Genomic DNA, 137,569 nt, shown 5'->3' on the forward strand with positions numbered 1-137,569 from the left:
ATATGGAGGAAACTTCAGTGCATTATCTCCCTCTGGAAAGGCAAAAGTACAGCCAGTGAAAAGATCAGAGCTGAGCACCACGGTTCAAACCTGTAATCTCAAATAATCAGGAGGTAGCAATCAGAAGGACTGCAGTTCAAGGCCAGGCCAGGTAAATAGTTAGCAAGATTCTATCTCAAAACCAAGCCCAATATGGTAGCACAATTACTTGGAGGCAGAGGTCAGAGGATCATAGTTGGAGGCCAATTCTGATCAAAACTGTAAGATTCTATATGAAAGAAAATAACCTAAGTAAAAAGGGATGGGGACATGACTCAAGAGGTAGAGCATTTGCCTAGCAAGTTCAAGGCCCTGAACTCAAACCCAGTATCATAAATATATGTGTGTGTGTGTGTGTGTGTGTGTGTATACATTTATATATATATATATATATATATATATATATATATATATATCAGAAGCTGCCAGTGGGTACTGAGGAAAGAAGCATTACAGACAATGCAGAAGATATTTTGAACTGTGAAACTACTCCATTTGATAACTACAATGCAGGTCACTGTGTTTACCAATGGAGTTTAGCAATTTATAATTACATAAAAGGAAAACAGATGTAATTTTAAAAAACAAAACTCCATCATAAAATGATTATTTGTCATATTTCCAGACTGTGCATGCTGGTATATGCCTGTAATTCCAGTTCCTTGGGAGCAGACGCAGGAGGATCATGGCCAGTCTTAGGCCAGCCTGGGAAAAGTAATAGCCGTTGCTTAGCTTGCACAAAGACCCTGGGTCCAACCTCCGATACTGAGAGGGAAATGTTTCCATACATTGTGAAGCAGTCCATAATGTAGCATTTCCAATTCCTTAAACCCTTTATTTTTCCATTGCTGTTAGGACAAATTCTAAGAAGATTTTACATTTCACTTTGTCTCTGACATATATAACTTCCCACGGTGAATAATATAACAGATTATAAATCTTTCACATTTATAAATAAGTTGGGTTGTGGTGAGCAACACATTACAAGTACAGTTCCATCAACTAACTTTCCCTTATAAAAAAATTAGCTAGAATAAAATCCAGAAGCTATACAAAACTGATGGGTCAATAATGCTTTAAGGAGACTTGTGGTCTGAAGTTGTAAAGTCAATAGCTGTGTTATTATTTTTTATTCTTCTATCAAATTTAGGAGGAGTTGAAGAGTAGCCTAAGTTAAATTCGAGTTTTTCAGGCTGGGAGGCTAAGTCCAAGACACCCAGTGATAGCAACATATATTCCAGTTGGGAAGGTAGTGACCAGAAATCACAGATGATTTAGAAGCATGAACAGAGGTGAAGTGAGAGTATAGAGCTTTACAATTTAAAAAATAAAAAAACACACAGAGAAATGCAGAAAAAGTCATACTGACCAGCAACAGAATGTGTTCAAAGATTCAGTATGACCACTATATAACTCTCAGTATATACAAAGTAGGCTTTGAAATATAGACAATAAATCTCTTCAGTGATGGGATGGTAGCAAGAATGTCATGCATGAATACAAGCATTATTGACCCTTCAGTTTTGTAGGGCTTCTGGCTTTTCTACCATATGAGAATGCTCTCCTGCTATCAACTGTAGCTGTGGTTTTACATGCTCAAGGTCCACTTCATTTACATTTTTTGTAAATGCTGAAAGCTGAAACAAAAACTGCAAACAAAAAACATTTAGAGAAAATAAATAGATAAATAAACAATTAGATAAATAATACTGGGCTCAGATTATTAAGAGTAAGAGCTCACCTCTATTTTTCTTTTTCTTTTTTTTTAAATTGGTCATGGAGCTTGAAATCTGGGCCTGAGCACTGTCCCAGAGTTTCATCAGCTCAAGGCAAATGCTCTACCACTTGAGCCACAGCACCACTTCCAAAAGCTCACCTCTAAATTCTCTCTTCTAAAATTTAAAGGAACAAAATGTAATAGCACATTATACAGACTAAGAAAACCAAAACGACACCAAGATTCCATCTCCCCCTAGACAGAATGGCAATTATCAAGAAAACTACAAAAGCTCGCAAGGATTCTGGAAAAGAAAAGGAACCTTCATATACTGTTTGGTATGAGTGTAAATTAGTACAACCTCAATGGAAGCCAGTATGTAGGTTTCTCAAAAAGAAAAGGAAAGAAAACTACCTTATAACCCTGCCACACCACTGTTGAGCATATACTCAAAAGAATGTAAATCAATATACAGAAGAAATGTCCACATTAATTGTAGCTCTGTTCACAGTAACCAAGGTGTGCTATCAGCCAAGGTACCCAGGAACTGATGAATGGATAAAGAAGCCACATACATACCACAGGATATTTCTCAGCCATATTGTAATTTGCAGGAAAATGAATGGAACTGGAGATCATGGTGAGCATAAGTCAACCTCCAAAAGCCAAATATCACATTTTCACCTATCTGTCTGTGAAATAATGATAATGGTGATGATTATAATAGGACATGACTGTAAAAGGGAGAGTAATTGGCGGGGTAAGGGAGAAAGGAAAGAACATTGAAGATAGAAGTTTGTTTCCAAGACCTGTATAAAGAGAGCATAATGAAAACCTACCAGACATCATTTGAAAAGAGGGAAGGTAGAAGTAGGATATGGAAGTATAATAGAGTGAACTTGCTCAAAGTACATTGCACAATCCATGGAATTAGAATAATGTAACCCCCTTGTACTATTAATGTTTATTATATTAAAACAATTTTTGAAAAAATTTACAGGAAAGAAAAGGCATATTTTAAAACATCACTGTCCAGATGAATCCCATATGGAACTTTTAAAGTTGGTATGTGTTCATCCAAGAGTACAAATTACCCACAATTTGTGTAAGATGTTTTAGGTATTTATTTTCATTATTTGAACCAACTGCTGTATTAAATTAGGGGAAAACCACATGATACAAGATAATAGGCTGGTGAAAACTTCCTCTCTGTGGAAACCTGATAGTTTTCTTTCCTTCAAGAAAATGAGTTTCTTCCAGCCAAGATAACAAAGTTTAAAAGATAACATAGTCAATCATAATTGACAATATCTATTAGAAAGGCCTAAATGTTTCAGTTTCAATAAAAGTACTGAGCCATCAATGTAAGTGTTCAGACTCTTGTTATCTCAAATTCTAAGTCCTGAGATCTTTTCTCAAATTCAAACATATTCCCAAATAATTCTACATAAGTTTCAGATTTTTTAGAACTGTTATCTTCATCAAGCATCAGTTTCTTTTGCATACGTTCAGACCCAAGTTATTCATGTTTTTCATAGATTCCCCTCAGCTGGTAGCCTGTTGCACAGGGCTGTTCAAGGACAAGCCACATATAGGTAGTTTACATAACAAAAAATATCCTGTGTCCCACAGCATAGGCAGAGCTGGCTCCTTCTGAGGGTGATCTTTTCCAAGCTCCCACATAGCAATCTATGCTTTGCTGGCAATCTTTCCAGCTTCTCAACACACACGAGCATCAACTCACACTCTGCCTACATTTTCACATAGTTTTCTCCCTATGGGCATGTCCAAATTTCTCTCTTTACAATAGCACATTTCCTACCAAATTAAGACTCACCCTAAAGGACTTCATCTTCACTAATTACATCTGCAATTGACCTCATGTCTAAATAAGATGACATGATGTGTATGAATTTGAGAGGCACACAAATTCAACCCACAGCAGCTCTTTTTCAGATAAAGTCTGGGGTCTAGGGATGTAGCTCAGTAATGTAACAAGGAGAGGGGAAGGTTTATGTCTCCCAACCACTACCACCAACTTTGATTTACTGTTTAGATATTTTGGGCCTAAAACAGAACCTGGCATACAGCAGCTCAGTGTTTTGTTTACTGAAGAAATAAATGAACGTAAGAATGAATCTACTTCATAAAGAAAAATCCAAGGATGCTGAGGGGTTAACTAGACTAAATCATTAGCTAAGTGATATCTTCTCCTATAGCATTTGGCAGGAAATAACACTGTGTTCTGGCAAAATTACAAACTACAATATAAGCTGTGAACTTCTAAAAGCCACTAACAAATCGTCAAAATCACAAATGCTGAAAGTCACAAATGTCAAAAACCACAAAAACCAGTATCTAAAATATGTATACGTATATATATATATATATATTAAACATATAGTGTAATAATGGTTTCTTTCCCAAGAGAAGAATAAAATCAGAAATAAGGTAGCAAATGACTTCACTTTAAATCAAGAAATAGGTTGAGAGATGAAAAGTCACCAAATGAAACCACCCCAGCCAGATGTACCACTTGGGTACTTACAGACAAGTTACTGCTAGAACACAAAGTCAAGGCTGGTTTCTCGTCACAGTATTTTTTAACTTTAATTACCAGAAAAGGTCCAAGCTGAACTGTACTCCATAACAAATTATGCATAACAAGCTTCTATTCTTTTTGCCATAACACTTTTTTCAATGTTATCATCTCAGTAGATAGTATCTAGATTTATAAGGAAGTGAAAGTATTCTTTTCTATTTCTCCTAATCACCTCATTCAAATCATATGAATATATATGAGTTCCAGGGCACTCAGCTTTAAAATATTGTATGACTATAAACTTTAAATCCAAGCCCCGGATGGTCTACACTCATCTCAGCAGCAGCATCTTGAAATGTTGAATTATCATCTTCAATTTCCTTTAGTCATTTATTGTAGCTGCCAGACTGAAATGGTGCACCTTAAAGGCAACACTACACTGAAAAGCAAATAATAAAAAAGTCTCTTAAATGTTTCATTTATAAAAGCTTATTTTTCCACCATCAACTCTTGTATACTATCTGGAATATATCACTTTGTGAAATTGTCATGATGCATGCAGTGATTCTGCCATGATACATGTGTTAACCTTCAAGGTTTATTTGGGAAAGGAGGCAAGGAAAATATACTATCATCTTTTTACCATTTAAGAACCAGAGCTAGTTGAGTTTCAGTCTTGTGGGGAAGAGAATGGAGTTAAAAATTAAGCCTCAGTTTGCCACATGCTGTTACCATAGCTGCCCCTTTTCTGGAGAGCTTTGCTTTTGGGGCTATATTTTTAAAAATTATGCCATAGCTTGGATTGTAGCTCACTGGGAGAGCATTTGCCTAGCATGTCTGGGGCCCAGCAAGTGTGCACTCACATGCATGCAGGCACATGCACATGTACACACACAAACCATAAAATAAGCACTTTGTTGCCCATGCAATTGTAACTCCTCTGTACAGTATTCACACAATAAAAAAAAAAAAGCACTTTAGAGCCAGATGCCAGCAGCTCACACTTATAATCATAGCTACACAGGAGGCAAGAGGCTTAATTCTTTTTTATATATATTAATGTTTTTTTATTGTGAAAATACCATACAGAGGGGTTACAATTACATGAGCAAGGTAATGAGTGATTTCTTTTTTTTTTGGGGGGGGGTCCGGTTGTGGGGCCTGAACTCTGGGCCTGGGCACTGTCCCTCAGCTCTTCAGCTCAAGGCTAGCACTCTACCACTTGAGCCATAGTACCACTTCCGGCTTTTTTCTTTTTGCTTATGTGGTGCTGAGGAATCGTACCCAGGGCCTCAGGCATGCAAGGCAAGCGCTCTACCACAGAGCCACCTTCCCAGCCCATGAGTGATTTCTTATCAAGCATTGTTGCCTCCTCCTTTGTTTCCCCTTACCATCCCTGCCCTCCCATGCCCCCCCCCACAAAGAGGCTTAATTCTGATGACCAAGGTTCAAAGCCAGCCTGGACAGATAAATCCCAGGGACTCTTATTTCTAATCAACCAGTAAAAAGCATGGCTCAAGTGGTAGAGTGCCAGCTTTGAACAAAAATGCCAAGCAAGGGCTTTGAAGCCCTGAGTTCAAGCCCCAGTATGGCATTGGAAAGAAGAAAGGGTAAAGGAGAAGAGGAGGGGAAGGGAAGGGAGCAGTAGGGAGGGGAAGGGAAGGGAACAATAGGGAAGGGATGTGAGGAGAGGACAGAGGAGGAGAGGAGAGGGGAAGAGAGGAGGGGAGAGGGGAGGAGAGGAGAGGAAGGAGAGGGGGAGAGGGGAGGAGAGGAGAGGAAGGAGAGGGGAGGGGAGGAGAGGAGAGAGAGGAGAGGAGAGGAGAGGGGAGGGGAGGAGAGGGGAAGAGAGGGGAGAGGGAAAAGGAAATTTTTCAAAAAGTCTATGAATGCTCACTTTCGACAGAAAAATAAAAAACAAATATGAGACCAAAGTGTTTTTCTTTAAAGCTCTGCTAATAGCGGTTTTACACTATTTTGTAGTCCTATATAATTTCCTTCGTCCATAATTTTTAGTAACTATGAAATGCTTATAAAATCAACAATACATGGTTTATACTTCTAAAATGGAAATTTTAGAACAAAATACAAAAAAATAGATAGGGTGCTGTCAATATGACTCAGTAAGAGAGCCAGGGAATTTATCTGAACAAGTTCCTAACTTGCTCTGAAAAAAGGGAATTAACCCATCAGTGCTTTTTTTCCTTTTAAATATCAAACTCAGGTATTAAATGGGCAATATCACTATTCAAATCTTCTTGTTAATGGTACTTTGTAAAGTCAGATTTTGGTAATTTATCTTATAAAATAGTTTAACTAAAAACGATTCCCAAAGAATCTTTCTCTCCAATGACTTATTTAGGAAATAAGTGCTTATGTTCATTATTGCCCATTTTTAACATTTTAGGTATAGTTAATTTTAAAGCCTTATTTAGAAATAAGTACCAGTCCTTTTTCATAGCTAAGTACAAGATTTTTTAGATCTGCAGGATTTCTTAAAAACCCATCAGCATGAGAGTGAGATCCAAGGATCAAAGTTCGAAGCCAGCCTGGTCAGAAAAACTGTGATACTCTTCTCACCAAGTAACCACCAAAAAAGCTAAGTGGAACTGTGGCTCAAGTGGTAGAATGCTAGTCTTGAGCACAAAAGTTCAGGCCCTGAGTTCAAGCCCTAGGGCCAACATACACACATCAACTTGACATGCCTTCCTAATTCCAGAAATGTACACCATAATTCTATCTCCAATATTTCTTGGAACATTTTCTACTTGGCTAAAATCATTCTTAGTCTGCAACTATAAACAAGAAATTTTTACCTAAAATAATTGAGAGATGATCTAATTATTTAGCATCTGATTAATAATCTACCATTCTAACATTATAAACATCTATAGCTGCAACCTCTCTAATTTGCCAATTTCCAAAGAGATTAATAAAAGATGTAATTCACATCTAAACTTAGCACAGACTGTCAAACACAATTTGAAACAAATTATGTTAACAATAACCACACTGTAATCAAATAAATCAACCCATCAGCCTTTACAGTTCTGACTAAGGTTAGTGGGCATGATGTTATACATTTTCCAGTAACTCTGAAACACTAAATTGAAATTAAGAACTTTTTTCATAAAACTTTATAAAAAAATAAAGGTTTTCATTTTTAAAATCTAGCATCTAGTACACATATGAATAAGCAAACAACAAATAAACCAATGCATTAATACCAACCAATTCCTGTTATGTCATAAGAAGCATTTCAAATGGCAGTTAATACACTCAAACTACTTTTTATTTCTAAAATAAACCGATTTAGTTTTTTACAACTTTCCAATTTAATAGAATGAGAACTAATGATCTTCTGAGATTATATATTTCTCATTCAAGCTTTTCATCAAATTTAAAACTATAGAAATGTAAGGTAAAACTTTGTAATAATCATAAAACATTTTTCTTATGAAGTTACTTTTATCTTGTGTGCGTGTGTGTGCTGGTACTAGGACTTGAACTCAGGGCTTGGGTGCTGACCCTTAGCTTTGTTGCTCAAATTTAGCACTCTACCACTTGAACCAAAGCTCTACTTCTGGCTTTTTACTGATTAACTGGAGACAAGTTCCATGGACCTTTCCTGCCCAGGCTGGCTTCAAACCATGATCCTCAGATCTCAGCCTCCTGAGTAGCTAGGATTGTAGGTGTAAGTCACAGTACTCACTCAGCTAGTTATTTTTTAAAATACTAAAAATCTGAGGGGCAAGTAGGAAACGGGATGGCAGTGTGGCTCAAGTATTACAAGTGCCTGCCAAACAAGTACAAAGCCCTGAATTCAAACCCTAGTACCAAAACAAAAAAGGAGAAAAAGGAGAGAAACAACTAAATGTTCATAAATGTTTTTCCACTTCAAAGACCGACATCAGAGCCAAATGTGAATTTCTGAATCTATCAGTAACTTCTTTTCCATGTTATCACAGAAAAGTTCAACAGGCTTTACAAAATCCATTACATTTTAAGACCGATTCCAATATCTACTAATGTAAATCAAGAAATCAATTTATTCAAGGCTACTTATGGAGAATTAATTACACAGAAAATTTTAACAACTCTTTTTCAAAAATTAAAATACCTTACTGTACTTGGCATAACTATAAATAATGATGTGGACTCGAACTGGAAGCATTAAGCACATATAATTAAAATTCATGGACTTACACATTAGAAAAAAAAAAGGTTTGACATGTGGAATTCTCTGTAACAAGTATTTCAGAAAAAAATCAAAATATAAATATGATGTAACCTCCTTTCAATTTCTCCACTGCTTAAGTGGTATTATTACTTGAGAAAGTTCTCCCAAAACACATGTAAGTCTTTTTATAGCCTTAAAAATATGTAATAAAAAAAAGCTATAAAAGTAAGGCCAAACAAGTGAACAAATGCAGCAGTGGTACTCACTGGACACTGTGTTGAAAACAAACTTTACAACTGTGGGTGAGGACAGGAGGGAAAAATTGGGAGAGAGCAAGGGAAGGGGTAACACGGTACAAAAAGTAATGTACTCATTACCTGACTTATGTAACTTTAACCTCTCTCTATATCACCTTTGTAATAATAAAAATAAAATAAAATTAAGAAAACTTGAGGCCAACTGAACTGAAGAAAAAAATTCATTAATTTTTCTCTCCACTCAATATGACTTCTAAGCTCTATCTTCCTAATTTGAAGGATATATTTATTCAAGAAAACAGAAGTCAGTTACATGACACCTACAATCTCTATTATGCAGTACTGGATCAAAACATGAAACCCTGGACGAGGGGGGGAAAAGGAGTGACATTGTTCAGAAAGAAATGCACGCTTTACCTGACTTATGTAAATGTAACACCTCTGCACATCACATTTATAATAACAATTTAAAAAATTTAAAAACAAACATACAACCTTCTGAAGTTAATGAAAATATTTTATTTTAAATGGGACTTCAAAGCAACATGCCAAGAACTAAAGCACAACCTTAAAGTTTTAATTTCATACTCTGAATATGAAGAAAGCAATTCCTAAAATTATGAAGGCGTGATGAGTTAAATATACAGAAAAAAAGGGCACATTTAGGTCACTTTATTCTTTCTTCAAATCACATAATAAGAGACATTCTTATATCTTCTACGTACAAAGAGCATATTTCATAAGGTTACATTATTTAAAATACAAATGTTTACAATGAACATTTAACAAGTTTCAGTTACTGATAGTATAGTAAGTCCAAGATTTACGTAGATAAGGAAACAAGTGTCTCACTGAAAGAAGTGGTAAGCTATGTCTCACAATGTTAAAACTTCATGATATCCTACAGGAAAATCAATAAAGACAACAATCTTTCTCAGGGAAAAATGAATTCAGCATTATAAAGTATAAATTCAAGGTATAAATTTACATGGATTATAAAAGGAACACATTTAAACCACATAATCATTTCTCTTGTGAAACACTAAAACTGACGTACTTTTTGAATATACATACAATAAAAACAAAAATTAATTTTTGCTTTTTCCTTTATTAGCAACTTTTGATACTTTTTTAGATTTTGGTTCCCAGAGGGCATTTTTTACAAATCTTGAAGCTGCACCTCTGTCAAGCTTGGCAGACTTTTTCTTGTCTGATATTTCTTTGACTCGGTTCATGTATACTCGGATTCTTTCCTTAGAGATAAAAATAGAAAGGCAATGGATTTACTGAGCTGTTCACCTTTACTGAGTTTTATTATACCATACCACAGCGAAATTCAACAGCTATATATTTATTGTCCATTAAGTGCACAGGTCTGTAATGAACAGGATAAACATGCGCTGTGCTTTTCTGGAGTTCAGTCTTAAGGGAAAGACAGAGACAGACATCACAGTAAAACATCACTACAAAGATAAACACTGAATTGTTTAATTGTGGTTATACTTTTATTAAAATTACCATTAGCCTAAAGCTACATGTTAACTATTTTATATCTAAAGTCTGATGTCTCATATACTTTGCAACCTACAAATTTTGTTTTTTTGTCAATTCTGAACAGAAAACACCTAAAGCCATATTTAGTTAGCTAGTCTTTTATGTTACCAACTACAGGATCTTTTATTCAATTTAATAATTTTGATTGATAAGGGCATGAAATTTTCTAATAAAATATACAGTTTTAATCAGACTTTACAAGGTGAGAAACATAATACGGTGCTAGACCACTTTGAATTTTCTAAGGCCATTAATCAGCATAAATGGCTATCTCATACTTCAAATGAAGAAATAAAGTTGATGAGAGCCATAAAATAGCAGAGTAAATGATTGATCACTGCTTAAAAGCAAGTTTCATTTAAATAATCAAAACAGTTGCATAAACAGACACAGAAAAATGAGGAACCTTTAATTCTTCTAATTATACAAAGCCAGCAACTCTGCTTAAAACTCTACACTAACTACAGATCAGAGTGCAAAAGCTGTCATACACACACACACACACACACACACACACACACACGACATACATTCATGCACACACATACACACATGCAGTGTGCCCGTTCATTCATTCCTCTGCACAGGAACATCATCCTCAAATATCTTCCCAGTTACTTCCTCTTCTAATATTCTCATCAGCTAACCTTGTCAGTGAGGCCCAGACCATTTAAAATTTCAGTCCTATCCACATACCAATCCCCCAATCCCTGGCTCTATTTTTTCTTTTTTTCCCATAAGGTAATTATAATACATTATATATATGCATATATATTTACTGCTTATTATATTGTGTTTATTGTCTTTCTCCATTCCATTTAATGTGGTATCATCCACTTCATTTCTGTTCACCAAGAAACTGTCTCATTTGGAAATAATGCCTGGCTTATAACAGGCACTTGGATATTGTTATAAACAAAGTGACTTTTTCATGCCTTTCCTCATTAGTGATGTATATAACAAATAAGTTTCTTATAGTACACTAATGATGTGATCAGTTAGTAATGTCTGCCACAAGGTCAGAAAAGGGGAATAGATTTTAGAATGCTTTTTATTTGCTATCCCTTGTTGGGAATATTAATGTACTCCTCTATAAAGTGGCTTATCAGAGAAAAGACAAATGATCTTATCCTTTTACAAAGACAGTATTGAGTAATATAATTTAGTGTTGAAGGGGAATAAAGAATTTTATAAATGTAAGATCCATATTAGAAAGCTAAAAGCAACTGATACAACCTAAGGGGTTAAAGCCAGTATTATTGATCAAGCTGAATTCTGCATATCATCTTGCTTTCTGATTTTGCTTTAAATGTTTTTAAAGCAATTACTATGTTTAAAATAAATTATTTTCTTCTCAAGAACTTTAAAAGAAGAAAATATCTTAGTCTATACATTTAAAAGAATGAAACAACAGATCTTGTTTAGTCATTATTGTTGGTGCTGTTTTTGTTGTGTGTTTTTCCTTCTTGTCTTTTAAGGGGTGGCAATTGGCGGGCAGAGATATGGAGAGAGGAAGAGTGAACAAGTGCAGTCATGGCATTCAATATATACTATGTAAAAAATGAACTATTCAACTTGTGGGCAGGGACAGAAGGGAGAAACTGGGGAAAAGCAAAGGAAGGTATGACATTACTCATTACCTGACTTATGGAATTATAACCTCTCTGTACAACTCCCTAATAACAAATTACATTTTAAAAAAATAATCAAGTGCTTTACTGTTTTAAGCAACATACATATCAACTATGTAAGACTTGGCAATAACATAGTGTCAAGTGTATATTATATCTACTTTGTATTTTATAAACACAAAGAATAAATTTATTAATATTTGTATTCATAACGCCAAGTTAAGAAGGGAACCATAAGTTTGATTTCTAATTTGTCCCTTCATATTGAATGATTTGATTTAATATTTGAAGTCAGCAAAAAACCCTAAGATATCAGACTTTATATACTGTACTTATACATCTAAATGGAATACAAAGACAAACCTGGAAGATTTACTACAGGTTGTAAATATGTCTAATGCAGAATTACTGGACAGTACACATTCAGCTGGTGCCAAAAAAGCTTTTAGCTTTGTTGCTGAACTGGATTCTTTACTGCTGAGAAAATGAATTAATGGGGGAATTGAAAAGGTGGGGGAGAAACTTTCCCGTCTTTGCTAGTAAATCAAGTAGAATATACTTTTAAGAATTGTGTAAAAGTTAAAGGAAAAATATGTAGCCTTGGAGATGAGCAGGATTTTAAGAATTTATAGGAAAAATAATATAAAAGTTATAAATAATTACTAGAATTGCAACATTTTCCCATCCAGAGATTTAAACACCAATTCTCTGAGAAAAGTAAGAGAAAGAAAATGCAAAAACATGATCAGATCTGGCTCATCATCATAATTTAAAATCTAACTTTTTTCTCAGTAACTAGATGATAATAGAATATGACTGAAACTTGAAGAACACTATAACAAAAACATATATAAAAATAAATTAACTGAAATCTCACCAATTCTTGTTTCACTGGATGTTCTTTAGGATTAACTCCTTGGGTTGCCAAATAAACTGTAAGAGAAAGATTTCATGGGATAAGATGGGATATATATATATATATTAATAAGAGTGCTCCTTCTTATCTTAAAAAATTACTTATAAAAAAGAAAGTTGCATAGTTAAGGAAATTTTAAATTAACCAATTTCTATGTAATATTAAATTTAGTATTCTAAAATAAAAGTATCCAACTATTAAAATTGCTATTAAGTATAAATGCATATTAGTTGCTAGAATGGAGAAAACAAATCAACTTTAACACAATAATTTTCTAGTTATCTCCAAAGTAATATACGTACCCCAAAACATTGAATTTAATGTGTATGCAGAAACTAAATCCACTTTTGCTTGTTCGAGTGGGTCCAACTAATGAAAAAAAAAAATGTGAACACAAACTTGGAACATTAAGCACAAATATATTTCAGAATTTTTTTCTTCCTATAATGAAATAACTAAATGATGTGGAAATAATTTCCAGTTGTCTTAAACAATGATTTTTGCTAACAAATTTTCATTTCAGGGTATCACCTTTAGTTAAACAAAGAATGTATACAATCCAAAAAAATTCTTCTGAATTATCTTAATTGAAGGAGTTATGATCTGGGCTTTATGTCAAAAGTAATTTTTCAATATAAACATGTACATGATGCATTTATGTACAAGTAGTGGGCTAAATGCTTAGACAATACCAAAGACAGAAGAAACATAATGAGATTTGTTTTAGACTGTCAAAGTCAATTCAGTTTTTATCCTATAGAGTTTCCAGAAACCCTGATAAAATCCTTGTAATATTTAAAAGGTCAAAAATAAAATCTGTCCAGAATGTTCTTTGTTTTTCAAAAACCAAGTCAAAATTAAAAGGCAATTAGAAAGTATTTTCTAAAGGCTAAAGTTTTGTTTTTATCTTTTCCCCTAAATATACCCAAATAGTTATAAAATTGGAAAAGGGAAAAAGCCTCTATTACAAACCACTGTTTCTTCCACATTTCATAAAACAACTTTATTTTATGAAATTCATTTTTAGGAATTACATTTTTTCCTTCTCTTTTTTTTTCTTCTTGGTGCTAATCCAGGGGCTTCAACTTTTTACTCAAAGTTATTGCTCTACCAGTCAAGGCACAGTTCCACTCTGGCTTTTCTTCATAGGGTAAGAGTGGGAGGTAACTGTAAACTCTCACAGACTTTCCTACCCCAGTGGGCTTCAAAGGGCAATCCTCAGATCTCAGCCTCCTGAATAGCTAGAATTACAGGCGTAAGCCACAAGTACATAGCCTAAGAATCCCATCTTAACATACCTTCTGTAACAACTCATTTCTAGAAACAGACATCATGGTTTTCAGCATCTCATCTACAGCACCAATGGAGTTTTCAAATGTTGATAAATACTCATGAATTTCTACTGGATATTCTTCATTAATTTCTTCACCTGCCATTATGATCAACTGCAAAATATATAAATATATAGATAAATAAATTCTTAAAACTTGGAGTTCTTTAGGTTAAAGCAAAAGGCAAAATTTGGACAGAGCATGTGTCACACCTCTGTAATCCCAACCATCCATGAGGTGAAGAACCATATACTTTGAGTCCAGTCAAGGAAAAAGTTCTAAAGACCTCAGTCTCAAACTAGATGTGATGGTTACACATCTATAATTTAAGCTACATGGGAGGTTTAGGTAGGAGACTGCTATACAGGAATAACAATAGGAAAAAGCTAAAACTAAAATAAAAATAACTAAAGCAAAAGAGGGTTAAGGGCATGGCTCAAGCAGCAGAGCACACATCTCACAAGTGCTAGGCCTTGAGTTAAAGAGGGAGAGAGGGGGGGGGAGGGCGAGAAAGGAGAGGGAAAGGGAGGAAGGGAGACAGAGAGGAAGGAAGGGAGACAGAGAGGAAGGAAGGGAGGGAGGGAGGAAGGGAAGGAGGAAGGGAGGGAAGAAGAGAGAAAGGGAGAAAGGAAGGAAGGAAGGAGAGGAGAGGGAGGAAGGAAGGAAAGGAGGGAGGGAAAGAGGGAAGGAAAGAAAGAGGGAGGGAAAGAGGGAGAGAAAGAAAGAAAAACAAAAAGGAGAAAAGAGAAAGGAGAAGGGAGATGAGGAGTAACGTAAAGGGTGGAGGAAGGAAAGGGAAGAGGGGAGAGGAAAAGGGAGGAGGGGAGAAGGTAGAGGAGGGGGAGATGAGAGGAGGGGAGGGGAAGGAAGAAGGGGAAGAGGGGAGGGGACTTCGAAGAGAGGAGGGAAAGGGAAAGAAAAGTAATTTACTTCAAAAGCACTAAAAGAGGGGCTGGGAAGGTGGCTCAGTGGTAGAGCGCTCGCCTTGCATGCCTGAGGCCCTGGGTTTGATTCCTCAGCACCACATAAGCAAAAAGAAAAAAGCCGGAAGTGGCGTTGTGGTTCAAGTGGTAGAGCTCTAGCCTTGAGCTGAAGAGCTGAGGGACAGCGCCCAGGCCCAGAGTTCAGGCCCCACGGCCGGACCCTAAAAAAAAAAAAAAAAAGCACTAAAAGATAGCCAAGCACTATGGCTCATGCCTATAATCCTACTCAGGAGGCTGAAAGAATCATAGCTCAAAGCCAACCAGGCAGGAAAAGCCAGAGGTGAAGCTGTGCTTCAAGTGCTAGAATGCTAGCCTTGAATTAAAAAGCTAAAGGACAATGCTTAGGCATGGAGTTCAAACTCCAGGAATGAAATGGCACATAAAAAAGAAAAGAAAAAACCACTTCCAGAAGAATTAAAATGTGAAGATAACTTAACAAATCTTAAAATACAATTCTAAAGTAATTACATCCTAACTTCCCATTCTTGAAGGAATCCACCTAAATATATTAATGCTACATATATCAAACCTTCAATAATTATAAAACATTGGAAACATAACAAATCTGATATCAAAAATCAAAATTGTATATTGCAAAAAACTTCCTATTGAAGTTAATAACCAAAAAAACCCAAAGTTTAATAAATACATGCCATAATGCCTGCTGAAAAAAAAATATCAAGTGGTTTTCACATTCAGGTGTTGATCTAACTGAATGCTATATTAAATTTAAAAATGAGATAATTAGATATCTTAGGTATGGAGATCTTGATCATTTATTACAATTATTTTAAAGCTATATATGTTTCCATTTACAAACTTTAAGCTTCTTTAAAATTTTAATAAGAAATTCAGTCTATAAATCATATAAAGTCTACAAGCAGGAAAAAGAAAAACTAGAAACAATAACTTTATGGTTTTCATTTACAGTAGAGCACATACCCTCACACAAAGCCTGTTCTTAAGTTCACACTTATACCTAATATTTATGTGAACAAAAGCAAAATCCATATGTATTAACTAAAATGTCTAAAACCAAATTTCAGAAGTAATTTGAATTTAGATTAGAATAAGTTTTTATTAGCTGAAATACCTCCTTCATTACATGGCTAAAGAGAATGGCAGTGACATGGTATATCAGTAGCAATTGGCAGAGCAGAATGGAAGCAATGACTTAGGCTTCCTATTTTGCCTAATCACTGTCAGTGAATCTCTTTGGGCTTCAAATTCTTAATCCATATAATCAGATACATGGACTAATGATCTGTAAAGTCCCTTATAGTTCTAAATGCTATGTTATGTCTTTTAGGGTTTAGAAATACTTTGAATATTTAGTCATGAAATATCACCCAGTGTATTCCACTGAGACATCTGGGATCATTTAAGAAAAAAAAACGTTAAGTCCATCTGACTATCATGACCTGAGATGTAAAACTACTATCTACCTACTGTTCAACCAGTAATTAAAAACAGGACAGAAAACCACACAAGAAAAGAACTGTGACTATTGAAAATATGTATTTGCTTCTTATACGTCACCTAATCACTCCAAAATGACAGGGGGAAAAAATGTTGGAAACCAAGGACACATTCCCATTAGCAGATCTGAGAAATTCTTTTTCCTTTTGTTTTTTTGTTGTTTGGGTTTTTTGTTTTTTTGTTTGCTTGCCAGTCCTGGGGCTTGAACTCAGGGCCTGGGCACTGTCCCTGAGCTTCTTTTGCTCAAGGCTAGTACCACTACCACTTGAGTCACAGTGCCACTTCCAGCTTTTTCTGTTTATATGTTACTGAAGAATCAAACCCAGGGCTTCAGGCATGCTAGACAAGCACTCTACCACTAAGCCACCTTCCCAGCCCAAGAAATTCTGTAAGAGCAGGTAAGACTAAACTGATTAAAAAAAAAAAAAAGAGCATACACATACACATACACACACACACAAATGTATCTAGACCATTAATCATAAGAAAACAAATACAAAGCAGACAAAAGACTAAAAGACCTACACTCCAAAAGGCTCCAGGGCTCCTATAATAGTGTAAAGGAATTTCTTCTAGACCTCTAAGAAACTATCAGTTATGGTCAGACATAACAATACATGTCTGTAATCCCAACTAGTTGGAAGGTGGAAGAGAGAGAATAACCACAAGTTCAAGGGTAGCCCAGACAAAGCAAGATGCTATCACAAAAACAAAAGAAATTGACACATAATTCAAGTGGTACAGCACTTGCCTAGCAAACACAAGGCCCTAGATTCAATCCTAAGTACTGCAAAAATAAATAAGAAAATACATACATACATACTTCCTGACATTTATTTGTTTAAAAATGTTAGTGCCAGTGACAGATGTCTGTAATCATTGCTGTTCACAAGGTTGAAATACAGATGACTGCAGTTCAAGGTCCAGGCAGAAAAGTCCATAAGACTAAACTCCAAAGGGGTAGAACACCAGTCAAGCAAGCACAAGGCTCTGAGTTCCAATCCCAATCCCAGTGCTAGCCAAACACACACACACAGAGCAAGGGGGGGGGGAGGGACAGGGAGAGGGAGAGGGAGAGAAAGAGGGGGAAAGGAAGGGGAAGATGTGGAGGGGGAGGGAGGGAAAGAGAGAGACCAATCTAGAGAGAAAAAGTGGTGAGGATAGGAGAGAAAATAAAGCAGTAAAACAAGTTAAAATAACAATAACATCACCTACTAGGTTAGCAATAATTTTATTTTATTTTATTTTGCCAGTCCTGGGGCTTGAACTCAGGGCCTGGGCATTGTCCCTGAGCTTCTTTTTGTTCAAGGCTAGCACTCTACTGCTTAAGCCACAGTGCTACTTCTGGCTTTTTTGTTTATGTAGTACTGAGGAATCGAATCCAGGGCTTCATGCAAGCTAGGCAAGCACTCTACAACTAAGCCACATTCCCAGCCCCTAATTTTATTTTTTAATTATTTTATTTTTTTGTTTATGTGGTACCAAGTACCAAACCCAGGGCCTCATGCAAGCCACATTCCCAGCTGCAATGATTTTAAACATTAGGAATGTTCAATGTTATCAAGACTATACACTACAGGTAGACTATAAATTGGTGGGCTGGGGATGTGGCTCAGTGGTAGAGTGCTTGCCTAGCATATATGAAGCCTGGGCTTCTAATCCTCAGTACCACATAAGCAGAAAAAGCCACAAGTGGTGCTATGGTTCAAGAAGTGCTAGACTTAAGCTGAAGAGCTCAGCACAGCACCCACACCCAGAGTTCAAGCCCCTCAACTGATAGAAAATATATATATATATATTTGCATACAGTTTTTCATGTACATACCTTTGACTCAGGAAATTATTTTGAGGAGCCTAGTCTACAAAAATCTTTTGTTCAGGGCTGGGAAGGTGGCTCAGTAGTAGAGTGCTTGCCACACATGCATGAGTGAGACCCTGGGTTTGATTCCTCAGCACCACATAAACAGAAAAGGTCAGAAGTGGCACTATGTCTCAAGTGGTAGAGCACTAGCCTTGAGCTGAAGAGCTGAGGGACAGTGCCCAGGCCCATAAGTCAGTCCCACGACCAACCAAAAACAAAAACAAAAACTTTGTACATATGAATATAAATGCATTAAAATGGACTGCTCAAATTGTTCTCTGAATCCCCCCCCACACATTCTCAATTCATTTTTCCTCTTACTAGCTCATTATCCAAAGCTAAAAAAATTTTAATTCTTCATCTAAGAGATAAAAGAAAGAAAGGGCTTTGCCTCATTCTGTGATGGTTTTTGGGTCTTTGTTTGGGTTATTGGCAGTACTAAGGTTTGAACTTAAGACTTTTTGCTTAGTAAGTAGACACTCTATCCTGCTTTTTGGCTTTTTTTTTTTAAATCTCCAGACCTTTTGGCTTTATTTTTCATGTAGGATCTTGCTTTTTCTTGCCTAGTGCACTGTGATCCTCCTAATTTAGTTCTCCCTGTGTAGCTGGTGCACATTAACATGATCAGCTTTTTTTGAGATGGAGTCCTGGAGAACCTTTTGTGGAGGCTAGCTTCAAACCATGATGATCCTCCCAATCTCTGCCTCCTTAATAGCTACCACTATAAGCATGAGCAACCACGGACTTAAGATCCAAACCACCTGGATCATAAATCCCCCTCAAAGGCCCCAAGGCAGTACAACCTTTAAGAAAGAAAGCCAGTGGGAGGAAGTTAGCTCAGTAGGAACATGCCCTTGAAAGGAACTTCAGCTCCTCTTCTGTTGGCTGGTTTCTCAGCCGCCATGAGATAGGCAGCTGTGCTCCACCACACACTTTCCACCATGAAGTTCTGCCTTACTACCGACCCAAAAGTAACCAGGCCAATCAACCATGGAATTAAAGTGTGAGTCAAAATAAATTTGCCCTCTTCCTAAAATGACTATATTAGGGATGTGTCACAGCAAGTGAAAACTGACTAACATACTCTCCAGCCTAAAGCCCCATTTCCTATCCTTTCAGTAAAGCTCCTGGAGGGAGGGGGGAATACTAACAGTCTCTAATTCCCCTCATATCTACAAACAGGTCCCATCTTTTTCATTCAGAACTGCCACACTGTTAAATTCAATGACCAAATCTCAGTTCTCTACAGCATTGACTCCTTCCTTTGATGCGTAGGACATCACATTTTCTTAGTTACTCTTCTGTCTCACTGGTCTTTTTCTTATCCTTCTCCTATGCTCAGCCTCTTAACTTTAAAGGGTCTAAAAGTTAGCTGCCCACAGCTACCTTTTCTCCTTTATGTTATACCTAGATAAATCCATGGCTTTAATGTACATTACAACCTGATGACTTCCAGGTTTACTTCTCTATCCCTGACCTCATTGAACTCTACATTTACATTTCCAACTGCTTCCTCCATATCTGTCTGAATATCTAATAAAATCTCAAATATAACCTGCCCAGGGCTGGGAAAGTAGCTCAGTGGTAGAGTGCTAGCCTTGCATGCATGAAGCCCTGGGTTCGATTCCTCAGCACCACATAAATAGAAAAAGCCAGAAGTGGCACGGTGCCTCAAGTGATAGAGTGCTAGCCTTGAGCTGAAGAGCTGAGGGCCCAGAGTTCAGACCCCCACAACCAACTAACTAAATAAATAAGCTGCCCAAAGCCAAATTCCTAATTTTCCATACTGTAGACTTCTCCATTTCATTTCATGGCTGATTTCCAATTAGTCAGGCCCAATTTTCTAACTGTTTAGATGCAATTTCACTGCACTCCTTGGCTGTTTTATCTTTATATATTAACCCTTTCCTACTACCTTTTCTGCTACCATACAGCTCCAAAACACCATCACATCTTGCTCAACCTCCAATCTGATAGTCTCTCATCAAACAAGCAGAATGACCATTCAAAGATGCGAATCAGATCAAGCAATATCTCTGTTGGGAAACTTTCAAGGGCTTGCCACCACCCTTAGAGTAAAACACAAGATCCTCACAGTGGCCTGAAACAGCCCAACGCAATATTCCCTAACTTCACGTCACTCCCGTAAGTTCATCTACAGCCCCCCCACCCCCACCCCCGCCCCAGCTTTCCTCTTGGTTATCTCACTCCAGCCACCGCAGCCTGGCTGCTCTTTCCTCAGGAACTGTGCCTACCTTAGGGCCTTCGTGTTTCTCCTCCTTTCCCTAGAATGTTCTCTTCGTTTCTTCTTTCCTAACCAATGAGATTAAGGAGCTCATTACATCCCTTTCGCCAGATCTCAGCTCAGTTGTCACCTCCTAGAGAACATTGCCTGCCTACCCTATTTTAAAATGCACATTTTTCCTCTCCCTGTCCCCACCTTTACCACCACTCAATAGCATCTGATAAAATTGCGTGTTATTTTTGTTCGCCTATTACCTAAGAAAGTTAACTATATAAAAGCAGGAATTTGTGGGGTTTTGGTTCACAAACATTGGCAGTCAATAAATATTTTTTAATGCTTAGAAACAATCTAAATATTCATGCATAGGAAAGTGCTAAATGTGCTACAATACCCACATCTTTGGAACTATTGTATGCATATATGTAGAAAAGTATCTGGAAGGAGGCAGTTAAAAAATTCTCAAATTGTTTATGCTTTTACAGAAACTGTGTCGAGGTTGTAAGAACTAAATTGCTAAATTTATTCTGGAGGAAGCATTGACGATTTGAAATAAGGTTACATTTATTTTTTAAACATATTGTTTGTACGTATGTATGCATGATTTAAAGTATTGGAATTCCACAATTGAACTGCATGATTTTATGCCTGCTGCTCATTGGATGCCCATGAAAATGAAATGACTGTTTTGTTTCTCTGCTAGGAAAAGGCAAGGATTAGGAAACAAAACATACTCTATTTGTCATTTAAATTTTATTTCAAAAGCATGTATTAAATTTGTAATAAAAAATTAACAATTAAGTTCAAATAGATGCATATTTTCATAAAGTGTATGACATTCAACTGAATGAATTTTTTCATACTGAAAGTATTTTTTTCAAAAAAGGTTTTTATTTAAATGTGAATATTTTCATCCAATTTCCTTATTAAAAAAGAATTTTCAGCTGGGTGTCAGTGGCTCACACCTGTAATCCTAGCTACTTAGGAGGTGGAGATTTCAGGATGGCAGTTCAAAGCAAGCTCAGGTAGGAAAGTCCACAAGATTCTTACTTCCAATAAACTACTCAGAAAAAGCGAGGAGTGGTACTGTGGCTCAAGTGGTAAAGCACTAGCTTTGAGTAAAAAGAAGCTCAGGAAAAGTGCCTAGACCCAGAGTTCAAGCCCAGGACCAGAAAAAAAAAGACAAAAGTAAGAGCAACAACAAAAAAAAAGTATTTCCCTCTCCAGAGCAAGATAGGAATTTTTTTTGCAACTATTCCCCATCCCACATTCTAATATCCATTTATTGTTAAAATGGAATAGGACATGTATCTTGTATATACATTTTTCTAATTTGGGGAGGGAAAGGGAAAAAACAAAATGCTTAAAATAGGATACAGGTTGACACACTGTAACAATGAGATGTACAAGATACTATGTTGAAAACGAACTTTACAACTTCAGTGAGGAGGGGGGTTGGGGAGGTGGGGAGGGAAGGGATGGCAGGGGAAAAACAAAGGAGGAGGTAACAATGCTCGATAAGAAATGTACTCATTTCCTTACTCGTGTAACTGTAACCCTCTGTACAGTATTTTTACAATAAAAAATATGTATTAAAAAAATGGAACAGGGCAAATACTGACAGCAAGGCAGGATGAATATTTGCGCTTCTTGAACTTTAACTAAATCACTTGCTTTGCTCCTAGATTAAAAATAATAATAATAAAGGCAAGACAGACTCAAAGATAAAGACTTTTCCATTATCAAAGACTCCTCTCAATCCAAATTACTTCCACTAACATTTTATATAGGCAGTCCCTGAATATTTGTCTCTTCTAAAACAAAAGTGCAGAAAGTTCTTCCATCCCTTTGTTCCTATGCCCTTAGGACCAAGCAATGACACTATGGAATCAGCAGCAACAGCAAATACTTCAGTAAGTAATATGTACCACTCACACATCTAACTCGCCTATTAATAAAAACTCCAATAAACTATCAAAAAAGCCGGAAGTGAGGCTGTGGCTCAAGTATCAGGGCCTAGATTTGAGCAAAACAAGCTCAAGGACGGCGTCCAAACCGTGAGTTCATGCCCCACAACTGCGCACACGCGCGTATATACACGTATACACACACACACTCACACGTGCATGTGCAACCTTGCCTAAAGCTGTACTTTTCAAAGACAAGAAAGAGAAGACTGTTCCAACTCTTCTCTTTATTCTCCTCCCAGGTTCTAAAAGTCCTCCTCATCCTCCACCTCCTCTTCTTTATGCATCAACTGCAGAAATGGATAGAGAGGCAGAGCATGCGCACACACACTCACACACAAAACTTGCATCTCTTCATCCCTCAGTAAGGTCTGGCTGAGTCTAAGGTACAAGGAGTAGGGACATAGCAAGTGTTTCTACAAGAAATTGTCACTGCCCTGTCCCTCTTCTCACTGACTGTAGAGGTCCAATTTCCTAAACTAGAAAAGGAAGAGTGTAAAGCATCCCACAGGGAACTGAAGTCATCGGCTACCCCCCCATCCTCTACTACATGCTGTCAGTCTGCTCAGAAATTTAATATCACTCCTAATTCCTCCCAAGGGTCCCAAATCCAATCAGTCCTGGCAACTGGGCCTCCCTAATCTCCTCACCCAATCTTAGCTCCATTATAATGGACTGTATTTTCAAAAGCCTTTGAAAGTCTCCTTTTCCCCAATGTTTCACCACTCTTAACCGTAGGACATTACAAAATATAATCGTGCTGTATAAATAGCTTAGACGTAATACTCCTGTGCTTAAAATCCTGCAATGGTTCCCCATCACCACCAGGAAGATAAATGCCAAATGTGATTAAGGAGATTTAGGAGACAGAGCAACCAAAGCAAAATCACCTACCACAGTACGAGGAACTTAATTACATTTATCTCCTCTCCAAAGTAAAAAAAAAAAAAAAAAGCATCTAGGGTGGTGGTGAAAAATGAAAACAGGAAGGCTGTTTTCTGGTAAAAAACCGAGTCACACTAAACATTCCAGGACCTTAAAGAAAAACTGCGGATTCCAACTGAACGTTCCGATGAACCCACTACCTCGAACCATCAGCTCCCCCGCACACTCCGCGCGGGCCTTCTGTCTAAACAAGCTAGGGAGCAAAGAAGAACGACGGCGCGGCCCAGCACAGGGAGGTGCGGGCCAGGCCGCGCCAGGAACGCAGGCCGCCGGCCGCCCCCGACACAGCCGTGACGCAGCGTCCCACACGCCTCCTCCTAGTCTGCACTGAGACTGCAGGGAAACCTCAGGAACGGAAAGCACCGACTGGGGTGGGAACGCGAGCAATCCAGCTTTGAACGCTACCTCGGAGCCTCGGATCCCTGCCTTCCGGAAGCGGGCGGACGCGCGCTGATGACGCGAGCACACCGTCGTCGAAGACGCACGCCGTCTTGGTCTCGGCGCGCCCGTCGCTCGCTGATAACCTCCTGCCTCTAGCCCCGCCCCTCCGCCGCGGTTCAGTCTCCGGGGAAAGGCGTGTGCTGGCTTCGCTCTGCCCTGCGAAGTGCAGGGAGCTTGGGAACCCTCTAGGTGGATCTTTCACATCCATCCCAAACACATATTGCGCGTTTCTTTTTGTTTTTTATTTGTTCTTTCGATAGTGGGGCTTGAACTCGGGGCCTGGGTGCTGTCCCTCAGCTCTCTACCACTTGAGCCACAGTGCCACTTCCGGCTTTTTCTGCTTATGTGGTGCTGAGGAATCGAACCCAGGGCCTCATGCGTAAGAGGCAAGCGCTCTACCACTGAGCCACCTTCCCAGCCCTACTTTCTATTTTTAAATTGCAGTTTCAATGTAAGTAAAATTGCATTTCACTTAACACAATCACCTAAGTGCCAGTGGCTTAGATCTGTAATCCTAGCTATTCAGGAGGCTGTGATCTGAGGGTGGCCGTTGGAAGCCAACCTGAGCAGGAAAGTCCCATGAGACTCTTGTCTCCAATAAACCACTCAGAAAAAGCGGTGCTGTGGCTCAAATTGTAGCAGGCTAGCCTTGAGCACAAAAAGGCTCAGGGACAGCACCCAGATCCTGAGTTCAAAGCCCCACAACTGACCAAAAAATAAAAATTGGACATGTTGTGTAAATCTCATTGTTTAACCTTTGTAACTTTTTATTGCCATAACATAAAAGTTATGCATGAAGTAGCAATTCATTTACTGAATCCCTACCAAAACACTTCAAAATTTCTTTAAAACCACGTCACATACAAATTATTCTTGCTAAAATATGTCTCACCTGAATTGGATCCACAGGAAATAGCAGAGGATCATAAAAGATATATTTTTGATGGTACTAGAATTCAAAATCAGGGTCTCACACTTGCTACCTCAATGCTTTTTGCCTTAGTTACTTTTCCTGTGGGCTCTTGGGTTTTTCCCAGACTTGGTCCATGATCCTCTTTGCCTTCCATCTAGCTAGCTATAGCAGGTCCATAGCACCATGCCTGGCTTACATGACAGCTAAAGGCAGTGTGTGATTTGGATGGAATCCCAAATTAGTAAAAATCTATAAATATTGTTGGAGTAACTGGTGTACGTTGAACATAGATTATATGTATCACATGAATATTTTTTGAAAGTAATCTACAATTATTCCCAAGTAATTATAATAATATGTGGAGATATGAAATACATCCTGTTGTTTGGGTCATAATCTGAGAATCTTGTATGAGAGAAACTATTGTAGTATTCTATTTGTCTATAAACTTGAAATACCAAAAAGAAAGCATGAGGAATTGGGAGATCACAGGAGTGAAAGGCTTTTGATGACATGCGATTGATTACCTAGCTAGCTTTCATTCCTGACTCTGGTCTTGTTTATGGCCTTGAAGACTTGGGGCAAAACTTTTTTTTTTTTCATGGGGCTTCAACTCTGGGCCTGGGTACTGTCCCTCAGCTCTTCAGCTCACTTGAGCCACAGCACCACTTCCAGTTTTCTGGTGGTTTATTGGAGATAAAAGTCTCACAGACTTTACTCCCAAGTCTGGCTTTGAACCGTGATCCTCAGATCTCCTGAGTAGCTAAAATTACAGGTGTGAGCCACAAGCGCCTGCCTTGGGATGAAACTTTTACTGTAGTTAGAATCTATGTATTCAAAATATGACTTTCCCACTGCCGCCACTAATATCCTCCTGCAGTTTTGATTAAAAAAAAGAAAACCACACTAACATTAAGAATCCTAAGCAGCCAAGCACTGGTACCTGTATTTCTACTTTCTCAGAAGACTGAGATCTGAGGATTGCAGTTCAAAGCCAGCCGAGGCAGAAAAGTCCATGAGACTCTCCAATTAACAACCAGAAAACCAGAAGTAGTGCTGTGGCTCAAAATGGTAGAGCACTAGTCTTGAGCAAAGGGAGCTCAGGAGCAGTGCCCAGGCCCTGAGTTCAAGCCCCATGACCAGCAGGAAAAAAAAAAAACTAATGACAACTTTTATCTAAATATAACATGAATTCAAAGATAAGTCTAAACTGGTCTATGTGACCCGGTTGGAAGCTTGTTCTCATTAATTAATTTTATTTCTTAATTGCTGAGACTAAAGTGGCTGAATCATCTCTACCCTGGATTCTCTGATTGGACATTAAGAGTAAATAAACAAGTGAAAGCTGTTTAGTCCTTGCCTAACTTCCAGCCTTGAAAGAGAGGGACACAGTAGAACCAGCTTCTCTCAGGAAGGCAGGAATTGAGGGATAGAAATTTCATGAGGGTCATGACTTGCTTGTTCAGAAAATAATCAGCTGTCCACTCCACCTCATTTGTTTTCTCCAGAGTTCCAAAAAATGATAGTTTAGCAGCAAACAAGTTCAAAGGAGATAACTAATATTCCATAACATCCTATGGAAGAATGCTTAATGGGAAGATTTGTCTATTTTAAACCCTAAAGGTTAGGAGAAACAATGGATACAGTTGCCATTTCTGTTGCTTGTATAAATTATTCCCATAAATAGCCTGTTCGTTTTTGTACTTTTTTGTGGCATAGAACTCTTTAAGATAGATTTCCAGCTCAGAAATCATTCTAAAAACTCTACAGTTACATTTCTTCCCTCACCTTTATTGAAGTGTACTTTATTGTCCCAAATGACTAACATCAAATATTGAATAAAGACAGCATTTGAAAATCTACCTAAAATCAGTTATTTCAAAGAGTAATTGTATGCATCAAAAATCAGTGTTTATAGACATAATACAATTACCCATCATTTATTACTGAGAATGACCACTTCCTATGAATTGCATGAAGTTCTGTACTATGATTCCAAGTCTGCTATTCTCACATCAAGATTATCTTGAGTTTTCTGGACAGAAGCTCTAGAGCACAAAAATAGAAAGAATTTAGATTCAGAGAATGAGAGATTATATCTCTTCAACTGAGCAGTCTGTGAGTGGGTGATTAAGTACAGTTATCCTAAATCTGTAAAAATAATCAAGAGTCCGGACCTACTAATTATGAGGAAAATGAGAAACTTTTGTTTCTTTTCAGGAGAATTATTTTAAAGAAAAATGAGAAAAGGAATGTGGGAGGCTTCTGAAAACTGTAAGTACAGTAAGAATGTCAGGTGTTTTGACACAATTAGCTGATCCTTAGCTATTGCATGTTGCTAGGAGCCCACAGATGACGTTTTTATTCTAACCTCACCAGGTTGGAAATATTCAGGAAGTTCTTGATATAGTGGAATATAATTTTGAGTTATTAATTATTTCAAATAAATGTCCTGTGCTATATTGATATGTAATGTTGCTAATATACAATAGCTAAACTAATTTTCAAAACCACTTAAGTGGTAAGTGTGCCTGGCTGACTAACTAGCATTCTTTCATACTAGGTTTCTGTTCTCTAAACAGCACAGGTGTTTTATAACCTGAGAACATATAAACTTAAGGGTTTTATGAATGAACCGAGTCCCAAAAGAAATCTAGTAGCAGTGAAAGTGGAGAAATCAAATGGGATATTTAATTAAGTTGTAAGTCTTAGCAAGCAGGCAGAATTTCTGGATAAATTTAACAATGTAATTTATAATTCCAGGTTGATTTAGATCAAAGACACAGTTTACATATACCAGGAAAAAAATCTTCTGATAATTCTAGACAGTACAAAAATTGTTTACTGCTTATGGTGATTTTACAACCAAATGATCATGTTCAGAGTTAGTCTTTAATTCTTTCGAGAAAGTTGTATGTTTCTTGTGCAGATTTTCACACCACAGATTAACCTTTTCTCAACTCCCACCAGTATTGCTTTTATACTGCTTATGTTTATAAGACAATTAAAAGGCTAGAATTTCGGATTGCTTGTCTCAGTAATATTTCCCTAAATTTTATTCTGTAAATAGGTGATTTTGTGAATTTGAGGATTTGAAAATATTTTCTTACATATTCCTTATTAGGCTAAGTCCTAATGAATTTTCATCACTATTCGTAATATAAGAAACTAAATATTTCAAACAAATAGGTAGTTCAGCAAAAGTTTTCATTTCTCTCTAACTGCCTTGTGTGTGTGTGTGTGTGTGTGTGTGTGTGTGTGTATGTGTGTGTTTGTGTGTGTGTGTCTGTGTGTGTCTGTGTGTGTGGTGTGTACCTGTCCTGGGGTCTGAATTCTGTCCCTGAGCTTTTTTTGCTCAAGGCTAGATCTCTACCATTTGAGCCACAGCTTTTTGCTGGTTAATTGAAGAAAAGAGTCTCACAAACTTTCTTGCCCAGGCTTGTTTTGAACCTTGATCCTCAGATCTCAGCTTCCTACTGGCAACTGGCTTCTTACTGCCTTTACCGCATGATTCATAACTTTGGTTATTTAAATTGCCATGGCCAATGGCTAACAGTGGATATGATATAAGAAGCTTTAAAAATCTGGATTTGCTGTGTGGTGCACTGCCTTCTCCATGAGAAAGATAGGCAGGGCTAGCCTATTGTCCCAGACTGCGGATGAGAGGAATACTGAAAGGAGCCATGTTCCCCCATCTAGATCTGTGAGTGATTCAAGTCACCATCAGGGATGTGAAGGCGATCTGGCTGCGACATCTGTCACCCCATTGATCACCAGGGTTGATTTGGCTGATCTGGCTGGCTGGGAGGGTGTCTCCTTCTTCCCTCACTGCTCCATGTGTGTCCCTCCTGAAGCTGCACAATGGGTCAAAGAGGATGACCATCCCTGATAGAGGAGGACTGGTCTTCCGTCAAGGGTATCTGAGTAGCTGCACTTCCCTGCTAGAACCTCCAAACAAGCTCTCAAGGTCCAAGTCACCATCAGCAGGTGACCTACTTAGCTGAACACGTCAGGCTCCTGAGAAGTGAATGTATGGATGCTACTTGACTTAGGGGGTTATGTCCAGAGAAAACTAATATAAAGTCAAAAAGCTGTAAGCCAAACCCCTATAAGTAGACCATCTAAATATTATTGCATTAGTCTGCTCAGAGTGCTATAACAGAATACCCTAGATTGGAAGGCTTTAAACAACAGAACATTCCCCTCTTAGTTGCAGAGATTAGAAGCCCAAGTTTTCTCCTTTCAGAAGATTAAAGATGCTGCCCAGAAGAGTTTCTAGCTAAATTATTTCTCAATCCTCTAGAAGAAGCTCCACTGCCTACTCACAAAAGAACCAATTCCTTTCTAGATTGATTGAATCATTATCGTATTGTTAACTTTACAAGCTGTTAATTAAGGAATAAGACACTAATTGGGTGTATTTTCTGAGGTCATTATGACATGCTTCTAGCTTGCCCAGACAATGAGCTGGGAGGGTGACAGGAAGTACTTGCCTCTCTAGGTGTTAATGGATCCATAAAACAGGCCTCAAAAGGAGAGTTTCTTCTTGTTCTAGTCATGAGTGTTTAATGATTTGTTTTGTTTGGGGATTTTCCCCAGAGCAGGCTTGGTGAGGCCAAAGGAATTGGAAAATCTTTTTCCAAACTTGTTCCCTCATTCCTGTTGCTCACCAATATATGGTGAGCATATATATGGTGAGAATATATGGAAACCTTTGGCTATAGTATGTGGGCTTGACCCCAATACCTCCAAGCAGGGATTGTTTTAAAGGTACACACCACTGCCCTTTGAAGGCTCTGTACTCATTTAACTGACAGGGCAGACCTGTCTTTTGAGGACTAATTGGAGGTAAAAGTAGCATCCACTTTCTTGCCTTGGCTGGCTTCAAACTAAAATCCTCAGATATCAGCCTCTTGAATAGCAAAAGAAAACAAACAAACAAAAAATAATCTAGATCATACTGTAATCCCAGCTAATAGGGAGATGGAAGTAGGAGAATCGTGATTAAAGGCCTACAAGGCAAAAACATGAGACCTTATTTGAAATAAAATAATAAAAGCAAGACTAGAGGCATAGCTCAAATGGTAGAACCCCTCAAGAGGCTCTGAGTTCAGGTCTTGGTACAAAAAAATAAAAATTAAATAACCTTTTAATATTCCATCATGTAAGAATGATGACATGATACAGAACTTTTACATTTTTGTTCTGTGCCACACAGTTACTCCAAGCAGAGAGTGTGCTCATTAAAAATAAATGATTCAAAATGCATGAAGAAAAAGCATGTTATTGTCAAAAATGAGCTTTACAAGGTTGGTGCGGGGGGGGGGGCCGGCGAGGGGGGGGGGGGAGGCTGGGAAGGGATATGAAGGGTAAACAAAAGAGGAGGCTGCAATGCTTGATAAGAAATGTACACATTATCCTGCCCATGTAATTGTAACCCCTCTGTACAGTGTGTTCACAAAAAAATAAAAATAATAATAAAAAAATAAATGATTCAGTGATGGAGGTGTGGCTCAGGTACAGTGCTTGCCAAGGATGCATGAGGTCCTGTGTTCAATCCCTAGTGCTAGGAAAAAATTATTTGTGAACTCCAGGAAATGGAAACAAGAGGTTTTTTGTTTTCTTTTGCTTTTGTCTTGTTTGCCTATATGTCTTTGGGAGGATAAGGGGAGGCACAGAAATGGAGGGACAAAGGGTAAATAAATGCAGCAATGATACTCACTGGACACTGTGTGGAACATGAACTATACAACTTGTGGGTGGGATGGGAGGGAAAACCATGAGAGAGTCAGGGAAGGGGTGACATTGTCCAAAAGGAAATGTACTCTTGTCCTGACTTATGTAATCATAACCCCTTCTGGTTTTAGCATTTTCAAATAAAAATTCAAAAACTGATTTGTGAGAGGCTTAGGCAGGAAGACTACACATTTGGGTCCAGGCTGGGTTCCATACTAAGGTCCTGTCTCAAAAATCAAAAACAACATCTGTAAGAATTCAGAGGTGTTTTAGTCCCTTAATGGCATGCAGGATTCTCAGTTCTAAGTCCATCACCCTAATAAATTTACCACTTGTGGATGCTGAGACATGAGGTCCCCTGGTGAAGATTCTTCTCTCCTTACCAAAGGAAATGGCATTTGTGTGAAACCCAGAGTAGTTGAATAACTAACTACACAGGTTGTGTCTACATCCAGGAGGACCAATCCAAGTACCCCCGGGATACCGTGTCCTCTCAGAGTAGGTGATCCTGTGATCCTGTCATCTGTCATAGATACATAACTACTTCTTCACAAAACTTTCAATCATACATACTATAAGATTTTACAAAAGAGGTATATAGCATGTGTTTAGGGGATCCACAACGTTTATCTCAATTTCTCCATTGCATCTTTCTGAAGACCTGATTGAAGTTCTCTAGGGGATATAGTTTGTTTTCTTGGGTGGGAGTCGGGGAAGGGGAGGAGGAAGGAAAAGGAGGGAGTGGAGGTAACCCACAGCCTAATATTCACATATAAAATATGTTTCAAGAGAACTTTTAAACTTTTGAGCATTTTCATCACCATTAGAAAAGTGAAAAGGAAAACATAGGCACAGATAGTTAACAAAGTCTATGGTATATCCTTTGTCCAGTGCATAATATTTAAGATGCAGGGCTTCTCTACCAGGTCACAACCCTTTCCTCTCAGTGTTCAACACTGCCCTCTTCTGGTGGACTTGGATTTTTGGCCACAAAGTAATGGTGGCCTTGTACAGGTAGCTCAGAAAGTCCTAATTTTTGTTTAAGCAATGAATAGGCTTATATGAACTTTCACTCACCTCTATACCAAAAAATAGAAGATGAAAGAAAAGAGAAAATGTTTGGGTATGTCTAGCTTTATTAATTTAAATTAAATTAGAATTATTCTTAATCTACCCATCTACTACTTAGTCCCCTAAATTCCTTTTTCTTTGCTTTTTGTTTCCTTTCCAAATACAGATACACAAAATGTCTCATCAAACTATCAGTGACTTAAGTGGCTCAGAAGAAGTCCAAGTTTGTTGTTACTTTGTTTTTAACAGAGTAGAAGAAAAATTACTAAATCCAATAATTCAACCCACCATGTCACCCCTCTGTGATTAAAGCATTTTTTAACATAACAGATAGGAAGTTGAGATTTGCACTGAGATCAAGATAGCATAGATCAAAAGAAATTGTACATATGTCAGTTAGAGTAAATGACAGGATATGGGAAGTGGAGCGTCCCATATCCAGTTACTTTACACACAAGCACACTTGCTAAATGCAAGTACTACAACAGGCTAGCCACCCGGGGGCAGAAGCCAGGGAAACTAATGGAAGGCCATCTAGATGGCTTAAATCAGAATTTTTAAAAATCAGAGTACGTATGCTGATAGGAATCCACGATCACATTTCTTTTGATTAGTAATACTACTGAGTTGTTGTTGTTTTGTCTTGTCCTGCCCAGGCTATCCTTGAAATTTTAACCTGGCATTTCTAAAAGAGCCAGCATTATAAGTTCTCCATAACACATGTCCAAAACTTAGTAATTTCATATGAACATAGTATTTCCCCAAACCATTAGAAAAAAATATTTACACACACACACAGACACACACACACACACACACACCAATTCTATGTATAGCATTGTGGGGGAAAACGGGAAAAGTAACATAAAATATTCTCAGCATCGCTGGATCCCAGAAAAGAATGCTAAATCAGTTTTAAAAGGACTTGGAATTAGAAAAGAGACAAGATGGGAGGGCATAGTGGTTTCCTTGCTCAATAAAATGGAAAAGTCATACCATGATTATTTTTTCTGGAAGGGTAAGTTGCAGTAGAAGAGTGTTGCTAAAGACCAGAGTTAATGCTGCACATTCCCTGGGGGTGTAACTCATACCTTTCATAAGGAAGATAATCTTGGATAAAAGGGCCAGCTGTAAGTCACAGTGATTAAAACCCTATATCAGGGAACTTCTGTGCAGATTTCAAGAGGGTTGCTTTTAATGTAGTCACTAAAATCTAAAATTCTAGAGCTATACTTTCTAATGTATCCTCAGCAGACTTGACTCCCTCTAGTAAGTCAAATCATATTTCAACTAAAATGGTTCTAGACCCTTGATAATTCAATGGATGGAACTGGAACAAGATGGCTTAGGCATCTGTTTTGGCTACAGAATTTGAAGGTGGCATGTAAAACTTCAGTAATCCAGGTAAGTAATATTTGGACATCTCTTATTGTGTTCCTGTTTTTGTTGAATCATGTCTTCATTGAAACTTTTATAGTACTAGGGACTGAACTATGCCTCATGTTTGTAAGACAAGTCCTCTACCATTTGAGCCAGGCCTCCAATATTTTTTGTATGTTGATTATTTTCAAGGTAGGGTTTTGCTTTATTTCTGATCTAGATTAGACCGACATATACATCTGTTCTTCCTATTGCCGGTAGGGATAAGAGGCACCTGGTACACACAGCCATTGAGTGAGATGGAGCCTTTCAAACTTTTGTGTCATGCTGGCCTCAAACCACAGTACTATGATCTCTTCCTTCCAAGTAGTGAGGATAGGCTTGGGCCGCTGCAACCTCTTGAAAGTGTTTGATAAATCCTTCATTGTGGATTGTTTTTGCATCGACTTTGAGGTTTTCACTATTATTTATACTAATTAGTGAGTGTTGTATTTAACTTATACCTGATTCAGAAATATTTTCCTTGCATCTAACCCAAACTTTCTTGGTCTCAGCTCTACTGGCATTTGGGGCCAGATAGTTCTTTGTGATGGTTGTAGGGGCTGATCTGTAGATTGTAGGATGTTTAACATCTATCCACTAGATGCCATGAGTATATCCAGAGTTTATGGTTACCATAGTGGCCTGGACATTGCCAAACCATCCCTGGATGAGAGCCACTGGCCCAGCAAACATCTCTCATCTACCCAACTACCCACATTTCTCATCATGATGTTCTCAACAGAAATGGGAAGCAACTTTTTATCATCTTTTAAATAACAGCTCCATGAGATTCTTTGCTTTGTAGAGTGTTTTCTTGATTATCTGATTAGAGTAATGGCAATCACATTAATGTGTCTAGACTTGCTAAGGTCAAACCCCTGGCCTCTGTAAGGTTTATTCCTGCCTAATATCTGCTGTCACAATAGACTGCTTGGCTATTTACAGCAGTAGCTCTCACAATTCAGAGATGCCTTATAACTATTAACCCCTTCTCAAACTGTAAACACGAAGTTTTCATTGCATTAGTTACCATCTAACTTCATTTTCTCTCTTCAAAGTGAACTCTATCTCAAAACTTATCAGTATCCTCTATATTTTCTTCCATCTCAGAAGTTAAGACTCTTATAGGTTCTATTAAATAATTCAGCTGTTCAACTTCCTCTGCGATCTTAATTTTTTAAATCCTAGAATCTGGGGAAACCATTTTGCCTATAATGAATAGGAAAAATATTTAGCAGTTTCTTTCTTAAAGTCCATTTAAAAAAAAGTTCAGAGAAGCCAGGTGCCGGTGGCACCTAATTACTAAGGAAGCTGAGATCTGAGGATTGTAGTTCAAAGCCAGCCTAGGCAGGAAAGTCCATGAGACTCTTATCTCCAGTAAACCAGCAGAAAACCAGAAGTGGTGCTGTGGGTAAAGTGGTAGAGCACTAGCCTTGAGCTGAAAAGCTGAGGGACAGCACCCAGGCCCAGAGTTCAAGCCTCATGACCGGAAAAAAAACGTTCAGAGAAGACAAAGATTAATTTCATCTGGAGACTAAGAAAAATCATTACAAAGGCAATTGACACAGAAGATGAGAATGGGTAGAATTTTCTAGATGGGGGGGGGGAGACTTTTGCTTAACCATGAGAATATCTTCAGCACAAGGGCATAGAGACATGGAGTCTTGAGAAGAGGACAAAATCATGGTATTATTGAGTGAGTGACAAAAAACAAACTGGGAAAGCGAAGTGGGATAGAATTGGATGTAATTGTCACAATCCTTGCAGGTTGACCTGAGTGGTGGTCTCTTTACTTGCTTAAACTGCCTGAAATGTTGCTAAGAATTGACCTAAGGCATCAACATTTTTGTTCCTTCACTTTGGTCAGATGTTTAATTCATTGTTTAAGAGTTCCTTCCCAGGATTCAAGGCTGACCAAAGCAAAACAGTGGAACAGCCGAAGTTTGCCCTAGTCCTTCCTTTGGTTGAATCTACCTTTCCCTTCTTAAACCTGCTTCCATCTGAAATCCTCTGGCTGCACCTCGACCAGTACAAGGCTGTTGCCACGAGCTTGAAGCCTGGGTCATGGTCCTAACCACATACCCTGCCATTCTCCTTCCTGCTCCAATTCATCCCAGCCTAGGACTGAAGGTGGGCTACACAGAAATAAACAGTCTCCACTGTGATTCCAGGCAGCAGTTCTCAGTAACCTATTCTGCAATAGAAACCATTCTGCAATAGGAGACCAGAAGCAGCAGAGACTATTTTCCTACCTCACTTTCTTTCTCTTTTCCAACCTCTTCCCTAACCCCATCCCACTCTTGCCACCTTTTGAACAAGATCCCTAATACTGACAAGAGACTTCCCATAGACCATAAGAATCGCAAAAGCAGAACTTCTCTAGAAAGATCGAGGCTGGCAGCAGCCTTCCTGCTTCTTCTCTGGCAATACAAATGGCTTTGAGCTGGGAAGGAAATCTACCCTTCCCTCTGGTCTCACATACAGGAATAGGATCCACATGGCTCCATCATGTACCCAACAGAAAATAAGATGAGTGGAGTTCTTTCTGGGTTTGTTTAAGCTGCTAAGGTTCTAGGAACTCAAGCCTTGTGGGCAGCTCAAAGAATCTTAGAACGGAGACCTAGGGAGTTGGCATTGCCAGAGCAGTTGTCTCAGTGGCTGGGATGTCCTGGTGGCTGTGACCCCCACACTGTATGGCCAACTCCTTCAGCCATATACTCTGGTAAGACACAAGGACACATTAAAATGAGCAGTTATATTTGAGACAGATTTGTTCTTTCTGGAGCAATAGGTTTTTTTCCCATACATGCTTTTCTCTTCACAGCAAGATAAGTGCATGGGAAGCCAGTGACTCTGTGGGTCATATTGAATTCACTCAGTTCATCTCAAGGCTTCAAACATGAAGCATTGCAAATCTTCATATATACACTTGAGGAAGAAAGGAAGGAAAAAAGAAGCAGAGCCAGACCAGAGAAAAAGCCCATGAAAAGACAGCATGAGATAAAGCAACACAATTTCAATTCTTAATCTCCAGAAATGGTGCCTCAAAAACTACATTTGCCACATTTTTTTAGCAGGATCCTTCAAAACTCCATGTCCAATCACTTTATACTCTTCTTATTTATCTGCAACAGCTTTCAAGGGCCGGTAATTCCCTTCTCGGTGGCAGAAAAGTTCCCAGTAGATTATATTAAGTGAAGTAAGCCAGGCCCAAAGAAACATAGGTCCCATGGTTTCTCTTATTTGCAATAACTAGTACATGTGTAGGACAAGCAGAAAAGGTCAAAAGCTATGACCAATAAGATGCTGTTAAGCGAAATGAACCACAAGATAGAGACACAAATATTTTTTTTCTTGCTTGCTATTGTTTCTAATGTATTTATAATGTACCATGTGGATTTTTGTTTTTGTTGTTGTTTCTTTGTATGTTCCTCCCCTACGGTATAACCCCTGTTTTCACTATATTTGATGTCGGGGACCTGCATCTTGTATATACACTTCTCTAATTTAGGGAGGGGAAGGGAAAAAACAAAATGCTTAAATAGGGATACAGGTTAACCCATTGTAACAATGAGATGTACAAGACACTATGTTGAAAATGAACTTTACAACTTCGGTGGCGGGAGGGGGGGCAAGAGGAGAGTAGTTGTGGAGGTGGGAGGGAAGGGATGGTAGGGGAAAAACAAAAGAGGAGGCAACAATACCCCATAGGAAATGTACTCATTGCCTTGCTTGTGTAACTGTAACCTCTCTGTACAGTATTTTTACAATTAAAAAATGTACAAAAAAAGTTCCCAGTGGAGGTTTGTACACTTGCCTAACTGGCCACATTGCTCTTTGAGGAATGCTGGTGAAGAGCAGGATTTGTTCTCCCTTTCAGAACTAAATCATGCTACTCTTGGGCACCTGACCTAGAAACTAACCAGAGCCTCTCACTGGGCCAGAAAATCCACAGAATAACCACTTAACCTGAAAGGTCTTGCATATTGTCAGGAAAACACTTACCAGGAAGAATGGCCCTGCAATTCTCTCCTTTAAAAACTGACAAGCCAAACTCTGGTGGCTCATGCCTGTTACCCTAGTTTCTCAAGAATCTGAAATGTGAGGATCATAGTTCAAAGCCAGCCTGGGCAGGAAAGTTTGTGAGTCTCTTATCTCCAATTAACCAGCAAAAAGCCAGATATGGAACTATGGCTCAAGTGGTACATAAAGTGCTAATCTTGTGCAAAAAAAGAAAGAAGGAAAGGAAGGAAGGAAGGAAGGAAGGAAGGAAGGAAAGAAAACCTAAGTGATAACACCCAGACCCTGAGTTCAAGCCTCAGAGCTAACACACACACACACACACACACACACACACACACACACACACACACACACACACTACAGTCCTAAAACCATCTGAATCCCACATGCCCTTTCCCCAAATAGCTTCCTTCCCAAGACATACATATCTCATACCAGAGAAGCCCGACATTCCGGTTGACAGTTGACTCCTGGGTGAGCACAGAGATAGGTGCCAGGAAAAGACAACCACGGAGCCCTTAGTATAACGAGAGTGTCATCTGCCATAGGCATATGACCCAGGCCTTACCGAGGCAGGCAGAACAACCAGGACAAGAGCTCACATAGTGTCAGCCAGGGCCACATAGGTGGTTCCAAGGAGTGAAAGGGACTGTGTGTGAGGCAAAGGAAAACTGAGGGTTAAGAAACAAAAAGGGAGGGGCTAGGAGGGTGGCTCAGGGGCAGAGCGCTTGCCTTGCACGCATGAGGCCCTGGGTTCCATTCCTCAACACCACATACGCACAAAAAGCTGGAAGTGGCGCTATGGCTCAAGTGGTAGAGCGCTAGCCTTGAGCTGAAGAGCTGAGGGCAGGCCTAGAGTTCAAGCTCCACAACCGGCAAAAAAAAGAAAGAAAGAAAGAAAAAGGGAAAAACACATCATCTACTAGGCTATTTTATTTTTAATGAAGAAAGTTTTCTTTTGAAAAAAAAGTAAAGAATAAGCCAGGACCTGGTAGCTCACGCCTATAATCCTAGCTACTCAGGAGGTTGAGATCTGAGGAACATGGTTCAAAGCCAGCCCAGTCAGAAAAGTCCATGAGACTGATCTCCAATAAACCACTAGAAAACTGGAAGTGGCACTATGGCTTAAGCAGTAGAGCGTTCGCCTTGAGCTGAAGAGTGCAGGGACAGCAACTATGCCCAGAGTTCAAGCCCCACGACCGGCAAAAAAAATTTAATTTAAAAAAATAATATTTATAAGCTACACAAAACTAGCCTCTCTTGGCAAGATAATATACACTTTCTTGTATTAGGCATGAGATCTATTATTCCCTCTTAGAAGCTTAGAACTATATTTCTTCCCTTTTGTGTTTGTTGTTGCTCTTGCTTCGAAGCTACTAGGAGTGGGACTCAGTGTCCCTTGCTTGCTAGGCAGGTAGTCACTCTACCATTTCAGCCATGCCTTTAGAACTTTTTGCTCTTTAATACTTCCTCCAAAAAAATGCTTCCTCGACTAGTCCCTCTGAAAGTTCCGATCACCTCCCAGTAACTCCATCAAATTATGGATCTATCAGTGGAAGAACTCATTGATTTCATCATACAATTTTTTATTATTATTTTACTAGTACTGCTATTTTGTACTGTACTTGCAGCTTGCTAAGCAGGTGCTCTATCACTTGAGTCATGCCTCCAGCCTGGCTTTTTGTGTGTGCATGTTGGTCTGGGGCTTGTACTCAGGGCCTGGGGTCTATCCCTGGGGGGGTTTTGCGCAAGGCTAATGCTCTACCACTTCAGCCACAGTTTTACTCCCAGTTTTTTTCGTGACTAATTGAAGATAAGAGTCTCATGAACTTTTCTGCCAGCGTTGTCTTCAAAACATGATCCTCAGATCTCCTGAGTAAACAGTTACTTGATTCACAGGCACCCAGTTCAGCATGGCTTTTTGCTGATTATTTTGGAGATAGTTTTTCTGACTGGTGTGACTTTAAACCAGTCAATCTTCTACATCTCAGCCTCCTGGATAGAAAAGATTATAAGCATAAGCCATCAGCACCCAGTTTTCTCTGGTTATTTTTGAGATAGAATCTTGCTTTTTGCACAAGTCAGGCTAGATTAAATTTTTCCTATTAATGTTTCCTTCATAGGTGGGATGACAGGTGTGTGCCACCATACCCAGCCTTTTCTGTTGAGATGGAATCTCCTGAGCCAATCTGAGTCCTTCTGATCACAACCTCTTTATGGAGCCAGGATTATAAGAGTGAGCCACCATGCCGAGTCTTTGGATGTGTGTATATGTGAGAGTGTGTGTGTGGGTATGTGTGAGTGTAGGTGTGGGGGGGGTGTGCGCAGGCTCCTGTACTGAACTAAGAACTTTACATTCAAGTCTGACACTCTACCACTCTACCACTTGAGCCATAGTTCTACTTTCAGCTTTTTGGTGGTCAATTGGCAGTAAGTCTCACAGATTTTCCTGCCTGGGCTGGCTTCCAACTGTGATCTTCAGATCTTCTGAGTAGACCATCCAGAGCCACCGGTGCCTGGACAGTCTTTGGATTTATTTTATAAACACAGCTGTTTCTCTGTCCTACACTTTTCCTTTCTCAATAAACACACACACACACACACACACACACACACACACACGTTTTATTTTTTATTAAGGTGTGATTTGGCTAACTGTGTTAGTTTCATGTCACTGTGACAAATGCTTGAGGAAAAAAAACTGACAAGAAGGAAATATTTAGTTTGGCCATGTTTGGCCTACTCGATGGCTTTGGGACTGACACAAGGCTCAAACACCATGACAGTGGGAACATGTGACAGAGGCTATTTGCTTTATCGCGGCTAAAGTGCAGAGAGAGACAGAAAGAGGCCTGCAACAAGATATAGTTCTCAAGAACTATTTCCTCAATCTAGTTTCTCCACTAGGCCTCACCTCCAAAAGTTTCTATCATTTCTCAATAATTCCATCACATTATGGATCAATCAGTGGAATAATTCATTGATTAAGTCATCTTCCTCATCGTCCAATCACATATATATCCACAAGCTATGGATGAATCCTTCAACACATAAACCTTTCTAAGTGGAAACACCTCATACCTAAACCATAACAATAATGTAACACTGACTAAATAATCTGACATTCCAAGGTCATGTTTCTTCTTGGGATTTTTTTTTTGGCTTTGATTTTCTCATTTGTGTGTTGGCTTTTGTTTATTTGGGATTTTTCTTGCTGTTGTCTTTTGAGACAAAGTCTCAATGTATATCCCAGAATGGCCTCCTTCTCCTGTCTCAGCCTGCTGAATGTTGGGATTATAGTTGTGAGTCACTGTATCTGACCCCTTTTGTATAATTTTCTTGTTTTGCATATTTTCACATAGAGCTCTCTATCAAGTGTTCAAACTCGATGAGAAGCACTAATAGATAATTTTAAAATCTGGCTATACTAGTGAACTCCAATGCTATACTAATTTTAAAAAGCATCATGTTATCCTCATTTTAAGTATTTCCCATTGGAATATTTTCTTTTCTGTTTTATTTTTTAAATCACTATTGTCTCTGCATGCAAGCTGAGATTGTGAGTAGAGATGATATACTTTAGGAAGGGGTGATAAATTCAAAAGTAATCTTTACCAAAGCTAATTTCTGCATAAATTAGGCCAAATGTGTTTCTCAACCCTGTAAATCAAGTGTAATAGCTATAAATAAAACATGAACTCAGGTTTCCTCATTTATAGCTCCAAATCTATCATGCTTCAACATAAATGGGGCAAAAGTGTTTTTGTTTATTGAATTCTTTCAGAGCTATGGGGCTTACCATCTCAAAGTTGGGAATACATATTACAGACTCAAATGGATTTCTTCTCTGCAGCCAGAAACCTAATAATAAGAAGCCCACTAGAAAAATTCCCTCTGCATCCCTGTTCATGCTTATGTAAAACATCCCAACTCTCCTCTTGGAACCAGCAAATCCATGGAGAAATTGCTGTGAGAATGAGATGGGGGAGGAGAGAACAACTCTAGGGTTAGGAGGGTTTTTCTGGCATTTGAAGTGCACAGCCAGCTGTTGCCATCCTATCATTCTAGAGTATCATTCGTTCTTGCAGTATCTATGAGGTAGGGCTGGTAGATATCAGGATATTCCAGATGTGGGCTCTGTGATGCAAACCATCCCTATTCCCCAGTCCAGGTGTGTGAAGGCTGATTCTGTTCTCCTTGTCTGGGAAATCACATCCCTCCTCACAGCGGCCCACAGCCAAAGAGAACACAAAAAATACAGGCTCCTTGACTCAATTCTGTCTTGAAAGTTATAGTCCAGAATTACACTGCCCAGGCACTGTGGCTCAAGTGGTAGAGTGCTCGCGTTGAGCTGAAGAGCGCAGGGACAGTGCCCAAGCCCAGAGTTCAAGCCCCACAACCGACCAAAAAAAAAAAAAAACACCAGAATTACACTGCCCATATGGTAGTCATTATTCATAAGTTGCCACTTATATTTAACTATAAGCTGGGCACTGGGGCTCTCATGCCTATAATCCTAGCTACTCAGGAGGTTGAGATCTAAGGATCCCAGTTTAAAGCCAGTCAGCACAGGAAAGTCCGTGTGAGACTCTTTTCTCCAGTTAACCACCAGAAAACCAGAAGTAGAGCTGTAGCTCAAAGTGGTACAGCACAAGCCTTGTGTAAAACAAACAAACAAACAAAAAAACTGAAGGACTGTGCCCAGGCCCTAAGTTCAAGCCCCATGACCAACAACAACAAATAAGTATAAGTGTAAGTATACTGAAATTAAAAATCCAGTGCTTTAGACAAGCAAGGTCTTGCACTTCTATAGTCTAGAGTCTAAGGCAGGAGCATCTCTTGAGCTGAGAGGTTCAAGAATAACCTGGGTAACACAGGAAACACCATTTCAAAAACTTTCAGTCCCTCAGTCACTCTAGCCATAGTTCAAGTGCTCAGTGACCATAGGTAGTTGGCAGCAGCTCTAGTGAGCAGAATTAATTATATAGAACATTTCTACCATGGTAGGAAGCTCCATCCAACAGCACTGCTTTAGGATTGACCAGCTATGGACAAACCAAGGCTAAGCTTGAATTAAACCAGCATCCTTGCTCAGTTCTTTCACCTTCCTGGTCCCACATCATTGCCTCTCATTAGATTTTTTATTTTCTTTTCTAGAGAATATAAATAAACAGTATGTACTCAAATCTTTGTCTCAGGCTCTATTTCTAGGGACTCCAATCTTTCACCTCACATTTAGATTCAATCTAAGATGCTGACTACATTGTGTTTAGCTCATGATAAACCTAAGCATTTATATACAGACACCTTGGATTCTAATGTAGAAGATGTAGAGAAGATTGATTCTATTGGTTCTGTTTCTCTAGGGAATCCTGAGTAAGAGATAGTTAATGCAAAATCCCTTAGCACAGTAGTATTTGCAAGTGCTCAGGAAGTGTTCATTAGTCGCTTTATCATCATTATCACTGTTGTCATTGTGATGACTGAATTACCACATGTCAGGTCCCAACTTACCCACTTGTTTACAACATAGCCAAGATGTGCAGAAGGTCTAAATATCTGCCAATAGGAGATCATTTGTTAGAGTTTCCATCACAAATACCACAGACCCTATGGCTTCATAGACCTTTATTGTCTCATGGTACTAGAAGCTCAAAGTCCAAAAATCAAAGTATTGAGTGAGACTGTTACCAGGGGGGTTGCTGGTGCCTGTCTCCAGTCTCCCAAGAGGGAGCCTCAGACATTCCTTGGCTGTACACACAGCACCCCAGTCCTCCATCTTCACACGTCTTCCTTCTCCCTGATTTCGTATTATGCTCCCAAGTGTATGTCCCTCTCTCTGTCCCCATTCCCTCTTTGTATAAAGACACTAGTCCTATTGAATTAGGGCTCAGCCTAATGGCCTAATTTTAACTTTTTTCCCTCTGTAATAATTATATTTGCAAATATGTCACAATATGTTCAGTGGGTTAGAACTTCAATATATCTTTTTATGTGGGCGCAAATAAGTCATTACATGATCCAATGACAGAAGCCAGGCGAGACAAAAGCCAGAGGAACGGTCGAAGGCCGGCAGCCCCCACATGAGACAGTACACAACTGGTTGTATTTACTAGGAGCTGGAGAGAGTAAAAGCAGCTACATAGGAGCCTTTCCTTCCATTCCTATTTCCAGTCAAGGAAATCAATCACAGTTTCAGAGAACACAAGGAAGCAATCCAACACATGTTGCAAAACACATTGTTCTGGAGCCTGACACAGCCTCTCAGCCTGCACTGTATCAGAGTTTTAAAAAGGAAGTACTTATTTTTCTTCTGTCTCAAGGAGGCAATGAAAACAGACACTTTCAGCTCAAGACTCCTGCTGCTAGGAATGGTGCAGAGTTATCAGCAGCCCCTGGGCAGCAGTGTGTGCACTGCTCCTCGGGAAGCCCAGCCTCAGAGAGGGCATTTTCACAATCCGTTCAGACTCCATCAACATCCCAGTCCTCCTTCGAGAGAGGTCATGGTTTTACCTCATCGAAGTTAAGCATCCTGACTGGAGCCCTAAGGACGCAGCACAGCCACTTTGCGGAAGATCAAAGGGAATCATCCAAACATTCTAGGCCCCCAAAGCAAGGAAGATTCTGCTCTTTCGTGCCTAGGATCACTTCTAATGTCTCTATGTGTGCTTTTAAGTGTACTAGATAGTAGCACAGTTATATTTGTGAGGCTGCTTATAAGGTGAGAGTGGAGGGGAAAAGATAAGGTTGAAAGAGAATGAGGGGCACCGGGGAGTGTATTACACCCTGACAGGTGATAATCAACGACCTCAAGTACCCACAGTGACCACAGTGGGAAAATCCAAAAGTAAAAGTAACCATAGCAACAATTTCTCCTTACCTTTTTGTTTTATTGTCCAGTCCTGGGCCTTGTTCTCAGGGCCTGTATGCTGTCCCTAAGCTAGCCTTTGTGTGTAAGGCTAGTACTCTACCACTTGAGCTACAGCTGAACTCCTGGCTTTTTTTTTTTTTTTAATCATTTATTGGAGATACAAGTCTTACGGACTTTCCTGTCTTGGCTGGCTTTGAACGTGATCTTCAAATATTTGAGTCTGCTGAGTAGCTAGGATTATAGGCATGAGCTACTGGCACTTGACATATGTTTGGTAATATTTTTTTGGGGGGGGGTCGGTGGTGGGGCCTGAACTCTGGGCCTGGGCACTGTCCCTCAGCTCTTCAGCTCAAGGCTAGTGCTCTACCACTAGAGCGCCACTTCCAGTTTTCTGGTGGTTTATTGGAGATAAAGAGTCTCACGGGCTTTCCTGCCCGGGCTGGCTTTGAACCACGATCCTCAGATCTCAGCCTCCTGAGTAGCTAGGATTATAGCTGTGAGCCACTGACACCCAGCTTGGTAATTTTTAAAATTTGTGATCTTTCACTTGATTTTATGCAATCTGCAGTCCTCTTTTTAAAAAGCCTGAATTAATGACATCTTCCAAAGGGATTTATGCATTTATTCTTGCAGGCACATGAGCTACCATGTGCCTGAAGATAGCTTCAGTCTCCTTAATGAGAGCCCAGGACTTACAGCAGGCTGAGTTTAGCTTCCAGTCCCTGCATTTGTAGTGGACAGGCTACACATTTGTTCTCCAAGCTTTGTAATTCATTTACTTTGCTTGGTGCTAGCTGTAGCTCACTATGCAGGTTTATATTTTTTATTTTTTTAGTCATCATTGGAAAGTTTCCTTTGTTTCTTTTCAGAGCTCAGTGAGTGGAAACACATGTTATAATCTGGATTTGATGTCATTCTAATGGAGTATTACTTCCAAGTATATTCCTCGATTTTGGCCAGGCACAGAACTAAATCCCTTTCCACCCCAATGTTGCTATTAGACGTTCTAGAAAGCCATACATATGATTGGCCCATCTAACACTGGTGCAAACTTGGTTAGAGATAGAACTCTTCTAAAAACCAGAATGCTACCACTTTCTCTGACCACAGATTCACTTCAGTTACTTGTACCAGGGATTTGGTTCATAGTCATTAGCTATGACTTTTTTTTTAGGCTTCCTTGGAGCTCTTTCAAAGGTAATGGGCTCATTCTTCTATCTGCAAAAATTCAGATGCAAAAACCAGAGGTATATATAGTAAAATTCTAATAATGGGATCATAGTATATATACTATTTTGCAACGTTTTCAATAATCCATCATACTGCCTTTCAAAAATCTACAGTGACTTTGTTCTTCTTTCAAGGCAGAATAGTGTTCTGTGATAGCAGTTTATTGAAAGCAATTTGGTAGACAGGTTGTTTCTGATTTTTATACCATAAACAATAATGTACTTTAATAAACATACATATATTTGAATCAGGGCCATGTTCTTGGTAGGCAAGTGCTCTACCACTTGAATCATGCTCCTGGCCTTATTTTCTTTCAGTTTTTTTTTCAAGTACAATCTCCCCTGCCCAAGTCTTATTTTCAGACTGCAGTCCTTCTAGCTAGCCATCCCATGTAACTGGGATTAAAAGATACACACTATCATAGCCGATTGCTTTTGTTCAGATGAGATTTTGTTAACTTTTTTTCTCAGACTGACTTTGAAATGAGATCCTCTCAGCCTCTGCCTCTTGAATAAATGGGGTTATAGACATGGACCACTGAACATTTAGCATTTTGATGGAAGTTTCCATCTTGTCTCTCCTCAAAGAGATACAATGTGCAAACAGAGACTTCTAATGACCACATAAAAGCCATTCTCCCAAGTTGGTTGGTAGGAGAATTCTTATATTGTTTCAGACTGGTGCTATACCTCGCTGGTGATACTTCATGCCCTTGTTTTGAGCTAAGTATGGACACTTCACTGAACTGTGAGTAGAAATGTGGGAGGTACACCCTGAAATACTACTGTGTGGAAGGCATGCAGTTCTCTGCCCTTTTCCTGCACACCTCTTCCACCCTGCTGAGTGACTCAGTGGCCAGTGTTCCAGCAGCTACCTTGACCTAGGAAGGGAACTTGCAGAAGTAGAGAAGGCATGAAGAGGCTGAATTGTGGAGAGCTACCCCATAATGACAGACCATGCACATCATTGTCTCTATTACATGAGCTGATAGCACTGCTGTTTCTAGGACTTTGCTTCATGCAGCTGAATGCAGCTCCTAAATGACACAGTGCTCCTCTCAACCACTTAATCATAACCAATTCTTGCTGAGTGCTTGCTGTGAGCCCAGTGCCCATGCCCATTCCCAAATAAGACTGTCTTAGAATAGTTCAGTGTAGCCAGACATGTGACCTTGTACTGAAAATCCCCATCCTTTCCCAAATGGTGATCTTAGTCCACAGGATTAATAGAGAAAAACCTTACATTTCCATGATTGGTTCAGATAACCTAAGAGAATCAGTCTATACCCATAGACAATGGATGTACACACATGCACACACACACACACACACACACACACACACACACACACACCAGTACACACACCAACTAGCTTTAGCATGCACAAAACCATCCTGTACTTGGAGAAGTCCTTCTTTCAGTGTCCAGAGTTTTCCATAATGAAACCTCACCCTTCTTATAAAAAAGGCCCAACAAGATGAAAAAATGTAGCTGTTCTGCACAATAAAAAATACAGACTTGGTAATTTGAAATTACCATGAAATCAAGGCATTTTCTGTTAGTTTATCAATATAGACCTTTTCAGCTAGACAATTTTATTACAGTGATGAATATCAACTGCACAATTCAGGGACTACTCTTCTAAGTTATGGTCTGCTTAGCCCCCAAATCCACATTTGCTAATGATCAAGTGTAAGATTGTAGCCTTCCATAGATGCGTGAGCCTCGTTCAGCAATGTACCACTCTTGCTCCTGATGGGAACTAGACAGGCATGACCACCCGCCTTGTTCCCTCCCGGGATCCTTCCAGCTTCCCTCCTCCATTCCTTCCCAGTACCATTCCAGCTGGTGTTGCAATGGCCCATCCTTCTTCCTCAGGACCTTTTCCCACTTCACACCAGAACCCCCACCCTGCTGGTGACAGGTACTACAGACAGTGCCTGATATATAGGGGCTGAGTCCCAAACCAGGTTTCATGGCTGACCATGGTGCTCTAGTGGTAGAGCAAAAGCACAAAGTCCTGAGTTCAGTATCACACACACACATACACACACACACCACAGAAAACCCCAATCTCTAAGCAAAATGTCACATTCCTGGATAAAGACAGCAAATAAAATTCATTTTAAACCTACATGAGATCTTTCAGGAGTTGTCAAGGGTGAACCAAGTACAGCCAACATTCAGTCAAGTCAGTCAAACCCAGGCCATCTCAATTATGAGAAATGGATCACTGACACTGAGGTTCTGCAGTCAGATATAAGGAAGGATTGCTGGCGATGCAGTGATACTAGAGACACGTCATAGACCTGCTCTATCTATCCTAGCAGCAGTTCACTTAACTGCTGTAAATTTCGAAGCAATTTGTATTTATTCTGGATGGAAGTGTGTGCTGGTCCCTCTAGCTCCTAGTAGGCACTCAGGACTGGGGCATCTCACGCCATATGACTTAAGGAAAGGGAGAGAGCTCCACTTCCCCTCCACATTTTTTTTCTTTTAGTGATGCTGAGATTTGAACGAGGGCCTCTTGCTTGCTAGACAGGTACTCTACCACTTAAGCCGTAATCCTATTTGCTTTCATTGTTTCAGAGATAGGGTCTTGTGTTTTTGCCTCGTCAGGACTGGTTTGTGATCCTCCTGTTTATATCTCTGGAACAGTTGGGATAACTGTATTGGATGTTGATATAATTTGTGGAAGGGAAGGGAAAAAACAAATTGTTTAAATAGGGATACAGGTGGACCCATTGCAACAATAAGACGTACAAGTCGTTATGTCAAAAAACAAACTTTACAACTTTGGTGGGGGGGGAGGTGGTAGGGGGAGCAGGAGAAGGATGGGAAGGGATGGGAAGGAGAAACAAAGGAGGAGGCTGCAATGCTTGATAAGAAATGTACTCATTATCTTGCCCATGTAATTGTAACCCCTCTCTACAGTATTTTCACAATAATAATTAATAATAAAATAAGAGCACTCCACTACATCTGGCTTTTAAAGATGGAAGTCTCATGAATTTTTTGCCCTATCTGGCCTTGAACCACAAACCTCCAATCTCCACCTCCTGAGTAGCTGGGATTACTGGTATGAACTACCATGCCCAGCTCCGCTATGTCCTTATATTGGAAGTACCTGCTTTGGGTCCATGAATGATCAGTGAGCAGCATTGTTGCTCTAGGACACCTCACTTAGTTTTCAAGCCTGCTGCAGTTAATGGGAAGATACATTATGTATGTAGAAGCATGTGACGAGCCACTAGAGGGCAGACAACATGGTTCCTCCCATTTTAAAACCTCCAAAGCATGGACAGGCGTTTGCCCTCCTCATTCACCCCTACCCTTTCCCAACTCACACACTGATGGACCTGGCATGACAGCCTCCCCAGAGGTCAGAGGGCAATACCACTAACATGAAGCCCAGTGGTTTCGTCCATTGTGGGCTGAGAAGGCCTTGTGTATGGCTTCTGCTTGGAACCCACTTCACTGGGTTTCTACACCTTTCTGTCTTGAGATCTCTCTCTCCAGGGACCAGCCCCAAAGTCCCCTGGCTTGCTTTTCACAAGGCCTTGTAAATAACAGCTCAGCCCCAGGGACCAGCCTGGCTCAGGGCTCCCTCTCCCCAGTGCATGGAGGCAGCCAGGCAAGAGCTGCACTAATTACTCCTCTCTTTCCTATGTTGTGTATAACAAGAGTTGTGGCGGGGGAGACCCCCAGGCCCTCATGGTTACTAATGAGAGTGTCTGTAGGCTGAGGCACGGTGGTTGTTGCTGGGTTGACTTTTGCAATTCCTTTATCATTTAATAATAAGTGCTCCAGTATCCAACACCAAATTACTCAGCACCCATCTAAGTGCTGGCATTGCACCTAGGGGCATGTTCCCCCGCCCTTAAGAAGGCTGCTGTCTTTCTTTCATGGGTCTACGCATCTCCTTTCTGTTGACTTTTCCCCCCTAGACACTTGCTCTAATATTCTGTCCACTGAGAGAATGTTCTCCTCTTCACAATGGCCCTCTGGATTTGAGGGAGGCTCTGGCCCTCTTCAGGGGGGCTATGCCTGGCTCATTCCATTTAATTGGCAGTGTCTAATGCCTCTCTGATGGGTTGCAGGTACAGGCCTGTCCAAGGACCTAGGGCTCATGAAGCGCACACCTGGGACTGAGCCTTCTAAAAGCATGCTGGGTGGGCTGCCCCACCTTCTTTCCCCACATTCTCATGATGGTTGTTATGTTCTCAGTGTTTCCTATGATGTGTAGAAAGTTTGAACACATAATTGGGGTTGAATTATGAACATACTCTTTCTCCCTATCCATTACAATTGGGTCAGTCACTCAGCCAAACCAATGATCCTTAGTCATAAGCCTCTACTAGAAATGTTGGAGTCAGGTGCTCCTTGCCCATGAAGTTATACACAAGCCAGCTATCCTTGTCACCATATGGAGCTTCTTCCAGGGGACGAGGGTCAAGATTACAAACTCTGGCAACCGAGTTTGAGCTTTGTGCCTTTGGCTTAGCCATGCCAGAAGGTATTCATCCCTACAATTCCCAGTGATACACCACCCATTTATGTCTTAACCCAATGCAAGTTAAGTTCCGACATTTACTTCAAAAAGGTGTTACTAACACAACCACAGCCAACTGACTGTGATCAGTCTCTTTCTTCCTTATAGGCCGCACACCTTCTTGTCATCCACATCTCTCCAGGCAACTCGGCTGGCCAGTTCAGGCATCCCTCAAGCTCTTTCATGTCAAGGCCTCCTCCCCTTCTGTCAAGCCTTCCTTCCTACCTTCGCTATCCTGCCCTTCTTCTTGACTCTTTCACAAATTGAGAGTCCATTTAAAATGAGCAACGAGAGCTGGGTGCTGGTGGCTCACGCCTGAATCCTAGCTACTCAGGAGGCTGAGATCTGAGGATCACGGTTCAAAGCCAGCCCAGACAAGAAAGTCCGAGAGACTCTGATCGCCAATAAACCATCAGAAAACTGAAAGTGGCTCTGTGGCTAAAGTGGTAGAGCACTAGTCTTGAGTTGAAGAGCTTAGGGACAGTGCCCAGCCCCAGAGTTCAAGCTCCATAACCACCACCAACAACAACAACAAGAGTAACAAGCTCGGCGCTCTTGTTTCTGTATGGCAATTTGCCTCTTTAACCAAATCTAAAGTTCTTCAGCATCAGAATTATACCTCACAATTCCACAAAGGCTGAAGCATCAAGGGAAAGAAATGAGTGTGTGTTGGGCTCATTCTGGGTACCAGAGACAGTTGTAAGGCCATTGAATGTACTACTTCACTAACTCCTCATAAACTGACAAGGTAAATGTGATTAGTACTCCTGTTTTACGATGAAAGAAGCAAAGTTCAAAACATAAGGAACTTCTTTAAAGTCCACCAGCAAGGAAGGAATGGAATTAGGATTATAACTCAGGCTCCAGCACCCAGCAGCCTAATTACTACACTCCACAGTCTCTTCATAAATACCTTCTGATTAAATTCCAACTGATTTGACATATGGGCCAGGCATTGGTGAATCACAGTTATAAACTTAACTACTCAGGAATGGAGTTTAGGAGGACTGTAGTGTGAGGCAAGCCCTGGAAAAGGTTCTCAAAATTCCATCTCACTGGGCCCCTGTTACGGACAGTCTCCTTCCTCTTTCTCACAGCTCCCGTGGACGCCTTGTCCTGGCCAGATCCCTTCTCAAAGTCAGCACCCATGGCAATAATGAAACAGGTCCACAGCACCTTTGCTGAAAAGCATGGATACCTCACTTGGACCCAGAAATTAACTAAAAGCAGGAGAAAAGTTTTGCATCCTTGCTTCCAATTTACCTTTGCCTACGCTATAAGCCATTCTCTTTTTTTTCTTTTTTTTTTTTTTTTTTTTTTTGGGTCCGGTCTTGGGGCCTGAACTCTGGGCCTGGGCGCTGTCCCTCAGCTCTTCAGCTCAAGGCTAGCGCTCTACCACTTGAGCCATAGCGCCACTTCCAGTTTTTTCTTTTTGCTTGTGTGGTGCTGAGGAATCGAACCCAGGGCCTCAAGCATGCAAGGCAAGTGCTCTACCACTGAGCCATCTTCCCAGCCCCAAGCCATTCTCTCTACAGTCACTTTGTACTCGTCTTGGGTTCCAGAAAGGACAGCCTGACTGCTAACATCTTTATGACAAGGTACCAACACTACCCTAGGTAACAGCAGAGAGTAGCAGAACAGAACAGACTGCCCTCTCCCCGAAGTGAGGACAATTACCTGTAACAATGAGGTTGCTCCCCTCAACTGAGGATAGCAGTGGCAACTTGTATGTAACTCACCAGAGAACAGGGAGTGAGATAATGGTCATCCAAACCCTACCATACCCTTCCTGAGACAATGAGCTGCCACCTCTGACCAGCAGAACATACCCGTGACTGGGACTAGTTCATAATAAATACCTTTTGCACCCTCCTCTAATTCTTTGTCTTTTTAAACCAAAAACTCATGTCTATTCCTGGAAAATGGCTGCAGATGAGCTTTAGGGCTGTCTGTGGCTGTCTTTGTCTTGTTACCTCCTTGCTCTGTCCTTCGCCATGTCTCTACTCAAGGAAGAGCAGGTGGATGGCATGGGGAAGCCCAGGAGTTGGGGCTGCAGTTAGGGTTCCAGTAACAGTTAGGGTGGGACTCACATCTCCAAGCCAAAATAATGCAATAGATGAAAAATGCATGTGTAGAGTGCACCTGTCCAGAAAAATTAGTTTGGATTCTAGAGCTGGGCAAGCCATATTTCCACTCCTGAATCTCCTCCTCAATGGCTATGGGATTTAGGGCATGTTTCTTAACCATTTGAATCTTATTTCTTCACTGGAAATTTCAATCCCAGTAGTACGACCCTCTAAGTTTTATGTGGAGAAACAACATAGTTCCTAGCACATAGTATGTGCCCAAGTAAGTCCCAGGAGCTACTAATACTGTTATCAGTGTTATCTGTAGTTATTAGTTTTTTGTCATTATAACTACCTAACACAGGTTATTTATGAAGTAGAGACAATTTTATTTTGGCTCACAGTTTCAGGAAGTCAAGAGAATAAGTTGAATCATGCTATTGGTTTGGGACTCTGGTAATTATGGTGCATCATGGTGGAGACACATGGCAAACCCAGCCGGGAAGCAAAGAGAGAGGGCAGGGAAGAGACCCAGGTCCTATGATCAGTTTCAAGGACAAGTCTCTACCAGTACCCAGTTATGGTCTACTTCATCACCCACTAGTGACTCCCTGGGGACCAAGCCTTTAATCCATAGGCCTTGGTGGAAAATGACCCTGATTAAGTCTCTCTAGAAGCATGCTTTGTATCTACCTGAGTTTTTATTCTTCTACAGAACCTTGAGCTCTAGTCACTTGAATAGCAAGAAAGAAAATGAGATGCCTGGCTTTTCTTAAGTCTAAGTTAGTTTTTTGGGAGACCACATGGAAAGCCCATCAGAGGCTCTGAGTGGTTTGGTAGACTGACTACCAGGGCTCCCTCACCGAGACTTTTGGCTTTGTCTTCTTTTTTCTTCTTCTTCCTTTTTTTGCCAATCCTGGGGCTTGAACTCAGGGCCTGGGCTCTGTCCCTAAGCCTCTCTGTAATCAAGGCTAGAGCCTAGCCTCTTGAGCCACAGCACTGCTTCTGGTGTTTTCTGCTTATGTGGTACTGAGGAATTGAACCCAGGGCTTCATGCATGCTAGGCACATGCTCTACCACTGAGCCACATTCCCAGCCCATGTTTCTATCTTTTTAGAGCTCTTTTGCTAGTAGTGATCAATCAGGAGTTCTGGTCAGCTGCAGAATTTCCTCTAGTGTACTGTTCCTGAGCCAGAGCTCAGTGAAGTGTGGCCAGGCCAGGGGTTGATTGGTCTCCAAACCTACTGACTGCAAGCACTGACTCCCTCTGTGTGTGTGAGTGTTATCTTCCACCAGATAAGGATGTGCTCAGCCAGATCAAACACTTCTTTATCTGTGGGGTGGTGAGAGCCAGCCCGCTGCTCCAGTTCCTCCCTGGCTCTTATTTGCTTACCCTTATCACCCCTGAATGGTAGTATTGTTTGCACACCTGTTTGCTCAGTTTCTGGCTGGCTAAACTGAGAGGTGCCCTGGCCTCTGGGAGGGAACGGAGGTTTATGCAGGCCCTCAGGAAAGGGCTGAAGAGCAGGGAGTTCAGGAGACTTAGGGCCTGGGTCTGTCTCCATATGAAAGAGTTGAGCACCATCCAGTTCTTGACATCTGATTGGCTATAAGATACAGAGATAGAATAAAGAAAGAAAATGTGAAGGGGATAGAAGGAGCAGGAAGTGTGTACTCACACTTCCTGACTTCAGTCTCCTGTGAGAGGGAGATTCAGGCTGCTTGTGTAAGCTGTGAGGTCCTAACACTAACATGAGACAGGACGGGCTCCTGCTCACCAACTTGTGAGTGAAGAAATGGCTTTTTAAAATGATGACTATAACCCACACAAATCTGGAGCAAGAAGGATGGTGGAGAGAAATCCTAGAGTTGGTTCAGGAAGGAAAGTGATGATGTAAAAAATATTTGCTCTGAGAATGTTTCATCAAGATCAGAACTCACAGAACAAATGGGTGGTAGGAGGTGATAATATCTACTATTTACTTCACAAAATAAATCTTCATTTTAGAAAAGAGCATCAGGTCTTTTCCCTGGGAAAAGATTTTCATAGTGCTAAAAATAAGGTAGGATCTATAATAAAGCAATGACAGAACTTTTACACAACCCAGTGTGTAAAAGCAAGCAAGGATTTTTATACACTTTTATTAAGATAATTTAGTCTTCAATGTTCAATTGAGATGCATGCCTTCTGCGATAATCACACAAACCGTGTTGACTCTACCAGTTATATTTGAAAGGCAAAATTCATTTTCTTTTAGGCAAAAGTCCTGTGGTGCCCACACCACCCACAAGGGGGCAGTGAAGCCCTAGATCTTGGGTTACAACAAAGACCTGGGATTTAGAATGTGTAGCCATTGGACAGAAGGCAAACCCTGCCACCCTCCCATCCCAGCTTCCCCCACTAGGGCAGAACAATGAGCTAGCTGAAGGTAGAGAGGCATATCTGAGGGCACTGGCCTGGCTGAATTCCAGGTCTCCCGAGCTCTTAGTCACACACACACACACACACACACACACACACACATTATGACCTGTTTAAATACAAAATGCATACATTTTAAGTCACCAGGTATGATTTTGGGCCAATGTACACTGAATCATAAATATACCTATTGCTTCAGGTTTCTTTTGTGAGACTACGGATACAGACATGCAGGGGTAAAGTGACCATGTTTTGCATGGGTTGTTAGACTGTGTCAGCTTGGAACAAATATTTAGGATTTAAAATCATGATGAAAAGTAAATCTTTAAAAGAAAATAAATTTAAAAGATTTGAGTTTTTCAGGGGGGTTTTCCCTTCATTTTTTGTATTGGTCTGGACTTCCAGATAATAGATAATAAAGGTGATTTTCCCCCCTTTTCTTCAGTGGTAGGGCTTGAACATGGGGCCTGAGCCCTGTCCCTGAGCGCTTTTGTTCAAAGCTAGCACTCTACCACTTTGAGCCACAGTGCTACTTCTGGTTTTCTGGTGATTAATTGGAGCTAAAAGTCTTACAGACTATCCTGCCCAGGTTCTGGTTTTGAACCCCGGTCCTCAGATCTCAGCCTCTTAAGTAGCTACAGGTAGGACCTGCCAGCACCTGACTAAAGGTGATTTTTCTAAGAGAAGGAAGTACAAGAAAGTCCCTGTGCCATTTGGATTGGCTGATGGAGTGTCCAGGGTGTTCAGGCCCAGATCTGGCCTACAAAGGCATGAATGGATCATACCCTCAATTTTGTACCATGGGAGAAGTCAGCCAGGAAGACCTCACACGTGGTTGTTTGCCGTACTAAGGGCAACAGTCTGTCTCCCAGTCTTCTGTCCACTTCCTGGTTTTCCTCAGTACCTGAGCCTATCATTGTGGGAATAATGTGACTTTCTTAGTCTCACTGTGTTAGATATGACCACATGACCAAATCATGACCAGTATGAAAGCAAAAGGCATGATCTTTAAAGGATCAGGGTATCCTTTCTCTTGCTTTTTCCCTTTATTCGTGGCTAGAAGTTGGTTGTGATGACTGGAGCGGGAACAGCCAGATGGGATGGTGAGTTTTAAAGATACATAATGAAAATAGTAAACAAGATTAAAAGAAAAAAAAACACCAAGTTTTTGGTTGTTATGGACCCACCAGGACTGCCTACTTAGGTTTCTGGCAAAAGAAATAAAAATTTGTATTTAATTCCTATAAATGTATTTCTAGATTTTTGGCTTTTTCAAAATTAACTTATCTTTAAGAAGGGTTTCAATTCAACATGTCAGTTTGTGCATGCAATGCTTCTTGATCAATGGTACCCTTTTCATTCATCATTTTGGTTTTCAATTACTTACAGCTGGTGCTAATTATATGCAATAGAGACATCTTGGGGGAAAAGCCAGAAGATAGACATCTTTTCATCTATTTTATCATTATTTCTTCATTGTCGTCACCCATCAATACATACAGAATGTTGTTTAAAGGCAGTGCACAGGGTTCTAATTTTAACGTGGTTTTTGGACAGGGCTTGGACTGGGCCATCATAAGCAAAGCTCCAATGTTAAAGAATCTTTTATGAAAATCACACAGCCACCATAGTATAAATGCAGGTAAGTTGGGTCATGGCCACTGCTCTTTCTAGATTCCCCTCCCTCCCCTCCGAACAAACAAGTTTATCCCAAATCTCTCCTTATAATTCAAACATTATAAAGCCCAAAATTGCCAGGTGCTATTGGCTCACACCTGTAATAATCCTAGCTACTCAGGAGGCTGAGATCTGAGGATTGCGGTTCAAAGCCAGCCTGGGCAGGAAAGTCCCAATGAGACTCTTATCTTCAATTAACCACCAGAAAACCAGAAGTGGCCCTGTGGCTCAGGTGGTAGAGTGCTCACCTTAAGCTAAAGAGCTCAGGGACAGCGCCCAGGTCCAGAATTCAAGCCCCACAACCAAATAAAGTCAAAAAATTTAGTTTGCCTCATTGGAGCCTGATGTCCGATGAATGGCTGCATTGGTGGCTCAGCACCTGCTTCCTCTGGAATGTTGTGAATAATGGCCCGTTTGGCTCTAGGATTAAGGACAAAGCAGGTCAATTGACAGATTCCCAGTCTAGATAAAAGGCTTCAGGCTGACATTCACCCATCTTAGACCTAGATTAGACAGGAGTATATCCACTGATCATTGGGGAACAGGGGGTGCTTTGGGTAGAGAACCTTGTCCTAACAGACCGAATCTCCATTTCGCTGTGCAGGTGGCAGGTGTGAAAAGGTGTGAGCTCATCACGGCCCCAAGGCCTCCAGGCTCTCAGGAGACAGCCTTAGACTCTGCCTCCCTGGGCCTCTCCTTGAAGGCAAAGCTGTGCAGATGCAGTCCTGGCGGTACTGAGGGGAGGGAAGCTGCACAACACAATGAAAGTGGCTACTACCTTCCAGGAATAGCTTTCTAGGTAAAAAGAACCAGTACGTATGTTTGAAATTTATGAAAGCCTGGATGAATTATCTCTACTGCCAACTTCTGTCTCTAATATTTGCCATCGTGTCATTATGTGTCCTGCACGCATGCCTGGACTAGATTCAAACTTCAATCCTCCCCTACTCAGCCTCCCAACTAGCTAGAATTACAGGCATGAGCTACCAGCACCTGGATCATACTTTCTTTCCTTTTATGAGTATAAAACTGTAATACAATCATCAAAAATTATAATAAAGGCCAGGTAGGAGATGTAACTCAGTAATAGCAATTTTGTGCAAGGCTGTGAGTTCCATCCCCAACACACACAAAAAAGTACTGTTTTCAATGAACATAAAAACAAACACTTAAGAAGAAAGCAGTGCATCCATTTCACTGGTGGCATTTTTCTTTCTCAATGATGTAAGAGAACTCTACAATTTGTGATATCTTACATTTAATGAGACACATGTATTTACTGTAATTGATTTAAACCGAGCTAATTAGACCACAAAATACAAATGTTCTCAGGTGTTCACTGGTTTCCTGTTTGTTTTTTCTTTGAATACTGGGGATAAAGCCTACAGAATAAGGTTTCATAGAGTTCAATTTCCTATTTACTTTCAAAACTATGCCCATAGCACTGTACTATAAGACATTTGGGGAACTACAAACTAATTTTCCAAACTTAATTGCCTGTTACACAAACTTTACATATGACACATGTTACTATGAGTGTTGGGGTACCTCTGAGCTGTAAAGTGGAGGTGTGACCAAGTCAGTACCCCCCAAAGACCAAGCAAAACATGTGAGGAACAGGAAAGAGCCAGAGAACCAAGAGGAACTTATTAAGCACTGACAGAGCAAAAGAGTGACGGTATGAACTTTATTATCATTGCTGAAAGAACCAGAGCTTCCACAGACTTCAAAACCATGTTTATTTATAAAATATACTTAAAAGGCTTGACCAAAAAAATAAGGCTTCAACCTCCTCAGTCTCCAATATTTCATCCTCATTCATCACAATTAACAATCAAGTCTTACTAACTCAGCTCCTGCGTTCTATGTACAAAAGAGTCTGTAATTACAGTATTTCATTTTATGAATCATACTGCTGAAAACAGTTATGTTTTGGTACTTGGTAAAATAATGTTCTGTACAGAAAGTTACTGGAATTCCTCAAAATGTACTGAGAAGGTTAATTCACAGTAGTGATTTTCTAAGGCAAACTATTTTAAATGAATGAAGTGACTCATCTCACAACATTGTAAACACTATAATGTAATACAAGTTTAAAGAGAAAATACAAAACTTTATAGAGATGGAGAAAACATTTATCTTTAAATATTAACAATTAACTTTGGTTTTCAGTTTTAATTTCATTTTTAAAATTTAATTCCAGAACTGTGTATGTGTGTGTGTGTGTGCACATTCATGCACACATGCAAGCACACATCACCCTGGTGCTTGAACTCAGGGCCTGGGCACTGTCCCTGAAATTTTTCACTCAAGGCTAGTGCTCTGCCACTTGAGCCATCGCGCCACTTCCAGCTTTTTGCTGGTTAGAGATGAGAGTCTCACAGACTTTCTGGCCCAGGCTGGCTTCAAACTCAATCCTCATTGTACCTCAGTTTCCTGTAATCCTCAGCTAGGATTACAGACATGAACCACTAGCACCTGGCAACATTTATTTTTAATTAATGATTATTTTTTAAGATGGGGTCCTCTAAATGTTGTCCAGGTTGACTCAGAATTCATGGACTCGGGTAATCCTTCTGCCTCAGCTTCCTAAGTAGCAGGGACTACAGATGTGCACCACCACCCTGGCTTCTGACTATGTATTAGAAATAGATGAGGGAGAAACAGAACTGATCCAGAGATATGTGGTCCCAAGTGCAGCAGCAAGTAAGTGTCTAGTCAGGTCACTGGTTGCACCTAGAGAGAGGCTAGAGGTTGGTGCCTGTGGCCTTCATCCATCAGCCAAATCTGATTGTTTGAGGGTCAGAGTACCCCAGGACACATCTGCAGTTCTTCAGTGTCTCTCTAGGAATCTCCAAGTCCATAGTCTTCAGGTCAGATTGTCTGGAGCTTTGTAACAATCAGTACTCTCACCATCTGGTCAAATGAACTACAGATGCAGAGCCCCCTTTTGTCTGGACTCCAGTCCACACTGGAAATGGGCTGGGTGGACAGTGTCACATTCTGCAGAAGACTGACAGAACCCATGACTCCCATCTCCATGCCCTCGGAATCTTTCTTGGAGCGCTGCATGGGGTATTCACTGAAAGCCAGATCACAGGGGGAAGGGGAGAGAAGGCTTAGCATTTGCCATTTTATTTTTACCCATAAACTTCACTGACACGGGTTTTCTTTCTCACTTGATTTATAGAGCAGTTACTTCAAGAATCTTCACAATGTTGAGCTGCACATGAGTAGAGACACTACTCACCTTGTCCCTATTCCCCAAACATCGTATAACAGGTTTATTCCTTTCACCAATATTAGAGTTCCATTTATTTAAAGTGAAACAATTTTAAACTTTCTCCACTAATCAACTATCAGGACACTGCAAAAAGATGTTCATCCTTTTCATAAAACCCTGTGTATATACAGATATATGCATTTATATGTATATATACACACATGTGTATATGGACATGTAGATCATCTACACTTCTATATAAATACAATCCTGAGATATCCATACTAAAAAAGAGGGAGAATTCAATGAGGACATATTTTTCTAAAGGAAAAAAAAACAAATATAACTGTTGTAGCATAAAGGCAATACTTACCGGGTAGTATGAACTAGGACTGTGACAATTCAATGAATGTGTGTGTGTGTGTGTGTACATGCGCGTGCACAAGTGCACTTTGTAGCACTTATGACAGAGATGGCCCTATGCCTAACTGCCAGCTAAACTTGTCCAACTGAAGTTCCTGAATTTAAGCCCTGATACCAGCAAAAAAAACAAAACAAAACAAAACTAAAACTCCTTGATTATGGATGCATGTGCACATGTATATGTGTGGATGAGTGGTGTTTAGAGGAAAATTTATTTTTTCCCCTCCAAACAGATAGAGACAGATACAAAATGCACCTCCAAGTGTGTGTGTTATGTGTATATATATATATATTATATATACATATATTTTATACACACACATACAAAGAAAACATAATGAACCCCATGAAATTGTGTTTGAAAAGAGGGGAGTTAAGGGAATGTAATATATATAGAAGCCATAAACATGTTCAGAATACACTGTACACATGTATGGGGATGTTCACACTGAAACCCCCAAGTACTGTTAATAAAAACTTCTTGGTCCTGGTTGGTACCAGTGACTCACACCTGTAATCTTAGCTATTCAGGAGCTGAGATCTGAGGATCATGGTTTGAAGACAACTCAGGCAGGAATGTCCATGAGACTCTTATCTCCCAAAAACTACTCAGAAAAAGCTGAAAGTGGCACTGTGGCTCAAGTAGAGTGCTATCCTTGAGCCAAAGAAACTCAGGAACAGTACCCAGGCCCTTAGTTCAAGTCCCAGGATTGGCACAAAAACAAAACAAAGAAAAACCCCATATTGGAACAACAACAACAACAAAAATCAGTCTCTTTCCAATGGCTTTATCCTTTAGCAGAAATATCTACACATCTCTTATAAACAAAGCAAAACAAAGTCTTAGTGTCTCTCTACTGCTTTCCCTAGGCTCTGTGATCACTTTTCTGTAACTTCACAGAAAGTGCATGGTGCCACATGGCCACCCAATTCCCAGGCCAAGAAATACTTCGTACTCTTATGAGAACGTATAGGCTCGGTAGCCCTGCTAACCTTGTCCCGCTGAAGGTTCAAACTCTGATACAAACACACATACACACACACAAAAAAACTAAACCAAACAAATTCAGTTATGGATGTGTATGTGTGTATATACTCATACATACATGTATGTGCTTACGTGGTGTTTTGAGAAAGATTTTATTTTTTTCTTACTTTGCTAGTAAGGAATTCAGAAACATCACTCACTCCCAATTTGTATCAGATGTTTAAACAGTGACTAGTGACATCTCTCACAGTACCTCATTGGACCTAGGTACACAGAAGGCAAACTCAATAGTTCTTGGATATTGTTATAAGAAATGTACCCTGATGACTATAATGTGTTAACACTTAGATCTAGCTAGTGGTGCTGTTTTGGGAAGCGTCTAGAAAGTTTAGCAGGTGGACCTAGGGTGACCGGGGTTAGGTTTTGAAGGTTTGTGTCCAGGTCTCTTCCCCTTTCTGCCGTGAGAAAACACTTCTCTGCCACGGGCTCCCATCACCATACCATGTTTGACCAAGGCATGAGGTCAAGTGACCATGGATTCAAGTCTTTGAAACCATGAGCCAAATGAATCCTGCCTTAAATTCTGCAGGTGTTTTGTCACAGCTATGCAAAAGTAACTAACACAAAAACCAATCAGTAGCCTTGGGCTGTTTTTGGTTCTATTGCAATGGTATCTTATGAATTTAGGCAACTGAATTAGCAGGATCTAAAATAAAAAATTCCAGTCTTTTTTCTACCTTCCAGAGGTAGGCAGAAGACTCAGGCCAAATATTTCACTTTATTTTTCAAATATTGGCACTAGGCACTGGTGGCTCAACACCTATAATTCTAACTACTTAGGAGGCTGAGATCAGAGAATATTGGTTTGAAACCAGCCTGGGCAGGGAAACAAAATTATCTTCTTATCTCCAATTAATCAGCAAAAAAGTATAAATGGAGGTGTGGCTTAAGTGGTAGAACACCAGCCACGAGTGAAAAGGTTGAGTAAGAGACCCTGAATTCAAGCTCTGCATTAAAAAAAAAAAAAGTGTGCAAAAATTAGGAAAAAGTTCCTAAGCTCTTTTGATATATGGAAGATACAACTACAATGACAACTATAATGTGCCAAAAGAAAGCTAACATGTTAATCATAAAGTGCATTAAAAAAGATGCTTAGAAAACAACAGTTATGTAACATCATGAAAGTTTCAATCATACCCAAATGAACCAATAAGTCAACGGAGGAAAACAGACAAAAAAGTTCAATCTAATCCTACTTTACACCCACAAGTACTTAAAAAGAAGCAGAGCACACTGGCGGGGACTTACTACTTCCAGAGGTGAAGGCTGCCAGCGCCTCCAGCTGTCAGAAAGAGCTCTCTGTTCTGGGGCAGGTGCCGGACCTGCCAGAGGGTAGATTTATGAGCCTAGACAGGACAAGAGACACATTGTGATTTACATGTAAAAGAGAAGAGAAACCTCACAAACAAAGTGTTTTACTCAGTAACTCCAGTGGTTGGGAAAAGAATGAAGGTTTTTTCTAACACATCTCTTCTTGAGGCCAACAGAAACTTACAAGAGCCCATCAGAAATTAGGAAAAGCATTATTTTCTTCATCACTCTATGACCAAAATTCTACTGGATTAAAAAGTTTATAATACCATATAAATTATGAGACTAGATTTTACATATTAAACATCTCCAGTTCATTCTAAGGAGAAAAGCACCCCAAATACAAAAATATAATAATACTTCTCCCTTAGTGAAAGAAAAGTATAGACTGATTTTCTTCTTAACACTAGTTTTTATAGTAGTCTTGGGTTCCCTGGAAAACTGAGTGGCCAATATAAAATTCCCCTTTATACATTAGTTTTCAGTCGATTGCATTTAACTTGTCCAGTCTTCAAAATAAGGACCATAGATTTACAATGTTCATAGTCACATAAGTGTGTGTGTGTATATATATATATATATATATATATATATATATATATATATTTATATTACTACTGTGTATTAAGCACAGTAACTGATGCTTTAAATAATTTCACTTAATATAGAAAACTAGAATACAAAATAATACACAGAAATGACATAATTGATGTATATTAATACATTTTGGTTTTTATTTTTTATTTATTTTTGGTTGGTCATGGGGCTTGAACTCTGGGCTTTGGCGCTGTCCCTCAGCTCTTCAGCTCAAGGCGAGCGCTCTACCACTTGAGCTACAGCGCCACTTCCAGTTTTCTGGTGGTTTATTGGAGATAAGAGTCTCAGGGACTTTCCTGCCCGGGCTGGTTTTGAACTTTGATCCGCAGATCTCAGCCTCCTGAGTAGCTAGGACTATAGGTGTGAGCCACCAGCACCCAGCTTAATACATTTTGAAAAGTGTATCAACTGCTTATTAACATGAACATTATATATTTGTTAGAAAATGCCAGGATAGGTTTCTGTTAATCAAATTCTTAGTACCAGCTAGGTTTCTTGTGACTGTCCCTATACTACAAAATTAAGATTCCTAGCCAACTAAGATCGTTATTATAAGCAAGAAGTTTCCAGTTGGTTAACTTTGGGAATTACTGTTATCATAAAAAACTTGTGAAGTAAAGATAAGCATTCAAGTATGACAATATACTATCTGTGTTTTCACCATTCAAAGTGCTGTTTAGTAGTTGAAACTTAAACTATTTAATGTCATTTAATAAAGTGACCAAAATGTGTTGTGCTCTTTAAAAAAAAAACTTAGGAAGATCTCACAAGAATATAATAAAAAAAATAGCTCCTTTCACATGAAGACCTGGAGGAAACCTGGTGATTGACTGAATTTATTAGTCTGAAACAAGCAATCATTCCTCGCCATGGAAGCCATCTTCTTCATACCTTTTCTGAAACAGAGGCAAAACCCTTGGTTGGATGCTGGGTTCGCATATCAAAGACATGGAATTTTCCTTCCAGAGATGTAGCCACTAACTTATTCATACTTATGTCTTTTCGGTCAAACTCCAAGCTACATACCTGAAAGCAGAGAATACTTATTACTGATAATCTCACCATTACTAAAGAGGGTCATTTAAACTTGGTAAAATGGCATTTAAACTTGGTAAAATGGCTTTTAAACAGTCACTTTTTTCAATCAAAACACTATTATTACTATGATCAACCAAACCATTGTGGGCTTGCATGTTCAGTGAACATATCTCAGAAGCCAGCATGTAACTTCACATCATTTAGCTGTCAAGGCCGCCCCCAGAAAACAGGAGGGAATCACATTCTGCAGTACAGGTGCGCACTCAGGAACCAAAAACACAAAGAGAGTTGGAGAAACTCTCAGATGGAGAAGTTGTTATAACTTCAGGCAAAAAAGAAGCCTCTCCTTTGTTTTTCTTGATATCACACTGTATAACCTGCAAGATTCACAGATAGGCGCAGGTCCACTGACTCCTTTGACGTTGAACAAACCATAGAGGAGTACATGTCTACTTTCTGAAGAAAGCAAGCAGGGTTTTCATTGGATTCCCAAGGAGGTAAGACTCCAAGGGTCGATGAAAGGTGGTACATGCCTGTAATTTCAGCTGCTTGAGAGGCAGACAGGAAGATTACAGTTTGAGCAAGCCCAGTCAAAAGTTAATGAAATTCTATCTCAAAAACAAGCCAGGCATGGTGGCACATGCCTGTCATCCCAGCTACTAGGGAGACAGAAATAGAAGGATCATAGTCCAAAAGGCAACAGGAGTGGAGCAAGCCTCAACTGGAAACGGTAGAGCACCTGCCTAGCAAGAATGAAGTCCTGAGTTCAACTCCTAGTACTAGACAACAAAACAAAGCAAGGCAAAACATCAGTAAAAGGCTGACCGAAATAAGAGGTGCCCCCAGAACTTAGTAGTGGTTCAAGGGGGACAAAAACAAGTTCAGAGTAAATGAATTGCATCAGACAACACATTACCCCATTTTTTATGTTTGTCTCCCACCGCAGTGACATATTTCTGAGATCAAACAGTTTGATATCTCCATTATCATAGCCAGCGCAAACAACACGTTCCTCTTGATTATAAGCATTGCCTGCAAGTCAAGATACAATATTTCAGGTTTTTACCAATTTGAAGGCTGCTAAAAAAATGTTATAAAACTATATCTGACTTAGAAAAACCACATTGAGGCCAGATGCTGTTGGCTCATATCTGTAATCCTAGCTACTCAGAAAACTAAGATCTGAGGGTTGCAATTCAAAGCCAGCCCAAACAGGAAAGAAAGTCTGAGAGATTTATCTCCAATTAATCACTAAACTACCTGAAGTAGAGCAAAATAAAACTAAAAACTAAAAAACCAGCTAACAGATAGCTAAGGCCCTGAGTTCAAGCCCCAGAACTAGCACAAAACAAAACAAAACCTCATGGTAGGTAGAATTCCCTTTTATCAATCCTGACAAGATGCCAAGATAATTAAATTGGCATTTAATTTTTTAAAACCAAGTTAATTACTTGAAATTCAATACAGAGGGTTACTTGAAAGTGTTCATAGGATTTGAAGTTGAAAGACAATGCTTTCTCTATACAAAGACTGCAAAGGCTACAGATCACCTATTGTTCAACTATCACCTCTATGTTTCTATTTCTTTTCTTTTACTGTTTCAATACAAACAGAAACTAAGCCTACTTATTTGGCAAAAAAAAAAAAAATGTTCTGGTATTCTTCTGTCTTTACAAGGAAAGCTTCAATGAGGTGGAGCATGTTGTAACTAGTGTTAGTGTGGATGATCACATCCAAAGTTTATATTCTGTAATTAAATCCATCGGGCTTAGATCCAGGATCATCTTTCTTAAGGACCTCATGCTCAGGAAAGTGTGTGAAGGGAGGGAGAAGCTGGTCACTGTGCTAGCTATCTAGGTATCTTATCACACACAATGTCTGGCCTTTTCCTCTCAGCCTCCAACTAGATGATGGTACAGCAGCATCTTAACTTTGTGATGGTCTAAACTGTCTCTGTCAACTTCCTTTAAAGGCATCCCACCTTTTGTGAGCTTTTCATTTATTTTGCTGTGTGTGTGTGCGTGTGTGCGCACACACGCACGCACGCCTGCCAGTAATGGGTCTTGAACTAAGGGCCTGAGCTCTGTCCTTGAGCTTTTTTCACTCAAGGCTGGTATTCTACCACTTGAGCCCCACCTCCATTTCTGGCTTTTTGATGTTTTGTTTTGTTTTCTGGTTAACTAGATCAAAGTCTCACAGACTTCCCTGCCCTGGCTGACTTCAAACCAAGATACTCAGATCTCAGCCTCCTGAGCAGCTAGGATTACAGACTTGAGACAATGGCACTCGGCTAAGTTTCTGGATTAACAACACTTTTCACCTCGCGATGATTGTCAGAAATTCAGCTGCCATGGACAGAAATCCCAAAGTCTGACAAGTTCTACTTACTCTGCTATAATGTCATCTTGCTCATGTCGTGTAACTACTCTTCCCTGGAATATTGCCAAGAGTGCAACCTCACAGCTCCTGACTACTCATTTCTCCTCTCCACACTTCACCAGTAAAGTTCTTAAAGGTACAGGATCAAATCCCTCATGCAAATGCCTTCAGAAGTTTACCTCCAGACCATTCAAAGACTCCTGGCCATGATCCAGGGCCATCTCTAAGGTTACTCCTACCACTATTCCTTTCTAGATATTTTGGGGCAGTTTCAAGTTACTCCCTTATGTTTGATATTTCCCTTCAACACCTGAGGTGGAAATCCAATGAGGCATCGATCCCTCTGGATTCTTTTGGATCTCTCTACGCCTCATGGAACTTTTGTTGTTCTTGTTGCTAGTCCCAGGGTTTGAACTCAGGGCCTGGCCAGTGACCCTGAGCTTTTGCTCAAGGCTAGCACTCTACTACTTGAGCCACAGCACCACTTCCAGCTTTCTGTGCATGTAGACGGAGGAACCGAACCCAGGGCTTCGTGCATGCAAGGTGAGGACTCTACCACTGAGCCATACTCCCAGCCCATCATGGAACTCTTTATTCCTCATACTGTAATTAATACGGGCCTCTTGCTCTCTTTACTAAACTATCTATGGTTATTACCATCTCAATTTGTAAAGAATCATTCCAAATACTGATCCTGAAATTTCTGCCCCAAACACATGCAAGTTCATATTATTGATCATAGTATATAAGCACAAAGTAATTCCCATCTGAAAGAAAGAAATTGGAAATAGAAACACTTTCTCTGATTAAATATCAGTCCTAGGTGGGCCTGGTGATGTACACTTGTAATCCCATCCACTCAAGAGGTTTAGGCACCTCGTTCCAAGACAGCCTAGGCAATTATCAAGACCCTGCCTCAAAATCTTAAAAGAAAATAAAAGGTCCTCTTATTTTTCATTTGCATTGATTAGTTATGCAAGGGGGAAACTTAAAAAGAATTGGGGGAATGTAGCTCAGTGCACATGTGTGAGGCCCACAGTACCACTAAGTAAATAAATAATTGTCCAATTTTTGAAAACACATAGTAAACAGTTTACAATGTTAATTCACTTTTCATTCTTATTAACTCAGTAGAAGTATACTGAGTAAAAGCAGAACAAAGAGAGAGGTTGAAAGCCAAATATGGAGCCAGAGGTAGTGGTGCATGTCTATAATCCAGGTATTCAGGAGGCTGAGGCAGAAGGAGTGAAATGTTCAAGGCCAGTTTGGGCTACATATTAACACCTTGTCTCCAAAAACAAAACAAAACAAAAACTAAATATGGTCCATTTCCATTAGCAGCAAAATTATTTTTTGTACTCAAACAATTTTAAGGGCTGGGAAGGTGGCTCAGTGGTAGAGTGCTTGCCTTGCATGCATGAGGCCCTGGGTTCAATTCCTCAGCACCACATAAGCACAAAAAGCCAGAAGTGGCACTGTGGCTCCAGTGGGTAGAGCGCTTGCCTTGAGCTGAGGAGCTCAGGGACAGCACCCAGGCTCAGAGTTCAAGCCCCACAACTCTCTCTCTCTCTCTCTTTCTCACTCTCTCTCTCTCTCTCTCTCTCACACACACACACACACACACACACACATACACGGAAAAGAAAACAAAACAAAACAATGGTAGCCGGGCACCAGGGGCTCATGCCTGTAATCCTAGCTACTCAGGAGGCTGAAATCTGAGGATCATAGTTGAAAGCCAGCCAGAGCAGGAAAGTCTGAGACTCTTATCTCCAATATACAACCAGAAAACTGGAAGTGGCGCTGTGGCTCAAGTGGTAGAGCTCTCACCTTGAGCTGAAGAGCTGAGGCCAGCGCCCAGGCCCAGAGTTCAAGCCCCACAACCAACCAAAAAAAAAAGAATGGGCTGTGTGTGTATGTGGGGGGGGAGGGTAATCTTCAAATACTTTGTTTTTTTTCATCTGAACTCCAAATACCAGCATTCCCCTAGAGTTTACCAAATGCCACAGTCCAACAGTCTCTCTTGTTTTCTCCTTGCACAGGTTCCATATTAGCAACAGGGTCATCTTTTTGCCGTGGGTCCCACACCTTCACAGTTCCTGCCAGGAATAAAAGTGACCAATCACAAGGCTTTCTGTACACATGGCAATATTACAGATGTTAAGGCATTTGAAAATACTCACATTTACCTGATTTCTAATTGGTTAATTTTATTTGATATCAGAGATACAAGCCCATATGTTACTATTTAACATGATTTTGTAACAAATACACAGAAAAGCCAACAACTGTTCCTAAGTTTTCCACACGTTATGACTCACAGGGCAAACACAAGTTTGTGCAGTCAGACCATGCCTTGTTTTCTTTGTTTGATGTAAAATTAATGTATTATTTACTTAGAATACCAGCATTGTTTTGATTTTTGTTTTTCCCTTATATAACCCTTAGCATTTTTCTTATACAGAAGAAAAGCTCTAATTTTTACATCTGCAGTTTTTTACATGGGGTTTTTAGGAATACTATTTTCATACAATTAAGTTTAATTTCCCTTAGGCAGCCATAAGGAGGGAAATGTTAAACAAAATTAACAAATATTTCTTCTCAATTTAATTTCAACCCCCTCCTGTTAAGTCATATTACAAGACTTTACTAAGTATTGGCACTGACTACAAGAAATGCAAATATATATCATTATATGGCTAAAAGGTAATTATAAGTATCTGAGAGAGAATAGAAAAAGAAAAATGTTAAAGGCAGCAATAAACTTGGAAAAGGGAGAGATATCTCACTATATTTATCTCCAAGGATAAAGATGCTCATTATAAGGGCTCCTATAAGGAGAAAAACATTTCTCAAAAACATGAGATTATTATCTAACCCTACACCATTTACACAAATTGGTAAGATTTGTGGTAACTTTCTAACAGTTAAATTAGCAAAGAACATTAAAAGATAACTCATAAAACAAAATGAATTAGTAAGTAAATACAGAAAGACACTAACACAAGTTGGAATGGAATACTATTTTTTTGGGGGGGTCCGGTTTTGGGGCCTGAACTCTGGGCCTGGGCGCTGTCCCTCAGCTCTTCAGCTCAAGACTAGCACTCTACCACTTGAGCCCCAGTGCCACTTTCGGCTTTTTTTTTTTTTCTGCTTATGTGGTGCTGAGGAATCAAACCCAGGGCCTCATGCAAGCGCTCTACCACTGAGCCACCATCCCAGCCCCTGGAGTACTATTTTTAATTTATAAAATTAGAGTGAAAAAGTGGAGCTATGAATCAAGCAAAACAGGTAAGGGCCAGCACTCAGGCCCTGAGTTCAAGCCCAGAACCTACAATCAATCAATCAATAAACAAATAAATAAAATCAGACAGAAAAAAAAATGTCATTAGAATAGGCTAGAAACCCATGTCGTCCACATTATAAACGTATTTCATAAACTTTGGGAATAAAATTTAGAAATCACAAAATATGTTTATTCTTAGTCTATTATTAAAAAAAAAAAAACACTTTTATTCTTTTGTATGTGCTTGTTCTAGTGCTTGAACTCAGGGCCTAAGCACTGTCCCTGAGGTTTTCTTTCTCAAGGCTAGCACTCTACCACTTAAGCCACAACTGCTCTTCTGGCTTTTTGGTAGTTTATTGGAGATAAGTCTCACAGTTTCCTGCCTAAGCTGAGTTCCAACTGAAGTCTTCAGATCTCAGCCTAAAAATGTTTATTCTTCTCATGCTAATAATCATTAATTATTTTCAGTTACTCTCCTAACAATAAAAACCAAAACTCCTAATAGCATATTGAATGTTAATTAATAGACGCACAGTTAAGTACCCTATGGTAGAGTCATACAACAGCAAAACAGTCATTGAAATAATAATTATGAGAACATTAACATTTGCATTGACAAATCTTACATGAACTAAGTAACATATCTAATTTTATTCACGTTAGAATATATAAATTATAGATAAAACTTGAAAGGGAAAGAAAACCTAATGGTTTAATATGGTAGACTGAAGGCTATTTTACCTTGTATGTTCTATATTGCTCTGAGTAAAAACAATTGATTTCTAAAACACAGCTGCTCTTGAGTAACTATTGGAAAGTTCTAACTCTTTTCTACCAATCTCCATTCCTTCATGAATCAACAAACACTGACTCCAAGACAGATATTCAAAACAGCTTTCTTTGGACCTGCTCCCTATAGACCACCCCAGGATAAAAGCTAGGAGACATTAGAGCTTTCAGAAGTACTCAGTGGATGGATTACAGAACTGGCTGTCAATGACAAGTTTCACCAGTACTAATTCTGCTTTTATTAAAAAATAAAATGGAATGCTGCCACCCACATTATGTCGTCAGCTGCCTCAAAAACCTGCAAAGACATTTTAAATCTTTCAAGGTTTAAAGGAAACTATCATTGTCAGTCATTGAACTTACACAACATGAAAATAGTAAGTGCTATTGCCTCAATGTTAAAATACCTGAAGTCTGCAATATGGGGAACACGCAATCAAACTTGCCCATTAAAATGTAGACACACGCTTGCTGGGAGTTGGAGGGTCAGGTGGACTGAAGAGGGTTTTCATGAGGATGTACTGCTGCATAGACTTTCATTTGAGAGTTTTTTGAGAAACAGACTAGCTGACTCACCATCTCGACTACCAGTCACAATTTCAGGTGCTCCTTCCCCAATTCCAAGTCCACCAACACCGTCTATCGTGTTCACAATTTCTTTGTGAGCCTTTACAGAATACACTGGCATCTCCGGAGCTTCCAAATTCCTAAACAGAAAACACAGTCTACTTATACCACATGCCCAAACAGCTTAATCCAGAACTAAACTTTAAGACTATGTAGGGAGGTCTAGATGGTTCATGCCTTCCAGTAATCCTGTCTCCTTTGAAGTCTGAGAACCAAAGGACTGAAGTTCAAGGCCAGTGCTGACAGCCAAGTCCAAGAGTCCCCTCTCAGTAAGAAGAAGCTGATTATGTTAGAGTGTGCCTATAATCCCAGCTCTGACAGACACTGTAGAATAGGCAGTGTGGTCCAGGCATGTAAGCAAGACACTATCTCAAAAATAACTAGTGCAAATAGGGCTGAAAATGTGGCTTAACAGTTTAGTGCCTACTTAGCAAATGTGAGACATTGAGGTCAAACCTCGTTACACAAAAAATTATACACATATAAATTCAATATGTAAATATTTGTTTATATAAAACATTACATTGCCTTACTGTGTATAAGTTTCAGTTTTTGATAAATATATACTTAAATTTTTGCTTACAAATGAGTTTTACGATGAAGATACTTTATATGTTTACTTCTGAATTTTCCTCTCTACATGTTCTTCCAAGCCCCCAGTAAGAATTGTTATTATTCAACTTGGAATTTGCATTCCTGTGCCTACTTAGTGTTCTTTAAAGTTGGTCTATCTAGGTGGACTTATTAATAAATGCAGATTCAGCTGGTGCTGAATTATAGGCTCACACCTGTAATCCTAGCTAATCAGTAGGCTGAGATCTGAGGATCAAGGTTCTAAGCCAGCTCAGGCAGGACAGTCCACGAGACTTTTCTCTCTAATAAACTGCTCAGAAAAAGCCAGAAGTGGTGCTGTGGCTCAAGTGGTAGAGCACTAGCCTTGAGCATAAAGAGCTCAGGGACAGCGCCCAGTCCCTGAGTTTAAGCCCCAGCATCAGCAAAACCAGCAAAAAAAAATTAAAAGCTCAAGTACAGCACTCAGGCCTTGAGTCAAGCCCCAGGACCAGCTCATAAATTAATTAATAATTGTAGATTTGTGGGCTGCTCCTCAGATATTATAAATCACAATCTCTGGGTGGGCCCCCTATGCTGACCACTGGTACACTGCAGTCTAATTGTCACAGTTTTAAATGCAGAGTAAATTCGAAGTGATTCAGAATGTTTCCAAAGCAGGCCTTGGAAGTCTGATGTTTAGACCCTATTGAAGGATAAAATATGACTTTTTTAAATTCATTTTTCTTCATAATGTATTATTCTCACCTAGTGACAATTTTTTTATTTTATTTTTTATTTATTTATTTTTTTTGGTCCGGTTGTGGGGCCTGAACTCTGGGTCTGGGCACTGTCCCTCAGCTCTTCAGCTCAAGGCTAGTGCTCTACCACTTGAGCCACAGCGCCACTTCCGGCCTTGTTTTTTTCTGCTTATGTGGTGCTGAGGAATCAAACCCAGGACCTCATGCATACAAGGCAAGTGCCCTACCATTAAGCCACCTTCCCAGCCCTATTTTCTTTTTTAAAAATAAGTACCTAGTGACAATATTTTTACTTATCTCCTCGTCTTGGTCATAATGAGCAACCCAGCCAGTGCTGCTAAAGGCCATCTAACTCAAGATCAGTTCAGATAAAGACATGGAGGAAAGTGCTGTATTGCTGGGCTAGGTGGCTGGGTATTGAATGGCTGGACCAAGCCAGCTCCTTTTACTGTCTCCTTGCCTTCTTCTACTGTCTTCCTTTTTTCCACCCTTACTTTTCTATGGACTAATGCAGTTTTCAAATAGCTTTTCTTCCATGACTATGACTATTAGTAAAATATAATCTCAACTTATTATTAAGGCAAAATTTACTGATAAAATATCACTAACCAAAACCTTGAGCTAGGGAAGCACAAGTGGCTCTTGCCTTTAATCCCAGCTACTCAAGAGGCAGAAATCTAAGGATCATGGTTTTAAGCCAGCCCCCACAGAAAAGTCAGTCAGACTCTTATCTCTAATTAACCAGCAAAAAGCCAGACATGAAGCTGTAGCTCCAGTGTTAGACATTAGACTTGTGAGAAAAAGCTCAGAGACATAACCCAAGGCTTGAGTTCAAGCCCTAATACTGGCACAGATTAATTTTAAAACAAAACAAAACAAAAAACCTGAGCTAGCTCAAACTAGGTTAGAGATTGTTTATCTCTGTACCATCCTTACGAAAGAATAAAGAGATTAAATAGGTTTAGGTACTAGAAGCTCACACCTATATCCTAGCTACTCAACTAGATTTGAGGATTGAGGGCCAAAGCCTGCTAGGGCAGACAAATCCGAAAGACTTTTTTTTTAATTCTAGTCCTGGGGCTTGAACTCTGGGCTTGGGCACTCTTCAGCGCAAGGAGAGCGCTCTGCCACTTCCGGTTTTCTGGTGGTTTATTGGAGATAAGAGTCTCACAGACTTTCCTGTCAAAGGCTGGCTTTGAATGATGATCCTCAGATCCTCAGATCTCAGTCTCCGGAGTAGCTAGGATTACAGGCATGAGCCACCGGCGCCCAGCTCCCTGAGCTTCTTTTACTCAAGGCTAGTGTTGTACCACTTGAACCATAGCACCACTTTTAGCTTTTTTTGAATAGTTTTATTCAAGGTAAGAGTCTCATGGACTTTCCTGCCCAGGCTGGCTTCAAACTGCAATCCTCAGCCTCCTGGATAGCGAGGATTACAGGCAAGAGCTATTGGCATCCACTTCTAAGAGACTTTTATCTCCAAGCAACCAACAAAAAGCCACAACTGAAGGTGTGCCTCAAATGGTAGAATGCCAGCATGACTGAAAAAGTAGAGTACGAAACCCAGTACTAACTACCCCCCTGCAAAAGAGATGAAACAGGACTGTGATGATACTTAAGAGAAATATTTTACTATTTATACATTTTTGCAGTATTGAGAATTGAATCCAAGACCTCATACATACTAAGGATCTAAGCACTCTGCTAAGGATCTACAGTCACTTGGTAATATCTATAAAGAAGATTGTCAACAGTTATATTTATTACATAGTCTTACGTTGAGTGTAATTTAAAGAAATTTAAGAAAAAGAAATATCACACTGATCTTTCTCCCAATTTCTATGAAAGTATATGAACTAGTATGCGAGTTGTGATAAAAACTAATTTAATTAGGGGCTGGGAAGGTGGCTCAGTGGTAGAGCACTTGCCTTGCATGCTCGAGGCCCTGGGTTCGATTCCTCAGCACCACATAAGAAAAAAGCCAGAAGTGGCGCTGTGGCTCAAATGGTAGAGTGCTAGCCTTGAGCTGAAGAGCTGAGGGACAGCGCCCAGGCCCAGAGTTCAGGCCTCACAACCGGACCCAAAAAAAAAAAAAAAAAAACCTAATTTAATTATTAAGCAGCTAAAACAAAGGGAATATAAACTTACTTCATCCAGTTTTACATTATGATTCTAAGACATGACAGTAATTTAATTATAAAGTAGCACATTCTAAGTGAGAATCCAGGAAGGCATATTAGAAAACATGACATGGGGAATATAGTTTCTTTCTAAACATTAGTGTATATATTAAATGGTTGTATTACTTTCTTGAGAGGTAATTAAAACAGACTTTCAATTCAGTCAATTCTATAAAGAAATAACTTTAAGACAGACATGAAAATTAAAGGCACTTGGCACAATTGTGACTTTGATCATTCCAAATAATTTTATTCTTGATTTGTTCAACAGATGTGTTTCTAAAACATTATGCCTAGAGGTTAAAACATTTAAAAAGCAAACTTTTTCGGCAGTCTATAATGCCAAATCTCTTGCCAAAATGTAAATAAACATAGTATCAGAATTTCTATGTCATATACGAGGTTTTGTATATTGTATCTTTTGTGTGAGGGAGTATGAGTATGTGGGAGTGTACAAGAGAAAGAGAGAGCCCAATTATTAGAGCTTGAACTCAGGACCTCCTGTTTTCACTTTGTATTGTCTGTTCAACCTTGGCTCTTAATCACTTGACCCACATCTCCACTTCCAGCTTTTTGCTGGTTAATTGGAGATAAAGAGTCTCGTGGAATTTTCTGCCCAGGCTGGTTTTGAACCATGATCCTCATATCTCAGCCTCCTGAGTAGCTGGGATAATAGGTGTGAGCAGCCAATATATGGCCCTGTATATTGTATTTTTAACAGTAGAGAGCAGAAGTTTATTTGCAGATTTAGGGCCTTAAATACTAGCATCAAAAAGTATGTGAGGAAATAAATACTGACAATATAATTTGAAATATCCAGGAAAATACTATTATAAAGTGGATTTTAAAAGATGAAATCCAGCCGGGTGCTGGTGACTCACTCTTATAATCCTAGCTACTCAGGAGGCTGAAATCTGAGGATTGTGGTTCAAAGCCAGCCTGGGCAGGAAGCTCTGTGAGACTCTTATCTCCAATAAAGCATCAGAAAAGCGGCACTGTGGCTCAAGTGGTAGAGTGCCAGCCTTGAGCTAGCACCCAGGCCCAGAGTTCAAGCCCTACAACAGAACAAAAAAAACAAAAAAAAAAAAAAGATGAAATCTAGAAATATATATTAAAATACAGTCTCCATACTTTTATAGTTAATATTGAATGAGGAAAAAATTTTAATTAGAATTCTTTCAAAGGAAGAATAATAAAACTATCAAAAAAAAGTGCTTGTGTTATCTGTCAGGACGCTGATTAGACAATCTTACCATATATGAAGGTTTCCAGCAAAATCTCCAGTAGCTAAATATCTCTGCTGCAAAGATGTTGCACCAAATGTTCCACATTTAATGGCTTTGGCCTTTTCAATCTTGATAGAGGGGGGAAAAAAAGAGTACACATTAGTTAAGCAGTTATTTATAAGCCACAATATTTATGACTCTGCTATGGGATTTGAAAAATTACATAATATAAAAAGCAATTAAAATATTTCCTGATTTCAAAAAAAATGTCATACTCTTTCCTTAGTTGTTTTCCCCAAATTTAAAAGTATTTAACTGTGGCTGGGTGCCAGCGTGGCTCATGCTGGTAGTACTAACTTTTTAACAGGTTGAAATCTGAGGGTTATACCTGGGCAGGAAAGCCCATGAGACAATCATCTCCAATTAACCACCAAAAAGCCACTAGCCTACCCTTGAGCAAAAAAGCTCAGGGACAGTGCCTAGGCCCTGAGTTCAAGCCCCAGGACTGGAATGTACACACGCATGCACACACACGCATACACACACACACACACACACAAACACACACACACACACAAACCTATATAACTGTCAAAAGTGGTTTTGTTTTCTCATCTCTCTGGAGAGATATTCAAATGGGAACAACTACCATCTCCAATCATTTGCAAGTATGAAAGATTCACCTTTTTTTTTTCAGGTCATGGTGCCTGAACTCTGGGCCTGGGCACTGTCCCTCAGTTCTTCAGCTCAAGGCTAGCACTCTACCACTTGAGCCACAGCACCACTTCCAGCTTTTTCTGCTTATGTGGTGCTGAGGAATTGAACCCAGGACCTCACGCATTCAAGGCAAGCACTCTACCAATGAGCCACCTTCCGAGCCCCCCCCACACACACCTTTTTTTGTTGGTCCTGGGACTTGAACTCTGGGCCTTGGTGCTGTCCCTCAGCTCTTCAGCTCAAGGCAAGCGCTCTACCACTTGAGCTACAGTGCCACTTCTGGTTTTCTAGTGGTTTATTGGAGATAAGAGTCTCATGGACTTTGGCTTGAAATGTGATCCTCAGATCTCAGCCTCCTGAGTAGCCAGGACTACAGGAGTGAGCCACCAGCACCCAGCAAAAGTTTCTGCATTTAATGTGCTGTTCTTTAAGATCCTCAATAGAAATGTGAACATAATGAAGACATCATTCTTTTCAGATGGCAAAGGCACAAAAACACTCCTCTGTCTCCTAGTTTCCCTGCAGAGTCCTATAACCAGAAGATGTTTATGTCACCCTTGCTCTGGGCCCTTGCCAATTCATAGCAATTTGCACACCTGTGTGTACCAAGACATTGCTAATAGTATTAACCAATCTGAAGTTTCTTTCATTTAAAAGTCTACAGCACTGAGTGCTGTGTCTAATCACATTAGTAAGACAATCTCATGCTAATACGCTGTTGAAGGTATGAGGCTCACAGAAATCAGGTGCAGAATACTCATCGTAAGGGGCCGAGAAAATGATATAATCAAATACCCTCCTGTCACAGGAGACTGAAGTCTACTGCTCCACAGATTTTCCCATGCAGCATTCAATGTTTAGTGAAATGTTAGGGAAACACCATTATTCTGAACATCTAAACTACTAAAGGCTCCAAAATCTGAAATGCTTTGAATGCAGATAGGGTGGCACAGGTAGGAAATTCCATGCCTGAATTCACATCATGTGATTCATCAGTCAAAAGGCAAACTCACTAAAATACTGCATGCAATTGTCTTCAGGTCTAGGTATATATTGAAACTTTGTGTTTAGACTTCAGACATTTCCAATGTGTCTCATAATGTATATGCCAATATTCCAAAATCTGAAATCTAAATTCCTGGACCCAAGCATCTCAGATAAGGGGCAGTGACTCTGTACATACTGTCACTGAACTAGATAAAGAGAAATAAAAAATAAATAAGGCAGACACTGGTGGCTCACACCTGCAATCCTATCTACTCAGAAGGCTGAGAACAAAGGATTGATCCAATGTGAAACCAGCTCAGGGAAGGAAAATCCATGGAGACTCTTATCTCCAATTAACCACCAAAAAGCCAGAAACTGAGCTATGGCTCAAGTGGTAAAGAACTAGCCTTGAGCAAAAAAGCTCAGAGATAGCACCCAGGCCCTGAGTTTAAGTCCCAGAACTGACATTAAAAAAATAAATGAAAGAATGAATGAATGTAAACTTATCACCTCATCATTTGCAGGAAGTGAGGACACATTTTGTTCATAAGGGCTGAGTTCTGTTGGCAAATAAACTTCTAAAAGCAGGCATGTTTTCTCTTTCTTCACACATTTGTGGAAATTATAAAAGTAACTGAATTAAGAGAGGACACTACTTACATTACTTTTTCATAGGGTACAAAAGGGCTCCTTCTCTAACCGTTAAACATTTTGTATAGAAAAAAAACTATGCATAGAATTCAGTGGTAACTTAAAATCTTTCTTGCTAGAAAACTGATTGGTTGGTTAAAAAATTTATAGTTCACACAAAAAATAAGCATCTAAAGGATAATTTCTGTTGATCTGATACAAAAATGATCATTGATGATAGTTTACTTGATCTAGCCTTTGGCATTCTTTGCTACAACAATACATTCCAAAGATTAAACAAGCCCATAATCAATAATTTCTGCTGAGCTATTTTTGTTCTGTCTGTGGGTGGGTCTAGTACAGCTTGTCAGTATTTCCTCCTCCACATCCTGGCACTACTTAATTAACATAAAAAGGTTTATTCAACCCAATGCTAACAGGCAGTGAATACAGGGACTTAAAAAAATAGGTTTTTACTAATTTTTATAGTATAAACATCCATAACCATAATTGAATTTTTCAGGGCAATTCCTGTTCATTTGGTACCTGGTGCCAATTAAGGAAAATTTGTGGTTTATAAGTTGATGCAAGGCTTGAAGGGAAAGAGACACTTGGCTAGAGAACTTTGTGTGGTGTAACCAACTGTTCAGGAGACCCTACCCTGAATTTTCTATCTATCCTGTTAGCAAGGAGATAAAGTCACTATCAACACTGATTTGCTTCTTTCACATGTTATCTTACAACGCTCGAACTATGAAAATGGACTACGCAATTCAAGGGCAGCGATGGGAGGGAGGGAATGAGAGGGATAGAGGGAACAGCTACCACTAAGCAAAAAGAAAGAAATGTATATATTACCGATGTGGAAGAAATAGTTGTACTGTCAAAGCTCATAGAATTCACAAACTTTATATACTACAATAATGACATTTGCCTAATGAAGGTTAGAATGTGTTTGTGACTTGAACTATCACTATCTCACAATACTGTGAAATTTATGTCACTTAATTACAATAAAAATTATTTTTGAAAAAAGATGCATGGGCTTTGGAGCATGTTTAGGGGGTGGTTCTAGCATGATAAATCAAATATTTGGCTAGGAGCCAGTAGCGTGTATCTGTAATCCAGCCAGGACAAAAAAATCTCCAAGATTCTTATCTCCATTAACCAGCAAAAAGCTGGATGTAGAAAAGGAGGACATGGAGTCTCAAGGAGAACACCAGCCTTGAGTGAAAAAACAAAAAACAAGGACAAAACTTAAAGAGTTAGAGGCCCTGAGGTCAAGCCCCAGTATTGGCGCTCATGTGCGCACACATATACACAAGTATGTTCCCTAATATTTTATTTGGTCCAATCATTCTCAACTCAGCATGCACTAGAATTATATGGCAGAAGTTCAGAGACAATACTGATGTCTGTGCATCTAGGTCTTACTCTAGTTAGATACAAGAGTATCACTGAATCTGAATTTCTAGGACTAAAGACTAAGGCAGGAATACACACACACACACACACACACACACACATATTTATACATATATGGGGGAGGGGGAGGAGAGGAGGAGAGAGGAGAAAAGGGGAGGAGAGTGCCAGTACAGGACTTGAACTTGGGGCCTGGGTGCTGTACCTGAGCTTTTTTACTCCAGGTTAGCACTTTATCACTTGAGGCATAGCTCCACTTCCAGCTCTTTGGTGGTTAACTAGGAGTTAAGAGTCTCACAAATTTAAGACTCTACTGCCTGGGCTGGCTTCAAACTGCGATTCTCGTATCTCAGCCTCAGCAGGAAATTTTAAAACATGCACACACACTAACGACATCAACAAAACACAATCAAATGATTATAAAGCACACTAAGAGATGAGAACCACCAAATATTTAATCTAATTCTTTTTCATTCATTTTCATTCCAGCCAAATACACTCTTAGTTTTTAAATGTTTTTTTATTTGTTTTACTGTATTTTTAGACGGCAGGCTTTTCAGAGAGATACATCTTTCAATTACTTCTGGTCCTTTTGAAGCACAATACTTTGAAAGTGCAAGTTCTCAGAAATTCATGATAAAACAAAAAAGACAACAAAGGATCTAGGCAAAAAATGTAAAAGTGATTATTCCTGAGTTTGAAATTAAGGCTGATGCCCTCTGACACCTCAATTTACACTTTCTAAGTTGTTCTCTTATGAACAATACTTTTGAAAAACAATTATTAATTTGCCAGAATCCTCCAGAAAGTCCATCTGAAGTAATCATGAAGTATATACAAATCATAATTCTTTTCTTAAAATTCTTAAGTCTACAAGATGCTCTATGGTTAAGCCTTGATTAGGATTTGTTGCTAATACTTGGATCTTACAATTATTATTATTATTTTTTGTTGTTGGTCATGGGGCCTGAACCCTGGGCCTGTGCACTGTCCCTCAGCTCTTCAGCTCAAGGCTAGCGTTCTACCACTTGAGCCACAATGCCACTTCCAGCTTTTTCTACTTATGTGGTGCTGAGGAATCGAACCCAGGGTCTCAGGCATGCAAGGCAAGCACTCTACCACTGAGCCACCTTCCCAGCCCTGTCCACATGTTTCCAATGTATTCCCTCATCCCAAGTTAACTAATGATTGCTAAGTCAATATTTACATTTCCCAGGTTATTTCATGTTTATAGACACACACTGACTCATTCTTTCAGTAAATATTTATTGAGTGGTTGCTCCTTACAAACCATACTGAAGAAAGATACTGCCTTTACTCTCCCAGAGTTTTCAACCGAATTAAGAGATCACTGGGGCAGAACGTGTATTTCCAGCACAGAGAAGAAGTACTTAATAAATGCACCATAAAGGAAAATTACTTTGTGTGGGGATGAAGATCAGATACCCCGAACTGGTGACTGGGACAGCCTACCTAACTTTAGGAACTATGTAATACAACAATGCCACACACACCCCTGTTCAGAAACTCTAGGAGTGCTTGGATGGTAGAGAAAACGGCTCATCAGGAAAACGGGCACTCAAGGATGACGCCTCCCATACCTTTTCATCCAGACTGCATCCATCCTTTACCCACCATTTTAACCCCTGTCCCCCTCCACGCTGGTTTGCTCCAGTGTTCCACCGTTCTGCACCTGTAGCATCGATAGTATACGCCTACCAACAGCCTCTCCACAAACCATCGCAAACGGCCTCAAAGGTCCTGGAACTGAGACATGAAATCGCGCTGCTGGGGGAGGCAGGGCGTGGAGGTGCCAAGCCCGCCAGGGAGAAGTCAGAAGGCGCCATCTCTCAGCGTGCACTCGGCTTCTCCGGTCCCGGGCATTTCGAGCTACACCTTGGGGGGGGGGGACGCTGGGCGAAGGCTGCGGCAGAGGGACGCGGACCCCCGGATGTGCACGCACTCCCGGGCCCGGCCGGGCCCGGCACCCACCTCTCGGAGCAGCTTCAGGTCCCCGTGCTGGATCTCGTACAGTTGGATGACGCCGGTGCCCCGGGCGAAGTTGCCCATGGTCACAAACTTGGCGCTGCAGGGCACCCACTTACAGTCAAACACGGTGTAATTGAGGCCCTTCTGGATGTGGGCGATGACCTGAGGCTTCTCGAAGGCCGACATAGCCGAGTTCACGTCCAGTAAACCGCCGCCACAGTCACACTTCCACAACACAAGAACCTAGGAACCGGACGCCAAACAAGAACGGCAGTTTGTCCGTCCCGCTTGCCGTACTGCACTCCGGGCCCTTCTGCTCCTCCACGCCCCTGGCCCCGCCCCTGGCCCCGCCCCCGAGCCCGCCCCGCACGTCTTAGCTCTTTCTAACAATGCCGGATGCATCCTGCGTTCGGACCAGATGTTTTTTCGCCAAAGAAGCAAATATGTTTATTGATTCCATACGAGGACTTTCTCACGTCTGCACATTAGAGGTCTCCAAGGCGATGGCTGTGAAAATCAGACCTTTTGGGCGACGCCAAGAATCAGGCATATTGTCGGACAGGCCCGGGCAGACACTATTTTGGATTCTGTCTGCGCCCCGCCCCTCCCTGCGTGGAAGAACTGTCGGAAGGGGGCGGAGCCCTGAGGCTGATTGATGGAGGCAGGTTCCTGCGCGGTGCGCTTGCGCAGAGCGGACGCGCACGTGTTCTTACCCTGGTGTTGGCTGGCCGTGGAGATGGCGGAGATGGAGACTCAGAACGCCGGTGCCCAGGACGGCTTTACCCAGGTCACCCGCAAGGGTGGCCGGCGGGCGAAGAAGCGACGGGCTGAGCAGCTGTCCTCCGCGGGCGAGGAAGGAGGCGCCGGGCGCATGGACACAGAGGCGAGCCGGCCAGCCAAGAGGCCTGTCTTCCCTCCCCTGGCCGGGGACGGATTCCTGGTACTGGTGGCGGGGACCCGGGGACCGGAGTAAATGAAGCAGGGCCGGGCCGGGTCAGGATGGTGGTCTCCCGGCATGATGGAGCCGGGCGGGCGGTGGGGGGGGGGGTCTCCGGCTTGAGTTCTCAGGGAAAGTGGCTCTGGGAAGGGGAAGTGTTTTCTGTGGGTCGGCTGTCATTTTACCACTCCAGACATCTCTGGAGGTGTTGTTTGTTTATTGCAGAGCGGGAAAGAAGAAACACGGAAGATTTCAGTCCCAGCTAATAGATACACACCCCTAAAAGAAAACTGGATGAAGATATTTACTCCTATTGTAGAACATTTGGGACTTCAGATACGCTTTAACTTGAAATCAAGAAACGTAGAAATCAGAGTAAGAAATGTCAGCCATTTCCGAATATACTGTTTTCTCACCTACAGGGGTAGAAAGGCATGATCGGGTTTTCCTTAATAGAACTTATTCTGTTAAATGGTTTTCTTTGATTTTTTTTTAATATAGCGTGAGTTGGAACTTACCAGATACCTTCACAATATGCATTCAACACAAATTTTAAATTAATTCCTAAATGGATCCTGAAATTGTATCAAAATGCTAGCGGTGGTTGTGCATTTCAATAATGTTCTGTGCTGACTTGAAGAAAAGTAGTTAGACTGGTATACACAGAAGTAGTTAAATTATAAATGTAAGTACTTGGCTGCAGTACAGGTGCTACATATTTTCACGGTATTCTTTTTTGTCAGTCATGGGGCCTGTCTGGGCCTGGGCACTGTCCCTCAGCTCTTCAGCTCAAAGCTGGCACTCTACCACTTGAGCCACAGCACCATTTCCAGCCTTTTCTGCTTATCTGGTGCTGAGGAAGCAAACCCAGGGCCTTATGCATCCAAGGCAAGCACTCTACCACTGAGCCACCAGCCCCTCACGGTATTCTTATGAGGAGAAAATATGTGTTACTTGAGAAAAAATAGAAATTATTTTGTATATATACACTTTCTTTGTTTTTCATTCTGTAGTGTCAGTCAACTAGTTAGGTATTTAAAATTGATCTTGAACTTCCTTTTCTGGGTGTCAATTTTGTGCCAGAATTTTTTACTTCAATTTATTGTTCGCCTTTGTGAGGATTCTTAGGTCATCATCAGGATTCCTGTGGGCCTACATCCTACTGGAACACATAAACACTACACTTAAGTGGTTGGCAAAGTTTAAAAAACACAGGATATGACATTAAAACCTCTCTTTGCTTTCAAGTGGCTTTTTGGTGGTACTTCCAATATCAGCCTTCTGAGTAACTAGGATTACCACTGGGATTCATCTCAGTTTGGGTTCTCAGCATCTATTGATTCTGCCATTAATTAAAATCACTTATTAAAATTTGATTACTTTTTTTTTTAAACAGACTTGTAAGGAAACCAAGGATGTTAGTGCTCTGACAAAAGCAGCTGATTTTGTGAAGGCCTTTATTCTTGGGTTTCAAGTGGAGGTAAGTAATTCTGTAATACTGAACGTGAGGACTTAAAAAATATTATATGTGGACATTTCAGTGAGTTGACCATTTCAAAGCGCTGAATCTTTTATTACCAGTTTCGTGTATTTTTTGTTGTACAGTGCTTTCTGTGTCACACGTTCTCAGGTGTCTTTAAGTGCAAGTATCTTCACAGAGCTTTTGTATTTTAGGATGCACTTGCCCTCATCAGGCTGGATGATCTCTTTCTAGAGACTTTTGAAATTACAGATGGTGAGCATGCAGTAGTCTTCTGTGAACAACTTCTTTTTGGGTTGCTGACTTTGTATTGTTTTGTGATTTCAGTTTCCTAATACATATTGCTGTGTACACTTTTTTTTTAAAAATGTGTTGTTTGTATGGGAAGTTTAGGTAGTGATTAAACCTTCTGTGGAATGGGTGGCATTGAAGTAGCTTCCATTGGGTGGAATGGAATAGCATGCTACCTGAGGTCTTGCTTTTCTTCTTTAGTTAAGCCCCTCAAAGGAGACCATCTGTCAAGGGCAATAGGAAGAATCGCTGGCAAAGGAGGAAAAACCAAATTCACCATAGAGAACGTGACACGGACACGGATAGTTTTGGCTGATGTGTAAGTATAGTTGATCTCTAGTTAGTTTTTAAAAAAAACCTAACAATTGTTTATATATAATACTCCTGCTAACTTATTGGAAGTATGCAGCCAAAATAAAGACCAGCCTTGAAAGAGGATTACATTATCAAGAAAATTTCACTAATTGTAGTTTTGTTTAACTTAGCAATAAAAAATGTTTATGTTGTATGTGAAGATTAGTAATATATAGGCTTGAGAGGAGGGTAAGGGTGTTAGAAATGAATTTGAGATTGTCCCTCTTTGAAACTGCTCCTGACCATGTTTGCAACAACTCTGCCAGGTTGGGGCCTAGAACTCATATAATGCTATGACGTTGAAAAATGAAACAGGTGACTCAGAGACCAAGGGATCTGCTTGTAACTGAATCCAGAAATGATTTTATTAGAATTGATCCATTTACATGTATACATGTAAATTTGTATAGTATGATTTATCTTTCTTTTGCTCTAAACTGAGGGGCACAGTATTTAGATCTAAATTCTTTTTTTCTCTTTGTACCAGTCCTAGGGCTTGAACTCAGGGCCTGAGCCATGTTCCTGAGCTTCTTTTTCTCAATATTGGCTCTCTGCCTCTTAGCAACAGTGCCCCTTTTGGCTTTTTCTGAGTAGTTTATTAAAGATAAGAGTCTCATGAACTTTCCTGCCCAGTCTGGCTTTGAACCACGATACTCAATCTCAGCCTCCTGAGTAGCTAGGATTACAAGTGTGAGCTGCCAGCACCCAACTACCTCTAAATTTTTTATACTTGAAGGACAACTATAAGACTATATTGAAGGCCCTCTATCTGAAGCTATATTACCGTATTTAAGTTGGAAATTTGGAGTAACATGATTTGCTAATGAAGTTATGGGTAGACATGATGTACTACCTATATTTATAAATTCATAAATCTGTCTTAAAGTTTGCTAATTAAACCAGTTTTTAAAACATTTTGTTTTAGAATAATTCATATACAGTAAAATTTGCCTAAGTATTCAGTTGAATAAGTTGGCTAACCCGAAATACCACTCCATAGTCCCTAAAAGTTCCCCGTGTCCTTTTTATTTTATTTTTTTGGTGGTCCTGGGGATTGAACTCAGCCTCACAAGTGCTCTGCCATTTAAGCCTGCAACCCTTTTGCTTTTAGTTAATTTTTCAAATAAAGTCTGACCCTAGCTTGTCCTAGGCTGGCCTAGAATCTATATCCTTCTACTTTCTCAGTGGTTGGAATTACAACTGCATTACCCTGTCAGGCCCACGTGCACCTTTTTTATTTATTGTTTAATGTTGATTTTGGGGGCTTGAACTCAGGACCTGGGCATTGTCCCTGAGTCTTTTTTTTTCCCCTCAAGACTAGTAACTTACCACTTTGAGCCACAGCTCCATTTTCCCATGTGCACCTCCCTAGGCAACCACTGCTCACCATCACTCTGATCTTCCTTTTCTAGAAATTCAGATAGATGGAAATACGCAGTATGTAGGTTTTGATGTCTGACTTCTTTGATTAGCATATTGTTTTGAATTTCTCTATTTTATTGGTGTGCTGGTCATTCTTTTTTTCAGCGCAAGTCTGGGGCTTACTCAGGGCCTGAGCACTGTTCCTGAGCTTTTTTGTTAAGGCTAGCGCTCTATATCTTGAACCACAGCTCTACTTCCAGTTTTTGGTGGTGGTTTAGGGATTTTGCTGCCCGGGCTGTCTTCAAACTGCAATCCTCAGATCTTAGTTTCCTGAGTAGCTGGGATTATAGACATGAGCCACCAGCACTCAGCTCCAATGATTACTTTTTGTTGCCAAGTATTATTCTATTATATATTGAACTTTTTTTCTTTTTCTTTTTTTTTTTTTGGCTAGTCCTGGGACTTGAGCTTCTTTTCGCTCAAGGCTAGCACTCTACCACTTGAGCAGCAATACCACTTCTGGCTTTTTCTATTTATGTGGTACTAAGGAATCGAATCTGGGGCTTGATACATGCTAGGCAAGCACTATACCACTGAGCCATATTCCTAGCCCCACATATTGAACTTTCTATCTTTAGTCACAGTTATTGGATATGTGGATTGTTTCATTTGGGAGCCATTATGAATCATGTTGCTGAGAAGTTATTTTTTGTATCATTTGTAGTTTACAATTACAAGAAATTTGATGAAATTAAAGAAGTGTACTATCTTGTAATTTTTGCTATATATAATCTAATTGGGAATCCACATGTTGAACAATTTATATTAATTATGAAGTGATCATAAGGTGGGCTACTATGTACTTATAAATAGTGTGACAATCAGTTACTTATAATCTTGCAAAATATAGTACAATGTGAGCAAAATAGAAAAGTAAAATAATTTTCTCAATATATTTAGAATACAAAAGGGTAAATAATGTGCCTTGAGGTTTTTTGTATACAATAGACCTCTGGTATTAAACAGGTACAGGATTCCAAGGAGGCTGCCATCAAGGAAGAAATGAATGCTCAGGATATAGAGTTCAATATGTAAATTATTCAAATTTACCTGTACAATATGTGCAGTACATATGAGCATCTATAACTTGAAACCACATAGAATCAGTACATTCCTCTTACAAAAAATTACTGTTGTACACAGTAATACTGCTCACCAAAAACTAGATATTTTTTTCCTTCTCTTTACTACTGTTGATGCTAGATCCATAACACTATTCAACTTCCACTAACAACATGTCATCTTTGAACAAATCCAAAGTTTTCAATTTAATCACTTCAAGTAAGCACATTAACTTTTCCTTTGCTTTTTAGGGAGGAATATTTCCACACAATTAAGGGCAGGGAAATAGGAGATCACTATATTAAGCAAGATTTAAAGTGATGCTAATGCCAGACAGTCGAGAGTTCTTTCTTAGCTGAGCTATATACTGTATGCACAGAAATTAATTTTTTGTTGTTTTTGAAGTTCCTTTTGGGTTTTTTTAAATTGAAGTTGGTCAAAATCATTTAATTACCTGACAAGGCGAGTTTACTGAATTTCTTCCCAGCTGTTGCTCCATCACTTTGTCTTTTAGTAGCAAAGCTATTTCACATTTGTTGTGACTATTTCCTCATCCATCATGCTGCATTTTAGTTTATTTTTAGCAAAGTGAGACACGCACAGTTTGAAAGGCCAGTTATGTATGCTGTCTACCTTTATTTCACCCTCACCCTGAAGAGCCAGTTTCCTCTCTCTTAATTTTAAGAAATTATTTATCTTGAGCCAGGGACAGTTGGTGCATACCTGGGTATCAGCTCCTTGAGTGGCTAAGGCCAGAGGATCAAAAGTTCAAGACAAGCCTAGACAACATAGCATACTCTATCTCAAAAATAAAATAATATTTTCAAGTATCTTATTAACCTACAGCTTTTCAAGTTTTAGATTCAGTGGTGATTTTTTTTTAATTGTAAAAGATAAAGATTTAGATTTTTTTTTTTTTTTGGCAGTCCTGGAGCTTGAACTCAGTGGCTAGTGCTTTCTTGCTCAAGGTTAGCACCCATAACTTGAGCCACAGTTCTCTTTCCCGCTTTTTGTTGTTGTTGTAGTTAATTGCAGATAGGAGTCTGACTTTCCTACCAGGGCTGGCTTCAGCGATCCTCAGAACTTAGACTCTTGATTAGCCAGGATTACAAGCACAGCCTCTTGATTAGCCACAAGCATGAGCCACTGGCACCCAGCTGCGTAGAGCTTTTTATCTCCTTTTACTGGTGTTAAAAACACTCAGCTTTCTTTCACATCAGCTTATTCCTCCCCAGCACTACCTCACAACAGGAACAAGTAGCTGAACAGGTGAAATTCTGTGATCTCTTTCTTCTGCATCTTTATATTCTCTTGAGGAAATGAATCTGTTGTTGTTAGTTTCCAGTGCGCTAATGAAATAAAGATTTGTACATCTTCTGTATCTCCTTTTGATATATTTGGATGCATGAGATGTTTTATAAAGCTCTCCTGGAGCATTTGTTCTAAAAAACACCTCTACTATCTTATCCTTGTGCCTGCTTTCCCTATTTTACCTTTGCCCATTTGCTATTAGAATCCCTCATTCTAAGCCGGGTGCGCGTGGCTAAGGCCTGTAATCTTAGCTACTCAGAAGACTGAGATCTGAGGATTGCAGGTCAAAGCCAGCCCGGGCAGGAAAGTCGTGAAACTCTCATCTCCAATAAGCCACTAGAAAACCAGAAGTGGTGCTGTAGCTCAAGTGGTAGAGCACTCGCCTTGAGCTGAAGAGCTGAGGGACAGCACTCAAGCCCAGAGTTCAAGCCCCATAACCAACAACAACAACAACAAAAATCCCTCATTATTCTAGAGCTGAGGTTCCCCTCCTGCTGAGTTAGATCCAGTTTTCTTGAGACTGTGGGTCTGCAGAGTTTGTTCCTGCTTATCCATCTGCTTTCTTCCTTCCTGAAACTTAGTACTATCATCATCTCCTTCTTCCTTCTGGGTTTTTATCATAACTGTCATTTTGGTGATAAGAGCAAGGAAACAGCAGATCACTAAGCAAGATTTAAATTTATGACAATGCCAGAGAGCCTGAAGTAGTACTTGTATGTTCAATCTATCTGCAGGTTTGGAGGGAAGGAAGAATGTGAAGGTATGCCAAGCTGAGAATATGTCTGGCACCATGAGGAGGCCTATGGCTTCATGTACTGTGCTGGAATAAGTCAGTGGACAAGAAATAATGGGCCATGTAGTAACATAGGAACTTTGACGTTTTATCTGAGTCAGGGGAGGTCGTTGGGTGATTGTGAGCTGGAGAGGGGAGGCAGGATGTGGGAATGAGAGGCCATCAAGATTGAGTATGTCAGTAGGTTAGAGGTCCTGGAGGAGTTGAAGGACTTGGCTATTGATGGATTAGGTAGCATGAAGTGGAATAACAGTATAGGAGGAAGACTGGGATGTTTGAAATTCAAATTATGGAGGGGTTGCAGCTTTTGGTAGTGACCAAGACTAGAATGTGAAATTAGGCTTGAAAATAGGATGGAAAACAAGATCCAGTGTGTGTATAAAAGATGTCAAAGACCCAAGAGGCTAGTGTATTGGAATTGTTATCCCAGGGATACTGAAATTATCAGGCATTGTGATGGGAGTAGTCAACGCCAGTGAGCATGGAGCTGACATCTTTCAGGATGATTTGTGGGAGTGGCGGAGCACCCAAGCAAGATGAAGTAGTAGGCACTGTGGTCTTATGAGAGCAATCGAAAGCTAAATGCTTTTAGAATTGTGAATGGTCTAGGAGTAGCATGAGGAGTCAAGAAGGTCCTTGCTTCACTCCAGTTAGTGATGTGTGTGGTTCATGGAGAAAACTGATCGCAATAAGGTTGGTTTTAGTGAAAGCACAGTGATTGGAATTTTAATGGAATTTGAAGAGGTGGAAGATAAAGCCCAACAAATACTGTAGAATGGAAATAGTTGGTAAGATAGTCTCTAAAAAGCAAAATCCTGCCATAAACCTCTGTCATCCCAGCTGCTCGGAGCAAAGGCAGGAGGCTCGAGGCCAGCTTAGACAAACTAGGAGATGTCACCTCAAAAAGACAAATAAAAGAGCTGGGCATATGGTTCAAATGGCGGAGAGGTCCTGGTTCATTCCCTCCCCCCCACCACCACTACCACCAGTACTTAAAAGTGCTACCAATCTTACTTGAGTCATTCAGTATAGAAATTATCACAGGGGGCTGGGAAGGTGACTCAGTGTTAGCGTGCTTGCCTTGCATGCATGAGGCCCTGGGTTCGATTTCCTCAGCACCACATAAGCAAAAAGAAAAAAGCTGGAAGTGGTGCTGTGGCTCAAGTGGTAGAGTGCTAGCCTTGAGCTGAAGAGCTGAGGGACAGCGCCCAGGCCCAGAGTTCAGGCCCCATGACCGGACCCCCCCCCCCCCGAAAAAAAAAAAAAAGAAAGAAAGAAATTATCACAGGGATGATCCTTCCAATACTGAAGCAATTTGGTTAATTTTTATCAAGTTGTTGAAACGTGCTATAATTTATGTACAATTTTGCTCACAGTTCTAGGGTGGCTAGTTATGTAGTCTTAAATGGGTTTCTTGATTTCTGTATCTGCATCTCCCCCCACCTCCCACCTTTGTGCTGGATTGGAGAGCTTCATGTGTATTTCTTTCATTTTAAAAGTGATTTTACAGTATTTAGAGTTCTGCAGCCATTATCTCTGCCTTTGTTTCAGAGTCTAATTTTCTGGAGTTTTTAGATTTCAGGATTTAGTAAGGAAATGTACTTGTGGCTAATTTGACTCACTTCATCACTTTCAGGAAAGTTCACATCCTTGGATCTTTCCAAAACATCAAAATGGCAAGAACTGCCATTTGCAATCTCATCCTGGGTAATAATTTTCATTACATCTGTTTTATTCTCTGTGTGTCTGTGTGTCTGTCTTTGTCTTGGCCTATCTTATCTGGAAAGAATGGGGAATTGAGGAAACTCAAGCTACATTTGCAAAGCAGTGTAGGGTAATGTTAAAGATACCCAGCAGAAGTCCTTGGTAGTTAGCAAATGTGGGCCTAGAGGAAAATTCAGAAATTCTTTGCTTAGATCCTATTTATCCAAGAAAATTAGTTATATTGCTTAAATCACTGCTGCTTTCCCCTGAGAAGTGTACAGAAACTCCAGAACAGCAAGAATATCATATCCTATTTCACAAAAAAGGAAAGCTTGCTGGGCAGCTGCCTTTTTCACTGAGCCATGTATCTGGGGTATAGGACTGCAGCAGCAAACTTGGATTGTCCTCTAGTGCCCAGAGCTGACTTCTTTTTGAAATATTTTGACAATATGTATGTGTGTGTGTGTGTATAAATTACTTTTTTCTTTTAACAGGAAATCCTCCATCAAAGGTTTACGGCAATATTCGAGCTGTGGCTAGCAGATCAGCAGACCGATTTTGATTTCATATCAGAAACTTTTTATCTTTGGACTTCAAAGAAAAAAGCCCAGTGAAGCTGGGGCTAAAGTGGTAGAGAGTTAGCTTTGAGCAAAAAAGCTCAGGGACAGTGCCCAGGCCCTGAGTTCAAGCCCCAGGACCAACAACAAAAGCCCTGGCGTTCTGCAAATGTCCATACAAAACCATGTGGAGAATGTTTCAGTCACTTTTAAGCTTGGGTCCCTTCCTCCATTCTCAGTCAGAAGCATAAACAGAAAGAGAAGGTTTAGGAGTATTCACATTCAACAGCTTATAGAATAAACATCAAATCGAATACGATTATACATTAAGTATAATTTAACATGTTTCTCACTTTAAATCTCATGTAGATTTGCAGTTTAAAATCCTCCCATTTATAGCAAACTTCTTGTTTAAATCTTTCTTATGAACTTTGAAGCTTATAAATTTGTAAACAGTTGTGCCCTGTAAATTGTAATTTAAAGAATTGTCTCAGGAAACTTAGGAAGCATAACCTTAGTTAATTCCAACATTAGGTGAATATTATATAATCAGGTCATAAGCAGAAGCTTTGGCTATGAACCAACCAGTAAGTACTGATCATTGCGCTTATTTCTTTGTAAAATGGAAGACTTTGTATTGTAATGTTGATAGGAGGAAAGGTTTATTTTTTAAATAAGTATTCATGAAAGTACTCACACATTACAAATGTTGGGTATATTTCTCCTCATGACTAGTGCCTGCCTATTTAAATATGTGATTATTTTTAGAATGGAAGAAATCAAGCTTATTAAATGTGATTTGATACTGTATTCTCTTGTACATCTTAAAAACCCTAATCAAACTTTTAATAATGGGAGTTTCAAGAAAATTCAGAAGAACTAAATGAAAAAAAGTACTTTTTTAATAAGCCTCTGCTTCCTCTACATTAGTGACATGTGTTACTGTCCCAAGCTGTTTTGTACATTGCATGGGATTAGGTATACTTACACACTGTAAGGTCCTCCACGGGATGGCGAGGTAGGCTCCTCCCTTGTTGGCTAAGTCTCCACCCAGTACCTATGGCACCTAGGTCACTGGCACACCTGGAAGTCACATCATCTGGTGTGGCCACACCTTCCCTCACCTTCTCCCTGCCCTTTCCCTACTTAAACCCAGGTCTGACCTCGGCCCACCCATTTTGGCCATGCCTTTGCACCATGCAGTGGGGGCTAGCAGTTTGTTAAACTTCTCTTCCTGCCTGAATACTGCAGGTTCTCCTCTATCTGCTACCTAATTAAACCTACCTACTTTACACATACCAACTGCAAATCCAACTGAAAATCACTGAAAATAGCTCTCCAAAGAAGTGACTTCACTTTGGCAACACAACAGTATGGGGAGAGTGTATAATGTTGCTGAATTCTTTTACTAATGTTGAAATGTGGAATGTGCTATGACTTATTCTGGATTCAGTAGCACTGGCCCATTGCCACTCTGCAGAGAAAGATGCATTCAAAATCATGATGGCTCAATATTAGTATATGCTTTTTTGTGACATGAGATCCACAGGATCTCATCTAATTGGGTTTTCAAAGCAGTTGTGCTAAAGTGAACCACTGCTAGGTAAGTAAATGTTTTGGGTTGATTTCTAAGAAACTTAGGCAGACCATAATATTGAGGAAGGAAGTCTGGGTTCTCTGTCAAGGGGAAATAATGTTTGGTTATTGACTGAATTTACTCTCTTGAAGATGTATTAAAACTATAATTAATTTGCCCTTCTCTGAGGAAGTAATACTTTGAAAGGAAGACAGAAAACAAGGGATTTGACTAATTCCTGGAAGGGAATGAATGGAGAAGGAACAGAGGTAACAAATTGAACTGTAGCACACTGGTAGTTCTTAACCATCGGTATTAATCACTTCTTTAAACCCTTGTGGCAAGTCACTAAACTAGTGTCACAATCATGCTTTTGTGTCTGCCTGATCCTCTGGAAACTCAACTCCTGACATATCAGCTTACGTATTAATACACTGTCTTGGGAATAGGCATGCAAGAGGAGTGCTTTCATACATGGCTATGGGAGGAGACAAAATTGCCTCATTATTCCAGGTCTAGCCTCCAACTCATGCTCCCTATGTCGTCATGGGAGGGAAGAAAGTGTCAAGTGCAAGGGAGACCTAATTTTCCTGGTAAGAGTTGTGCTAGCCATGTTAAGATGGAACACAATCATTACTGTTAAGTATACAGTGACAACAGACAAAACACTACAACTTGGAAGATCCTTATATTGTGCAAACACTGATTACTTATTTGATTGAAGAATAGTCCTCTGGAGGTTTGAGAGAGCAAGAACTCACCAATCTTACCTGGTTAATGACCATGGAAGCAAACATATCCTAGTACTATTGAGCATCTTGTTTTGAGCCATTTGTTATTTCTTCACAATAATGTCAAGTCCCTTTGCCTGTATTTTAATGTTTTGTTGCTGTTGAGTCTTGGTTCTTTATATGTAATCTGAATGTCAACGCCTCATCAGAACATGGCAAGTATTTTTTCCCACTCCTGTAGCTACTTCACTCTGGTGTCTTACAGACTGTTAAAAACAGGTAAACCAGAGCTGAGGCTTAAGTGCATTTTTCTTAAGCTTATCCTACCATACACTCTACCATACTCTTAAGGAGCCACAGAAGCCAAGGCATTTGTGTATAGCATTGTGTGTGGCGCAGAATCTCAATACAGATGTTCTGGGTGTAAAACATCCCCAAATCCTGTAACTCATTTGGGCAAGGGCTATTATTGGGCATGTGTCAAATCCTTATTATAATGTTGGAGTTGGAAATGGATTCTACATTTATTCAACTTAAGTGTCAAGAAATAGTGACAGTACTGAAAAGCATAAAACCCACAGCCGAAGTCAGGTGTGGTTAGTCCCAAGTACATTGGAGACTGAGGCAGGTAAATTAAAAGTTCAAGGTCTGCTTGATCTACACAGTAAGACTCATGTCTCAAAGTATATACAAATGTAAATAAGGTCACAGATACACAAGTTGGGCTACCTATTCACTTATTAAATACTGAGCAAACAAAAGCTAGGTAATATTGAGAAGAATTGGGAACCATCACTGAAAAAAGATAACTACTTAGGTGTATCTTTTGTTTATAACTAGGAGAAACAAAACATAAGCCAATATTAGAAAAGGACAAATGCTAGAGAAAACAATGCAGTAAAGGAGACCCAAGTGTATTAGTATCTAAAGGCAGCCATGAGAGATCATGTTGAGCCCTGGACATAACCTGAACTATGGACTAAAGGCATTAAGTGTGGAAATCAGAATAAAGCCGCCTCAAAACAAACTAGGCACTGGTGGCTCATTGCCCTCTAGCTACTGAGAAGACAAGATCTGGAGGATCATGGTTCACAGCCAGCCCAGGCATAAAAGTCCACAACTCCAAAATGAACAATAAACAAGAAAAACTGTCTGGATGCTGGGTGCCAGTGGTTCAAAGCAGGAAAGTTCCTGACACTCTTAGCTCCAATTAACTATTGAAAAGCCAGGAGTGGAGCTATTGCTCAAGTGGTAGAGCACTAGCCCTGAGCACACGCATGCCCAGAGTTCAAGTCCTGGGACTGGCGTGTGTGTGTGTGCGCGCGCGCATGCATACACACACACACACACACACAGGAGGCATTATGGAAATGGCAAGTGCTAGCCAGCAAGCAAGAGAAGTTAAGAATAAGGACTGGAGTACAAACCCCAGTCCAGCCAAAAGAAAAATTATAGACCATTATAACTAAGCACTTTTGGGGCACATAGCCTAAGGAGTTTAGAACAATGTGAGATACCTGCATACTCAATTTATTCTGTCTTTGTCACAATAGCCAGTTTCAGCTGAACTGGCCAACAAGTGATGAATGGATAAAGATATGGTATGTACATACCATGGGAAATAGCCATAAAGGAAAATGCAGTGGTTTTCAGTAAAATGGGTGAAACTGAAGACTGCAGTAAGTTAAACCAAGCTCAAAGCCAAATTGTTTTCCTTCATCTGGAATCTAGACCTAAAAGATATACATAAGATATACATACATTCATATACATGTGTGTATTACAATGCTTCATTGTAAGACTTATGTGGAACAAGAGACAGGAAACCGAATGAGGGAGGACATATAACTGGAATGTATGTTGTCCATTTAGCAGGCATTAGGAATCTCATTGAAAGCTGAAAGCATGATAGAAGCAAACAGAACAGTATGTCAGTCTGCCTATAATATATATGCATATCTGAAACATGGTAAAACCCGTGTACATTCACTGAAGTAATGGAAACATCAATGACAGGAAAATAAATCAGGCTCTTGGGCAGGTATCAGTAGAAGGTGGGGAGAATTATCAATGAAGCCTTCCTTGAACAATTAATAATGTTCATTTTAAAAATCAGGCACAGCTGCCCACTGGCACATTTGCCATCCTTAGCTATGTGAGAAGAGTGTTCCTCGCTGTACTTCTAGGCCAGCCAGAATAGTTGCACATGCCTGTTATACTAGGTAGGGCAAGCAGCCTGAAGTGAGTGGACTGAAGTCCAGGTGCAAGCCTGGGCAAGAAAAAACCATCTCAAAAGTTGCCAGTCAGGGTTGGAGTGAGCCTCAGTTGGTACAGCACTAGGCCTATAAGCAAAAGCAGCAAGTACCAAGTTCAAGTCCCTGTCTTGGACCTAAAACAAACAAAAAAGGCACAGCTGGGCACCAGTGGTTCATGTCTGTATATCCTTGCTACTCAGGAAGTTGAGGTATGAAAATCTTGGATCAAAGACAACCAGACAAAAACCGGTAATACGACACTTCTCTAGCCAGCAAAAGCCAGAACTGGAGGCATAGTTCAAGTGTTAAGAGTGCCAGCCCTGAACCAAAAAACCAAGCAAGAGCTTGAGGCCAAGTTCAAGCCCCAGTACTACACACACATACTTTAAAATTTTTTTAAAGACATTCATTAGTCACTGGGCGCTGGGAAGCAGCAGGGGGGACAGGGTGGTAGTGCAAAGGCCTAAGGTGGAAGCAGGCTAAGACAATTCCAGAGAGAAAGGGTGGTAAGAGATGAGATCAGGGAAATAGTCGTTTGACGGAGTCTTTTGGGAGCTTGTCTTTCTTTTATTAAGGCTTTGTAATGACTACTCTTCCCATTATAAAGCACATAATTTTACCTGTGGCTTACAATGAAAGAATCAAACATTTTATCAGTTTTGAAAATACAGGAGAATTAGCTACCTTACAGCTGTGGAAGTCCAAAGACAACTAAATATATTCAAGGAAGTTTCAAATATTTTATTTTCTTATTCATACAGTATGAAGTTTTCTAAGGATCCCACAACATGACGTATCATGCAGAAGAAAAACTAAACATTCAACATAAACCACCCCCTCCCTCTCCACCCCCACACAAAAAAAAGAAAAAAGGAAAAACCCTCATTCCCCAGTAAGGAAATATTGTTTGCACTATTTTTCTGAAACGCCAGCCAGGATATGCACAAGCAAGAGAAATAGAAAGCATTTGCTAAAATATTTGTAACAAATAATTATATACAAAAAATTCACAAAAGACTAGTTCCCCCTTGAAGCAGAGCACATGGCAGTTGACACTGGAACAGATCAAACCACAGCTGGGATGTAAGCCACGTCCTGATCCAGAGGAAGAAAGTTACATGTAGTGGAGATTCAGTTTGAACATTAACATTTCCAAAGTTTGGCAACATTATCTTTTAAAATTATGCAAATTATGTAAACAAGAGGTACATTTTAAATCGATCTACATGCAAAACTCCATGTCATGCAAGGACACCAAGCACCGGGATTTCTCTCACAGACAGAGCCCATGATGTGCAGCACTCAGCTGAAGGAGCAGCAGTGGCAGGAGAGGGTGCCCCACTCAAGACTCAGTCCCCTGGACTCCACCTGCCCTACTACTCATGGTTCTAAAACCACTTGTTCAGAAAACTATAGAGGGGAAGATTACTGTCATATAAAGCTAACCAAAGTGTTTTTCTTCCAGCCAATATAGTACCTTTGCAGAAAAGGGAAGGGTAACAGCAAGTGGTGGAACATGATTTACTACTTTTATATCACACAAATTTATTGCATTATCATCCATTACCAATTATTGGGCAAACAAAAAAATGCATTCTATGCCTTGTATTTAAAAAAGTATAAATTTGGATAAAATTTTGCTCTTCTACAATGTAGATTAGCAAGATTTCTCTCATTTAAGTCACAAGTGTATGTGGATGTTTAGACACATACATGCACATTAAATAGCCCAAGTTTTTTATGTAAGCTCCAAGTCTTTTGAGACACAAGGGAAATTCATAGTTCAAACACGAGTTTAATGACAAATTATTTACCTATGTATAATGAAACAAACAATGTCCTAAGTAGTTACATGATTGCTTCAGGTTTCCTTCATTAAGTAATGCAATAAGAGAAATCATGATTGCTTCTGGCCTTTATGCATAAAATCAGGACTGGTAAATTACACTTACTCAGGGACATTTAATAAATGTTAATGGCTCCTAGTTACAGAGTAACAAAACGAAGCAGCCATAGCACTGTGCAGGTACTATAGGAATACAGCCAGCTCTTGGCAGCAGCATTCAACTATACTTTCTTCTCAGGCAGAGATGGATTAAAAGCTGCTCAGCAATGATTCATAGTCCCTGGAAATATATTCATCAGTATAAATAAAATTACAGACCCCTCTGTCTAAAAAAATGTAATTAAGGTAAATAATAGGACATTAACAAATGCTTTGTCAATCTCTCAAAGGAGAAAGCACAGGAAAATAGCTGGCCTAACACCCTGCTCAAATTGTACAATCTTCTATCTACATATAAAACTGTGTGAAATAAAAGTAAGGATGTTGTATGTTCTGCTTGGCACTTTTGTACTCTATTGTTTTGTTTCTGAATCAAGTATATTAAATTAAAGCCAACCTACTACATATATAGAAAGCTACATATATCTATATATAAATATTTACATATGTATATATAGATACTTTCTTGTTATAAAAGATGAAGAAAAATAAATTAAAAAGCCAACCCCTTCCCTTTCTCCACCACATTGATATGCTCTTTTCATGTTGCTGTCCCTTCAGACTTTAAAGTGCTACACTGAGTTATTGAGAGAGCAAGAGTTCAATAACACTTAGTTGGCTTCATGAGGCTCATGTTGGAAAATGTGGCTTCACAGAGAAAAATACTTCCATTTAAATACACAGAGAGCATTGCTGGACGTCTTGAGCAGATCTTCAGAGATGGAGAAGAAAGCAAAAGTGTTGGGTGGTACTTTTCAAAGAGTCACACATCTACCACCATCTTTTTGTGGATATCTAGGCCACCTACAACCTGCAACAGAAAGAAACAGATCCAGCTCAACAAAGCTTAAGAAATGCCTTTTTAGTAGTATCAAAAGTATAATTTAAGCCCAGCACTGGTGACTCATGCCTGTAATACTACCTACTCAACAGCCTGAGATTTGAGACTTGAGGTTCAAAGCCAGCCCAAGAAGAAAAGTCAGTAACACTCTTATCTCCCATTATCTACTCAAAAACCGTAAGTGGAACTGGAACTGTGGTTCAAAGTGGTAGAGCACTAGCCTTGAAAAAAAGAGCTCAGGAACAACTTCTAGGCCCTGAGTTCAAGCCCCATTACTGCCCCTCCCATCTCCCCACAAAAAGGTATAATTTACAAAGCATACTCTATCCATTTTTAGAAGCTAGATGTTAAAACAAAAATTGGAGTGCCTCAAGTTAGAATTTTCAAAGTCTTTTCTTGGGCAATAGGCATTGTGTGGGTTTTTTTGGTTCAATCCTAGGGCTTGAACTCAGGGCATGGTCCTTGAGCTCCTTTTTTTTTTGGTCCGGTCGTGGGGCCTGAACTCTGGGCCTGGTGCTGTCCCTCAGCTCTTCAGCTCAAGGCTAGCGCTTTACCACTTGAGCCACCGCCACTTCTGGCTTTTTTCTTTTTGCTTATATGGTGCTGAGGAATCGAACCCAGGGACTCATGCATGCAAGGCAAGCGCTCTACCACTGAGCCACCTTCCCAGCCCAGAGCTCCTTTTTTCTTAAGGGTAGCTCTCATCACATTTTGGTAGTTAACTGGTGTTTCTCCGCCACACTGCACTTTGCCACTTACGTTACAGACCAATTTCCTACCCACAGAGAATGTTGACAAATGTATATTCAGCTTTACACTAATATATTATCTCCTAAAATATAAGCATTTCTGCTGTGGATTTTAATGCCCAAAGAAGAGTTACTAGAATTTATAATTTATAATGATGTTTTGGTCCTTTTTTTTTTTTTCCGGTCTTAAGAGCTAAAGATGCTGCTGTAGAACTTTGAAATACAGTGTAAATGACTTTCATCTTTTTCAAATGAGAAACAGTTATGCTTTATTGATTCTTCCTACTGATACAATGTCTAAAATAGTGCTTGATACAAAATGCTTAAATGAAGATTTACAGAGTTGTACAGCACATAAATAGGCAGACACAGGTCTGGCATTTGCTGCCTCAGTGTTATAGATTAGTTGCAGATGTTTCTAAGTTATATTAAAACCTGTTTTGTGCTGAAGAATGATTATGAAAACTAGAATATCAAATAAATATATTTAGTTCAATTATTTTCATTGATGAGCCATTTACTGTATGAGACTTACATTGCACATTCTTTTATTAAAAGTGAATGTCAAATCTAAAGGAAAAAATATTTGAGTACTTTATTGATATAGAACCCTTGATTTTTAACCTTTATACCTTACATTATACAAGAAAAGTTTTAAATATTTCTGTATATAATTATAACATTGTCACAGGGGCTGGGAAGGTGGCTCAGTGGTAGAGTGCTTGCCTTGCATGCATGAGGCCCTGGGTTTGATTCCTCAGCACCACAGAAGCAGAAAAAGCTGGAAGTGGGGCTGAGGCTCAAGTGGTAGAGCACTAGTCTACAGCTGAAGAGCTGAATGAAGGACAGCGCCCAGGCCCGAGTTCAGGTCCCACAACCGACAAAAAAAAAAAAAAAAAGAAAAAAAAAACCCAAAACATTGTCACAAAGATACTACGTCTTATGTGCCAGAAGCCTTAAAAAAATCTTCCTATGAACATGTTGATATGATAATTATTTTCACATTGGGTATGAAGCGACGAAGGATGTTGATTTATGTGTCCATTTTGAAGAATTTTAAAAGAGTATTTGCAGTTGCTAAAATCCTGATGTTCATTCAAGTCAAATGATAGTCACTATATACAGATGCTAATATTCTAAATAATAATATATACTTACATGAAAGCTTACAAAGATAATAAAATAGTGCCTAATTGATTGGTTTCTAACTGTTCTGGAATCTAGAGCTTGTTGGTATCCTGTGCCCACTTCAAGAATGTTATTGTGGGGCTGGGAAGGTGGCTCAGTGGTAGAGCGCTTGCCTTGCATGCCTGAGGCCCTGGGTTCGATTCCTCAGCACCACATAAGCAAAAAGAAAAAAGCCGGAAGTGGCGCTGTGGCTCAAGTGGTAGAGCGCTAGCCTTGAGCTGAAGAGCTGAGGGACAGCACCCAGGCCCAGAGTTCAGGCCCCACGACCGGAAAAAAAAAAAAAAGAATGTTATTGTTCCTTTATTCCAGAAGCGTTATTCAAACAAGCTGACATTGAGTTGTTGGTCTTCCTTAAAACTATTGAAATATTTGCCTCTTTGAAAAATGTGTGAATACTTTTCCTGTTTAATAAAAGCAAGTTATGTTAAAAAAAAAAAAAAGACTCTGACTTTCTGACAACTTTTACAGGCTGGCAACCAACCTTAATTCTCAGATCTCAGCCTCTTGAGTAGCAAGATTATAGGATTACAGGCATGAGCCACCAATATCAGGCTCATTTTGTGTTTTAATACAAATGTCAACAACCTTGTCCGGTAAATAGCCACAAGTATTTTGACTTCTGAGACCACATACCCACATCTTTATTCTGGCATCCTTCCAGGAACCAGCCAACACACACACAATCACTCAAAAAAACAAAACCCTGGCTTTTTTTGCCCCAGTCCTGGGGCTTGAACTCAAGACCTGAGCGCTATCCCTAAGCATGTTCTACTCAAGGCTGGTGCTCTACCACTTGAACTACAGCTTTTTGATGGTTAATTTGGAGAGGAGTCTCATGGATTTTTCTGCCAAGGTTGGCTTCAAACCACAATCCTCAAATCTCAGCCTCCTGAGTACCTAGGTTATAGGTCTGAGCCACTGGTGCCCAGTAATCCTGACTCTTTTACATCATGGATCAGTTTTATCTGTTGTACATTTTGAATCTACATAGTTAGTTCCCTTCACTTAACACTATGTTTTGACATTAATCCATGTTGTATTCAGAAGTAACTATATTTTTATATTTAAATTGATCCTTTACAATATTTTATTTGAGTTGAGCTCATGTGTGTTGAGTTGTGGCTCATGTCTGTAATCCCAGCTACCCAAGAGGGTTAGACCTGAAAATCACAAGTCTGAAGTCAGCCAGGGCACCAAGCCCATGGAACTCTCCAATTAATCACCAAAAAGCCAGAAATAGAGCTATGGCTCAAGTGGTATAGCACTTGCCTTGAGCACAAAAGCTAATGGACAGTGCACCCAGGCCCTGAGTTCAAGCATCAGGACTGGCAGCAAATAAATATACATAAACATATAAAGTTTACTTGAAAAATACAGCATAAAAGCTAATTAGCTCTATAAACTGCAATAGAACAAGCAGTTTGCCACAATGTTTCTTTCATGAGCAGACACTGACACTAGAGATGTTAACACGCAAACAGCTTATTTGCACTTAATTCCCAAACATACACTCCTTTATATCTCTGCCTCATTATTTCCCAGTTTCTTAAGAGGTTGCAGGAGAGGTACATAACTGAGGACCAGAGGAGTCCTCATGCTGCAATGGCTTCTCAAGAGACTTTAACCAGCCCTCTTGTTTTTAGCTTCACTGTCATCTCCAAGTCATGCCCTTAATTCTTCCAGAGAATTATTGCTAATTTCTAAGCCTTTCAAGACTTTTGCATTATAAACTAGGTGGTTTCTCCAGTTTCCAAGCTGACAGTCTGTAATCTTTTCTCCCCCCCATGCAACCATGCAAATCACAAATTCAGTCACATTGTCTTTTCTGATACTCATTTTGTCCATTCAGGTTCATAATCCTCTAATTCGTTTTATTAAAATTTTAGAAAGAAAAATAAATGCATGTTCAATCTATGATCTTTAAAAAAAATTAAGTAGGCATATAGTATATAATCTTTTAAATTTACAAAAAAAAAAAAAAAAAGGCCAGGCACTGGTGGCTCATGCATGTAATCCTAACTACTAACTACTCAGAAGGCTGAGTTCTGAGCATAACAATTCAAAACCAGCCGGGGCAGGGAAGTCTGTAAGACTCTTACTTCCAATTAACCACGAGAAAACCAGAAGTGCCAATGTGGCTCAAAGTGGTACAGAACTAGTCTTAAGCAAAAAAGCTCAAGACAGGACTCAGGCCCTGAGCTTAAGCCCCACAGTGACTGACAAATTAAACTTTTCCAATCCCTTTCACTACTGTATCTTAAGGAGACAAAATAAAAAACATGTAAAGCTAATATTACAGACTTCAACAACGTTTAGAAAAGTAGGTTGTATTTGGTTTTGTTTTCATGGCATTGGGGACCAAACTTAGGGTCTCATACCTGTTATGAAAGCACTCTTTATCACTTGAGCTCTATTAAGATTCTTTTTTTTTTGTTTTGGTCAAGGTGATATTATTAAGATTTTTAAGCCATGTTTTTTAAACATGATTAATAGAAAACCAGTTCTTTTGTACTTACAGCACAGAATTCTTCAAAGGATATTCTTCCATCTCCATCCTTATCTGCATTTATTATGGTTTTGTCTACAATCTGTTGTAACTGTGTATCTTTCAGATTGTTCCCCACCATCATCTTCAACACCTGGAAGAGCTCTCCATTGGAAATATAGCCATCTTTATCCATGTCGTAGATGCGGAAAGCAACTAAAAACATAGGAAGGAAAACAATTATATGTAAGACAATCACATGTGAATCTTTTAATGAAAAAGGAAACAATAGTCAAACATCTAAAATTATGACTATGTGGATGCCTCTTTCTGAAATATAGAAGTTACCCATAGGTTTGGTTTAACATAGTTAATTATTAAGAGTATGAGGGCTGGGAATGTGGCTCAGTGGTAAGAGTGCTTATCATGCACAATTCCTGGGCTCAATTCCTCAGTACCACATAAACAGAAAAGGCCAGAAGCAGCACTGTGGCTCAAATGGTAAGAGTGCTAGTAGCCTTGAGCAAAAGAAGCTAAGGGACAGTGCCCAGGCCCTGAGTTCAAGCCCCAGGACTGGCCATAAGAGTATGAACCATGGACTCAAGATTGTCCAAGCCAGAGTATACCTAGACCGAGGTTAAGTTATTTAACCTAAAGTGGAACCCTGTAACATTCTATACTGAGCAAAAAAAAAACAAAAGTTCCAACCTCTCTTTAGGGCCGTTCTTCCAGGAAAGAAAAGGGAAGGGAAAGGGGAAAAGGAAAGGAAAGGAGAAAAGGGGAAAGGGAAAGGGGAAAGGGAAAGGGGAAAAGGAAAGGGGAAAGGAAAAGGAAAGGGAAAGGGAAAGGGGAAAAAAGGAAAAGGAAAGGGGAAAAGGAAAGGAAAGGAAAGGAAAGGAAAGGAAAGGAAAGGAAAGGAAAGGAAAGGAAAGGAAAGGAAAGGAAAGGAAAGGAAAGGAAAGGAAAGGAAAAGGGAAAGGGAAAGGGAAAGGGAAAGGAAAAATTCCTGGTTAGTCAAATAGCTAGTTTTCAGAAGGAAATTCTTAATCTCCCTCTATAAAACTAATAATACATTATTCAAATACAATAGTTGTAAATATCCTGAAGGATTCTAATTACAACATAATAAGAACTCTAACACATCTGGATTAAATCTTTTAGAATACTTTAAAAAGAAGTCTACAATGCAGTGTGGAATGGTAGTCATTTAATAAGATTGGTGTCATTGAAGAAAAATACTTACACCTCAACTTCTGCTCCTTATCTCCTTTGACACTGAACTGAGACACTCCCTCAATGAATTCTAAATAAGAGTTGAAAATGTTTACAAGTAAGAACTTTCCAATTTTAACACAGAAAAAAAACAGTATTTATCACCTTTTATATCCCAAAAGTTATTTCCTATGCAAAACAAAGTATCTCAGACTGAAAACTGAAAAATGCCTAATTTCAAACCATCTGTAATTCCACACACCTGTAATTTCAGCATGCAGGAGGGCCTAAGCAGAAGGATAATAAATTTGAGGACCTAGCAAGACCTTAACTATAAACAATAAAAACACATACCTATAAATCCTAGCTACTCAGTAGGCTGAGATCTGAGGATCATGGTTTGAAGTGAACCCAGGCAGGAAAGTCAGTGAGACTCTTATCTCCAATTACCACCAGAAAACTAGAAGTGGCACTATGGCTCAAAGTGATAGGAGTGCCCAGGCCATGAGTTCAAGCCCCACAACCAAAAAAGGAGGGGAGGGGAGAAGAATAGAAATAAAAAGAAGCAAAATTCTAAAAATAAAGCTTTTTTTCTCATTTCAAATGCAAATTCTGAACTCATCAAATGAGTACTGTTAAGCACTGTAGGCCATAACACTCAAAAACACATTCTTGAAATTACTTTTTTCTTTAGACTATTACTAATAAAAGGCTTAAAAAAAAAAAAAAACTATAGCCAGGTACTGGTGGTTCATGCTTGTAATCCCAGCTAGTCCAGATGATCCTGGTTTGAAGCCATCCCAGGCAGAAATGTCTGAAATAACCAGCCAAAAACCTGGCTGTATTATGTAGACCGCCAGCTAACAAGTTCAAGCCTCTAAGTTCAAATCTTGTAATTGCAATATTTTTTTAAGTTGAAATTGAAATGTTTTGCTAGAAACAAAAAGAACTTTGGATTTCTGTTCCAAAATTCAAAACCAATTAAATACACAGTTGGAAATTTTGTACAAAATAATTATCTTCACTGCTTGGGAAGCACTAAATTATCTGTAAATCAGAGCATTGTCACTAGTCAGCGCTTTCAGGTCGTACTAAATTATCTGTTTTAGATGCTTTCACCTACAAATCAGTCTTCCAAATTAAAAAAAAAAGGCTGTTGACAGTTTTGTAGTGAAATGTTTACTCTACGTAAAATCAAATATAAATCTAATTATTGTTAGCAAAAAGCACCTTCAATGTCTTTGTGTAATCTAGGCTCAACTAATCTTGTCTTGTTTTCTGATAATACTCACATCCTTACTACTACTATCCTTACTACTACAGGTCTTAGTATTAAAAAACAGGTTTAAACTACAGCTTCTAATATTATAAGTTGTCCTCAAGAGGGTAATTTTCTAAAAATGAGAAATACTAAATTTCCCTTTTGGGAATAGACTATTGTAAGATACCTTAACCATTTAAGGAGCAAACAGTAAAAGATCTTAGTTCATTATACATGCCATTGGTTTTGAGGTTTTTACTGTAACCTTTTACTCAAAGATCACCAAACTATAAAGACTTTTTGTAAAATCTTAAGTTTTATTTTGTATATAAAGACTACACATAGGTTATCTGTGAATTTTAAAAAATCAAAACTTTACCTTTAAAGTCTACTTCTCCATTCCCATCTGTGTCAAATATATCTATTACTCGCTGTACTAGAGGATTCTGTTGTAACTCAGGCAGAGACATGAACTCTTCCACACTCAAAGAGCCAGAATTGTCCAAATCAAGTTTCTTAAATCGCTTTCCTAGCCTTTTAATTTCATCAGCATCAACTAGAAGGAAACAAAAAATGGTAACAAGATTTTTAGAGGATTATTTGTATGGCTATTAAAAAATATCCAGCAGTTAATTACTCAATAGTTTAATTTGTACATTGGTTAAAAAGAATTACATATATAATTAGCTAATTTCTTTAAATATAGAAAGCACAACTATCTTTATTTGGTTACCTTTCAGTTTGTTTGATCCTGCCATAATATAGAAACGATTGTTTGCCCAGTGCCCAGATATCACAGGACTGAAGATGCTAAGCTGATCATGGAGGTCACAAGAGATATCCAAGGTAAGACAATGCTAAGCTCATCACCAATATCCTACCAAACAAGCTAAATCAGCTTTGCTCTGTACCAAGCAAGCCACCTTTCATTTTCACGTCTGTAAATTGTAAGTTATTTCTGATAACTCATGGTTCAAAATTCAATAGTTTCCTTCCCATCTCACCCCATGATATCCAATTCCCCTCTTGGAAAGCACTGTGAGCAGGTTCCTGAATATACTTCCAACTTCATATCCATTAATACTATTTCTAAGACTGAGCAGTGAAATACAGCTTTTACTTCTCAACCTAACAAAATTCACTGTTCAAAGCTAAAAAAGGGGGAGAGGGGAGGTGGTTTTACTTTGTACTTACAAACTAGCTACAAAAATTCAGTATTGGTCTCTTTTCACATACATTATTGAAAAAAAGTTTTAAGTCACATCATTTTGATAAAGCATGAGACTAATCCAGACAATTTTGATGGTAGCACAAAAATTTTTTAATATATAACAAAATTAAACTGCCAATTTTTAAGAGAAAATGAACAAGGCAAATGTTACATTGCCAATAATTGTATCTATGCACTATGGTCCACTGTATTAGAAGACACTGTAAGCTATTATGACAGCTAAATACATGGCATCCTTACTGCAAAAACTAAAAAATTAAGGTAAAATTACATTAAAATAATATTACTGCATTTAATTATACCACTAAAGCATTGTAGAACTACAAGTTAATACTTTGGTATGAATCAGGCCACATATAATTGACAAACAGGGAGTCATGTCAACAAAGCGTGGAGATTAAAAAGGCTCATAGAGATTTTTCCCAGTATAGATACTATTTGACTTAAAATGTGCAATTAACTCATCACAAATAGAAAATACCCTAAGCTGAAATGTACCCAATACATCTAACCTACCAAACTTCACACTAAAGCCTCACTGAAACTTAAAACATGCTCAGCACACATTAGAGTATAGTTGGACATAACCATGTGACCTAAATATTTTATTGTAAAGTGTGAACACTTCAAGTCCTTGTATTTAAAAAGCAAAGTGGTGCCGGGCACCTGTGGCTCACGCCTGTAATCCTAGCTACTCAGGAGGCTGAGATCTGAGAATCGCGGTTCAAAGCCAGCCCGGGCAGGAAAGACCCTGAGACTCCTATCTCCAATAAACCACTAGAAAACTGGAAGTGGTGCTGTAGCTCAAGTGGTAGAGCGCTCTCCTTGAGCTGAAGAGCTGAGGTACAGCGGCCAGGCCCAGAGTTCAAGCCCCATGACCGACAAAAAATTAAATAAATAAATAAAAAGCAAAGTGGTAACAGAGAACACTGCAGAAGAGAGTATTCGCCCAAGGCTGGACTGGGAGCTATGGCTTACTACACTGACTAGCAACGAAAGTTATATAGCTACCACATGCCAGTGAAAGTTTGAAATTCCAATTTCCCTGTTAAATGTGTACATTTTTCAAATTATCACAAGTCACAACTATCTGTACGTTATGATGATCAGGGGTTAAGTTTCTTCCAACGAAAAACAAAGTCTAAAATATTAAAACAGTAAGAAAATAAACAAAAAAATTTCCTTTATAGAAATTAATGACAACTTGGTGGCTTCAATATCTTCAAGGCTTCTTGAGATGAAGTTGCAAAGACTTTCTTACCACCACCTCCAAATACAATTAACAAAGGTGACTGTACACTTGCTCATCATTCATTTTTACAAAATTACTTTCTGCTGAAGCAAATGGCTTCAAGAACCTATACTTCAAATTAAGGGTTTATATTCATAAGTGTTTTAATACAAACACCAGGTAATTTGTATTTATGCCTTTAAGATTATTAGTACTCTTCTAGGAAGTTATAGAAAATGAGTAGTGTGTCCTATCACATATCACAACCAGATGTATGATTGGCAGCACAAGAGAGTTTCAGGAGCACATATTTAATGGAAGCTGTCTATTTCAAAAACCAAACATATAAACTCGTATTTTAAATAATAAAAAACTGAAATATTTACCTCCTGATCACATAAGCTAAAAAAACATTTTACAATCCCATTAAAGAGAATTCATTGCCAGTAGCTTATATTTGTAATTCTAGCTACTCAGGAGGCTAAGATCTGAGGATTTTGGTTCAAAGGCAGTCTGGACAGGCAAATCCATGAGACTCATCTCCAATTAACCATCAAAAAGCTAGAAGTGGAGCAGTAACTCAAGTTGTAGAGTGCTAGCCTTCAGCAAGAAAGCTAAGGGACAGTGTCCAAGCCCTGAGTTAAAGCCCCAGTATCAGCATAAAACAAAACAAAAAAACCTTACTCATCAAAATAAATATTCACAGTAAAACACTAGCTATACACAGCTAACCATTTTGAACACTTTTTCCACATTCACATTTTTCTGAAAAGCTATCTTTTTTCCATGCTTAACTGAGTCTTATTGTGGAAATAAGACTAGAAAAAAAAATGATGACCAAATAATAAAGTGGAAAAGGAAAAACAACATTTCTACAAAGAGCAAATCAAGATTTCTCCACAGTACATCATGTGTGATGAGGGGAAGGGAAAATGTGACACCATTAGTATTTGTAAACACTGTTAACACAAACACTTGAACAACTCAGAAAACTATTAAACAAATTCAGGCACCTGAAGGATTTTTTAGTTACCTGGAAAACTAATTGGAAACTAACTGGAAAGACAGCAGTTTACAGTTCTGAATCCCCTCACCTTGCATAAAATAGAAAATTTTGGAGGGGCTGGAAAGTATAGGTGGCTCAGTGATAGAGCAAAGTTCTTAGTATGTGCAAGACTCTGGGCAAATCCCATGATGCACACACATGCACAAACACAACAACTTTTGAGGGAAAGAATATAGAAAGAATCATAAAACATCACAATCAGTGTATTCAGTTCTGTCCATTCTTCTTTCAACTGCCACCATTAGAGCGCTAGCCTTGAGCTAAAGAGCTGAGGGACAGCGCCCAGGCCCAGAGTTCAGGCCCCACAACCGTACCCAACCCCCCCCCCCAAATCAACTGTCACCATTAACTTGTTTAAAGGGAAAAAAGGGAAAGGGAAAGTGTTACTATGTATCTCATAGTTGTATCTATCATTAAGTTTCTGGCTAAAGTCCTGGTAAAGTAACATTTTCTTCTTTTGCCAGTCCTGGGGCTTGAACTCAGGGCCTGCACATTATCCCTGAGCTTCTTTTGTTCAAGGCTAACACTCTACCACTAAACCACATTCTCAGCCTTAAGCAACATTTTAAATCTACTTTAAGTATCTTCTTAGGAAATATTACAAAGTAGTTAATTCTTATTTTAGATGAATAACCAAAACTTGCCAAGTGAAAGCCACAACAATTTAACAACAAATGAGTTCTTAAAGAGAACTTCAAACTGGTCATGGTATGTATGCCTGTAATCCCAGAAGCCAAGAGGCAGAAGCAGGATTGTCCCCGTAAGTATGACTGGAGAAAAGAAGCTCATAATGTTTCCCATTTCTACTATACCCAATATCTCATTGCAAATACAGCTCACTTGGAACCTTCTGTATCCCACATTTTTTTAATTAGCATTAATTAGTTGTATACGGGGGGGGGAGGGTTGCTTGGCATACAGTTTACCTTGATCAGATAACATGGAACTTCTTTAAGCCAGTAAAATGTAGAGGCCATAGCTCTTTGTCAACCACTCATTTATTTCATTTTCCCTTCCTTCCAGATAGGAATATAATGATGAGTAGCACACATACAATTTTCCTATTTATTATCTAGTTAAGACTAGTTGAGAAAGTACAGGAAGTACCTAAGTATCCAAAAGTACTTTAAAAACTGCCTTTTAAAGCCAAGACCTACGAACAGTAACTTTCTAAGACAAACAGTAAAAACAGTTCTTTTAGGTATTGAACAAAGTGATTTACTTTTGCCACTTGTCTTTACAGTACCAGTTACTTAAACATTTCTATTTGTCAGCAGTGGACCAGATATGTTGTAGGACTTCTGAAACATAAGCATTCCTATAAAGCAGACAGATATTGCTAAAGCAGATCAAATTAACCTTGTTAGCACCATTAAATATTTTCATTACATTCAAGGAAGATCTGTACTTGGTACCAGTTAAGTATTAAAGAAGAACTTCCAACTATTGACGCCACTTTTTATCAGGCTATTTTCCAACTGCTAAGGGTACTATTCTTGTAAAAGATGGACAAGGAAAACAAACCACCTCTTGACCAATCTTGTGACTCAGAGATACTCTTCTTTTGTGACTCAGAGATACTCTTCACATTTTGCCAAGTTGAAGGGCATTTTATTTTCTCACTCTCCTTTGGGAGAAATACCATTTTCAATAGTTCAGAATGCTTACATATTAAAATTTTAAATTATATTAGAAGTAATCTTATACTTCACATAGACTGTCATGTTAGTCATTTTATGTCATATCTTAGACAAGAAAAACTCTAGTGCTTTTAGCTTGAGCTTATAAAATATAGAAAGTTATTAATAAAGTGGCATATTACTTACACAAAACACCTTAAACTCTTACCTAGATTGATGTATTTTCAGATCTAAATATGAAATTCAAACATCTTACTAATTTTAACCCCATAAAATAATTAAGAATCTGCTTTTTGAGAATTTATGTAGCTACAATAAAGCATATTTTAAACTGCACGTTGATACTAAAGCAATATAATGCTAGCAGAGACAGAAGCTTACATATTCATCCTCCTGATACGAACAAATTACTTATTTCCCTTTACAACATTTATTTCTCTAATTCAGGGGGAAAAAAGAATTTGGAGTGGTGTAGTTCAAGCAGCAGGACCTTTCTAGCAAGTGCAAAAGCCCTGAGTTCAAACCCCAGTACTGCTGAAAAAAATAAAAACAACTCAATTTTTCTCCAAAATTATAGTAGAGACCTGAAAAAAGGAAGAGCTACACAGAATGGCAGAAAAAATAAACCTGTCTCAAATTTTAGCTAATTCTGAATAACTGTATGGTAGTAAAGACCAACAGGACTGTCACTCCTTCGGAAAGAATCTTTCAATTGCCATTCATAGATAATTTATTGCTTTAACAGTTTCATGATTTAACAACAAAAACAAAATAAAGCAAGTCTTTTAAGTTTGCTAGCAATATTTTCAAAGTAATTATATTTAATGTAAAATCTTCAATAAAATCCTAGAAAAGAACACTTCAAGTCTTTCACCAGTTTTTTCACTAACACACACAGTTCCAATTTCTGACACCTCTTAATTCTCTCCCTGTCTTTTACAACTTTAAAACTTCTGATTTTGAAGATATCCTTCAGCTTACACGTGATGTTTTCTCATAATTTTAATTTTAGATATTCAGGATAAATATACCATAGAAATGATGTTGTGTCCACAGTGCAGTATATCAAAACATTAAGGACATCAATGCATCTTATTACTAGTGATGCTATCTCTGATCACTTAGTCAAAGTGCTATCTGCAATATTTTTCTCTAAAAATCTACTTTTCATTTTGCAATGAAGAAGTAACCTGGGGGGAGGTGGTACTTTGAAGCAGTGCAATTATTTCTTACTCAGTCCTGACCTAATTTTCAACATTCATCATTGGTTCTTGTCTTCACATTTCATCACGGCATTATTTGCCTAAGAATCATCTCCTTCTCCCGCTTTCCTGCTACACTGAGTACAACAACAATAAAACTAATCCTTTCTCCATTTATTTCTGTAACTACCTCAGTGTGGATTAATGGCTATCTACTTTATTCTATGGGAAAATTCAATATTATCACTATTCATATTTTGTCACACTGTTTTAAATTTGGTCTGCAGGTACTACTTCAAGATGGCTCCTGTGTGGGCTTTCAGCAATCCCTTTTGGTTTTGTTGAGCACTTCCTTAATTTCTGACACCACAACATGTGACAAGATCACCCACATATTTCTCATTAACCACCTATATACACATATTTTGAAAATGATTCCTCAATCTCTTTCATGACAAGAAATTTACAACTATACTACAGAACAAGAACTATTAACAAATACTACTCAATTCAAGATCTTAGACTATCTTGAAGAGGTATTTTGAAAAAAGGCATTAGAAAGGCAAAAATTACCTATGGAGAAATACATATAAAATAGCTCTGTAAGGATCATCACAAGAAATGTGTTATCAACTAAAGTTATTAAGAATCATTTAGAATTAATATCCTCCAAAGGTAATGTTTCTCCAAATCAGAAATACAAACCACCAGGGGGCGCAATAAAAAAGGCCTTCACAAATCTCCAAAATCCCTCAAATTTTTAGTAATTTTGTTTACAAACCAGTAGTTTAATATTTATATTAAACAGCAGAGTCTTGACTAAGAAATGAACAGAACAAAGAAAGCATATCACCTACATTATTAAAGCCTATATAGTAGATACAGACACAGTGCACTTTTGGTCTGTATCTTTTCTTACACATAAAAAAAGATTACTTAAAATATATTTGTTTCAGAAATACACCATGGTTTTAGAATAAAAGATTTAACAAGTGCTTCATGTACTTCTAGATTATAATTCTTTTTATTTTTTTTTTGGGGGGGGTGAGCACCAGTCACTCACGCCTGTAAATCCTAGCTATTCAGGGGGCTAAAGTCAATTCAGACCAGGCTGTAAATAAGATATATTACAACATGTAACAAGATCACTTGTTACATGGTCTTTTCTCCACTATACTACAAAAAAGTTCGAAGTGGAGCTGTGGATCAAGTGGTAGAGCACTAGCCTTAGGCATAAACGCTCAGGGGCAGTGCCCAGGCACAGAATTTAAGTCCTAGGACTGCAAAAAGAAAAGAATAAAGCAACATGAATGTGAGATTCTAGCCATCCCAGTAAAATATCAAGTTATAGTTGAACATGGTTATGTACTCTTGTAATCTTAGCATTCTGAGGCAGAGAGATAGGTGGGTTGAGTTTAAGGCCAGCCTGAACAACATAGAAAGATCCTGTCTCAAAAAACAAAACTAATTATCAAGTTATAAACAAAATGCTAAAAGTAAGTTTAAGACAATTTTGAGAGCTGATATATTTTTAAATGTGGGTTTATTCTATTATACCTACCAGTCAATTCCCTAATTATGCCATTACATTATGTAGATAATTCTCCTGGGCTTTATACTGTATCCTACAATCACACTGAATTCATCTATCCTCCTAATTGGTAATACGATTTGACATATATGAAACAATGTCATCTGAGAATACAAACAACTTTATTCCTTTGCAATCTCAGTATCATTTTAAATGCTTTAATTGTTTTTATTCTCTTTCAGTAGTTGTACAAAAGGTTTCAATTCAACATGTCAGTCTGGAGTACAATGCGACCTCGATCAATGTCATCCTTCCCATCTTTCTCCTGATCTCTCCCAACACCACCAATACCTCAATTCAGCTGGTTCCATTTTCACATATGTATATGGGGATTCGCTCACCCTTCCTCCATGATCTCCCTATACCCCAGTAACACGTTCCAGGTTCCTAGTTTTCATTTTGTTAAACTGTAGGTGAATTGCACAAAGGGGGTTACACCATTGGAATCCTTCCCTGCATGTATACTTCAGCTAATGTGTTTGTATATATGTGCACATGATCCTGTATGTTTTCTAGTCCTCTGCTTAAATTATGAAGTAATATCTTGTACTGAGTCACTTTTCCAAGTTATCATGCCAAATTAAACCTACAACCTCATCTTAGAGCATTCTCAGTCCAGCCTAGGCAGCCAATAGACAGAAACAAAGAAAATTGCAATGTCTTAAAATAACTTCCCTGAGTTCAATCCCCAGAAAGAAAAATTAAAAAACAAAACACAAAATCCTACTAAGAAAACAACAGAGGGGGAAGGGGGGGGGGAGGAGAAGGATTGGGATTGGGGGAGAGGGGGGAGGCTGGGAAGGGATGTGACGGGTAAACAAAGGAGGAGGCTGCAATTCTTGGTAAGAAATGTATGCATTATCCAGCCCATGTAATTGTAACCCCTCTGTACAGTATGTTCACAAATAAAATTAAATTAAATTTAAAAAAAAGAAAACAACAGAGAATACCTTAAATCAATCCAATTTTGCCTAAAGTTATCCATTAGAAAAGTGTAAAAACTTCGTAAGATTTACTACAGAATAACCCGACACAACTGCATGTGCTATACAGTCAAAGCTACTCAGAAGTTGAGCTGGGTGACACAGTAAGTCCCTCCTCAAAACACGAAGATTTAAAAAAAAATTACAAGAAAGGTTTATTAAACTATGGTTAAAAATATGACAAAAAAGTGGCACTGTGGCTCAAGTGGTAGAGCGCTCGCCTTGAGCTGAAGAACACAGGGAGAGCACCCAATCCCAGAGTTCAAGCCTCACGACCGTCAAAAAAAAAAAAAAAAAATATGACAAAGAGGCCAGGAGTATAGCTCAATGGTATTATATAGAAAGGGGGAGGAAGTGGAGAGGGAGAAACAGACACATATAGGAAAGTAACAGTGTTGGAATACACATACATATACACACACACACACACACACACACACACACATATACAGGAAAAGCAAGGAGAGGGAGACAGACACACATAGGAAAGTAACAGTGTTGGGACACACACACACACACACACACACACATACAGGAAAAGCAAGGAGAGGGAGAGACAGACACACATAGGAAAGTAACAGTGTTGGGACACACACACACACACACACGCACGCACGCACGCACGCACGCACACGAAAAGCAATAATGCTGCTTCTCATAAGGCCAGTACAGGGATTTAAAAAAGGGCACCAGAGGCTCACACCTACAATCCTACTCAAAAGTCTGAGATCAGAGTATAGATTCAAAGCCAACCTAAACAGACAAATCCTGAGACTCTTATCTCCAACTAACCAGCAAAGAACCAAAAGCAGAAGCAAAGCTCAAGCAGTATACCAGTGGTGAGCAAAAAAATCCAAGTGAGAACATGAGGCATGCGCTCACATGCGGGCGACAGTGTGCACACACATACACATACACAAAAGGAGGGCGAAGGTATGCAAAAGGTTTATGTAAAACGGTGCTAGAAACAGTGCCACCCACATTATGTATTCCTCCTTTTAATGACAAAGATGGTTAGATAACTGAACTAGGTTTTCCTCTAAAGACAGTCTTTAAAATAATGCAATAGGTTGTCTATATAGTCCAAGTCTGAGCTCTTACTAGCTTATTATGTATTTACTCAGTATCTATTTTATGCCAAGTATTAAATTATACTTAGGCTTCCAAGTCAGTCTCTCTCCTCTCCTCCCCCTCCCTCTATCTACTCCCCTCTTTTCTCTTTGTTTGTGCCAGTCCTGGGCTGTTGAACTCAGGGGCTTTGGTGCTATCCCAGAGCTCTTTTTGCTTAAGGTTAGAGTTCTACCACTTGAACCACAGCTCTACTTACATTTTAGTTTTTAAAGTTCACTTTAGATAAGAATCTCATTGACTTCCCTGCCCCCCCCCCCAGCTTCAAAACACAATCCTCAAATCTCATACTCCTGACTGAGTATCTAGGATTACAGGAGTGAATCACTAGCATTTGGCTTCCAATTCTTTTTCTTTTAGGAACAGTTCACAAAGCCACACTACAGAACTGTACTATCGGGCTGGGAAGGTAGAGCGCTTGCCTTGCAAGTATGAGGCCCTGGGTTTAATTCCTCAGCACCACATAAGCAGAAAAAAAAGCCAGAAGTGGCGCTGTGGCTCAAGTGGTAGAGTGCTAGCTTTGAGCTGAAGAGCTGAGGGACAGCGCCCAGGCCGAGTTCAAGCCCCACAACCGACAAAAAAAAAAAAAAAAAAGAACTGTACTATCAAAACAAATGGTCTATATTAAAATTGTTAAGATTAATAGCAAATATGAAAGCATTTGACTTGAAAATATTCTACCCTTACAAAATTCTAAATCACAATTAGAATCCTATAAGCAAAAACATGAAAAACAGGTAAAGAATAAACTCCATTTCACTTTTACCTTCCAAATCTCATAAGTATATCTGTGACAGATAAAGTAGCATTAAGAACTCTAACTGAAAAACAAGATGAGATTTTTGCCTATTTTGAAGTTTCTAAATACCAGAGGGCAGTCTCGATGACATTGACCACTCTTGGTAATATAAAATGAAATTCTAATTTTCACACCAACAGACATACTACTACTGCAGAAGACAAAAGGCAACTAAAGTAACCAAGGGAATGCAGTTATTCAAACAGAAATGTTAGTATTTAAAGATATAGGGAGAAGCAGGTGGGAAAGTAGTAGGGCAAATAGGACTGAATCAATAAAATATAATGTAGAACAATATGACAAAGGGATTAAGAATCACCCTTTTATTTCTATATATTGGACTATAAGAATAATATTGTTCTACTTATCAACTATGTTTTTCTTTTTAGATTTTACCCCTATTCCAAGAACTAAAACAACAACATTAAAGACATTGGAGACAGGCACTTGGTGGCTCACACCTATAATCCTGCCTACCCAGGAGGCTAGATCTAAGGATCAGTTTTGAAGCCAGCTTAGGCTGGAAAAATCTATGAGACTCTTATCTCTAATTAACCACCAGAAAAACGAAAGTGGAGCTGTGGCTCAAAGTGGTAGAGCACTAGCCTTAAGCAAAAAGGCTCAGTGACAGTGTCCAGGCAGAGTTTAAGCCCCATTAACAGACATTAAAAAAGAAAAGTTAGAGGGCTGAGCATGTGGCTTAGTGGTAGACTGCTTGCCTAGCATGCATGAAGCCCTGGGTTCAATTCCTTAGTACCACATAAACAGAAATAGCCAGAAGTGGTAGAGTGCTAGCCTTGAGCAAAAGATGTGCAGGGACAGTGTCCAGGCCCTAAGTTCAAGCCCCAAGACTGCCCCCTACCCCCCCCCAAATAAGGTTGGAATGGAAAAATGTAACAATCACACATTTCTAAACGGATGTCAAAATGAACATGTCATTGATAAAGCATCCTATTAATAGGCTACTATCAATGGTACAGGTAACAAGAGCACTAACCTAAGACTTTTTTTGTTAACTCTTATTGTAATATTATCACAATTAATTCTTAAAATCCAGTCTTTTCAATATTAAAGGAATATTAAAGGAATAATCACTCCTACCTCTACCCTCAGGATTTAAAAAACTAGCAAAAACCTCCTGATTACACTTTTTAAGTGATTCTATTTGTACAGACTTTAAAGATAACATATTTAATACTTGTGTGTATCTATTTCTCTTCTTGAATATATGAAAATCTGTACTTTCCATCTCAACAGACATTTCTAGCCCATAAAGTATGAGCATAAGTCACTTCTAAACCAAGACCAATAATATGGCCTTCAGGTCCTCGCAGGCCTGGATCCCTGAGTTACCAAACAGAAATAAAGCTACTACAAATCCACTTTGTAATTCTGTTAACATGAAAATCTACAAGATGAAACTACTGAGATTTGGTGGTCTATCCGTAGGTACATCATAGTGAAAACATTTATAATGTTTATTTAAAAATTACTAGCTTGGCACCAGTAGCTCAAGCCTATAATCCTAGTTATTCAGACAGATAAGATCTGATGACCACAGTTCAAAGCCAGCCTGGTACAGCAAAGTTCATGAGACACTTGTCTCCAATTAACCACCAAAAGCTGGAAATGGAACTGTGGCTCAAAAGTGATAAAGTGTTAGCCTTGAGCAAGAAACTCAAGGACAGCACCCACACCTTGAATTCAAACCCTCTGGACAAACAGCCAAAAATTAAAATTAAAAAGGAAAATAAAATTAACTTAAGCTCAATTTATTAAAGTTTTAACTTATTAACCTAATGATTGTTGATTAAATTCATTATTCATTCATCATCATTTAAATGGTTAAGGGTTTAACTATGCTATATAGATAAGTAAACATATATAATAAATGTATGCTTATACCATTCAGAGATATTCATTTTAAGTAAAATAAACTCCTAAAATCAAGAATATTCAACTTACAGTGTGAGCACATTTCCAAAGGATAACTTGCCTCATTTCCCTGTAAGGTAAAAAGAAAAAAATTGGTTACCAGATTGGCTTAAATTTCTTCAAAATATTAAACAAATATTTTATATAACAAAACAAAACGAGCCACAAACCAGAATGATTTTAGCCTTATAAATTGCACTTATATATATTTTTTTTGTTCCGGTCGTGGGGCCTGAACTCTGGGCCTGGGTGCTGTCCCTCAGCTCTTCAGCTCAAGGCTAGTGCTCTCCCACTTGAGCCACAGCACCACTTCGGCTTTTTTCTTTTTGCTTATGTGGTGCTGAGGAATCGAACCCAGGGCCTCATGCCTGCAAGGCAAGCGCCCTACCACTGAGCCACCTTCCCAGCCCTGCACTTATATTTGTTTCACTGGGTGAAAACACATTGTACAGCATGAGAAAAAGAGCTTTTGACTCAAACTGCCTTAACATGAGGATCTGCTACTTAGAGCTTAAGCAAACGTGTTTCAAATTATTAGTCTAAACATGCTATATATCATATCCTCACTGAGACTATCAAACTTATTGTGTGAGCTCATTTTGAAGAATAGCTCAAAGCCTCTTCTGCCACCTCTACTTAAGTTTCCTGAGAATGCAAAATAAACTGTTAAAAAGAAAAAACTTGTTACCATTTATACCTGCATGTAAACTGAATTTTCCACATGCTGTATTAAACCAAGTCCAATGTAAGTCACTTTATAACTATTTCTTTTCAAGCCGGGCACCAGTGGCTCACATCCATAGTCCTGGCTATTCAGGAGGCTGAGGTATGAGGAATGTAGTTCCAAGCAGTCCACTAAACTTATCTCCAATTAGCAACCAAAAACAAAGCCGGAAGTGGAACTATAGCTCAAGTGGTAGAGCGCTAGCCTTGAGCAAAAAAGCTCAGAAACAGTACCCAGGACCAAAACACACACTCAAATTTGTAATCACATAGCACATCTAAACTCCATCCAATTGTTTCCTACATTAGGATATTATGTGAAATATCTGAGACAAATGTTTTTTAGGAAAACTACAGCTCAAGACCAGTATCTGTATTTCATAGTTTTTAAGTACTGAGCCCAAGGTAGTTTAAAAAAAAAAAACAAAAAACAAAGGTAAAGGATCACACCATTTATTTAACAGTGGAACCAAGTGGATTGGCAGTTCTAAATTTCAGTGAAAATTCCAAGTATAACAGAGAATCATAAACATCACTAAAATGGTCCCTGGATCTTAAGGTATATTGAAAGTTCGGTGGTAAATTGAGAACCAAGTATTCTACATTGCATTGTCTAATCTGAACCCTGCCTAACAAACTATTAAGCATACAGTAGGTTCAACAATGAAATATTTGTTTATATTTGTATATTGTCGTAAGAAGCTAATGAAATCAATCCGAAGATATTGATGGTATGGCTGGTTTTCTTTTTAAGCATTTCAATCAATAGCTGAGTGTGATGTTGCATGCCTATCATCTCAGCTACTCCAAAGAAGATCAAAACAACAAAAAAGTTTGCAACAGCCCATCTCAACAACAACAAAAATAGCTATCATCTCAGTTACAGTAAGAAGTCCAAAGAGGATAATCACAGACCAAGCCAGCCTGGGCAAAAAGCAAGACCCTGTCTCAAAAATTACCTGAGCAAAAAAGAATGGGGGGGGGGAAGATTGGGGGGGGATGCCTCTCAAGTGGTAGAGCAAGCAAATTCCCTGAATTCAAACCCCAGTACAGCTAGGACAGAAAAAATAATTACAGATAGGCTAAAACTAAAAGGACAGAAAAAACAGCTTACAAACACTAATCAAAAGAAAAATATTATGATTATATTGAACTATGAAAAAGTCATTATCAAGGAATACTACCAGAAATAAAGAACACTGTTACATAATGTTTAAAAGATGGAGTTCAAAAATATACAAACTACAAATTCCTGCAGAAAAGCAGAACGAATATAGAGCTACAGAGCTCACTTGATGAGGCCAGCATTGTCTTAATAGCAAAATCAGACAATGACATTACGAAAGAGAAAACTATATTTTAATCTCTTTTCATTACCATGCATGTGAAAATCTTTGCACATGAATCCAGGAAATTTTCAAAATTATATAAATGTCATAACAAATTGATAATTACTACAGCAATGCAAGGTGGTTTATTTAACATCCAAAACTAGGATGATTCCCAACAATAATAAGTAAAAAAGCAGTCATCTCAACACATGCAATAAAAGCATTAGACTAATTCCAAACTAATTCATAATAGAATACTCATCAAATTAAGGCTTTTCTTCAGTCTCTAAAAGGGTATCTAAAACTTCTTCAAATAAGATGTATATTCAGAAACAAGGATACCTATACCAGTACAATAACGCAAGAAAAAATAAACAATCAAAGAATAAGATAAACTGCCTTTATCTGCAGATAATATAATTATATGTGTTCATAAGTTCTAAGCAAAAGGCTGTCAGAATAAATGATTAAGAGAGATGGCAGGATAAAGCATATATACAAAAATCAGATGTACTCTCACATTCTGGGTATTACAAAATGAAATTAAGAAAACACTTCCTCCTATAAAATCATCAAAAATACAAAATATTTAGAAATAAAGTCAAACTGTGTGCAGAATGGACATAGTTCAGAAATATAAAACATGATCTTTAAGAGAGAGAGAACAATGCTGCTGGGCATTGGTGGCTCATGTCTTTAATCCTAGCTACTCAGGAGGCTGCAATCCCAGGACCACAGTTCAAAGTCAACCTGCATGGGAAAGTCTCTCAGTCTTTATTCAAATTGACCAGCAAAAAACCAGGAGTGGAGGTATTGCTCAAGTGGTAGAGCACCAGCCATGAATGGAAAAAAACCACTAAAAACATCAGAATATTTATAGGAATCTAAAATTAACATGAAAATACAAAGGACCTATACTGTTAAATAAAGAAAAATAACAATGGAGACAGACTCTAAGCATCTGACAAAATTATAAAGTTCTGGTCATCCATATCAACTAGACACAAACTAAGGGAGCACAAGATTTTCAAGACAGGTGCCCAAGACATGCAGTGAGGAAACGTTTTTGCAATGAATGGTATCAGAATAAGGGGATTATCTGTATGTGAAAAAGAAAGAAGTTAAAGAGAAAGCCATTTCACAAAAGGTATGGAAACAGCAAGTGAACATGTGAAAACATGTTTAACACTGGACACTAGAGAAAGACAAATTAAAACCACAATGACATACTACTATATATGCAACTAGTATAATACAACTAAAATTTACAAAACTGACATACCAAGCATTACCAAGATGTATTTTTTTAAATGGACATGTGGTGGCAGAATTTTTAAATGGCCTTTCAAAATTCCATTCATGATTGCATTCATTTTCTTCCACTTATTAATATACTCATGGTAAGTATCACTGGAAAAATACTTTATACATAGAAAATTTCCCCAATCAGTTGACTTTAGGACACGATCAATCATCCATGTGGGCCAGATCTATTTGTAAAGTACTCTAAAATCAGAGTTTTCTCTGAGTTGTCTAAGAAGAATTCAAGATTCAAAGAATGAGCGGAATTTAACACAGGGGAGATGGAGAGGCTGGTTGGTATTGAATGTAGGCAGCTTAAAGAGTTTAGCAAGCAAGGACCTGACTTCTGAAACAACTGGGACTGGGACACACACTCTCAGAACTTCCAAAGCAGACCAGTCAGGTAGCACCTAGACTTTAGCCTTGTAATACCCTGAAGAGAACCTAGTTGTGCCATAGTGAACTTCTGATCCATGTAACTATGGAAAAGATGCTGTCTTAAGTAGCTAAGAATGGTTTTAAATCACTAAGTATTTGCTACATAGCAACAGGAAGCTAATATCCAGAAATACAGTATATGTGGCTAAAAGAAAAATATGTCATGGCAAATAGTAAAGATATGGATCAAGTGGATCTTTATACACTGCTAGTAAGAACTAAAATTTTACTCTTACTTTAGAAAACCAATGGGTAGATTTTTCATTTATCAAATGAATTTTTGATGGACTTAATGATCAAAACAAATTTACAAAAGTGTTCACAAATATCCACATAAGCTTTATTCTTGTTAATCCAACCTGGAAACGACCTTAATAGATCAGATCAATGGATAAACAAACTTTGTGGAACAAAAACAATACAAGTACTATTCAGTACTGCATCAGTAAAGACTGCTGATGCCTATAACTTAAATCTAGAAAGCAATATGCTAAGTGAGACGTGAGACAGCAAAACACATGCTGCATGATTCAATCTGTAATGTTAGAAAAGACGTACTATAGTGTTTAAAACTTCAGAGGATGCTGTGGGGGCGGGGGTGAATGCAAACCTTTAGGGTGACAAGACAGACATATTCTACATCCCATCTGTTGTAGTGCTTCCAAAATTATAGATCTAAAGGTGATATTTGTCATGATACATTGTATTCACAAAATGGTATGCTGCATTGTAACATTTTTATAGTAACTATGTAAAGGTAATATATACTATTTTAAAACTACACATACATCAAAACATTTAAACAGCACACTTAAAACTGGTTAAGGTTATTGTATATACCTCAACAAAACTGATTTTTGAAAGCCAATTACCTCAGTCCCAAGTATAATGGAAGTGCTTCACAAAATTAAGTCTCTAGTTAAACAATCTCATTATTTTGGTTATTATCTAAAATAATTTTAGATAATAACCAAAATAATTTCCTATGAATCTATTCAAAATTCAAAAACTATAGTTTTGTCTTTATAATGCACATGCGAATTTGAATACAGCAAATAACATTTTCCTGATGAAACCCAAAATTTTAAAGCAAATTGGACATTCACAATTTTTTCATCCCTTCATTACCTTCCCAGACCTTAAGCGCCACCTTAGCACTTGTCTTATTAGGTTATGATATGCTTTGTTGGATTTAAGAATGTCCTATATTTGAGGTTTTAGAAGATGGTTTAAAAAAATGGTACCTAGCATTTTAAGTAATTTGTAAAGAAATTAATGCATTAGCAAATTCTTTAAAGTTCAGTTACAACTTTAGATTTTTAACCTTTCATAATGAGCATTTATTCAGCATCTGGCCCCACTACATACATTTTAATTAAGCAAGCAGTATACCAATGTAATATTTTTAGTTCACACAAGAAGAGCCTATAACCAAATAAGGCAATGTTGTCATCTCTTCAAGTCTACTAGATAAAGATAAATGCCTAAATATCCTCACAGCGTATCTTTTGAAAACAGTCTAAACTTTACAGAATATGTCTATGAAATTTATTTTTGTTCTCTCAAATTTCAACACTTGAAGATCAAAGTAATTGTAACATGAAGTAGAGATCCAAAAACTCTTTTCTTCAGTTCTTTGCCAGAATCTTTCTTTAGATAATATTTTCCTAATTACTACTGATTTGATCCTCAAATTAACAATCATAACAGTTTAAAAGTTTGGAAACACTAAATTACATGAGTTTGAAAGGATATATTAAGAATCGATCTAAATAGCTTTAAATGCTGAAAGATGGTTTGCCAGCTTCCCAAGAATTAATGTAAGTATTATAATGAAATAAATTTCTTCTAGAAATCTCTAGCCATCTTAATATATATTTTGTAACACATATTACTTTTTCCTAGAAATATAATGCAAGGTATAATTTGGGGAAGAGGAAGTAAAAAAGATCAAGACAGAGGCAGGAGATAAAGACCAGTGATATTAACAGACCTGTAGGGCAAGTCTTTCTAGAAAATAAAGGGTTCAAAAGTAATCAAAGAGTTAATAATTTGTTCATAAGAAATAAAGACTAGCTGAGAGCCAGTAGCTCATGCCTATGATCCTAGCTAGTCAGGCTGGATCTAGAGATCAAGGTTCAAAGCCAGCCCAGGCAGGAAAGTCTGTGAGACTCTTATCTCCAATTAATCACCAAAAAGCCAAAAGTAGAAATGTGGTTCCAATAACAGAGCACTAGCCTTTAGCACAAAAAAGCTCAGGGACAAAGAGCACCCAGGCCCTGAGTTCAAGGCTCAGGACAAGGAAAGAAGGAAAGGAAGGGAGGGAGGAAAGAAGCAAGGGAAGGATGGGAGGGGGAGGGGAGAGGGAAAAAGAGAAAAAGGTGAGAAAGAAAGAACAGAGACGGAGAAAGTACAGAAAGAGAAAAAGGGAGAAAGAAAAAGTAGAAAAACAAGGAGGGAGAGGGGGAGAAAGGAGGGGAGAGAATGAAAAAGGAAAAAAGAGAGGGAGAGGGAGAAAGAGAGGAAGGAAGGGAGAGGGGGGAAGGAGAGGGAGAGGGAGAGGGAAGGGAGAGACACAAACTAGATGACTTCAAGGTGTCCTAGCCAAAATTATTAAACACTAACGAAGATGCCAGATATTAAAATATACACTAAAAAGGTGAGGAGACGAAGGTAGAAAAAATGAAGACAGAGAAATACACCAAATATCAAGAAACTCTTGCAAGTACCCTGTTGGTTCAAGAGACCAAACAAATAAAATATGTCTAACGTCCCCACCCCACCCCCACCCCCCACCGTGGGGCCTGAACGCTGGGCCTGGGCACTGTCCCTCAACTCTTCAGCTCAAGGCTAGTGCTCTACGCTTGAGCCACCATTTCCGGCTTTTTCTGCTTATGTGGTGCTGAGGAATTGAACCCAGGGCCTCATGCATGCAAGGCAAGCACTCTACCACTGAGCCACCTTCCCAGACCCATGCGTAACATTTTAATATTTTCTTTCATAGGCCTATGCAACATACAGTGAAGTGTTTAAAAAAAAAAAAGGAAAAAGCAATAGATCTCAGTAGTACAAGTTACTGGCAACATATAACTAACAGGATTTTAGTTACAGCAACAAATTCAGTACTAGTTATTTTGTGGAAAACTTGTAAAAATTAGTTATAGTACTACCACATGGCAGAAATATTAAATAGCATTATTACTATTAACTAAGGACTAGTTTTCCTATAGAAATAAATGCCATATTTGTATTTGTCAAGACTTTGGGAGAAAAACAACACAGAAACTATGGGCTCTGATGGCCCATGACTGTAATCCTAGCTACCTTGACCTGAGTGGTCAAGATTTGAAGCTAGCCTGGGAAGAAAAAGTACATGAGATTCGACCTCCCATTGTCCAGCAAAAATGCTGGACTGAAGACGTGGCTGAAGTGGTAGAGTGCTAGCGGTGAGCAAAAGAAGTATAAGAGAGGATCTGATACCTGATAATCTGTGTGAGAGAGCTCTAGCACCTGCAAGTCAAACATGACAAAAACTGTCACAGTTACTTATCCTCCAACTCACAGAATCAAACTAGCAGATGCTGAAGACACATAATGTTATTTTTTTTTTTTTTGGTCATGGATCTTGAACTCTTGGCCTGTGTGCTGTCCCTCAGCTCTTCAGCTCAAGGCAAGCGCCCTACCACTTGAGTCACAGAGCCACTTCCAGCTTTTTCTGAGTCTCACAGACTTTCCTGCCTGAGCTGGCTTTGAACTGTGATCCTCATATCTCAGCACCTTGAGTAGCTAGGATTACAGGCATGAGCCACCAGTGCCTGACCATGTTACCTCTTAAAAGATTCAATAATGGAGCCTGAAACAATCATAGCTATTGCTCAGTTTCACAGTTAGGATGTGTTTCTATTAAACAACATCCAAACTACTCACTTGTCTTTCTCTACTACTCAGTGTTAAACATGATTTTGTTATTTATTTCATATGCTGTACAAAGTATTAAATTCATTTATTAGTTCTATATTTTTCTTGCATATACCTAGAATTTTTCTATGTGGGCCATGTGTCACCTCTGAATAGTTTTTCTTCCCTTTCCAACCTACATATGCATTTTCTATTTTTTCTTGCCCTACTGCAGTGGTTAGAAGGTCCAGTACTATACTGAAAAGGGGCCTGAAGACAAGATGCCTTTTCTTTGTTACAAATCATGTTTTTGGTGTCACATACAAGAAACGATCCATCACCTATGTTTGCACATTAAGTTTTACTAGAAAAAAGCCATGGTTATTTGTCTATTCTCCATAACTGTTCCAGACTACAATGACAAAGTTGAATCACTACAACAAAATACATAACCAGCAAAGTCTAAAGAAGACAGTTTCAATCAATCCCTTGGCAATGAAACATTTTCTTCCTAAACCTAAAACATCTGTCAGTACCTCTTACCCCTAATTTAAAATGAAAAGTTTTCCTTTACTTGAAAGGGCTTTAAGGGAGATTATTAGTTCAAAGGAGAAGCAGAATTTGGTTACAGCAAACTAGTCAGAGAAAATATTTTAATCAGGAAGCTGACCACATGAGGGCACAGCTATATAATCATGAAGGATGAAGTATAATACCAGAAACCAGATACAGTTTTCAACTCTTACAATCCCATCAGTAATCTGTGACCTTTGTTCAGAGTATCAAGTAAAATATTGATGAGGTTGTTTTTAGTACCATAGAGGCCTAGTCTCTAGTGAAGGGAGGAAAACTGGGCTATGTTACAATAACCTAACTGCCAGAGTAAGGAATTGGTCTGTTATGAAAAAGCCGGAGAGAATATAGTAACACCTGAGGAAAAAGCCTACTATGAGACTTTTACAAAAAGTTTTCTATCCAATATATCAGATACTGAAGAACCTACTTCAGTCAGATATTCATGTCTGATATTGTGTTAGCCCTCTCCTGAAACACGGAAGTTTAAAGTATAAACAGGCTTATGACCTCAATAAAAGTGATTAACTACTAACTCTGCCTCTGGGCTTCTCATTTTGTGATATGCAACATTCTTTAAGCAATTTTGTTACTGATAGCTAAAATATTAAATACTAAAATACTAAATAAATTTTCTACCTTGATAATCAGTACATTATAGGACAGAGGCTGCATATAAATACAAACTGATTATGAAACCAAATCTGTCAAAAATGTTTAAAGCAGGGCACCAGTTGCTCACTCCTATAATCCTACTCAGGAGGCTGAGATCCAAAATCATGGTTCAAGGCCAAGCTGGGCAGAAAAGTCCAAGAGCATTTCCAATTAACCAGCAAAAAAGCCCAGCATGGCTCAAGTGGCAGAGCACTAGCCAAGCAAGTAAGCAAGACAAACAAGTGTGAGGCTTTGAGTTCAAACTTCATTCTGACCAAAAAAAAAAACAGTTAACTATGAATCTTTACAATATAAACAAGCTTGGTGCCAGTGGTTCACATAGGTAATCCTAGCTACTCAAGCCAGCCTCTGCAGGAAAATCTGTGAGACTCTTATCTCCAATCAACAACTAACTAAAAAGCCAAGTAGAGCTGTGGCTCAAGTGGCAGAGTGCCAGTCATGAGTGAAAACGCTAAGGGACAGCACCCAGGACCATAGTTCAAGCCCAATACTAACACCAAGAAATTAAAACAGCCAGGGGCTGGGAAGGTGGCTCAGTGGTACAGTGCTAGCCAGAAAAAGCCAGAAGTGGTGCTGTAGCTCAAGTGGTAGAGCACTAGCCTTGAGCTGAAGAGCTGAGGGACAGTGCCCAGGCCCAGAGTTCAGGCCCCACAACCGACAAAAAACAGCCAGCAAAAATAATTTTATAAAATAACACTTTGCAATTTATCAAGCATCTTAGATAATTACCTAGCCCAATACCACAAGAACACTGAATCAAGCGTGCAGTTTTATATGGCCATTTTATAGTTGGGGGGGGAGGAGAATCAGGATATACAGGTATTACAATTCTCTACTACAGAACAGCTAATAAAATCCACTGTAAAGCAACATAAATATATATATATATATATATATAAAGTCTTTCAGCACTGAAATAATTGCTTGAAGTTATACAATTCCATGAGCAAAGTAACTAAAATCAGGAACAAAATGTCAACATTGCTATATACTGTTCAAAAGTGAGCAAGAGAGAGAGGGAAAGAGGGAAAATCTATCACCTAAAAAGTGTTTACTGAAGTATTTATAGTTTTTCTGTCCATATGACCAACTTAATCTAAGCTGCAGTTTTCTTTGGGGGGGTTGTTTTTTTTTCTTTCTTTCTTTTTTGTCAGTACTGGGATTTGAACTTAGGGCCACCTCATACTTTCCAGGCAGGCATTCTACCACATGAGCCATGCTTCCAGTTCAATCTATGCTCATGTGAGTCTCCATGGATGTTAACTTTTTTCATCTTTGTACCTGACAATACGTTTGCTATATGTAGCATATGAACATTAAATGTTTTGGTTGCTAAATGAAGGCAATCAAAGATATAGAATTGTAATCTCTCACTTTCTCAGTTGTTCCCAGAAGTTCTAGGAGGAATAAACCAGTTCAAACAGAAGTAAACATTCATAAACTTTGAGTTTCCTTTAATTATGAGTTTCCTTTAATTGCTATTTACAAATAAAAGAACACCCTAACATATAACTCTACTAAGATATGCAAAAAGAACTTGGAGCAAAAAAGGACTTTTATGACTTAATTAAGAGCACTGTCTTTCCAGCAGTTTTAACACAGTGCCTAACGTACTTGCACTTTCCAAGCTCTATCTACAGGACTTAAAAGACCTCCTGAATCATAGACAGTACGTAACTTAGCTTCATCACACTCTTGTACTGCATAAGAATAACACATGGGGACTAGATTTACAAAGATGAAAAAATATATCCCTTGTCCTCAAAAAACCAATTGCTTTGGATGAGAAGCAAATAACATACAATAACATGGGATGGATTATGTGAAGATTACTCACATATAATGTCATTAACTGGCTGGGAAAGCAGGAAAAGTTTTTACAAAATGTCACTGTCAAAGAATTCCGAAGTTTAACAGAAAAAGGAAAATGACACTTCAGACAGAAAGGTACAAAGGTACTAATAAATGAAGGACAAAGCATTTGAAAAACACCTTGGCTTGGTTAAAGCCTAAGAAATGATTAAGTCAGGAGGGCTCTGACTTCCTGAATGGATTAACAACACTATTGTGGATAAAGGCTCAGAATAAGAGAGTTGTAAAGAAAGCCTAGAACTTGTTAAAAGATTATTTAAGTGAGCCAGTGGCTCACGCCTGTTATCCTAGCTACTCAGGAGGCTGAGATCTGAGGATCACAGTTCAAAGCCAGCCCATGCAGGAAAGCCCAAGAGACTCTTATCTCCAATAAACCACTAGAAAACCGAAAGTGGCACTGTGGCTCACGAGGTAGAGCACTCGCCTTGAGCTGAAGAGCGCGGGGACAGCACCCAAGCCGAGAGTTCAAGTCCCACAACCAACCAAAAAAAAAAAAAAAGATTATTTAAGTGATCCTTAACAGAATAATAGCAAAAATATAGACAGTAAAGGCTATTCTAATGAGGTCTCAGAAATAAGAAACAAGGTACTAAAAGTCATTTTTATGGTGATACAGTTAAAAAAAATTAATGTCCTAAGACTTCACAAGATGGAGAAGTGAAAAGCAATCAACTAGGATATCTGGGAGAAATGTCTAAGCAAAGCTTGGAATAAGAATGTCTATCCTAGCCAGGCGCTGGTGGCTCACGCCTGTAATCCTAGCTACTCAGGAGGCTGAGATCTGAGGATCGCGGTTCAAAGCCAGCCCGGGCAGGAGAGACCGTGAGACTCCTATCTCCAATAAAACCACCAGAAAACCGGAAGTGGCGCTGTAGCTCAAGTGGTAGAGCGCTCGCCTTGAGCTGAAGAGCTGAGGGACAGTGCCCAGGCCCAGAGTTCAAGCCCCACGGCCGACCAAAAAAAAAAAAAAAAGAATGTCTATCCTATGTCTCTCACCAATTTTTTTAAAGCGTGTAACTTGATGATTTCATTAGTTCAATGATGATGAGGAAACTCCCTGGGATGATCAGAATGCCTTGAGTCTTCCATCTAACGCAAATGAGATTCTGGATTTTGATTGTTTTTTGGGTTTTTTTTTTTGGTTAGTTGTGGGGCTCTTGCTGCCTAGGCTGTCCCTGAGCCTCTTTGTGCTCAAGGCTAGCACTCTTACCAGCTGAGCCACATCACCACTTCTGGTTTTTGAGTGGTTAATTGGAGGTAAGTATCTCACAGGGTCTTTTCTACCCGGGCTGGCTTTGAATCTCGATCCTCAGATCTCAGCCTCTTGAGTAGCTAAAGATTACAGGTGCCACTGACGCCAGGCTGGTTATGATTTTTAAGTTGATACTAATCAAGTTAAGATCTCAGGAGCTGAAATGTAATGAATGCATTCTGTATGTGAGAAAGACATGAGTTAGGGGGTGGAGGAGAGAATGCTATATAGTCTGAATGCCCCTTCAAAAGTTCATGTGTAAAACTTAACCCCAAAATTCAAATTACAGCTGGAGGTAGAGCCTTCCGAAGGTAAGAGAGGTAGGTGAGGCCACTAAAGTGGAGCCACCCATTATGGAACTGATGGCTTTACATACACAGAGACCTAAGCTTGTGTACTTCTGCCCTCTCGATTGCTTGATTCTTCCACCATGCTGTCACAGCAAGAAGGTTCTTACATGGCCCTTTGAAATAGGACTTTTCACAGCTGTCACAAATAACCTTTTCGTTATAAAATTACCCAGTGTCAGCTATTCATCACAGCAGCAGAAAACAGACTAAGAGTAATCATAGGCCACTTGTAGCCATTGAATTTACAGCTTTTGTGACAGAAAACATAGGTATGTGTTTTAATTTTAATTAAAATTTTAGACAGGCATATGTAGCTTAATGAGTATTAAATTAGACACCATAAAACTGTAGTGGATTGAAAGTTAAGAACATGAGCTAATAGCAATAAAAAGTCAAAAAGTCAAAATGAATAGCTTTGTTCATAAATTTGAGAATTACTGAGTTAAAAACACAAAATTCTGTTAGAAAAAGTTATACTATAAACATACATAAGATCACAATTTCTCCAATTATCCACTATCACTTACTTTTCCTAAAATTCTCATCTTTATTAGAGATTGACTTATTTTGCTAGAAGATACCAGCTTATTGAATGCCTAAAACAGGTGGTCACTGTGACATAGCCCTCAGAAAGACATGAAAGAAAACGATCCCTGAAAATAAACAGATTGAGAAAAAAAGTGCAAACAGCTGCCAAGGGTAAAAATTTGATTCTTTTTATGCTGCTATGTTTTGTCCTGTTGTAAATGGATCTTAAAATACATACTTAACTCTAACAAATAAAAAGTGAATACTCATAGTATTTACAAAAAAGCTACAGCCAAATCAATCAATTTAGTACTGGTTCCAGTAAAACTAGTCAAAGTGACATCTCACCTACAGAGGTCTGAGGATCGCAGTCCAAAGCCAGATGAGGCAGGAAAGTCTGAGAGACTCTTAGCTCCAATTGACCACCAAAAAGTCAGAAGTAGAGACATGGCTCAAGTGGTAGAGTGTTAGCCTTGAGCCAAAAAGCTCAAGGACAGTGCCCAGGCCCAAAGTACAAGCCCCAGGTACATACACAGGGATAACCAACTGTCAATAGTTCCACCCTTTTCCTCTGAAGAGATTAAAAAGACAATCTCTTCCTCCATTTCCTGGCTTATTCATTTGATCCCAAAATAAATCCTTCCTCAAGCCTAAATTCTCTGGCTTTTATCCTCTATTTAAAGTGTGAAAGGGCAAGCAACACTCAAGTGTCTGGCCACACATTTATTATTTATTAAACACAATAAATCCTGAACTTCCTCACCACCATCACATCAAACTATTATTGCCTAAGTCACCAGAACTCAAAAGACACTTTCAAATTGTTCCTCATTGATTTCAGCAGTATCTATTATTCACCAACTCTCCTTCTTGCTTAAAACTCAATTCAATCTCACATCCAACTGTCTTTCTGATTATTTATGCTCAACAACCCTATCTGTTCATCAACTTCTACTGGCTATTTTAAGAGATGTATGTGTATGCACAAACACACACATGCACACACACAAGCAGGCATGCAAATACATGCACCCAGCTGGGGCTTGAACTCAGGGCATGGGTACTGTCCCCTGAGTTTTTGTGATCAAGGCTAGCATTCTACCACTTTGAGCCACAGCATCCTTTTCAGCTTAGTGGTAGCTGGACTTTCCTGCCTTGGCTTTGAACCATGATCCTCAGATCTCAGCCTCCTGAGTATCTAGGATTACAGGTGTGAGCCACTGGTACCTGGCTTCTACCTGCTTCTTACATGAAGTATTTTATAAAGTTCACCTCTTTGTTTCTCTTATATTCTTTCTATATAAAACTACATTTGGCCAGGTGCTGGTGGCTTACAGCTACTTGAAAATTTAAAGTCAGTCAGGGGGGAAAAAAGTCTATGACTACAAGAAATCAGCAAATTGCTAGGCTGGAGGTATAGCTCAGTGGTAGAGTAAGCAAGAAAGCTGTGCAAGAGCACAAGGCTCTGAGTTCAAGCCCTGGTAGACACACACACAAAGATTACATCCAGTTACATGGCTCCAAACACTTCCTAATATAAATATACAGATATTCTCAAATCTTTCATCTAAGCTCCTATTTCTCTTCTGAACAAAGATCTGTTGACCACAAACCTTTACATAACTTTTTTAAGTCAGTAGGTCCTAAAGAGAAGCCTTTCATCATTCCTCCATATCTTCTTCTCCTTTATTTCCTGGGAGAATGTGCATTTCTACCAAAGGCCCAGTGCTGATATTGCTAGTCCAGAATCCACATTTTGAAAATCACTGCTGAAATGTATGTGCCTCTTTCAACCTTCAACCTATGAAGTTCCTTCTGCTATGTTCTAAGGCTATAATACCTTGCAGCAGACACTTTTAATATTTCATAGCACTCTAGCCTATAGAAATTACACATTATCAAATTGGAAATGAAACTGATCATCTGGCCAAACTCAAATTTCTTAAGGACAAATATATGTGAACACCAAGTAGGTGTTCACAAACATTTCCTTGAATGAATAACATTATCACCATTCAGTTACTAACGCTGTAAACCAAAGCAAGATTTGCTCCTTCTATTTCCCAGCAGTTATCCTGTCTTCTCTTGTGCCTCCAAATATCCGGTCTATCCTATCCATCTGTGCAGTTACCATATTTTTCCGGGTCCTTATTTCTCATATGAATTGCTGTAATTATTTATTAGCAGATTAGGCAAAATCACCTAACACAAAGCATACTTTACTTTTTTGTCAGTTGTTGGGCTTGGACTCAGGGCCTGGGTGCTCTCCTTGAGCTCTTTTGTTCAAAGCTATCGCTCCAGCACTTTGGTTTTTGAGTGATTAATTGGAGATGAGTCTCAAAGGGAATTTTCTGCCAAGGCTGGCTTTGAACCATGATCCTCAGATCTCAGCCTCTACAGCAGTCAGGATTACAATAAAGCCTACTTTATAAGTGTTGTATATCTCATGTAATTCACTGAATACCACACTAAAATAAAAAAACAGAAAGGTTGTATGGATGCTCATCATTAACATATGGTTAATGTATATTAAAGTACAACTTCTACTGAATACTTTTAGCACTTTCACACTCCTGTAAAGCTGAGAAATCCTAAGTAGAGCCATCTTTATGCTCTGTCTGTACTTTATAGTTTTCTGAATGGATTGCACAGCTCATGCCTCTATGTCTTTGAATACTAGGTCCCTATGTGGAGTGTTAAATACTCATCCTTTTAAGACCCAGGCCCCATTTCTTTCAGGAGGCTTTCTGTGATTACGCTTCCCTCTTGTATGCTCTTCCAACATCCCAGGTTAGTTTGTTAAAAGCACATACTATGCTGCATAATTTGTCTTCTTTACTCCACTTCACTAAGTTGCTTAGAGATAACAATCAAATCTTGTTTATGTAACTAGTGCTAAACAGATTAATAAACACATTCCTTAATATTCTCTAAACCGTGGCTCTCAAAATGTAGTATACATCACAATCACCAGGGAGACCTACAAAACCTAAACTGCTTAGCTCCTTTCAAGAGCCCTGGATTCAGGGCTGGGAAGGTGGCTCAGTGGTAGAGCGCTTGCCTTGCATGCCTGAGGCCCTGGGTTCAGTTCCTCAGCACCACATAAGCAAAAAAAAAAGCTGGAAGTGGCACTGTGGCTCAAGTAAGAGCCCTAGCCTTGAGCTGAAGAGCTGAGGGACAGTGCCCAGGCCCAGAGTTCAGGCCCCACAACCGGACCCAAAAAAAAAAAAAAAAAGTTTTGGATTCAGTTGTTCTAGGGTGGGGCTGACAAGTTTCCAGATGATACTGAAGCTGCCAACCAAAATACATTTTGAAAATCAATAATCAAAATGTACGTTGTCTCTTCCTATGTTCAGGATTTACAACATCTTCTAGATACAACTCTCCCCCCCTACAATCCTATCAATCCTTTTGGACCCAACACAAAGTTCACTCCTTCATAGAAAAATGCAACAAATCTTGCCTTTTTTTTATACTACTCATCACAACTTACTTCAAAACTACAGCATTAGTCTTACGTTCTCTACTTAAGTGATGACAAAACTTTAATTACTGTAATATCTTCTGAAGAAAGAACACAGTAACAATAGAAATGATATGATGCTGATATAAATGAATCTCCAGTTGCTTGTCGTGACACTGTGCCCAGGGTCTGAGGTGCTTGGTGCTTAATCTTCCTTACCCAACCTTACTTCCTCGTGCTACCTATCTATGATAGATATCTGATTCTTCTTCCACATTTGTCTGTTCCTTTCATTGCTGATTGACTGCTAGACAGCTTCATCTTGTTTGTACCATGCCATTTTAATTTTCTCATCCACTATGGAATAAAACAAGGGAAGAAACCTGTCTTCTCATGACTGATAGGAATTTTAATTTGCCCAAAGAGAAGTTGCCTGTTTAAGATTACATCATAGTAATAACTTCAAGTTGTATCAATACCTACCAGAAAAGGATATTTTAGGGACTCAAATCTTACAAGGCCTTTTATCTTCTCCTTATCTGAATTAATCAGCAATTGAAGTAATCCATACTATAAAATCTGTTGACAAACCCAGGCACAGGTCACACCAGTAACCCTAGCTACTCAGGAGGCTGAGATTTGAGGACTATGGTTCAAAGCCAGTCCAGGCAGGAAAGTCCATGATTCTCCAATAAACTACCAAAAAGTCAGAAGTGTAGTTGTGGCTCACATGGTAGAGTGCTAGCCCTGAGCAAAAGCAGCTCAAGTTCAGTGCCCAAGCCCTGAATTGAAGCCCCACAACACACGCATGAGCAGGCACGCACACACGAGTAGGCATGCACACACATGACATTCACGTACACACAACTGTTGGAAAAGTAAATATGTTCATAATAATGAGGAGTTAGAGATTTCTCATACAAGGTAAAAAAAATTTCAGAACTTTAAGAAAATTAATTACTCCAATATGGTATATTTCGGTAAATATACCACATGGCAAAATTGAGTTATAGGTAAGGTCTTGAAACTTATAAACAAATGCTGTATTCAACAAACCAAAATAACACTAAAATTGGTGAATCCATGTGAATTAAGGGGAATCAATATGAATTATGTCAGTCTTGAAATGTTCCTGGGAAGATTGAAAAGCTTTAACCAAAGGTGAATTAGAAAACCTAAAAGGAACTTGGAAAGAGCTAAGAATAATGAGATGGAAAAAAGCACTATCATACGTAATTTTGAAATATTTTAAAAGATTAGGAAACATTGAGTACTATGAGGATTAAAAAGGGGGACTGGGATACAGCACAGTAGTAAAATGCAACTTGAGGAATCTTAGCTAGGGATTGCCTCAGTTCAAACAATCCCCAGGTGCAAAACTGTAAATAAAAACATTCACTCCAGGGGCTGAGAAGGTGGCTCAGTGGTAGAGCGCTTGCCTTGCATGCCTGAGGCCCTGGGTTCAATTCCTCAGCACCACATAAGCAAAAACAAAAAAGCCTGAAGTGGCGCTGTGGCTCAAGTGGTACAGCCCTAGCCTTGAGCTGAAAAGCTGAGGGACAGTGCCTAGACCCAGAGTTCAGGCCCCACGACCAGACCCAAAAAAAACAAAAAACAAAAAAAATTCACTCCAATGGACTAAAATCTTGAAAATATTTAATTTTAATTTAAGTAGAATACACATGTAAGAAGTTCTAAAGTACTTAAAGTACAATTCCTAACTTCAAAAGACAACACCAACAAAATCCTTGTATGATGAATGGTCTTCCCTAAGTGTTTTCTGTAATAGTAAGGAAAAGTCTAACTTTTGGGACTTTGGAAAGCGAAAGTTGTCTCTGAAATGCTTCCCAAATTAGCAAGGAAAAACTTCCTCTACATGTCAAAATCATGAATCATTTATTCCATCTGCTCCTAATCTGGATCTTAAGCATGCCAATAAGCACACTTAACCTAAATTTTAAATACACACTGACTTATTTGACTATCCACTTTTTCACTAACCATCATCACCAAATTGATTTTCCATTTCTCTTGACTAGTCCACCACCATAGTTAAATTCTATATGCATAGTCTTCTACGTAGAATACCATATAATTTAAAGGTGCAAGCAATCTAAACATCTTTTAGACTGTTCAAAACTTAAAAATTAACAACAATCCTATCTCATTCTGACACACATAGAACAGCCGTGTGATTTTTGTTTTTTTCTGCTATGTATACATTTGTTGATTGCAAAGAGGAAGGAAGCTCCAAAGGCTAACCAGAGCCAGAGAACCGGTAAGGTAACAGGCTAAAAGGGCGTCGTTGATTTCTTGGCTTCAGTGACAGGCTAGAGACACACCCCTAGCGTCGGTCTGAAACACTACAGCAGTGAATTCTACCTAGGGATTAATGTGAGGGTAAGGAAAGAAATTTAAATCGCCATGATTCAAAAACAACCACCCCAAGAGAGACACCACGAAGGTAACAAAGAAAGTGAAAAATCCAGGGCAGCAAGCAAACATTCAAAACGCAAGTCTCTCCCTATTCCTCCAAGGCCAAGCCGGCCTACGTTTTGTTTTTGTTTCTGTTGTTGTTGTTGTTTAATGGATCTAGCTATACCTGGGTCCTTTCCGGTTCACCAGCGCAGAGAGAAAGAAAAGGAGCAGCTCAAGAAACCCCCTCAGGTTGCGAAGCAGCAGGAAATACATGCTAAACGGGGAGAGGGGAAGGGGCCAGATCCCTGTGCCAAGATGCATTGCTAGAGAACGCGGGGTGAGTGGGAGAACGCAGCTCGGGAGCAAAAGTGGGTCTTACATAAAGCGCCATTTGCCACCCGTTATCATTTCCATAGCATTTCGGAAGACTCTCCAACTTGCGAGAGAGTCGGGGGGGGGGACAGAAAAACGGGGGGG

The 137,569-nt window shown here is 39.1% G+C and overlaps 4 protein-coding genes across 8 annotated transcripts; 1 reads left to right on the forward strand and 3 right to left on the reverse strand.

The window, feature by feature from the left end:
- Positions 1-9,392: 9,392 nt before the first annotated feature.
- Positions 9,393-24,115, reverse strand: C1d (C1D nuclear receptor corepressor). 3 transcript variants are annotated; one of them, XM_013022586.1, is made up of 6 exons: positions 24,050-24,096; positions 20,746-20,803; positions 14,135-14,281; positions 13,139-13,205; positions 12,798-12,853; positions 9,393-9,988 (listed from the first exon to the last, which is right to left on the reverse strand). In XM_013022586.1, exons 3-6 carry the CDS (start codon positions 14,270-14,272, stop codon positions 9,824-9,826), a joined length of 426 nt encoding a protein of 141 aa, XP_012878040.1. In that variant the 5' UTR covers positions 14,273-14,281; positions 20,746-20,803; positions 24,050-24,096; the 3' UTR covers positions 9,393-9,823. The 3 variants fall into 3 exon arrangements, with proteins under 3 accessions (XP_012878040.1, XP_012878041.1, XP_012878042.1); XM_013022587.1 differs by lacking the exon at positions 20,746-20,803 and having other exon boundaries at positions 24,050-24,115; XM_013022588.1 differs by lacking the exons at positions 20,746-20,803; positions 24,050-24,096 and adding an exon at positions 23,594-23,644.
- Positions 24,116-58,527: 34,412 nt separating this feature from the next.
- Wdr92 (WD repeat domain 92) lies at positions 58,528-81,546 on the reverse strand. 3 transcript variants are annotated; one of them, XM_013022452.1, is made up of 8 exons: positions 81,254-81,546; positions 75,533-75,633; positions 70,739-70,869; positions 68,085-68,186; positions 64,625-64,740; positions 63,562-63,696; positions 62,011-62,108; positions 58,528-59,150 (listed from the first exon to the last, which is right to left on the reverse strand). In XM_013022452.1, the coding sequence occupies exons 1-8, from the start codon at positions 81,434-81,436 to the stop codon at positions 58,943-58,945; spliced, it is 1,074 nt and encodes a 357-aa protein (XP_012877906.1). In that variant the 5' UTR covers positions 81,437-81,546; the 3' UTR covers positions 58,528-58,942. The 3 variants fall into 3 exon arrangements, with proteins under 3 accessions (XP_012877906.1, XP_012877907.1, XP_012877908.1); XM_013022454.1 differs by lacking the exon at positions 58,528-59,150 and adding an exon at positions 59,157-59,468; XM_013022453.1 differs by lacking the exon at positions 63,562-63,696 and having other exon boundaries at positions 81,254-81,530.
- Positions 81,547-81,954: 408 nt separating this feature from the next.
- On the forward strand, positions 81,955-92,069 carry Pno1 (partner of NOB1 homolog (S. cerevisiae)). The gene is made up of 7 exons (XM_013022585.1): positions 81,955-82,190; positions 82,413-82,562; positions 83,584-83,667; positions 83,862-83,922; positions 84,160-84,277; positions 90,537-90,607; positions 91,099-92,069. The coding sequence occupies exons 1-7, from the start codon at positions 81,987-81,989 to the stop codon at positions 91,164-91,166; spliced, it is 756 nt and encodes a 251-aa protein (XP_012878039.1). The 5' UTR covers positions 81,955-81,986; the 3' UTR covers positions 91,167-92,069.
- A 4,374-nt stretch (positions 92,070-96,443) lies between these two features.
- Positions 96,444-118,340, reverse strand: Ppp3r1 (protein phosphatase 3, regulatory subunit B, alpha). Its single transcript, XM_013022540.1, has 5 exons — positions 118,301-118,340; positions 105,844-106,020; positions 104,235-104,294; positions 103,023-103,207; positions 96,444-98,539 (listed from the first exon to the last, which is right to left on the reverse strand). Exons 1-5 carry the CDS (start codon positions 118,311-118,313, stop codon positions 98,492-98,494), a joined length of 483 nt encoding a protein of 160 aa, XP_012877994.1. The 5' UTR covers positions 118,314-118,340; the 3' UTR covers positions 96,444-98,491.
- Between the last annotated feature and the right edge of the window lie 19,229 nt (positions 118,341-137,569).

Source organism: Dipodomys ordii, unplaced genomic scaffold (assembly GCF_000151885.1).
Source record: "Dipodomys ordii isolate 6190 unplaced genomic scaffold, Dord_2.0 Scaffold63, whole genome shotgun sequence".
In the NCBI taxonomy this organism is placed as follows: Eukaryota; Metazoa; Chordata; class Mammalia; order Rodentia; family Heteromyidae; genus Dipodomys; species Dipodomys ordii.

Coding starts and splice junctions, on each gene's coding strand:
- C1d (XM_013022587.1), bottom strand. CDS start 14,272: ATGGCAGGTGAAGAAATTAATGAAGAATATCCAGTAGAAATTCATGAG. Junction 13,206..14,134: donor GAAATGAGTTGTTACAGAAG/GTATGTTAAGAT, acceptor TTTTTTCATTAG/TTGGACCCACTCGAACAAGC. Junction 9,989..12,797: donor ATCCAGTGAAACAAGAATTG/GTGAGATTTCAG, acceptor TTTATCTCTAAG/GAAAGAATCCGAGTATACAT.
- Wdr92 (XM_013022452.1), bottom strand. CDS start 81,436: ATGTCGGCCTTCGAGAAGCCTCAGGTCATCGCCCACATCCAGAAGGGC. Junction 68,187..70,738: donor TGTGACTGGTAGTCGAGATG/GTGAGTCAGCTA, acceptor TATTCCTGGCAG/GAACTGTGAAGGTGTGGGAC. Junction 62,109..63,561: donor TTGCCTCTGTTTCAGAAAAG/GTATGAAGAAGA, acceptor TGTCCTGTCTAG/GCTCATAAATCTACCCTCTG.
- Pno1 (XM_013022585.1), top strand. CDS start 81,987: ATGGCGGAGATGGAGACTCAGAACGCCGGTGCCCAGGACGGCTTTACC. Junction 82,191..82,412: donor TGGCCGGGGACGGATTCCTG/GTACTGGTGGCG, acceptor TGTTTATTGCAG/AGCGGGAAAGAAGAAACACG. Junction 82,563..83,583: donor CAAGAAACGTAGAAATCAGA/GTAAGAAATGTC, acceptor TTTTTTAAACAG/ACTTGTAAGGAAACCAAGGA.
- Ppp3r1 (XM_013022540.1), bottom strand. Junction 104,295..105,843: donor TGGAGAAGTAGACTTTAAAG/GTAAAGTTTTGA, acceptor ACTCTTATTTAG/AATTCATTGAGGGAGTGTCT. Junction 98,540..103,022: donor CCTTTGAAGAATTCTGTGCT/GTAAGTACAAAA, acceptor TTTCTGTTGCAG/GTTGTAGGTGGCCTAGATAT.